The 110,364-nt window shown below is 48.8% G+C and overlaps 24 protein-coding genes across 24 annotated transcripts; 10 read left to right on the top strand and 14 right to left on the bottom strand.

Annotated features, from left to right (window-relative positions):
• Window positions 1–164: 164 nt before the first annotated feature.
• Window positions 165–613, top strand: HOO65_060288 (Altered inheritance of mitochondria protein 1; the record flags this gene model as incomplete). The annotated part of the gene is made up of 2 exons (XM_071004092.1): window positions 165–493; window positions 544–613. The coding sequence occupies 2 exons, from the start codon at window positions 165–167 to the stop codon at window positions 611–613; spliced, it is 399 nt and encodes a 132-aa protein (XP_070857638.1).
• An 850-nt stretch (window positions 614–1,463) lies between these two features.
• On the bottom strand, window positions 1,464–8,510 carry HOO65_060287 (Acetyl-CoA carboxylase; the record flags this gene model as incomplete). The annotated part of the gene is made up of 4 exons (XM_071003578.1): window positions 1,464–1,895; window positions 1,956–7,866; window positions 7,935–8,200; window positions 8,352–8,510. The coding sequence occupies 4 exons, from the start codon at window positions 8,508–8,510 to the stop codon at window positions 1,464–1,466; spliced, it is 6,768 nt and encodes a 2,255-aa protein (XP_070857637.1).
• A 4,648-nt stretch (window positions 8,511–13,158) lies between these two features.
• On the bottom strand, window positions 13,159–15,050 carry HOO65_060286 (nuclear distribution protein nudE; the record flags this gene model as incomplete). Its single annotated transcript, XM_071003791.1, has 2 exons — window positions 13,159–14,730; window positions 14,835–15,050. 2 exons carry the CDS (start codon window positions 15,048–15,050, stop codon window positions 13,159–13,161), a joined length of 1,788 nt encoding a protein of 595 aa, XP_070857636.1.
• A 3,808-nt stretch (window positions 15,051–18,858) lies between these two features.
• On the bottom strand, window positions 18,859–19,836 carry HOO65_060285 (uncharacterized protein; the record flags this gene model as incomplete). Its single annotated transcript, XM_071001089.1, has 1 exon — window positions 18,859–19,836. One exon carries the CDS (start codon window positions 19,834–19,836, stop codon window positions 18,859–18,861), a length of 978 nt encoding a protein of 325 aa, XP_070857635.1.
• Window positions 19,837–27,897: 8,061 nt separating this feature from the next.
• HOO65_060284 (High-affinity nickel transport protein nic1) lies at window positions 27,898–29,217 on the top strand (the record flags this gene model as incomplete). Its single annotated transcript, XM_071003910.1, has 2 exons — window positions 27,898–28,687; window positions 28,748–29,217. The coding sequence occupies 2 exons, from the start codon at window positions 27,898–27,900 to the stop codon at window positions 29,215–29,217; spliced, it is 1,260 nt and encodes a 419-aa protein (XP_070857634.1).
• A 257-nt stretch (window positions 29,218–29,474) lies between these two features.
• Window positions 29,475–32,848, bottom strand: HOO65_060283 (Calpain clp-1; the record flags this gene model as incomplete). Its single annotated transcript, XM_071003649.1, has 3 exons — window positions 29,475–32,071; window positions 32,157–32,433; window positions 32,501–32,848. 3 exons carry the CDS (start codon window positions 32,846–32,848, stop codon window positions 29,475–29,477), a joined length of 3,222 nt encoding a protein of 1,073 aa, XP_070857633.1.
• Window positions 32,849–36,438: 3,590 nt separating this feature from the next.
• HOO65_060282 (uncharacterized protein) lies at window positions 36,439–39,562 on the bottom strand (the record flags this gene model as incomplete). The annotated part of the gene is made up of 6 exons (XM_071003658.1): window positions 36,439–36,655; window positions 36,767–37,924; window positions 37,990–38,277; window positions 38,383–38,623; window positions 38,752–38,991; window positions 39,472–39,562. 6 exons carry the CDS (start codon window positions 39,560–39,562, stop codon window positions 36,439–36,441), a joined length of 2,235 nt encoding a protein of 744 aa, XP_070857632.1.
• A 2,920-nt stretch (window positions 39,563–42,482) lies between these two features.
• Window positions 42,483–44,393, top strand: HOO65_060281 (RNA exonuclease 1 -like protein; the record flags this gene model as incomplete). Its single annotated transcript, XM_071003787.1, has 3 exons — window positions 42,483–43,532; window positions 43,587–43,998; window positions 44,053–44,393. 3 exons carry the CDS (start codon window positions 42,483–42,485, stop codon window positions 44,391–44,393), a joined length of 1,803 nt encoding a protein of 600 aa, XP_070857631.1.
• A 277-nt stretch (window positions 44,394–44,670) lies between these two features.
• HOO65_060280 (putative beta-glucosidase A) lies at window positions 44,671–48,938 on the bottom strand (the record flags this gene model as incomplete). The annotated part of the gene is made up of 3 exons (XM_071003618.1): window positions 44,671–45,628; window positions 46,289–48,640; window positions 48,703–48,938. The coding sequence occupies 3 exons, from the start codon at window positions 48,936–48,938 to the stop codon at window positions 44,671–44,673; spliced, it is 3,546 nt and encodes a 1,181-aa protein (XP_070857630.1).
• Window positions 48,939–52,700: 3,762 nt separating this feature from the next.
• On the bottom strand, window positions 52,701–54,340 carry HOO65_060279 (Delta(14)-sterol reductase; the record flags this gene model as incomplete). Its single annotated transcript, XM_071003840.1, has 3 exons — window positions 52,701–53,791; window positions 53,919–54,178; window positions 54,282–54,340. The coding sequence occupies 3 exons, from the start codon at window positions 54,338–54,340 to the stop codon at window positions 52,701–52,703; spliced, it is 1,410 nt and encodes a 469-aa protein (XP_070857629.1).
• Window positions 54,341–55,008: 668 nt separating this feature from the next.
• Window positions 55,009–56,543, top strand: HOO65_060278 (mannose 6-phosphate receptor domain-containing protein; the record flags this gene model as incomplete). The annotated part of the gene is made up of 3 exons (XM_071003863.1): window positions 55,009–55,406; window positions 55,572–56,004; window positions 56,385–56,543. 3 exons carry the CDS (start codon window positions 55,009–55,011, stop codon window positions 56,541–56,543), a joined length of 990 nt encoding a protein of 329 aa, XP_070857628.1.
• Window positions 56,544–57,174: 631 nt separating this feature from the next.
• On the bottom strand, window positions 57,175–63,096 carry HOO65_060277 (putative protein C56F8.02; the record flags this gene model as incomplete). The annotated part of the gene is made up of 3 exons (XM_071003586.1): window positions 57,175–58,075; window positions 58,141–62,849; window positions 63,037–63,096. 3 exons carry the CDS (start codon window positions 63,094–63,096, stop codon window positions 57,175–57,177), a joined length of 5,670 nt encoding a protein of 1,889 aa, XP_070857627.1.
• Window positions 63,097–67,813: 4,717 nt separating this feature from the next.
• Window positions 67,814–70,279, top strand: HOO65_060276 (uncharacterized protein; the record flags this gene model as incomplete). The annotated part of the gene is made up of 1 exon (XM_071001088.1): window positions 67,814–70,279. The coding sequence occupies one exon, from the start codon at window positions 67,814–67,816 to the stop codon at window positions 70,277–70,279; it is 2,466 nt and encodes an 821-aa protein (XP_070857626.1).
• Window positions 70,280–74,625: 4,346 nt separating this feature from the next.
• On the top strand, window positions 74,626–76,321 carry HOO65_060275 (3' 5'-cyclic-nucleotide phosphodiesterase; the record flags this gene model as incomplete). The annotated part of the gene is made up of 3 exons (XM_071003827.1): window positions 74,626–74,670; window positions 74,735–74,858; window positions 74,922–76,321. The coding sequence occupies 3 exons, from the start codon at window positions 74,626–74,628 to the stop codon at window positions 76,319–76,321; spliced, it is 1,569 nt and encodes a 522-aa protein (XP_070857625.1).
• A 354-nt stretch (window positions 76,322–76,675) lies between these two features.
• On the bottom strand, window positions 76,676–77,591 carry HOO65_060274 (uncharacterized protein; the record flags this gene model as incomplete). Its single annotated transcript, XM_071004010.1, has 2 exons — window positions 76,676–76,807; window positions 76,863–77,591. 2 exons carry the CDS (start codon window positions 77,589–77,591, stop codon window positions 76,676–76,678), a joined length of 861 nt encoding a protein of 286 aa, XP_070857624.1.
• A 630-nt stretch (window positions 77,592–78,221) lies between these two features.
• HOO65_060273 (metallo-beta-lactamase superfamily protein) lies at window positions 78,222–81,230 on the top strand (the record flags this gene model as incomplete). Its single annotated transcript, XM_071001087.1, has 1 exon — window positions 78,222–81,230. One exon carries the CDS (start codon window positions 78,222–78,224, stop codon window positions 81,228–81,230), a length of 3,009 nt encoding a protein of 1,002 aa, XP_070857623.1.
• Window positions 81,231–81,468: 238 nt separating this feature from the next.
• Window positions 81,469–82,569, bottom strand: HOO65_060272 (uncharacterized protein; the record flags this gene model as incomplete). The annotated part of the gene is made up of 1 exon (XM_071001086.1): window positions 81,469–82,569. One exon carries the CDS (start codon window positions 82,567–82,569, stop codon window positions 81,469–81,471), a length of 1,101 nt encoding a protein of 366 aa, XP_070857622.1.
• A 1,261-nt stretch (window positions 82,570–83,830) lies between these two features.
• On the bottom strand, window positions 83,831–87,300 carry HOO65_060271 (Serine/threonine-protein kinase AFC3; the record flags this gene model as incomplete). Its single annotated transcript, XM_071003646.1, has 6 exons — window positions 83,831–84,097; window positions 84,159–84,246; window positions 84,303–84,639; window positions 84,850–85,197; window positions 85,275–85,353; window positions 85,438–87,300. The coding sequence occupies 6 exons, from the start codon at window positions 87,298–87,300 to the stop codon at window positions 83,831–83,833; spliced, it is 2,982 nt and encodes a 993-aa protein (XP_070857621.1).
• Window positions 87,301–90,869: 3,569 nt separating this feature from the next.
• On the bottom strand, window positions 90,870–92,179 carry HOO65_060270 (putative mitochondrial transport protein FSF1; the record flags this gene model as incomplete). The annotated part of the gene is made up of 4 exons (XM_071003914.1): window positions 90,870–91,559; window positions 91,666–91,760; window positions 91,864–91,997; window positions 92,076–92,179. The coding sequence occupies 4 exons, from the start codon at window positions 92,177–92,179 to the stop codon at window positions 90,870–90,872; spliced, it is 1,023 nt and encodes a 340-aa protein (XP_070857620.1).
• Window positions 92,180–95,398: 3,219 nt separating this feature from the next.
• Window positions 95,399–100,258, top strand: HOO65_060269 (gelsolin repeat protein; the record flags this gene model as incomplete). The annotated part of the gene is made up of 3 exons (XM_071003602.1): window positions 95,399–95,537; window positions 95,929–99,803; window positions 99,884–100,258. The coding sequence occupies 3 exons, from the start codon at window positions 95,399–95,401 to the stop codon at window positions 100,256–100,258; spliced, it is 4,389 nt and encodes a 1,462-aa protein (XP_070857619.1).
• A 1,090-nt stretch (window positions 100,259–101,348) lies between these two features.
• Window positions 101,349–103,678, top strand: HOO65_060268 (uncharacterized protein; the record flags this gene model as incomplete). The annotated part of the gene is made up of 5 exons (XM_071003725.1): window positions 101,349–101,378; window positions 101,455–101,769; window positions 101,866–102,934; window positions 102,991–103,440; window positions 103,530–103,678. The coding sequence occupies 5 exons, from the start codon at window positions 101,349–101,351 to the stop codon at window positions 103,676–103,678; spliced, it is 2,013 nt and encodes a 670-aa protein (XP_070857618.1).
• A 547-nt stretch (window positions 103,679–104,225) lies between these two features.
• On the bottom strand, window positions 104,226–106,220 carry HOO65_060267 (Protein LCHN; the record flags this gene model as incomplete). Its single annotated transcript, XM_071003777.1, has 2 exons — window positions 104,226–105,405; window positions 105,856–106,220. The coding sequence occupies 2 exons, from the start codon at window positions 106,218–106,220 to the stop codon at window positions 104,226–104,228; spliced, it is 1,545 nt and encodes a 514-aa protein (XP_070857617.1).
• A 1,092-nt stretch (window positions 106,221–107,312) lies between these two features.
• On the top strand, window positions 107,313–108,259 carry HOO65_060266 (putative 1-acyl-sn-glycerol-3-phosphate acyltransferase; the record flags this gene model as incomplete). Its single annotated transcript, XM_071004005.1, has 2 exons — window positions 107,313–108,018; window positions 108,111–108,259. 2 exons carry the CDS (start codon window positions 107,313–107,315, stop codon window positions 108,257–108,259), a joined length of 855 nt encoding a protein of 284 aa, XP_070857616.1.
• A 652-nt stretch (window positions 108,260–108,911) lies between these two features.
• On the bottom strand, window positions 108,912–110,063 carry HOO65_060265 (ATP synthase subunit delta, mitochondrial; the record flags this gene model as incomplete). Its single annotated transcript, XM_071003955.1, has 4 exons — window positions 108,912–109,123; window positions 109,238–109,391; window positions 109,793–109,822; window positions 109,959–110,063. 4 exons carry the CDS (start codon window positions 110,061–110,063, stop codon window positions 108,912–108,914), a joined length of 501 nt encoding a protein of 166 aa, XP_070857615.1.
• Between the last annotated feature and the right edge of the window lie 301 nt (window positions 110,064–110,364).

Genomic DNA, 110,364 nt, shown 5'->3' with positions numbered 1-110,364 from the left:
AAAATTGTGTTGCCAATCGGCAAGGCTTCTTAGGTGAATCACCCCACCCAGCCTTCATAACCCTCTTCTTACTATTGGGCCATTCGATCTGTTATTCATTGGACTCTCTTTTCAAAGTCTGTCTGTTTGCTTTGCGACTTGCCTTATCATCAGCGCAATTTACTATGCTTTCACGCACCCTCCTACGCTCTAGCTTGCGCGGCTTCACTAGCCCCTGGCTCGGCCTTCCGCAAAAGCCCCTCTCGATGTCATGCCAAACACCCGTCACTATATGCGCTGCGCCGACCCCCTCTAGAGGCACCTTCTCCGCTTTCTCAACTTCGCCGCAGCGTCTCAATATCCCCAAGCCCGCTGAGCTGGACGAGGCCGAGAGCCAGGTCTGGGACATTCTGGCGAGCGAGTTCTCACCAACGGCGCTGCTTGTGCGTGATGTTTCAGGCGGCTGCGGGTCCATGTATGCAATTGAGATTGCTTCGGCCAAGTTTGCAGGCCTGTCAGTATTAAAGCAGCAGAGATTAGTAAATACGGCTCTGGGCCATTTAGTCAAGAGCTGGCATGGCCTGCAGCTCCGGACGCGGGCTGCTTGAATAAAGGCCCTCACATCACGCAGTAGAGAGTGGGCCATTTGTACGACGAGACAAGAACTGAAGAGCTGGGCAAGGTGTGTATGAAGGCAGTAAGGGATATTTTACGATACTGCAAGGCTATAGCCTACCAAAAGCATGCCGTGAAAAGCTGTGCTGTGGTAGTGGATGGCGAGGCCATACTTTTGTGGCTGAACTGCTTGATAATCTGGCGTAGAATAGATAGCCATCTCGAAACCAAGTTTGTATGCTTCCACCCTTGTTTCAACTAATAGAACTAGAACTAGAATAAGATAAGACATACCGTCGTTATCTCATGCTTGATACCAAGCAAGACACATGCTCAAGATTTTACACGTACTTCACTATAGATAGACCTGTTGGTCAAAGAAAAGAAAGATAGAAACTCTTAAACAACATATACGAATGAACACTGTCCACGATAGATGAAATCCATTTCCATGTGCAAATCAAACAAACTATCCTTATTTTTCGTCTTCATCGCCCCCTCCAAATACCTTCTTCACAGAAAATCCAGAAGCTGTCCTAGCTAAACAATAAATGCCAAGTATCCCACGGTACTTATGCCTTGTGAAGCCGGCTAGAGAGGCCAAGATTCCACATATCTTCCCCCTCTTGCTTCCCTAGTATTTTGCTATTGAAAGGCCTGAAGGGTGCGCCGAAATCAAATAGAAAATGCTAAAAACCGAGAAATAAGCAGGTACAACAAAATATCTAAGAAAATACAAGCAAGAAGGAAACAAAGAAACGTCATCCAACATCTATATACTATGTCCCGCCATTCAATGATGACGTAAGGCAGAAAACAAGTAAAAGGAAATCACTTGTTGCAAACAGCTCAACAAAATTTGCCGTCTTTTACTCTTTCAGGAAGCTGAGAGCAGCTTCGCGCTCCTCAATAGGCATTGTGCGAAGAACATCACGCAGACCCTTGAGACCAACACTCTTGTTGGCCTGCACCAAAGCAGCCAGATCCTGAGCTAGGCTTTCATTCTTGAGGTGCTCAACCTTATCAGCCACGCTCTTGCGGTTGGCCTCGTACCACTCAGCCACGGCCCGGTCATCGCCCTTGAAGTCGGCAATGCTAGACCATGAAGCCAGAAGCTCGAGGTTTCGCTCACGGATACTACGAGTCTTCTCATCTGATACAATACCATTGGTAGTATTAGAAAGCGGCGAGGGCATCATGCGACGCAGAATGTGTTCCTCGTTGAGACGGCGGCGAAGGCGCCAGTAGAAGAAGCGACGAGAGTTAATCCACTCAATGGCACCAGTAATAACACCCTTGGCCTTCATGCGTTCAGCGCGGTCGTGAAGATCAGCAAACTGGATGGCGATCTGATTATACACGGGAAGCAGCTGCTTCTCACGAGCCGCCATCTGTGACTTGAGCTCCTGGAGCTTCTCTTTATCAGTCTCGGCACCAGAGTCAACCTGCTTCTTCAGGTCAGCGTAGGTAGGGTCAAGGCGAGACATAGCTTCCAGCTGCTTGTCCTTGCGGAACTTAATGCCAATCATGCCCTCAGGCTCCAAAACACCACCACGGGCGTTCTTGTCGGCATACATCTCCATGTATGTGGGGTTGATAGTAGGATCAACGACGACCCAAGATCCACCGCGGAGCTCACCGAAGGGAGGAATGTAGACAAAGACAGGCTGCTGGTAGTCAACCAGGGCATCAACAATGTACGAGCCATACTTGAGGACCTCGTTGTACATATCGCGCTGGCCACCAGAGAAACCACGCCAGTTGGCAATGATCATCAGAGGAAGCTGTTCACCTTTGTTGAAATCCTTGATGGCCTGGGCAGTCTTGAAGGCGGAGTTGGGGTACCAAACACCGCCAGCCTCGTTGGCGACCTGCTCAATAGAGTCGGGATTGGCGGCATCAGCCGGTGTGATGTTCTCAACAGTGCGAGTCTCCACACCGATGACACCAACGGGAATGCCACCAAGACGAGCACGGCCAATAACAACGGTGCGGGCCCATCCACCGAGAGCTTCGACAAAAGAGTCCTTATCGAACAAACCGGGCTCATAGGCACTGTCGGGAGAATCAGGGTCTTCGTGACGACCAGCAATCATCCAACGGACATCGTAAGGCTGCTTCTGAGGAGGCGTGTATATGACGTCGCGGTCCCAAGGATCAGAGCTAGGGCTGACAGGCACAGGAGCATTACGCTCCTTGGGCACAAATGAAAGCCATTCGATGATCTTGGAAACACCCTCAAACTCGTCATTGGCGGTCATATGTGAAACACCATTGCGGTACATGATCTGAGTACCACCCAGTTGGAGATTGGAAGTATAAACTTCACGGCCCAGAAGATTATTCAGGGCACCAGCACCAGTCAAGATGATGGGCTGGCCCTCAATCTGAACAGCACGCTGACCCAGACGAACCAGATAGGCACCAATACCAACGGAACGGCAAGTAACCAAAGTGATGGTGAAGATGTCGTTGTAAGCACGGCTAGTAGCACCAGCAATCAGACCGGAGCCACGCAGACATTCCACACCAAGACCGTCCTCAGCACCAATAATTGTGATGATCTTGTGGCGCTTCTCGCCATTCTCGGAAATCTCTTCCGTAATGACATCACGCTCAAACCGCTTCTTAGCCTCATCATCTAGGTACAGGTAATTAAAGCCGGCCTCCTGGTTTTCGGGGTCCTTGAAATCAACCTTGAAGTGAGGCATCAGCTCATTAGCAAGACCCAGGCGGGCACCAGAGTTAGCAGACAGGTAAATACGGGGAATTCCCAGCTTGCGAGCAAGCTCAGTGCACTTGTTGAAGAAACCATCTTCCTTGGGACCAAAAGACCCAATTTTGTAAGTGATGTCATTGGCTACGACAATGAAGCGACGACCAGTAGGGTACTCAGGAGTGCGAGCCTTGAAAATCCACCCAACCATACCGCAGGTGTTGGTGCCGGGTTCACGGTTAACTTCGTCCAGGTTGTCATGGTCATCAAGAACAAGTTCGCTGAAAGTCATGCAGTCGCCGGTCTTGGGCTGCTGAGAAGCAATAGCGGGATTCTTCTTGACAGTCTTTGTCCAAGAGTTCTGGATAGACTGGCGGAAAAGCTCAGGGAAATCGTACACGTACTGGGTACCCATCAGATGAGCCTTGTAACGCTTAGGCTGTAGAGGGTTCTTGGTAACGTAGGGAGTAGACACGGGCATCAAGTGCAGGGGGCCCTTGTCCTTAGTGCCACCCAAGCTGTAGAAGACCCATTCTCCCTTCTCCGACTTGCGCTCAGCATAGATGTCAACATCAACAATGTAACCAGAGGTGTTAGTGATGACAAGACGCATGGGCAGCGGGGTACCATCGGGATTTGTGCAGATGATCCGGATCTCAGCCTGAGCAACACGCAGTCTCCAGCCACGGAGACCAAAGCGATCCAGGAAACCTTGCAAAGAGTGCTCAACTTCCTCAGGCTGTAGGTTGAACACAGGGGTGAAGTTGATGAAGACCTGGTTCAGATCAGAGTTGTTGTTGCCAATAATTTCAAGGGCATCGAAGATATCGTTGATAGTACGGTTGGCTTCGCTAATGAGGTATTCAGCAGTGGGGATCTCATCACGAAGGCGTCCAGGACGAATCACAGCACGGGTGAAGTAACGCTTATCAGTCTCGACAGTTTTGCCAATAGCCTCATATACGTGGATGTTTTTGTTCTCAGTGAAGACAGGCTTAATATGGAACTTGGAGAGACGGCCCAGTTCCAGCTGGAAAGCGAGGGCGGGTTCACTGTGACGAATAGAATCATCTTCCAGGTAGTTAGGGCCACGGAAGGTGTAGTAGCCAGGGTACGAGCCGTCACTATGGCCACACATGAAGGTAATACGACGGACGCCATGGGCCAGAAATTCTTTTCTATACTGATCCACAATAGGGACAATGCGAGCCAGCAGATCAGCGTCGCCCTGGCCTTCACTGTCGCGAATAGCAATGTTCACAACAGCGGAAAGCTCACCCGACTTCTCAGTAACAGGAGGACGGCGCTTGTCGGACAGATCCTTGACAAGGTTAACTGAAGAAGACTTGTTAAAAGAAGGAAGAGTATCAAGGGCTTTAGAAATCAGATCCTCAGCATCCTCAATGAAACGGCAGGGGATAATAACACCCTTGCGGCGAGGTTCCTCTTCGCCAGAAGCCAGCTTGTAAGTCATGTCACTAATGGAGTTGACTCTTTTGAAGTCAAACTCGCCGCTAATAGGAGTCGCAGGCGTTGAAGGAATTGCAGAAGGCAGGGGCATGCCAAACTCAGTCTGACCAAGCTTGCGCAAAGAAAATTCCCAAGAAATGAACAGAGGACTCTTGTCAACATCATCCAAGTGATACTGAATATCGTGAAGCTTGTAAGCACGGTACGCGCGACGAATATAGACCTCTAGAGCAGCTTGAGTAACCCAAGAATCGTCGTGGGCAAAGAACATGGCCAGAACGTCGAAAACAGTGTACTTGGAGTCAACAACTTCCTTGATGACATCGAAGTTAGGCTCACGGTGATCCCAGCCAGTCTCACCATAGGTCGACTGAACAACAGCAGAACGCAGGATGTGCTCCATCTGGACCGTGCGCTCCTCAAGGGAAGGAAGCGAACACTGAATCATAGTTTCCCGGGCCTTAAGAGAAACTTTGGCGGTAGCACGGGAGGACTGCAGCTCAGTTAGTTTGCGAAGAGATTCTCGCAGGTACTTGCTGATGTTGCCAGTGGAAGGCTTGTTAGGACGGTACTCGTCCAGAATAGCAAGAATTAGCGAGCTCTTGGAGTTGACCCGACTATGAGACAAAACAATCTGAACAACCTTGGCAATGTCGTCTTTGTTTTCATCACGAAGCTTCAGGACGACACTTTCTTCCTGCTGCTTCTGGCCAATGAACAAACGCTCCACATCCCAGAACTGCTCCAGAATGTCCTTCATAAGATTTAGCTCACGGACCTTGGGGCCCTCAGCATAGGTCTCCAAAATTCCGGTCAGGGGAAGAAGAGTAGTCTTCATTTGGTCAACATCCGAAGGAGAAATTGAGTCATCTAAGAACTTGTTAATAGCACGAGAAAGCTGTTTAGAGGGGAACTCAGACTGGCGACCATGAGAGCGCTCAATGATCTGGGCAAGCTGAGTATCCAGTTTATTAGGAATTCGAGCGTGCAAAGCTGAGAACTGGGCATTCCATTCACTGTAAGGCAGCTCAGGGTCGCGAAGAACAGAGATAAGGTCCTTAAGGGCAGACTGCATGATAATAGAGTTATCGTAACCCATCAAAATACTCTGGCAGATACCATAAAGCAAGGCAAAGCGCTGAGCAGGCTTGCTGCCAGTAATGACAGGGGGGCCGTAGACGGGAAGCTTGCTGACAAAAGGCTGGGCCTGCTTGACACGAGAGGGGTCATCCAACGCAAGAATACCCAAGATATCACCGGCCTCAAGAGTAGCACCAGGCTGCTTGATTAGCTGGACGACACCATCCTCCTGGGCAACAAGGGGCATGTACATCTTCATAACCTCAACCTCAGCAAAGGTCTGGCCTGCCTTAATATGAGATCCATTCTCAACGGTGTACTTGATCAGCTTACCCGGACTGGGTGTTCTAAGCTGTGTAGGGTCATTCTCCTGCTCAAGAAGACAGGTTTTGCTATCCACTGACAGACGGGTAGCACCAACCTCCTCCTTCCAGTAGACGTTGTGAGACTTTCCGTCCAGAAGAATCAGTAGGCCACCATCACTGAGAGCACGAACACCGACAGTGCACTTGGATCCATTGATGAACAAATGGTAAGAGTCTAGTCCCGCGCGAGTAACGGTGAACTTGTAGCGGAAGCCTTCGTAAATAAACTCAACGCCAAAAACAGTCTTGAGGAGGTCCTTGGACTGAACCTGACCCTTCTCTAGACCAGTGCGGTACTCGTTGAAACAGGCCTCGCTAGCAATATGAGCTTTAGTAACGGCACCGCAAACGACAGCCAACATCGGATCGGGACGCTCCGCAGTCAATTTCTTGGAAATCAGCTCGTCAAGCCAACCGGTAGTGATGGTGTTGTCCTCAAAAGCTTCAGTTTCCAGAAGCTTAATCAGGTACTCAACAGTAGTGCGGAAGTCACCACGAATGCTGAGCTCCTTCAGGGCGATAACCATGTGCTTACGCGACGCGGAACGGTTTTCACCATAAGCGAAGATATGGCCGAACTGAGAGTCAGAGAAAGAGTGAATACCACCCTGTGAGCCGACGGAGAAGTAACCCCAGACGTTTGAGCTGGAACGGAAATTTAGCTCGTGCATCACACCATTAGAAGGCTTGAAACCAGCACCAGGATCCTCAGAGGTAATTCTGCAGGCGGTAGTGTGACCCTTGGGACGAGGGCGGCGCTGGGTCTTTTCGCTCTCAGGGTCCTTGAACTCGAAATCGATTTCTGTCGCAGTGCGGGGGTCAACGCCATAGAGCAGACGGATATCGCGAATACGGCAAAGCGGCAGACCCATAGCAATCTGAAGCTGGGCAGCAGGCAGGTTGACACCAGAAACCATCTCAGTGGTAGGGTGCTCGACCTGAAGACGGGGGTTCAACTCAAGGAAGTAGAACTTGTCGTCGGCATGAGAGTATAGGTATTCCACAGTACCCGCAGACACATAGCCAACTAGTCTACCCAAGCGAACAGCAGCCTCCTCCATCGCTCTGAAAGTATCAGGTTTGGCAATTGTGACAGGCGCCTCCTCGATAATCTTTTGGTGGCGACGTTGAACGGAACAATCGCGGCCAAATAGTGAAATGTTGTTTCCGTACTGGTCAGCAAGAAGCTGGACTTCCAGGTGACGGGCATTGCCGGCAAGTTTCATAATAAAAATAGGCGAGCCGGGAATTTCGCTGGCAGCGGCCTTGTAGAGCGCCTCGAAGCCATCCTCAGACTCGACTTTGCGAATACCCTTACCACCACCGCCTTCTGAGGCCTTGATCATGACGGGAAACCCAATTGCCTTGGCGCGTTCAAGACCCTCTTGCCATGAGTTAACACAACCCTTACCATAAACCTGATCAGAAACCGTGACCAACCCTTCTTGATCAATGATAACTTCATCCACGCCAGTACCAGACCACGGAATGCAGGGAACCTTGGCGTGTTGGGCAACAATGGTAGATGAAATCTTGTCACCCAATGATCTCATGGCAGAGCCAGGAGGACCAATGAAGACGATCTTTTTCGGAGAAGCGGCAAGAGATTCGGGCAGTTTCGGGTTTTCGGAGGCGTGACCCCTAAATTGATGTTAGAACTTGAATTCGAAAACCAAAAAAATGACCATCGTCTTGGGATTCAAGCTTACCATCCGGCCCAAACAGCATGGACGTCCATGCGTTCTGCGATATCAACGATAAGCTCGACATTGGCGTAGTTGTGGTTGTTGGTCCCACCTGGGACTTCGACATAATGGTCAGCCATGCGGATGTAGTCAGCATTAGCCTGCAAATCTTCGGGGGTAGCCATGACGGTAAACTGGATGGCCCGCTCGTCGCCGAACGTTTCGTACGCCCATTTTCTCACGGAGCGGATTTCTTTGACGGCGGCGATACCGTTGTTTGCAATGAGAACCTAGATAAAAGAAGAAAGTGTTAAAAGACTTGACTTTTGCTTTTCGTGCCACAAGGGGCCATTTTTGAAAGTTTTTTCCACGGGTTACGATTCCCAGATTGGAGATAAAAATTATGGGATCTCCAAACCAGCTAATCTAGAGAAAACTTACGTTAGTAATGACAGTGTGACCCTCATGCTGGGCAACAAAGTCTTTGACCTTGGAGGCGGGGGCATTTTCCAAGCAGTTTCCACCGATGAAGTGATCGCCGACGGAGCGCTTAGTCTTACTGCGCACAGCAAGTGTTTGGGAATCTTGGATTTCAGTCATTGTGGGCTATGACGTTTTAGAGGAGGAATATGATTAAAAATGGTATTTGGATAAAAGAAACCAGACCTTCATCCGCGTGGAAGGAGAAGGTTGTTGGTAGAAGGACTCGAGAAGCTGCAGAAAGGTGGAAACGCAAGGTCGTGGATCTCGAAGGCGTGGGAGCTTCGATGGGTGCTTCTTGGTACCAGGTTTGGATTGGTTGAGTGCTGCTGGGCAATATTGAAGAGCTTAAAGCTAGACGCAACGAAGCAATCAGTGGGGGATGTCCGTTGGGATTCTTCGATTCGTAAAAAGATCCGAAGCGGAAACTTTTGAGGCTCCTAAAAGCTAGACAATATGAAGTTAGCAAGCCCCAACTTCGCAGGTCGGATGTGACAGAAAATAAAGTCAAGGTAAAAAGTTTGAGAGGAAAAGAAAAAAGGTTTTGTAAAAGGCAGCGGCGGGCTATGGGTGGTGGTGTCGGGAGAGCCAACAACAAAAGCTACAAGGGAGTAAGCTTTTTTCGCTTGGTTGTCCTTGTTTGTGTGGAGCGGCTGTAGAGTGGAGGCTTGTTGATTTTGACGTTGAATCAAGACCAAGATTAGAATTGAAATACATACAAGATGAGCAAGGAGAAGAGATGGAGACTAGATAGAAACAAAATGCTCTCTACAGCAAGAGATCGGGCAGATTAGAGAGACGGAGAGAAGGAGAAATAAGATATAGGGAGGGGTGTGGAAGGAAATTTTTCAATTGCAGAAATAAGAAATTGAAAGTCCGGTTGAAAAGAAGGAAGGAACTCTTTTAGAGGGAAAGCATGAACATGAGCCAGTGGTGGACAAGTTACTTGCTATATGTAAGAACCAAAATCCATGCTAAAATGCCAAATTTGATCAACAAGTCAACAGAAGTTGAATGGGCCACAGCTGTAAGTGGCAGGAACCCTGGCCGGCTGTTTATCTTTCCGTTTGCCCTTGGTGCACATAGCCTTCAAGGCAGGTAGGTGCTTTGTTGGCCAGTAACCACATGCAAAAGCCCTACCCGGTCTACTAATGCTACTGCAAATACCAACAAGCTCCACTGGGGCTTTCAACATGGTGATTCTCAGCCTTCAAGTAGCATTTGATGGGAACGTACTACAGTATTCTATTTTACCTGTCAGCATGAAGGGCAACAAAAGATGTAAGAACTTTGCACCTAATTCGATTCGACCCCCCTCCTTTGTTCAGCATCCCATCACATTTGAAAAATAATGAAGAACAAGGGGACAGTCAAATGACTTTTTAGCCAAGCTTCAGGCACCTTGTCGGAGCAAAGTGAGGGTTCCAGCTTGAAGCAAAACAATGCCATCTCACATAGTGAGGGGCAGGACGACAAAATGGAAAGGAAGTTCTCACAGCCGCAGCTCTTACACCACTTGACGGATCGCTTTGAATAGATACAGGCCTTGTAAGTGTACATAAACATGGCAAGGCGAGAACACCAGTACACACCAATAACGCTGCATCAACCATGACCTAGTCCATAGTGATTCTTACAGTTATTCTTACGGTAGTAGACCCTATAGGGTTGAACGAAGTGTTGGCTGGTCGCTGAAATAACTGCATTCTCCTGTCTGGTGAGGTCTCTTCACATTATTCGCAGCCCCGCAGCCGTGCTGTTCTTTTTGTCAGCATTGACTTGTCCTCAGTTAATTGTGGTCTTAGCCTGTCAGGCCCAATAGCAGTGTAGGGAAAAGTCAGACAGGGGGTTGGGGGAGCCCGTTGTTTTGTTAAGGGTGGGATTGAGGTGGGCTCTTGCTTGCCGTTGGGGAACAATCAGCTCTGGTTTTCTTAAATATCATTTATTTATTGATCCAATTTGTCTCTTAAATGGACGGACTTTGATGAAGCTTTTTTTTTTTCGTCTCCCTCGCAATCTTTACACCCAAAGTCCGACTCAACTTTCTGACGGTCATTCGCCACTCGCCAGTTCAAGGACCCAAAAGTTAGTAGTAGGACAGTGACAACATTTAGGCTCTCTCCTACGAGAGGGGAAGGTCCGAGATGCCAAGGGGATACTATTAAATACAATCAATAAACTTCTGAGCTGAAGCGAGCCTCAATATACAATGACGCCGAGTCAGTGGGAGAGAGAGAGAAAGGAAAATCTCCTTCCCAGCAAGCTATCATCATACATAAATGCGATACAGGTCAAATTAGTTTACACTACGAGCTCATCAGCACTCAAAAACCAATGTATGCACCCATATGCTGTTGCATTGTCTAATCAGACAATCTCAACCTCAACGCTTCTTTCCCATTCCTAGCCCCTCAGACCAGGTTAGCCTTCTTTTTTTTGCTTGGATTTCTCGCCAAACTAACCCCATTGGGCTTAATACTATTCAACAGCCGTTCAACTTTCAACTTAAACAGACCTCCCTAGGCCAAGCAGCTTTTTTCCGCCAGTTTTGTGGTGCAAAAAGGTAGACCTGGTCTAGACCAAGTCTCTAGAAAGCAGCTATAAAAGTGGGGGTTTATTTTTCAACCCAGCCAAAGATCCCGAGCAAGTGGGTCTGTTGCACAGATTTGAAGAATGGATGAGAATAGGCAAGGAAGTGGGGGGGACAACGAGGCAATAGAAAAACGAACGTCAATTCAACTCTGTCGGTCAATGAAACCAAGAACAAGAGAATCAAAGATGCGTTAGCTGTCAGTATCACAGGTTACTAAAGCCTTTGATGGACAAATAGAAAGAATTTCTATCTTGACGTCATTCTAAAGTCCCAAGTGGCGGGCACCTTCGGAAAAAATAAAAGAAAAAAATTAAAAGCGACCAAAAAAAAGTTTGTTATCAAGATAATCACCTAGGATCAAACAGAGGCCCGCAAATCCCCAACATACAACTCCGGGCCTCAAGTTTTGCCGTGCCTTTGTCACTCGGAAACCACAGGCAAATGCGAGAAAACAAAGCAAATCAGGCAAGTGCAAAGCTGTAAGGATCTCAAATCCCCTTTTCTAGTCAGCGCATACACTCCAAACCCCCAAATTCCTTCCCTTTTTGCTACACAAGCAGTCATCGTTGCAAGTTCGTTCTAGAACCTTGAGCCCGTTCAGGCATCAAAGCCTCCTTCTTTTTCCGCTTGGCTGCGAAAGTAGAGCACGACCGCCACAGTATATTCCCTGCCTCCAAAGTATAGAGGGCCAAAGGAATTTCAGGGCTCAACGTTATGCCTAGTGAACCATGCACGCACCCCAACCCCAACTCAACTTCTTTTCTGAGAAATCAATGACAAAATTCCTAATATGTAAGCCTGGCTTTAAAAAAACAGAATCAAATGGAAGAAAGGACTCAGTGATCAAACAATTAGACATTTGTGGAAAGAATGTTAAATCCCTAAAACAGCAACGAAGATAAATCAACCTTTGGGTTAGTTAGGGTTTATACAAGAACACTCAATAAAGGCAAACGGGAGCCATAAAGGCCAGTGTCTGTTTCGTCATGTTATTTCACGCTTCACCGCAAGACAACAGAGCCAGCTTGAGGATGTAAGTTATTCATATAACAAAAGAAAACATAAAGGTGTATATATAAAGCTAGTAGTTGACAGCCACCCAATCAGGAGGAAATAAAGGAGAGAACGAGTGGAAGAGCGGAAAAGAAAGAGGGAAAATAAGAAAAAATAAAGCCATGTGCGACATTCTGAGCTCCAGTTGGCATATTCCTCTTCGCTCTTCTTCAACAACAAGTTTGAGGCAACACCCCCGGTTCTCGAAAGCTAGTAAAGCATGTTTCTGGAAGGCGTACTGTATAATAACAGTTCAGACCTAGGAAAGGCGAATAAGTGAAAGACTGGAAAAGGACCGAACAAGGAGCTAAAGAATATGGAGAAAAAACCATGAGATAGGAGATTGACAAAAGAAACAACGCGTAGAGAGAGTAAAAGAGTAGGTGAAAAAGAACAACGTCAGAAGTAAAGGACAAAGCGAAAACAGAAGAAAAAGAAAGGAGTCAATTCAGAAGCGTTCGTAACCGTTATTGCAATGCGAAAAAGACAAGAAAAAAAAGAGTTGAAAGAACTTGATACAGTATAAAACAAAAGAGGGAAAAGACAACCCTATAGTCAAGCACTTCTTCCCCTCCTAAAAGAGAAGCAGACAACAAGTCTGTTTAGAAATGGACAACTCGTGTCTCTAAGTCGGCAACATCGAGGGAAAAGGAAACGTCATAACTAAATCAATAAGTAAAAACAGAAAGGACGTTACGACGGCAAGGCTTCAACAGTGAGATGAATAGAAGCATAAATCCAGAATAGCTCATCCGTTTGTTTTGCAGAAAGGCCAGTCAGCCGTTCCAACTTGCCCGCCCAGCTAGTGTTTGTGGAGAATGTTCCAAACTCACGAAGCCATCAAGAGATAGAAAACGAAACAAAAAAAAAATCAAGGGGTATAATGCGATCTAAGAGCGCAACACGAAACAGTGCAACATAGAGAAAGCTGGATGGATGGCAAGTTACTGCCGGATAGGTAGGTAGAACACAGGTTACCGTTGTGATGTGGTAGACGACAAATATGATGACACATACGATGAGGGTATCGTTTTGTTTAGAAGCCCGACAATAGTAGTGTATGCATATAGTATGCCAGCATGTAAGAAAGAAAAACCACTAGACAGCTAGAAGACGCTTGTGCTAGTATGTCTCTTCTAGCTCGGCGAGGGTGCCCGAGGGCACAAACCCTGTCGACGGGACGCCACTGCTGGTTCTACGACCGACACTCTGTCTCCTTACGGCAGGCAGGGGGATAGCACTGTGAGCCGGGATCCCTTGGGCAGAGCCAACAGAGGCACTGAAGTCAACCTTGGTAGTATATGCCCCTCGTCTCGAAGGAGTGCGCATTTCGCCTTCGTCGGCAATATCAAAGTCCACAGTACCTCTGCTTCGACTATGGCTATGGCCATAGCCCTGCACACTACCGCTCATAGAGCTTCTAGGTCGAGCATAAGGTGCCCGGGAGCTTGTTGTGCTAGTACGGGAAGCAGGCCTGGCTATTTCCGTCCGGCTAGAGGGACGCCCGATGCCCGACGAAATGCTAGTTCGTGAGCTAGGGCGGGAGATGGATGTGTCGGTATCGGTATTAGGACTGCGGTTGGGGAGGGGGCCAAAGCTCAGCCGGCCAACACCAGAGCTACTAAGCCGAGAAACATGCTTGATACCTGGTCTAGTAGAAGCTTCAGGCATCCGGGGAATCGAGGGAGTCGTAGAGTCGTCAGAGACAACCGAGGATGTCGCCGAAGTTAGTGTCCGCTTACGCGACCGCACTGTTATTGTGGAAGGTATGTGGATCTCACGCGGCGAAGTGCCCCGGGGAGGCGTATTTACGGGGGCAGGAAGCTTCGATCTTGCTGAGTGCACACGCGCTTCCAAACGTTGCATCTGGGCGGTCAGGGAGCGAATGTGTGACAGCGAGTTTGAAGCAGGCGCCTTTCCGCTAGTACGTGTAGACGTGCGAGTGGTAGTGCTAGGTGTTTTAAGATTGACAGAGGACACTTTACGGGTGTTGGTAGTCGCGCTAGCTGGAGTGGCAGAAGTAGGCGGTCTACCGCCATTGACAGATGTAGAAAATATTTTTGAGCGGGGTTTGGGGGTGGTACTGTCGCTAGCAGAGAGACTCGGGAGACGTGATCTTTTGGTTGCCATGGTGGGAGTCCGGAGAGGAAGCTTGGGTCTATGAATCTGTGCACCGGAGGCATCGGACATGGGTGGAGACGGCGGGTCAATCGGAGGAATGGTAGAATCAGGAGTACTAATAAGGGGCGAGCTAGCAGTCGAGCCCGGAGACCCATGAACACTCTTGTCGAACATGGGAGATGACATGACAGATATATCAGGGGAGATAACAGCAAACTGCCTACTTTCGTACTTTTTGACCTTGTCCTGAAGAAGCTCGGCCTCAATCTTAAGATCGTTTAGTTCAGCTTTAAGGCGCTGAGTCTCGATCCGCGATTGCTCGCGCTCTTGCTCGCTGAACTTCATTTCCTCTTCTAGCATAACACTGCGTTCGATGACCTGGTTGTATTTGGATTCCATATCTTCAAGCGAAGATGTGGTATTGCGGGCTTGGCGTTCGTAGTCATCGTTGGCAACTTCGATTTCACGTAGTCGCAATTGTATTTTACGGTTAGTGTCGCGAAGAGAAGTGATCTCTTTTTCGAGGGTTTGCTGGGAAGAAGAGGCTTCGGCTTTAGATTCCTTGTATTTGCGCTGGATGGCGGGGAATAGGAGGCGAGTTAGTAAGGGGTTCAAACACACACACACACATAAGATTGATGGAAAAAAAAAAGTGAGCAGTATGGACTATGACTTACCTTCCACTCCTCGACCTCAAATCCCAGCGTTTCGGCGCGCTCTTTGAGGGTTCGCTCCCGCTTTTCGGCCAGTTCAATATCCTTTTCAAGTTCGGCCTCTAGTTCTCGGCTTGATTCCCGGAACTCTGCAAGCTCTCCCTCCAGTTGTTCGTACTGTAGCTTGTACCATGCAAGCGAGTCTGCGCCGCCAGGGGGCGGTGAAGAAGGCACATCCATGATGCGGATAGATGTGGTAAGAATGGAAGAGGAAAACGGCGATAGTGATTTTGATGGGCTACTAAATTACAGAGAGTCGTGGTGGTGGATGCATACAAGGCAAAATGAAGTGGGTAATGAAGAGCGAAGGAAAACAAGAAGGCGGTATGCGACCGTGCGTCGGCAGAAATAGAAGGGCTTGTGGCTCGTGACAGGCAACAGGTACAGGAGAAGAGCCAGGAAGAGACAAGACGTAATGTCGAGTGTGAGTGAGATGGCAAAAAAGGAAACGCTCACTTCTCGATAATTATTGTCGTGTTAAGTGAGATTCACGTGCTTGACTAAGACGAGATCAAAGTCGGCCGCAAGCAAGTTTTGTTCCCCTCTTTAGGTGTTGGATTTTGTCGTAGGGTAAATAAATTTCAAGGTAAAAAAAAAAGGTAGAAAAGGGAATCAAAACAGAGAGAAAGAAAAGGACGAATAAAAGAGGAGGAAAGAATGAGTAAACAGAGGACAAGTCTTGTCGCTTCGCTATTAATGAAGAGGAAAAGAGAAGAAGAGATACTCTGCAGCACGACGTAGTAGAATCGTGACTTACCTGCGAAGCTTTTGCTATGATCGAAGCAATAACTTCTTTGCCTTTCGAGTCTGTCGTTAGTAGAGAAAAACTATTGACTACGGGAAGGAAGAAGAAGGGAGAGGAGGGAAGAAAAAAATAAAGAAAGAAAGAGGAGAGGAAGTGGAAGGGCAGGGGGAGACAGAGGCCCTATTCTAGCCTGGGCTGGCAAGTGGCAGCAGAGAACAGCAACAACTAAAAAGGGTTCAAGCACCACTAAGAAAGAAGGGGGCACAGGAGAAAATACCGCTCGCGTTGCTGCAGGATCAGGGATCGAGCAAAAGGCAACAAGCCCAAAACAGAGCAACGCAACAAGAACGGGCAATTATAATATAACTTGGACGGAAGTTACTTGGTTGGGAGTTTGTGCTTGAAGTGGCAGCTTTAGCGCACCTGCCTGTTGTGGATTGAGTACAATGCTGGATGCTAAATTCTAGGTTGCTGTCTGTTCATGGATAGGCGTGGGTTGGCCGTTGCTAGCAACCAACTGAAAAAGGAGCAGGAAGGAACGAACCCTCCTATCAATATCAATGCCCCTTCACCTCGGAGACAAGCATAGCAAAGCAAAGCAAAGTAAAGCAAAGCAAAAAAAATCAACTCAGCCGTCAAGGTAAGCAGGAGAAAAAGGCAACGAGGGAATGATGGAAAATGCATCAAAATGGAAAGGGAGGGCGTGCCAATAATCGCCTGTCGATATTAGCACTTTGACACCCTCCGTCAGAGCAAAACAGACAGCACAACAACACAGCGACAGCAGCGACATGGCTCAAACTGGCCCAGCTTGTCAATTGAAGGAGGCTGGGTCACGCACAACCTCTTTTTGCCATGCTACGAAACCCCGCCCACCTAACAAATGGCGTGCAGTGCAGAGGGTGGAACCGAGATTCTTCTCCTCTCCTCGTCCTCGCCCTTGTTCTGGCTGTTCCAGCTTTCTTCTAAGCCCTTCAGGCCTTTCGGAGCAATGCAATGAGATGAATTCCTTCTCTTCCCCCCTTACATCGCCAACCCGGCAAAGCCAACGTTGGGCCAGATGCAAGAAGTACTGACTTGTCTTATTTATATTTGCCCTATGCTTCTACGAATTCTGTGAAATGTTCTTTTAGGCCGCGTTTCTTTTTCCGCTTCTCTAGTCTCCTCTCCCATGTCATGCGATGCGATGCAACACCCGTGACCCAGCCCATCCTTCACATGTTTCTGCACTCTAGCAGCAGACGAGGAGATGGCTGCCAATCCTAGAGAAAGGAGAGAAAAAAGTCTTTGGAGGAAAGGGCGACCCATCCTCTTGTAACCCTAAGGCGTGTACATACTATTTTTTCCACTTTAACTTTAGAATGCTTTCAAACGCGCAGAACCAGTAGACTTTTCAGCAACATTAGAAACTTTGCTACATACATTATTATAGTCGTCGCCATCTGCTTGCTACTGTTGCGCTTAGTCACATAAGCATCATGCAGAATGACTACGATACGTACATACTAATGTGTAAGTGCACTGTATGTAGGTACTTATCTCAACAAGGCCATTGCGTAGCAATGGACCTGTTATGCACCCCTCGATGTGTCCCTGCAGCAGTGTGCAAGTCTGTAAAGTTCCAGGGTCTCTCTCTAACTCTAGCTCAAACTGCACAATCTTTTGCAATTCAGCGTGCATATTCCCCTTTTTTCAAGTTGCTCACTAGCCAGATACCCTAGTCGGCATGCCTCGGATCGCTTGGCTGAAAACCTCACGACGAGCTCAGCGACTTCTACTGTGATATCCGTGTTTCAAATATAGGGATATTTTTATGCCTATGTTGTGAGATTTTCGGATAGTTTATGCCTGTAAAGTCATACTAGTGAGAGCAAAGGGAAACATGTTTGTTATCATGGGCCAATATTGCCTACCGTTATATGGCCCGAGTGTCATACATGTATTTGGGGCAGCTTGACCTTTCTTAGTAGGGGCGATCTTTTCCTCACAGGATCTCAAATCACTGCCAAGTTCAACGTCACTTGTCACAGGTAACCAAAGGGAAGCCAAACTAAGTCAGAGGAAATATAAAGACAAGCAAGGGTATTGAAAGATGCTGTTGATTTTGTCTAGGCCGTCTAGGAAGATATGTTGTCCCCCATGTCCATATTTTGCAAGCAGGGCAAGTCTCCTGTTCCCACATTCCAATACTAGGTCCTCCATCTAGAAAAAAGGGAAATGGGTAAAAGTTTCAACACAGTATCTCGATTCCACGCACTGAAGCGGTGTAGCTACCATCTTTGTCTTCCCCAACGAAAACTCCTTGATTACACGCTTGATCTAGGCTATGCGTATCGCATGCATACATAGCTGGCCTATACTTTGGCGGATTAGACAACACCTGAAACCTCTCGCCCCGTGAGTGGTTTATCCGAGTTGGCCTGCAGTGAAAACTGTCCTGATGCGTAAATGGGTGGCATTTGCTCTGTTGGCGTGTTATCTAGTGGGTATTCGGGAAGTCAATACCCATGTACTTGTAGAAAGCCCCATAAGGCTTGAGGTTTGGAAGTACACTTGTTACTGGTATACGTACTCCTGTGTATATAATCAGACAGAAAGTTAGTCTAAAGGCTTGCAATGTATGCATGATAGCTGCATTCCAAGAGTCAAGATGATTGGCAAGAAGAGTGTACTGACAGACCCTAACATGCCGATGCATATCTAGGGTTGATAGAGGGGCGTCTGAACCATGACGTTATTCACTCTCACGTGACTTCGTTACTCCCTATTAGTGGAAACGACACAGCCACCGCGATATTAGTCTAGAGTTTCGAGAATGTTCATTGGATCAAGGAGAACAACACGTGCTAGATCTTGGTTTACGGGGACCCCGTAATCTTGAAGCAGCAAGCCTTGACGGAATATTCAGTGGTACTTGCTATGCTGGACAGGCACAGATTGAAGCTAAAAGAAATGTAAGACACAAGGTGAATGATCGGGATGTATTTGAGGAGCGAAGAATATGAACAGATGCATGGCTGTTCAAATATTGAATAGTAATAATAAATATACAACGACCAAGCCCACAACATTGGGCGCAAAGAGTGACGTCAAAAGCAAGACAAGCAAAGGGCAACCGGCGGATGAAATATGTGGTACTGACTGGATTCAGGAAAAGGACGGATGCAAGACAATGAGGACTAGTTGAAAAAGGAAGAAAGCGCTAGAATAGGGAAGAACCAAAAACGATCAAACAGTGACCAGTTATACGTCGGACTCTAACACTACCCATGGACTTGGACGTGCGTTGTTAGTATCCGTGGACTTGCTTTCTGCCTGACCCTCGTCGTCTTCTAAATGTGAAACTGAGAGTATATCCCAATCTTCATCTTCGTCTTTATCTCCTTTCTCAGAGTCTGAGGAAACCTCCGGCTTATGAGAGGCACTTGAGACCATAGCCCCAACTCCGGTTGCCGCTGCTAACCAAGTTCCCCATTTGAAAATATCAAAAGGCAGCGTCTTCGAGGTAGCAGAGTAAATAGCAGTAGGCTCCTCGTTTGAAGCAACGGCAAAACTTGATTTGCTAGCCTTGTTATTCTTAGCCACTGCTTGCTTGCCCCGGGCCTTGCCGTTCTTTCTAGGCTTGCTTTGTTTAACTATAAATTCAGGGCCCGTAGGCACCAAGTAGTTGAAGTTAAAGCCAGCTCCCCGCTCCATGGATGTGTCATTCTCTAGGCATAGATCATGCATAGCGGCGGCTGTGGCATGATCATTCTCAGTAGGCAGTGCGGCTGTCGGTTTAGCCATGGTGTGATCGGAATGCACATGTAAACCCTTGATGGCCTCTAGAACACTCTGGTTGCGCAGGCGATCGTAAGGCAGTTCCACAGCCATATTATATGCGAGAGACGTCTCTTCAAGGACCTCAAGCTCCGCGTTTTTGCGAACGATGCGGTTCTTGCGGGTGTTGGGGAGAGGCGCGTTTTTGAATGCGCACTGGGACTTGATGACGTCCTTGGCAAATAAGTTGTGTGCGGAAAGATCGAACGAGTGGTTGTAAATAGCAGTGCCGTCTTTCCGCGTCCGGTTGGGGTTCTGCTCGGCCCGACGAATGTATGATAGAGATATGCGCTTCTTGTAATGTGTATTGCCGGATCGGAAGGCCCTGGTTGACTGAATGAGGGTCTCCGAGCCATCCATAGAGGAAGGGTAAGTGGGTACATCCGCAGTAGCGGGAGCCATGATGATGTCAGGAAAGAAAAGAAAAAGAAAAGCGAACACCAGGGATAAAAAGGCGAGTGAGTTGTGGTAGTTGTTGTTGTTGTTGGGGGCGGTTGACAGAGTATGAATACAAGAAAATTTGAAAAAGTCAAGAAAGAGGAGTTTGCAAGAAAAGAAGAAAGCGAGTTGGGAAGAGAGATGAAGGGCTTCTGTTTATGTATCTGACCAGGCAGATGAGTGCATAAGTTACAGGCAGCGGTAGGCAGCGGCTGACAGAGTCAAAAGAGGCAAGTGCACAAGTCAAGTGAACAAGAATCAGAACAGAAGGAGCCTAAAGCTGTCAAGGCAATAGTGTATTTATATAAAAGACATGAAATAAAATATAGGAGAAAATTCATCTATAAATCTTCTGAGTCTAGCAACAAAGACAGATTGGCTTCAAAATAAAACGAGTCCAAAAGGAGTCAAAGAAGAGTCCAGCTGATTGCCTGGGTTTAAGCCAATTCGAAACATGCTATTATCACTCTCAAAGGGTCGCTTCAAAGGGGTTACACATTAGCGTTAGAAACAACCAAGGCTTGTGGCTGACTGCTAGTAAATTACTGCTAATAAATAATGTCTTTCCCCGCCTTATCTCTCTCGTCCGGGCGCGGGGGACTTTAAGCTACCACATTGCAATCTTTACACATGCTGTCGTTGGGCAAAGCCAGCTCATGTGTGTGTATGTGTGTGTATGTGTGTGTATGTGCGTATGTGCACACATGGATAAATGTACTACTAGTGCTACCAGTGCTACTACTTAGCAGCAGCTAGCACAGCAAAGCATAGCACTTTTTGCCATCCTCTGTTATTTGCTGCTCACCATCAGGCGATCCTGCACAATCCCCCTTTTGCCTCTATCCCAATTTGCGCTTGCCTGATTGTAGTTACGTGCCTCCGTGATACATGCATTTTGCGATATGATTGACAATGACTCTGTCAGTATGATTCATCCGCTGACTGGTCTTTTTGTGCCTGTACTGCAAATCACGTGCTTCTCGTTATCTCTTTCATAAGCCACTAAGCCTGTTACCCCCTGGCCTACCCTGGCCCATTGGACTTATACCACATGTGTGGCTTTGGTTGGCCTTGCTTGCCTGGGCAACATGCCAAGACGCCGTTGTCCCGGCCGACAACAGGAGCAGCATTTCTTTTAGTCCTTTTCAAAGGGAACCCTTATGACTAAATGATAAGCCTGATACGGCCGCATTTTCCTTGTGACCCCTGTACACCATAGCCAGATATACGTATCTTTACCATTTTTCTTCTTATCAGAGCGTCTTTTGTCTGCAGCCTCATCTGATTCATTCACTATTGATCCGAATGATACGCTACAACGAAAACCTATTAGGACAATTCGGCGCTATCTTGCCATTCACGCCCACGTTCGCTTCTTCGTATATAATCTATATGTGGCTTATGATTTGCGCACATATATATTTCCCAATAGTCGAAGGTCCGTATTATACATACGCCAATGAACAAACATGACGCCAAATCTCGTCACTTACTCCAACTCTTGTTAAAGAGCGCACAACATGTGTATGTACATATGTATAAATGACGCTGCTAAGGGTGCTCCATTTTTATCCCGTGAGTACAGAAGGATGCCCGTATGACAATAGGCTTGTTTATTTAGCTTTTATTTGCTGTAGTTAAGTGCTTCAAACTGGATTTTGTGATGCTTTGAAAATGGAAAAGAAAGCTATGACGATGTACAGCTATAACCCTAGGAGAAAATATCTAGTGCTTCAAACCCTGATCGTGTCTATCAGCCCCACTTTACATACATAGTGTGTAACAAGGCGCGGGGGAAGCTCAGGTGCAAATATTGATTATTTCAGACCAAAACCCAAAAAAGACAAATGTGACATGAAGTACCAAGGGCTCTCTCATAGTATTTATTTACTGAATGTCAAAGAAGAGGGGGCATGCCAGGCCGAGACGAGATTGCACTTCACTTTACAGACTATGACTTTATGGGGTGACAGCGTCCAAGATGTCTTACTAATATTCATAACTGGGCTACTCATTGCTTGGTTTTAGTAGATATATTTACGTTGGAGTCATTTGTAGGCAGGAATGGCTTAGATCATTCGCGCCCAATAAACTAATACGGAATTCGGCTTAATCTCGATCTTTGGAAAACCAAAACAGTAGGGCTTGTATTCTTTATCTTGTGGTAGTATGTTGGTATTATGGAGGTGTTTATCGCCTTGCCCCGCTTTTATGGCCCGGGACCGCTTGCTATATCATCGAGCTGGGGACTATATCTAGAAGTGAGGCGAAAAAAAAGGATATGTATGAGGAAAATTGGCAAGTAATATAGAATCGTATGCTTGCGAAACAAGAGACCCAAGGGAATACGGCGAGCTAGACGCGAAGATGGCTGGGCGACAAATGAGCTCGTATGTACTATTTAGCGTCTACCTACCAGTTTTCCAATGAGCTCGTCATAGACTAACTTTCTAGGCGATCTGCTTTGAAATGGACAAATTAACAAAGAAGGAAAAAAAAGATATGAAGTTTAATGGGGCAAAAACATACAACACCGAGGATTCGCATGTGGTCACCCACCATACTACTGGTTCGGCGCTCTGTGGCTTGACTAAGGGGGAGCAGACGGGACCCCGTATTTTCCACAGGCTGTGGTCGTATGTGGGAATTTTGGCGTTTATGGGGCATTATAAAGTACATGCTATGGGCGGGGAGCGTACCCAAGAAGTAGACCACATAGCTCTGAGAAAGTGGATGGAGGTGGCAGATGCGGAGGCATTTGGCGCTCTCGAGGCAACTAAGCGGGCGACAGCTCGTGAAGGAGCTGGAGAAATCTGGCTGAGGAGTTGTGGACCGACTCCGAAATGCAGCCACCAAAAACAGCACATCACAGGAAGCGGTAGACGAGACAAGACGAATCCTAAAAGCCTGGGCAAACAAGACACCTGGAAGGCTCGCCCGAGTGCTATGGGTCCCAGGACACATGGGCATTAGAGGCAATGAGGTAGCTGATGCTCAGGCTAAGTTAGGATGCTAGGGACTGGCAACGGAACACCGCTTCAGCCTCGCAGGAGTACGGAGATGGGGAAGAGACCGGTCACGTCTCGACTACGAAGGGTCGTGGAAAGAACAAAAAGGATACCATCTACTTGGAGCCGGCATCCCCACCGAGCCCCCCTTCCGCACCTCCCGCTACAAAGGGCTTACTAGAATAGAACTGGGCCATATCCTCGCGGCTAGAACTGGCGATGGAGACTTCGACAAATACCACGAGCGATGGGGACACAACTGCCAACTGAAGAGGCCGAATATGAGGGAGAATGGAAGGGGAAGAGAGGGGATGGGAGGTGAAAACTTTTGCAGGATAGGAAGGAGATGTCGAGGAGGGGGTGCCGAGGGACCTCTACTCCCGGCCACTAACAAAAAAGAAATAACCGACAGCCGTGCGTATGGAAAAACAAAGCGCTGTACTCGCCGTGCTAAAATCCAGTGGTATAATAGGTTAATAGGTTAGTTTATAGGTGGCTGCTTCTAAAATGTAGTCAAGTCGGAAAGAACTAATGTGCGTTTGGCCCAACCTGCCCTCTTGGCTGTAGCTTATTGTCTTGTGTTAGCCTCAACACACACTTTAGCAGGTGTGATTCTGCCCCTTTGTTGTCCTCAGTAACTTGGTGACAAAGTTTCTCGTCTACAGTCTTTTCTTCCTTCTGCATGTCCACACGCGCGTCTTTTGTCCTCGGCGCAGGCGGGGCATTGTAGAGGCACTGAGTGGTGCTGGAACCGTTGATGGTACTCCTTGAAATCACCATGTCCTGTTAGTGCCCTATGATTTTGTGAGGCTCTTTTGAGAATCTGAGCCTAATTTCTTTAGGAATTCCAAATGCTTTCTGAAGTCGTGATCCTTGATGTCTGTTCTATCGTAGAATCACTCTCGAAGGTTGTTGTGGGTTGTCTCCCTCAGCCACCTCTTTGCTCTGGCTAAAGACATGTGATAGCCTGTGACTTCCGTTGCCGCTTCTTTTGCCTTTTTATCCGCTATCTCGTTTCCTGGGATTTCCGAGTGACCAGGAATCCAGATGCAGAGAAAATTCAGGCTAAGGAACATTGCCTTCTGGTCTCGAATGTACGCTTTTGTTCTTTGACTTGCTGTTGCATTTTTCGGCTGGGTGCTTGCCAGCACAGACTGGGCACTTTAGGGTGCACTCGCACTCCTTATCCTTGTGCTCGGAGCACCTTGCTGGCCCCTTGTGGGATCCGGTCTTGTGTCTTGTTTCTATACAGACTAGGTTGAGAACTGCTAAACAGGTGCCCTACACCTGTGTCTCGTTCTCGTATTCCCGGAATTCAAGGTTCTTCAGCTCTCCCCCGAATGCGTTCTGAATGCCTTTCCGAACATTTCCCGGGGTGGTCTGTCTGACCTCGCTGCCGTTCTCCGTGATATTGTGTACGTTGCGGGGGACGTTTCTCACGATGAATTTGTCCCATACCATTCCCTTTTCGATGAGGAGGCTTCCAAGAAGTTTCTAATAATTTCCAGCGCGCCCTCATGGTGCCTGGGTTAGGGCGAAGCCCGTTTGTGTCGCTTTGGCGAGCGTCATCACTTCTTTGCCGTTTTGTGTTCGTTTCGGTGTTGGGGGTCTCGGGTTTTGGGGTTCCCTTGTTGTGTGGGCCTTCGGCCTCGCGAGGCTGGCCCGCTTGGTCAGCCATCTCTACGTCCGCTATGGCGAGAGGTGTTCTTGGATGCGGGCTTCGTTTGGGTGCTCTCGTAGTCGTATTGCGAGTATGAGCTCGGTGTTATGTTGAAGTCCCTCGGGTTGCTTGATGGCCGTACATTGTTATTGTTATTATTGTTGTTATATTTATTCTCTTTCTAACCTAACTATGATGGACAACTCTCTCTCTTACAACCCTTGAGGGGGTACCTTTGAAGTCTGGTGCCTCCCCTTCTTCCGGCCTGCTGAAGGATGACGCCTATGACACTGATTACCGTTTTTTATTCTTTTCTTCTTCTTTGACTCCGTCACGGATTTTGACAATGAGTCGTAGAGCCTCCACGCCGCGCCTAGCCAACTTTGAGGCTAACCTCGTCGTCGACTCGCCCCCTTTTCACGACATCTTTCACGATTGCCAACTCCTCATCGCCGCAACACCACTCCAACTCAAGGAGTTCACCTTCACACTCAGGACTGAATTTTGAGAGTTCACACAGCCCACAATTTTCCTTTTGTTTTTGATGTTCTCGCACTCCTCTGTCCTCGGACGGACTGGTAACTGTGGCAGGTCACTAGAAAAGGAGCTACCTTGTGCCTCACTCACACCCCCTCCGCAAGTCGGCGGCCACCAGAAAAGTGGAAGGATACATCATGAGCCTTCGGATTCTCACACAAGCGATTGCGCTTCGCTCATCAAAACTTCAAAGTGAAGCGTTCAGAGGATCAACTCTTTTCGGCAGCCAACCCGGCGTCGTTTGATCCCTGCGATTCCTGTAGGCGCTGAATAAATCCAAGTCCGGTGTGGCCCGTTTTGACCTTGAGAATCTGCCTTTTCTAGCTCCATTTTTTGATAGGTCGAATGCCTTGTCCTCTGCCCAGGTCCCATGGTAGACCCGAATCCACGTAGGAGAAGAACTGAAAGAGAGAAAAAGTATTTCTATTTTTTCCTTCTTTCCATTTCCCCACCGATAAACCCCAGGCAAACCCTAAATCCAGAAGCGGGGTCCCCACAAGCATTCTATCATCTGAAAAATCTGCCGAGTCCTGAGGCCATGAAGATCATGAAGGCAAGACAGCAGATTCCAGTGCAGACTGGGGTCACCCCTCAAGCGACGGAAGAAGCAAACAGACTGTGTGGGCAACCAAGGGCTCGTGGCCTATCCTTGTGGGGTGTGGATGTGACCCAAGGCAGCCATCTTTCTAGTGACTAGTCTGTCCGGGGACAGAGGAGCACAGGAAAGCGAAAATAAAAGAAAAGAGGGTGGACTGCATGAACCACCAAAATTCAGTCCTGAGTTTGAAGGTGAACTCCTTGAGTTGGAGTGGTGTTGCGGCGATGAGCAGCCGGCGATCGCGAAGGATGTCGTGAAAAGGGGGCGAGTCGGCGACGAGGTTAAGCTCAAAGTTGGGTAAGCGCGGCCTCAAGGCTCCACAACGCATTGCCAGAATCCTCGACAAAGTCAAAGAAGAAGAAAAGAATGAAAAACGGTTATCAGTATCATGGGCGTCATCCTCCAGCAGGCCGGAAGAAGGGGAGGCACCAGACCTCAAAGGTACCCCCTCGAAGGTTGTAGGGGGGAGAGTTGATGCTGCATGGTATGCGTTGATGGGGCCTTATATTAGGGGATCAAGGCGAACCAAAGGGTTAGGGTTAGACTTCCTGTAGTCGGGTGGGGACACCTTCAAGGTTTTGTGCCTCCTCTTTTTCCGGCCTGCTGGAGGATGACGCCTTGAAACTGATAAGCGCTTTCATTTTATTCTTCTATTTTGACTCTGTCGACGGTTCTGACAATGACCCATAGAGCCTCGAGGCTGCGCTTTCCCAAGTTTCGAGAACAGCCTCTTTGTTGATCTGCTCCATCCTTCACGGTCGCCAACTCCTCATCGCCGCAACACCACTCCAACCTAAGAAGTCCATCGTGGGGCTCGGGACTGTATTTTGAGAGTTCCCGCAGTCCACGCTTTTTTGCTGGATAGATCGTGAGTTCTCGGATGCTCACATAGTCTGTGCCTTCCTCCCCTGGTCGTTTGTAGTGGGGTTTCTAGGCTGCACTGGGATTCGTTTCTTGGCTTTCATAACCTTGGCGATCTTGGTAGATATGTCCAAGTTCAAGTTGAGGTATGTTAGAAACTGTGTAGGCGAGACTAGATGCTGCTACATTATTGAGCTATGGGGGTTTCCTTTACATACAATGGCGCGATGCTCTCCAAACTAAGGTCTTGTTATAATAATTTAGCAGCTACTCTCCTTATATAGGCTATTCGCGTGCTACGTTGTTGGCGAGCGTCATATCTGGCTTTTCTCCTCAACTCACTTGCTTGATGCTCTCTTTTTTTGCCTGTCTAAGACGAGCAAGTCCGCCTCTTTTGTTGATATCAGCTCGGCGGACTGGCCTACAGACACTGGGGAGCTATGGCCGCTTGAATATCAACCCCAAGGCATAAAAGGAACCCGCTGCATCTCGGATGTATCAACATGCATATGCATATTCTTATCTACTCCTACTGGCTCCTCTCCCATCTAGAATGTACGTGTATGGACGTACAGGCATTACATACACAAATACGTATGTGATAAGCTGGGAATAGTCCCGCCAATTATTATCGTTCTTTTTGCACCCTTACCTCTTCTTTTTGTTTGCTTCGCCGTCGGCAGCCTTGCTATCTCATCTTCTTCAACATGGCCATGGCCAGCCCCCAATTATCCTGCTCGTTTGTGGGGGTGTCACACCTAGCCTCGTGGGGGAGAGGGGGTCGCACCGAGAGCTACCCCTCCATGGCCCTGCTGTCCAGGGTAAACTAGGTCCTAAACGCTGTTGAGCGTAACTTGTCCGCCAGACTTTTCTTATCATATAAGATATGTCCATTAAGGATTCATCCATCCCTCCATCCGACACTAGAAAACCGCACTAGGGTGAGCCCGAGAAGTGAAAAAAAAAGGGCGCGCAGATCCTGAGAAGGTTATCTAGGAGATGCTATTTCTCCTTCGGCCGTTTTAATAACCCCCTCGCTCCCTCGCCCACCTCCCCCAGGCTTTCTCTGAAGAACTGCTCTTCTCGTTGTTAACTCCCTCTTTTCGCCTCGCCATAGCTCATTGACTGACAGGGGCTATTCTTCCAATCTAACAGCCGCTTGATTTTATCGTGGGAGGCCAGATCAAACCGAACCTTTTTCTCCCCCTCCCTCTCTCGCGGATAGAAAGCGCCTTTGGTGGTCCTGTTCTGCATAAACTAGCTCAAGGAAAGCTGAAATAGGAATCTCGACCTGGTAGTTTATCCCTTGTCTCTTCAAGAACTACTCTGCTAAGGACCGGATAGGTCTTGCAGTATCCGCCATGAGCTTTCGGATACAGCGTTCGGATCTCAAAAAGGCCCTGCCGTGGGTTCGCATTTCACACACAGTTAAGGGCATTCCCGTCGCTAGCATCCGCATCATATTGTGTTTGGTGTTGGTCAACTTGATTGTCTGGGCTGCTGTCGCCTATCCTCTACATACCCATCCCAAGCTTATTGGCAACGCTGCCTTGTCCTACACTCTTGGGCTTCGTCATGCTCTGGACGCCGACCATATCTCCGCAATCGACTTGACAACGCGTCGGCTGATTGCGTCAGGACAACGACCTGTAACTGTGGGAACCTTCTTCTCTCTTGGCCACTCGACTATTGTTATCATCACTTGCATTGTTCTTGCCGCTACTTCAGGCGCTCTACGCGATCGCTTTGGAGACTTCACCCGTGTAGGGAACATTATTGGCACGTCTGTCAGTGCTGTCTTCCTACTGATCCTGTGTTTTGGCAACATGTGGGTGCTATACAAGCTCGTCACGAACCTACACAATGTTCTTGAAGCTAGACGACAGGGCCATTCTGGTAACGATGCTGGGTTCATTGATAGTGATGGGGCTGCGAGGGAGCTGCACCTGGACAGCCCTGGCTTTTTGGCTTCCGTGTTTCGCAAGCTGTTTGTGTTGATCGATCGACCCTGGAAGATGTACCCTCTCGGTGTTTTGTTTGGCCTTGGCTTCGATACTAGCTCAGAAGTTGCACTTTTAGGCATTTCTAGTATTCAGGCTATGCGCGGCACCAGTCTTTGGTTGATACTCATTTTTCCTGCCTTGTTTACAAGTTAGTCCTGCCAGTATTTATAAAAGCCACGTAGTACCCATGCTAACTATCTTCATTTAGGCGGCATGTGTATGCTGGACACAACGGATGGCGCTTTGATGATGGCACTCTATACTTCCAAGGCCTTCTCTCGCGATCGCGTAGCTATACTGTATTATAGCATTGTGCTGACCGCAATCACCGTTGTTGTTGCCCTATTCATCGGCGTTGTGCAGGTTCTGAACCTGATCCAGAATACTTCCGAACCCGAAGGACCCTTCTGGGATGGCCTTACCAACCTCAGCGACCACTTCGACATTGTCGGCGGGAGCATTTGCGGTCTATTTTTGGTGGTTGGCGTTGGGAGTATCTTCCTCTATCGGCCCTGGAGACGCCGTGTGGAGAGAGATATGCCTGCCTACGTGCGCAGTGATGCTCCTATCCCGGAGCAGCCTGACGAATCTGAGGAAGGTCTAATTGGCGATGCCGAGCCTCTGCCAGGCAAGAAAGCTGTGGCCACTACTTCGACCAGGGCTGCGGAAGGCGTGTAGCCCCCCCGATGACATGACGAAAACATATCGAAAGTGTAAGGTTAATGTAGCTCATACAAGACAAGGTGTACGGGTTTTCACATGTTATTATGTATAAAAGCGGTTAGGTTAATTGGGATAAGCTCGACTATTATGATGCAAATAAGAAAGAAGAAAAAGGAAACTTAAGGACCAGCGCAAGAACAATGGTGGGAAAAGGATAACAGAAACGCAAAAACATGGTGTATAAATATTAAGTCAAAAACCACCTGAGAAAGCTACGTAGCGGATTGGTCCGAGGTTGGAGTCAACACGCCATCATCAGTGGATGATTCCGACTCGGAACGCTTCGTTGGAGTCGACTTGTGCTTCTCTCGCGATCGCTCGGATTCGGAGCAATTTTCGTCGCGGTCACCCTCATCATCGCCATCTTCGCCCTCGCCTTGTGCTATTAGCTGAGGGGCGGGTAGCTCCTTAGCTGGGGTGTCATTAGCGGGCCTCTCCTCTGGCGACTTAGAAGGGCTTTCGGCCGGCTTGTCCGGAAGACTTTCCTCTGAGTCTTGCGACCCCCGCCGCCGCATGTCAATGGCGTCAATCTCCTTGACGTCAGTATCAATCTTGACAACCTTGACAACCTCTTCCTCCTTGTCTGTCCCGGCAATTCTTTCGCCGCCTGCATTCATCTGGGCGTTGTCTAGGTCGCACTCGCCTCTAGCCCAGCCCCATTCCTCGCCGTTGGGAATAACAACGCCCATGGACAGACGACGGTCCTTGGAGTACACCCTAAAGCCCACAATGCATATAGCGTTCCACGGTTCGGGAGTCTTGGGGTCTTCGGGAACCTCAAAAAAGCTGCGGGGGATCTTGGAGGCGTGGTTAGCGCGAGGGCGTCGTGTATAGTCGGAGGACGAGTAAAGCTCATCCCAATCACTGATAGGCGAGTCAGAGGACTCTTCAACTTTGGCTTCACCCGTCTTAGATTCCTCGCAAGGAGGCTGGGATGCTGGACTTTTAGAGGAGGTCTTGGCACATCGACAGTACTTGCGGGCCTTTTTGCTTTGTTGATCGGTCTCGCTTTCAGTATCGGTATCAGTGGATTTGGAACTAGACTCGCTTTCGCTGGGGATGGAGACTGCAGGATTTGCATTGGCCTTTGGTGAAGCGGCGCCTTTCCGGCGACTGCTCCCCTTGCTGGACTTTGTAGGCTTAGCGTCCTCACTGCCTGGTGCCTCTTTGGCATTCTTGGCTTCGTGCTGGGCTTCTTCGGCGGCCACACCGCTATCCTGGGGGGCTCTAGCTGTCTTAGCCCTACCGGAGCTTTCTTTCTCAGCCTTTTCGACATTGCAAGTTTTGCTGCGTTCGCTGTCTGATTCGCCCAACTTCTCAGCCTGCTTAGACTTGTAGAATCGGCAATGCCTGCAATGTTTGGTCTTGGACGGTCCCGCACTCTTTTTCTTTGAGCGCTTCATTTCGCTGGAGGACGAAGCAGAATCTTCGTCTTCAGGAGCGTCCTTCTTGGCTTTCTCCAGGGCCAGCTTCTTGCGCTGCTCCATTTTGAGCTTATTCTTTTCTTGTTGCTTGCGAGAGATTTCACGTAGCTTGGATCTTCGCTCCCAGCTTTTGCGAAGTTCCTTAGCCCTGCATTCAGAGGCCTTCTTTCCCTTCAACATCTTCTTAGCCCGGGCAGCTTCTGCCATGTAGGCAGCGGCACGCGAATGAGCTAGATCATAGGCTAAGCCAACCTGCTCTAGTTTTCTGTTTGATAAGCGGTTGGAACACTCATAGGATATAACCTTCTCGACGCTCTTAGCATTAGGAATGCGGTCACCCTTGACCATGACCCAAACACTGTATCGGCCCCTTTCTAACTCGGGAATATCAATACTGACGGAGCGGCAAAGGAGATGGGTCGCATGACTCCGGAAAATGTAGTTCTCAGCGGAGGGGTCATCGACTTTGTGCAGGCGGAAATGCAGGCTGAAGCGGTACATTCCCTCGAGGCCACGGAAGTATCTGTAATCCAACTGAGACAGAACCAAAACGACAGGCGAGTTCTTGGTTAGTTCAAAGCGGAAGCGCTCGTGGTAGTGCGCCTTCCATGGGACGTCGACACTGATCCAATGTTGCGAGCAGTACCACCCAGGATCACGGAACAAACGTGTACGATCAATCTGTTGCCACTTGCGGAGAAAATCGTCGTAAGAGATCCAAAAGGAGGAATCCGTGCCAAAGGTGTGTCCGATTTCTTGCTGCATCTCTGCTGTCCACTCCTTGGAGCCGTCTGACCACGGCCCATGCCAGAGGCCGGCGCGTGTGGTACCCCAGGGGTTTCTGAGCTTGACTAGTCGCACACCGGATTTGAGCACACGGGTTTCGGTGACGACATAAGCGTGCCCTTCAACGATACCATTTCTCTCGCCCGTGCCGCCCCCATCAGTGAATCCGGTCGAGCACCCGAAGAGAAAGTCTTTGTTGACCCGCGACAGCTCATTCTCCCAGAAAGAATCCGTATCTAGGATGTCTCCTGTCAAAAGCTCTGTTGTCACACCGCCAGTCATATCTTCAAGGGCCTCGCCGATCCAACCGCCATCTAAAGATTCATAGTCGCCATGAGCCTTAGCATAAGCCTTTTCCAACAACGGAACCCATGTCTCATTGTTGTCGGCATTGGAGGCGAAGAAGAGGGCCTTGGATCCGGTGTGATAGGTCTGGTTGTACTTGTCCTCGACGTCTATGTTGTTATCGATTTGCTCTAAAAGATCGCGTTGCATAGAGGGGGCGTCCCAGACGGGGGAAGTGAGGAAAAGACGATCATCGACGATGCTATAGATCCACTTGCCATCGCGATGGAAAACAAAGCCGTAGATGCCGATCCCTAGACTATGGTGTTAATAGAGCAGGCCCCGCAGTGGTTTGGGAAGATGTAACAGGGGAAAGAGGATGAGAAGTTGCTGACTCACGAGTATCATAGCATACACACAGCCGTTTGACAGCATCTTCTACGCAAGCAAGGCCGGTGAGAGCGCTAATCGCCCAGCAATCACCCAGAGCGCCCTGCTTAGCCTGATCGATGCTGATTTTCTTTAGAAAAGTAGGATTTTGGAAAATTTCAGAGATGCGCTTGACAGCCTTTGGTCCGCGGATAGCGTGGTTACGGCGAGCCTCTGAACTGACTTTGAAAGTATCGGAGCCAAGGGAATTGAGTGTATTCCCGATGCTTCTTTGGAGATCCCAACTCTGATGAAGGTCATGTCAGCACTGAAGAAAAGGACCGGCTTGGACTGAAGAGGCAAAGAAGACTTACTATATCAAAGCCAAGATCGCGGTATCGAGTGTTGATTCTCTTGCACTCCTGGATAATCTTCTCGACTCGGCGAGTGCATTCTTCCTTGGCACGCTCGTAGCTAGCATCTACCGGCTCATTGACACGCTCTTCATTGGCAGCAGGAGGTAAGACCGGGTCAAAGGGAAAGACAGAGGCAACTTTGGCAGGGTTGCGGACAGAAAATCTCTTCCAGAGAGTGTTGATAGCATCTTGAGGAGAGGAAGGCTTGAGAATTGGTTTTTTGTGTTCCTTGGGATCGAAGCCAAAGGGAGGGGAGCGGGGGCGAAAGGGATTGTCGGATTCTTCTGAGTCACTATAGTTGTACATGGTGTTGAGCGTGTGAGAGGAGGAGTGAGTAGGAAGGGGAGAGGGTAGAGAAGAGAGGGGGAGGGCAGAGATCACAGTGGATGATAGAGCGTGCGATTAGCCACTGCAGAGGGCCAAGAAAGACGGAGAGTTTTACGTGATGTGTGTGTGTGTGTGTGTGTGTGTGTGTGTGTGTGCGTGTATGCTGGAAAGAACAAAACGGCAAGTATGCTAGAAGAAACAAAGGACAAGGTAACAAGACAGCACAACTAAGCTATTATAAAGAACAGGAAGAATAGACGGATCTGGGGGGAGACCGCACGGCGGAAGCACAGGTATTTTATATCAACAGAACTGTTTATCAGACGCCAAGGACCAAAGGAAAAAGAGCCACAGAGTTAGAATTAGAGAGTTGGCGTTGGTACTAGTACCAGACTTGGTTGATCTTAGTTACGTCCTAACTAAGGTTCGCCGTTAGTACACATCACTAGAACAAGTACAGACGTCTCAAACAGAGTCAAAGTTCGTGGGATCTGCATTCCTTCCTACCAGTTAAAAACAAGGAGGCCATGGAACAAAGTAAGAAAAACATGCAGTGAGGTTAATGGCTCGCGCTGTGCCGGTGACGCCGTCTGACTACATATAATATACCCCCGTTTATGATTATTTCTGCTTGTGTAGCCTCAAAAGAACACATGCAATGCAGAACCACGAGCCTGCCTCCTTCTGGCAGTACCTTTGGTATTAGTTCAACTTGGTGGTGTTGAATAATCGCACCTGTTTGACTATCCTCTAGGCCGGGCTTTACCCTTGGTTCGATGAGTCTGGGACCGCGGCCTTGGCCTAGACTTAACTCAACCGTCCGTTTAACTTTAGTGATGCCCCTATCCTTCTTATTATAAGTGCGTTTGCCAACACATATAACAAAGCGTCATTCGCTCGAGTCTTGGGTATCCCCATGCCCCTTTCCCTTCCTGAGACCAGAGAAAGGGTCCTATTCTCCGTCTTTCTTTTTTGGTTTGCCCCTTAGAGGGAACCGCAGCCCATACTCTTTAGGGATAAGATTGTTTCTCGCGGAATCGCGTTAGAGGCCTAGCCTGTGGTTTAGCTCAGAGACCGTTGCGCTATAGCGGGATTTAGTGTGCGCTTAGTGGCTATTGAACAAAAACAAGGACTTGGAGCGAAGGACTTGTGCCTTGGCTCTAGCAGATAGTTCGAAGACTCCTGAGGAAGCAGAGAGGAGGGTGCAAAGGGGTGAAGCCACAGTGATGGCACAACACAACTTGTTCGCCAGGGGGAGTGGAGTGCTACTTGAGTTGTTGGCTGGCCATGTCGTATCTAATCAAACTGCTTAAGGTTTGTCAAAGTTATCAAGAGACTTCGGGTCTCTAGATAGGTTGTCTATTTTGTGCGACTGAGTAATTTGAACTTTGTCCTTGCTCACACATGTATGAGGATGGAGTGCTATACCACTGGTCTGAAGATATACCCCCTCTGCATCCTCCAGCCTCAAAATGCCACTGGCCAAATCAAAAGTGCCAAAGGCCTTGAGCAGGATACAACTGATATCTTTTGGTTGGTTTATGTATGGATACGTCATGAGATCGATTAGCCTCTTCCGCAAACTCACCTGGCCTAGGCCAAAGGAGCAATTTCATGCTTTGGTTTGCGTGCAACAAAGGGAGACAAAAGACATAGGCATTCTGATTTCTTCAGAAAGTGATGGTAAAGGGAATGCTTGAAAGCCTATCCCCCCGTTATGTGCCCACTAACCACTAGTCAGTGTTCAGTGTTCGCGCACACGCACTTTTCTCTTGCTGCTGCACGTTACCGAACTCGCCTCGCTTATGCACGTCTGATACCATTGTTACACAGCCTATAGGTAGACTCGTCAACGAGCCCCTTCTTAGCTGTCTAGCCCTATTAGCATCAGGCTAGCTAATGAAGCGGGACAACTGCCAGGAGCAAGTGGAGCATTAATTAGAGCAGCAGGACACTGGCGTGATCCAGTACTGTTTCCTGGGTCACAGACAGTGCCGTCTAGCCGCCAATCCGGACACTAGATTATGTTAGGAGAAGAAAAGGGAGGGGGAAGAGAAGAAAAACAAGGGCCACTGCAGCCTTATAGGACTTGCCCTTTGTCCCTCTATCTTTTTCTTCTATGGGCATTTACGTTCCATCCACGTGTTTTATAGCTGTGACCTACATGTCGAGTCCCCCCTAGCTCTTTCATCCTATTGCTACTGACGCCTTTTCTCTTAAAGTTTCCAGTATAAGAGTTGACTGCTCCGTCAAGCCAGGTTCCACGAGATGGGAAAAACAAGTCTGCTCTATTTGTAGGCTGTATAACTATGCCGAGTGGTATACAGACGATACAAGGCACAAGACGCCCTGCATCTCCCTTAACCACATGCTCAAAGACGTTGTACAGAGTGAAGAATGCTAGTTTGCGTAAAGCCCCATGACAGGTAGAAACTACATGTATATATATATATATATATATATTGGACCATGTTGCAGGTCCTTTGCGTGTGTAATTTTCGCACGTTTGTGATTTTGCTTGGGTTTGCATGTGGGCTGCAGTATGTGTACTCTTATATGTGAGCTCTTATACCTGTGCGTACGATATATACGTATGTACACTCCCATGCTGGCCAGCAATCTCTTTTGACCTCGCCATCCACATAAACTCTTCAAACAACCGCCAGGATTGCCACGCAAATTATTTGTTTCCCGATGATATCCTCTCTTGTCATCTCATTGACCGGGATCGCATGATTTCGTCCTCCGGGGTGATTAGGGGCACAGCCACAGGACATGCTGCCTCCTGTCTGCTCTGCGCACAACAAGAGGGTGTAAAAACGCGAAATATCCAGCTTTTCTCTACAGCCAGATATGCCTCGTCACCTGCCTAACTTGACAAGCCAGGTAGTGTAGGACAGTGCAGCACTTATACGCAAGCAAACCATGGCTGCTATGTACATACACCTAGGCTTAGTGCAAGGCGGTGAGAGTCTCTAGAAGTTTGTGAAACTATGCGCCCGGCCGTGTCAGGCCAAGCCCAACCATCTATGGTTGTCCACCTCCTTGATTACCAACTATCTACAACATTCATTGCATGCTCTATGTATTACAAGGCAGATATGGGTAGGATGGAACGGTGTACAATGTGAGGCAACAGTTTGTTTCTAAGCTAAAACAATCAATCTAAATTCAGGCTGGAAAAAGAAGAAAGAAAAAAGCAAACATCGGTGAAGATCTAGTAGCAAAAGGGAAAAAAGACTATTGGAATAGCAGGCAGCAAATGGGCGATGCGCAATGGCACCAGTTTATAAGAACAAGAAGGCCGAATGTTGCAAAATATGGCATAGTGTTGATATGATAGATACCGTTTTCCGGGGAAAGAAAGGAGACAAGAGATGCAAAAGAAAAATAAGTAAATAAAAAAACAAAACGATAATTCTGGAACAGTCCGAGTGAAGGGTATAGCCGCCGCGTTACTTTGAGTTTTTACATTTTATATAGATAGTTGTCCTCAAGCGGACAAGGAGACAATCTCCCTGAGATGATGTTGCCGCGGAGGGAGTGTCCTATACCTAGCCCTGAATGCTCTAAAAGTAGAACTGCTGTTGCGGAGTCTGGCCCGGCGGTGGCTGGTGCATAAAGTCAAAGGGCATCTGGTCCACGGCTGCATTCCACGATTCAGGGGACTCCCACCAAATCGACTCATAGAGATCCATGGGGGATATGTTGTTGGTGTTGGGGTCGTTTCTTGACATTCCATCCAGAGGGACAGTGCTCTGGACGTTTGGCATTGTGGTAGCAAGGCTATTGGGGGCCGTGGCGACCGTTAGCGGGGTCCATATCAAGACTCAAGGGTGGCAAAAGGGGAAGGGGCACAGCCATAGCTGCATAGGCGGGTGGGTGGGGTGATTTTACCTAGTGAAATCAGGAGCGGCAGTCGGCATAGACAAGCCGTTGTTCTGGATGTCCGCCAAGGTCACTGCAGTATTAGTATCAGCGCCAGCGCTAGTTTGTCTAGTGACACTAAACGATCCATTTGGCGGAGTCTGGCATATCATTATAGAGCCGGCGGGCGTCCTACTGCCGCTGGCGCAGGGTGCAGATTCGGAGTTTCTTTTAGACCCGGTAATGCAGCCGTGATCGTAAATGTTTTTCAGTGCGGTAAGAGCACGCCATAACGGGCCGGATAACTCTATGTCGCGGTCCGTTTTGCGCACAGGGCCTGGTGGAGGGGGGGACTGCTCTTTAGCGGCGGTTGCAGATAGCGCTGCAATCAGATCGCCTTGCAATTGGCGGACTTCGGGGTCTGTCTTGGTTTCACATAATATGCCGAGCAGGAGCGCCGATGACAGTCCATTGTACGTAAAAGCCCAACTTCTTGTGGGAATGACGGAAAGCTGGTGCATAGCCAAGAACATGCGGACAGTTTCCGTTAAGCTGTCCTTACACCGGGATCCAAGCGCAGCTTTTTGCTCACTGTTCATGCTACAATCGCGGCGGAGTGCTGGACGACAAAAAACAGATACTATAAAAGATGTGTGCAGGCGAATGGCGTAGTGCTGGAGACGGTCGAGGGCGGTACGGCACTTGTCCTTGTCGCGAATGTTGGGAGCCATATGGGTGCGAAGAACCTCAATCTCTTGGCAATCCTTGACAATTGTCTGGTAGGTGGCTCTAGCAGCTACATCAGGGTTCAATCGATCACGGATGATTTGGATGAGGTGGTAAAGGCCTTCAAGGTAGTTCCAGTTGGCGTTGGGCTGGCCGGCTAGCACTGGGATGGGACAGCACGGCATATTTGTCATGGGCGGGCGGTCAAAGGATAGTGATGTCAGACTATCGTGCCACACGCAAGTCCACCACAGCTTACGACGGATCATCTCCCGGGGATTTGGCTCTGATAATGAGAATGAAGGTGTCGGCTCGCTTCCATGCATCGTCTGGCGATGGATTCCTAGCGACTGCGCCAGACGACAGGTCAGGCCCAAGAGCCCCCAGGAAGCCTCGGCCTTCATATCATTGAGAAGCACGAAACTAGTCAGAAGGAGCGCCTGGATCGCATCAAACGTAGGGCTAACGGCGAGCAGAATTTAGAGTTAGCAATCTTTTAACAGCGGGAAGAATCAGAAGAAACGTACCGCAAGAGGAAATTACCGATTCGCAAGAAGTGGAACGACGTCTGAATGTATTTTTGCGAGTCCCGCGTGCGAATGTGATACGGTGAATCGTGGTACTGAGAGCCAACGGCCAAGACTGCAAAGAGAATGGCAAGCCAAGAGGCTGATATGGGTTTTGAGCTGCGGGTAGAGTTCTTTGCATTGCGGGCACGCTCTTCTAGATACACCATAAGCTTGTTTTCTAGATCGCCAACGTCGATGACGAAGCCCCAGAACGGCTGGCAAATTTCGCGATACGTCCGAAAGAGTCTAAGTAGTAGAAGGCAACAAGACTTGAGGGTTAGCGGGTGGCCATCAGCTTTTTCGGGGCTTTTGTCTAGGTGGGCTAGAAATAGGGAGAGAGCAATCACATACTTCATGACTTCTCGATCTGACGGCAACTCTGCTAGAATATCCTGGGCAAGGCGGTCTATATGGGCAGCCGACATTAACGGAAAAGGCGCCGACGTATCGAGGCCTAGTATGGGTCTCATTTCGTAGCGTATGCTATTGTCGTCATCATCTTTGGGGGACTGTTGTTGCTCGCGCAGCAGCTCGGGGATGCTATTCTGGCCTAGATAGCGGGCTTCTTGAGACCCTTCATATTCGTCGACACCTATGTCAAGATCGATCCTCTGTCAGCCAACAATCAAAAAGGAGAGCCGCATCTGGACAGCGAAAAGCAAGGGACATATAGATAAAGACAAAAGAGACAGGCAAAGGCAGACATAGCGACAACAGTACCTATTGATCGTGGCCAGCTTCCCTGTCGTTTGTCGGCCTTGGTATGAGGGGTTTCGTCGGGAGAGTGCTCGCGTTTTCGGACAAGCGAACCATCAGAAGAGGCCGTCGACTTTGGGGCGTTAGATCGAGGGTTGGGCTTGTAGCTGCACAGTTTGGGATGGTCGCGTTTGACGCAGTTTTCGCATGGCTGTTTATTATCACACTTGACTTTTCTTTGGCGACACGGCCAGCAGGCAGTTCCTGGAAAGAGGCAGTAAATGTTAGCAGGAGAGTGTGAGGGGCAGAGCAGCAAGAAGCCCTGGCGTAGCAGGTATGGTGTGGGTAGTGTGAGTGGCCAAAAACAATGAAGTCATAGCTGTGGCTAGCAGTCGGATAAATGGGGGGTTTTGAGGACGGGACAGAGGACGCAACTGTCTTGTGGGATCCCCGACTGGCGCAGCGAAGATGGCACTGGAAGAAGAGAGCCCAACATTCGGAAATACACAATAGAGGATAGGGATATAGAGGCAGATCAAAATATCAAGGCATTTTGACGAAACAACCAGCAAAATGTAACACTTGGGAGCCAGCAGGATCGACACCAAGATCAAACCAAGCATAGCCAGCGGCTCCATAGCCCCCCGTACGGTACGAGAGCCGTATTGCACAAGAAGAGACGCGGCCCACGGCCAAGTCCGGACGCTGCAGGGGGGAGGGAGAGGAAGAGAGAGCATCACATACCATAACGAACTTTGCGATGCGAATGAATGATGCGATTGGCTTCTTCGGGGGTCAAGTCCTCTACAGGGACTTCTTGCATGGATTTCTCCATGGCCAACAAAAGATGGAGATACAACGGACAGGCAGAGATGCTATGAAAATGCAGAGAGGGGTCTGAGCCGCAGAATAGAGAGATAAGACGGATAGCCAGCCGGGAATTAAAAGGAAAAGAAAAGCGACAGCTGAGGGAGTGTGGAAGACCTGCTTGTGTTTGTACTAATACGGTGGGTCGGTCATATTTAGAGCATGATTAATTAAGAGGAAGAAAAAAAACTTGGAGCTAAAATAAAAATCAGCCAAATGCTTAGCCATAGCAGAGGACTGTAGTAAGGTTTAGCTGTTGGGCGGTATCGCATAGCTAGCTAGCCACTGTATAAAATCGTGCGACAGGGGTATACGGGCGCCTGAAAGCCGAAAATGGACACCCTGAGCTGGTAGGAACAGTGGGTAAAACAGAGTTGTACGCTATAAAGGCGGTATAGGTATCGCCATATAGGGCACAATATCAACCTCCGGTCATTGATCCGATCAGGGAAACAGGAAAAAAGAAGAAAAATAAAATAAAGTAAAATAAAGCCTCCAACACGCCCACAGTCTCTGGTTGAGCCATCATCAAGTTTTCGTGGGAACACTTACATGTACGGGAAGGAATCACTGGAACTAAGTAAGCGGCAATCCGAGCATCGAGTCACATCATGGGTAAAACCCCCAAGATTAATAGGAAGAGTCAAACGGCCCGCGTCGCACGCACAGTCGAGCAAGAAAGCAGGCTTTTCCACTTCTTCGCTTCCCCTAGCCGGCAACCGGAGGAGCGATGCGAGTCAGGTCTTTCTCTCCTGCTCAACACAGGCTCACCTGGCTCACTAAAAAGAAAGCTCCTCCCACGGGGGCTTCGGCGAAATCATGGAGAGTGGGAATCCCTTTGGGTAATCTGCAGCCCCGTTGATTCTAGACCTTGTAGGACGAACAGCAAGTTTGAGGGAAAGGGGGGGGGGGGTCACGCAAGACAGATGTAGTCAAAGGTCAGAAAATGATTGCACGCTGATAGGCCAGGCTATGTATTGGTTGGCTGGCGCTGACGAGCTGATCTTTTGGTATGGGACAACCTACAGTCAGCTAGCCCGCAATGCAAAGGTCCCACAGCGCAAGGGTTACTGCTTGTCAACCTGAAAATCTCTAATTCGTCGTTGCGTTGGACCGGCCCGCTCTCGCTGTCGTTTCGCAGTCTTCGCAGTGTTCTCGGCTAAAGGGGATAAAGGGTTAAAAGTCCGGGCATTCTTCTGCAAGGAGCTCGGCAATAGATCACGTGCAAGGTCACGTGCAGGATTTCCGCCCCTGGCTATTCCTGTGCTTGGCTTTGGCGGCCCCACTCCCCGCTGCAAAAATGGATCCAGTAGTCAGCCCAAAGGGGGAAAAGCTCTCCTTAGGTCGTCAAGCTCTTCTCACTAAATAAGGCTTTGGCATCTAAGGAAAGATTGCATATTAGCAGACTGGAACAATTGGCAGAGGCCCTTTTTTTGCTATTGATTCTCTGCAATGGCGATGCTCGCTGGCTGGAATTGCGGGGGCGTTTGCGCACCTTCTCCTATTGTTTTCCAGCTTGCACTTTGTCTCCTGCACCAGCGACTGACTGACGGCTGTTTGAGAGTGGGATGGCACTGCGTTGTTGGGTGCTGGGAAAGGGGCTAGCTTTGCTTTTACTGCATTGACTTCTAATGGCGGCTAGTAGACAGAGCTGATTAGAAAATCTAATATCCATAATTCTCTTTGATATTTAAAGATCTCACCTAGATCTTGGCGTTTAAATCTGATGTGTCTCTTTAGAACCTGCTCTGTGTAGCAGTTGCGTCACATTATACATGTAAGTAGACTGTCACTGTCAGTTAAACCCTGCTCAAATGCTCTGGCCAGCAACATCAGCAATGTTGTTACTACGGCTCAGCCTGGCACAGGGACTGCGTATCACTCTTCGTTGCCCTCCACCAAAAAGCCCGAGTCGTCTGGAAGAGCTGGGAGACTCGCGGGACACGAGGTATTTACGAGCTACAGGCCCGCTGCCCTGAAAGTCGATCATTCAACCATGCCTTGCCCGGCTACAAATGCCCAAGCCGGCGCATAGTTGTCTCTCCATAATAACACATGCGTGAGGGCGGTAGGAATTGATGAAGGCAGGGATATGGGGCTTTCACAGGATAACCCATAGCCAGGACTAGCAAAAATCAACGTATTGTGGTGTGTATTTCGTGGAGAGGTCCTCGGCACAGAGTCCGCTGTCTCCTACGCCAAGGTTAGTGATGAACCGCTTATTGCATCGGATTCGATAAGGCCCTAGCGGCTTAGATACCCTAGCTATAGTTGTACATTCATATATGCAACTATATCAACGAAGTCTCGCAAAACTCACAGATTCGATGCTGGTATGCCACTAGCACGCACCGCACGCCGGTCTACCGCCGCGTTACGATTCTGCTCGGCTTTGATCATTGCCCTGCTGGAATATCATCTATCATTGTCCCAGAGTCAAGAAGAGAAATGCTGCTGTGAGAGCCAGAATAGTCTGCCTGCATTGCTTCATTCCCCGCTCTCCAGTTGCCCTTTAGCCCTAAATATTTTATGGCTACTTGTACCTTTGTACCTCTTTACTGTGCCTGTCATCTAAGCTCCTGGCTGGTTGGTGACCCTTTTTTTTTTTCCCTCCTTTTGCAACCCAAATTTCATAGCCTTACTGGCCCTAATCAATCACTTGATAGCAGCACTGGCCTTTCCACTTTGTTTCATCTCTTGGTTAGCAGCATCTTACCCTGGTCAATTCTTCCCCCGTCTTGACTTTTATCAGCCTCAGCTTCGGCTTGGGACTTCTATTTGTGCTGTGATTACGGGATCCTTTATGGGGCCTATCAAGCCTAGTCCCTTGTCCCCTTGCTCTTCTAGCCACATACTCTTTGCCCAAAATTTGCGTCTAGAATCCCACCATGTCGCCGACTGACTACTCAATGGTCTCGGGTGGCCAGGCCTTTGCAGATGATAAATCTGCGGTCTACGTAAACCCTAAATCGGCAGGCCGTGGCAGGAACAGGAAGAGAGGCAAGGACCGAGCCAGATATCCGGTCAATTCATCAGAGAGTAGCTCTATTGGTGGTAACAGCAGTACTAGAAGCTCCCATGACAAAACCCATGTGACTGATAGTGAGATGTCACAACCGAGTCAGAGCTTTCAGCATGGGCCTTCACTACCGCTAGATGCTACACAGGGACAGCTCCATCCGCAGGCGCAGACGTGGTCTCAGCGAATCCACAAAATGGGGACCAAACAAGAGACTGCAAGGCCATATGTTCAACAGATTGGAGCCCATAACGCTAATCCAACTACCTCGCCAACCGTTGATGACTTACGATTAGAGACCCTGTCTTTCGTCTCGAGTCAAGATCAAAGTCTTGATTTTTGTACTGAGCCTCTATCCATGATCTCATCTATTCGCACTATTCCGCAATCCCATGCTCATTCTTTACCTAATTGCAATACCGCCCCATCTCCAGCCTTCCGGGCCAAGACTAGCCATCCTTTGTCTGAACAAGAACCAAAGCCGCCCCAGATGCCTCAACCACACAAGCGTCTCAACTCGGAGAAGATAGCTTCTATCCTCCGCAACAATGAGCCAGTGATGCAGGAAGATGGCACTTTATTGTATCGTTCATGCAGCTCTGGTATTGCGTCTGACTCCAGCTATGTCTCTATGATGGAAAGCTTATGTCATTCGGCTAAAGTCCTTATGGATAAGGGGTATCCTTTTCGTCAGCTGACTACAGAAGAGCTTGAGCGTAAAAACAATCGCTGTGGTCGGTGTCTGAAGTCTACAACGGCTAGGCGTGTTCGCAATCGGAACCGTGGTAGGTTCCAGAGTCAATCAAAAGACACCAAGGAAAACTTCCAGGATGCTGGTCATAAAGAATTGGCAAAAGATAAAGAAGCTAGCGAAGAGAAGCCTAAGTGTCTTTATCACTCTGGTACAATGGCGAACAAAGTAGGTTTCTTATATTAACGTGTATGCATTTGAACTGCTACTAACAATCCCTAGAAATACACATGCTGTGGCGGCAACCAGTTCACTAAGCCTTGCATGACGGCGAAAGAGCATGAGGCTAAGGAGGTGGAGATCAGTGTTCTTCAAAGCAATTGGAAAATGTACGAAACGTCTCACGAGACTCGCGATCCCCGTCTCTGTGTTGTTATCGACTGTGAAATGGGCGTTGGAATAGACGGCGACTCAGAACTGATCCGCATTACGGCAATAGACTACTATTCTTCGGAGGTTCTTCTGGATAGGCTTGTATTTCCGGATAATCCACTGCTACACCCCAACACCCGCTTTTCCGGTGTTTCTTTTGCCGACCTGAACACTGCGCGTCAGAACGGCACTGCCATCCTAGGCCGCGATGCCGCACGAGATGCCCTTCTCAACTTTGTTGACCGGGATACTATTCTTGTGGGTCACTCGGTAAATAACGATTTAGTATCGCTACGCTGGATACACTATCGTATAGTCGACACTTACCTACTTGACTTTTATGAGGATAAGCGACAGCGTGATATTAAATCTAGGGAATTTGCTGCATACGAGTCGATGGCTATTGAGCACATGCTTGATAAAAGCAAGCCGCGGCCCCCAACGCCAACCAAACCCGATGACCCTGGACATCAGCCTAGCCGGTCGCTCAAGACATTGTCCAAGCAGAGGCTGAATCGGATTATTCAGGAGGGGGCACATGACAGTCTAGAAGATACACTGGCATCAAGGGATCTGTTGAACTGGTGGATTCTCAATAAAGTGCAGCCGAGTCTCCAGGAGTCGTCACAGGAAGGGAAAGGCTGGTGTGATTGGTAGTAGGCAGTTGGACGTATGTTGTGGTTCTGGCCACATCGATATTAATGAAATATGAGATTCACTTATGTGACTAAAGATACAGAAAATAAATATTCTTTTTTATTTATACTCCTTGCAAAACCTGTCCATCTCCTTTCCTATTAACCCTCATGTAAAACTCATCAGGGTTACTAAAACAACATCGGACCAGAAGTGCCATGTTTAGGTGTGTAACACCAGTACTGTGGAAAGTAACATAGATCTATTTTGGCAGGAGATGAAATAGCCCATATCGTCGCTACTTGGGTCTGGGTGTCTTGGCTTTAGCACGGAATAAGAGAACCGTTCCTACTATCCAGGACTCAACGCTCTCAAAGTTATCTTCTAGTGCCCTGATGACGGCATCGGGGTTATCGCCCTTATTGTGAAATATGCCTGTTTGGTTGTAAATCCACATCAGCAGGGTTGGAAGGAACCAGCCGTGATCCTCTCTGGAATCGCCCTCAATAGTGTCTTCACTCCCTGTCCCAATCATAAGGCCCTGCGTCGCAGGCCGGCTTGTCACTCGTTGCGTGGACCACACGATTGTGGACCCAAAAAAGGTTCCGTTGGGATTTAAATGGCTCGCCGCGTTGCGTGCTAACGCTTGCACCTTGGTATACGTGTCGCCCGGCATGCAATGCAGCACGAAAAATGCTGAGATCGAGTCAAACCGAGCGTCATTGCATTCTGCTAGCCGGGGCCCTGTAAGCAGCAGCGCTCTTTCTGCTGCGGGCAGAGGCTGCGTAGCGTCGGCTTGAATTGCGGTCACTTGGGCACCCGGAGCAGCAGAGAGAATACGCGCTCGGGCAGTAGCAAGAGCCTGGGAACTCAAATCCCACAAGGCAATACGTGGGGCCGGTGAGCTGCAAGCTGGGGCAATACCGAGACTCAGGCTGGTAGCAGGAAAGTATCCGGTGCCGACGCCTATGTCGAGGTGACTGGCAGAAAAGTGGCTCGCGAAGAATGGCAGCAGGACGCTGCGTGTAGAAACACGCCAGATGTAGCTGCAGGTGATGTTTAGAACCCAGTAGTCATAGCGCGTGAGAAACGAAGTGTCATAGATGCCAAAATATAGATTACCAAGATGGGCGGCGGATGGCGCCGTAGCTGAGGAAATAGCGCTGACACTATCATTGGGCTTGCGGAGACGAAGGTTGGGTAATTCACGGGAAGACATAGTGGCAAGGACGATGAAAAGATGGGCTACTTGCTGTCTGGGTATATTAAAGGCATAAGCTATAGTATGGAGTCAAGATCTTGTAAATCTTCGCCCCGTTCACTTCTTAACTTCCAGCAGATAACCAGACTTGTCTCCTCTCCGCTTCCATAGTGAAACTAATGTTTTAAGGAAAAAAAAGGTTTGCGTGGTGAAATGATTCGGGTACACGGGTGTAGGGTAGTTACCGTGCCGACAAATAAAAAAGGAAGTCGCAAAACACGGAAGTGGAAAACCAAACGGGAAGGTCTTCTCGGCTAGGTGAGCACAGTTTTCTTCTGTGTCACGTTGAAAATAGAAACCGGAAAGCTTGGGCTATTATAGAGACTGCACAATTGGCGGTAGCACCGGAGTTGAAGGAATTCACAGTCATAGTGTCTGGCAACTTCCCTTTTCATTGCCAAGTTTAATACAATGGTAACGGCGACACAAATCTCACAAAGTTACACAATGAACATGAACTTATGTATTATCAATGAAACGTACTGATTAATTACCGAGTCGTTAAAAAAGTGGCGGGTTAAAAAAAGGAGACCAGACTCTAGTCTCCAAGAAAAAAAAAAGCTATACACAAACTCTTGTCTCCGCCTTAAGGTTCGCTACTTATAGTTGTAACTTAGCCTTCAGAGGCAGGTTACGCGAGCTACTGCCTACATACACTGTCTTGGGGTATCTGGTGATGACCCAATCCTGGCTCACCACACACCAGTTGGACAGGTCTCTGCGAGTAATATTTGCCGAGAAGGTAACGCTGCTGCCAGGCTCGATAGTGAGACGGTCGAAGCCACGCAAGACCTTGACTGGGTCTGTGGGCCCTCCGTGGCTCACGTACAGCTGGGGCACTTCGTCACCTGCCATATCTCCAGTGTTGGTAATGGTAGCCGACACCTGGAAGAGCACGTCGTAGAGTCGTGGGTTGCCACCCGGGGCTCCAGAGGCCGAGAGACGGGGTTGGCTGGATCCATCAGCAGCATTGGGAGGCAAGAACTCGTCAGAAGTCTGGCCGTAGTGGTCATCATCTGAAGCACTAGCCGCATCAGAGTTATTGAGGTACGGGTAGATAAAGCGGTAGATTGGGCGGATATTGTCGGGGAACAGATAGTCATCAAGATCAGTGCTGAAGTTGCCTAGAACAGGCGCCTCAATAGACTCGCCAGTGGTAGCGCTGTATGACTCGGCGTCCAGGCTCTTAACCTCCAGATCAGAGTACTCAAACGTGGTGTATGAAAGGCCGTATCCAAACTCGTAGACGGGAGCGCCTGAGTCGTTGGAATTGGGAGCTACCTTGTCAAAATAGCGGTAGTCTACGAAGAGACCTTCAGAGAAAGTATCTTGAGGAGCATCACCGCCGTTGTTTGGTTCATAGATGATCTGAGCGCCGTACGACTCTACAGAACGGCCCCACGTGAAGGGCGAACGGCCAGCAGGATTCACGCGGCCATATAGAACATCGGCAATGGATCGTCCAGATTCCTGGCCAGGAAGACCGGCCCAAAGAATGGCAGAAACGTTGGGGTGGTCATAAAAGTTGTTGAGCAGCACAGGGCCGGTCGAGTGGATAACAACAATGGTGCTAGAGCACACTGAAGATACGTTCTGGATTAGTGCATCGCCATCGTGCCACAGGGTCAAGTTGTTGCGGTCGCCAACGTTCCCGTCCACAGAAATATAGCCCTCCCCGGAATCAGCATTGACGAAGACAATAGCAGTAGCATTATCCTGGGAGACTAGCGCCTTAGTCTGAGTCCAAGCGTAGTTGCTCAAGATACTCTCGTAGCGAGAGCCATCCTCCAGTGCCTGCATTAGAAGCGCGGTGTCAGGAGTCACAAGGTAGCTGAAGTCGGCCGTGCCAGAGCCCCAGCCCATTGCCAGAGTTCCATTATCGCATCCTCGGTCACTACAGCTGTTGGGGCCCCAAAGGTTGGGACCAGCGTCCTCGCCAACAACAGCTACGAACTTGGGCTTGTTTAGAGGAAGGATGCCATCGTTCTTGAGCAGTACAGTGCCCTTGGCAGCAATCTCGCGGATTAGGTCGCCGTGTTCCTTGCCATTGCGGGCATCGACGTGCTGGTTCACAATCTCGTAGTTCTCCTTGGCAGCGTTGTGGACGTAGCCGTACGTGTCTTTGGTCCACGATGAAAAGTTGATATCGGGCATGGAATCGGGGGACATGCCAACCTTGAAAAAGGCAGCCATAATACGCATTGCCATGTCGTCGATTCTCCACTCGGGCAATGTACCATTGACTACGGCCAAGGTCAGGTTGGCTCCCCAGAAACTGCGGCCACTTCCCATGGAAGTATCTCCAGGCATCGTCATATCCAACCCAGCCACTGCAGAGCTGACACCGGTGTGCTGCGCTTGCCAATCGCTCATGATGAACCCTTGGAAGCCGAGCTCGCCTTTAAGCAGGTTGTTGTTGAGCTTGGAGTTTTGGCACGAGTATGAGTTGTTGACCTGCTGGTAAGAGCACATGAATGAGCCAACGCCTGCCCTGACGGCGTCAGCGAAGGGCCACATGTAAAGTTCGTGCATAGTGCGGTCGTCAATGTTGGATGAGAGAGACTCAGTGATGTTATCACCATAACCCATGGACTCGGGGGCCTGACGGAAGTGCTCCTGCTCGTTGCCAATCCAGTGCTTTGCACACGCAATAACACCGCCCTTTTCTTGGATGCCGCGCACGCTTTCCTCCATTCCAACACCAGTCAGATACGGATCAGGAGAGAAGCCTTCCCAGTTGCGCCCGCCTGCCGGTGTTCTACCAAGAGGACCGGCTACGGGACCTAGCATAACGTCAATGCCTTTGGCACGATGCTCTCTGCCGATGGCCTCGCCCCGCTTGAAGATCAGGGAGCGGTCAAACGTGGCAGCAGCAACCTGGCCTGAGGGGAAAACGGAGACGTAATCGGCCATTCGGACACCAACGGGGCTGTCCTGGAGACAGAGGCCCCGCATACCAAGACGGGGGATGGAGCCCACATTTCCGACACAACGCTCAGATTCCCAACTAGGAACAAGTAGTTAGTATTAAAAAAGCAGAGGAATGTGTGCGCACCAAGAATTACTCACCCTACACCAGTGGTCAGGTTGACTTTTTCTAATAGTGTCAACTGAGAAACAAAGTCCTTTGCTTTGGCGTACGCCTCCTCCCAGCCAATGGCCTCGGGGTCCATCCATGGCGAAGGGTAGAACGGGTCTGAATGAGCCAGTGTCGAGCTGTTGTAGCTGCGAGCTACCCTCTCCGAAGGATAGGCGTGGGCCACCGCGGCTAATAGAGCCGAAGCAAAAACGGTGAGCTTATGCATATTGCAAACAATGATGGAATGATAATATATGGCAATAGCAAGTTGCCAACTGGAGGGACAGGAGAGCAGCTCCAAGAATATAGGAGGGCGGAAAGCAAGGTTTTATAACAGAATCAAGGGCTGACTTAAGATCAACAGATCAACAGATCAACACAGGAGTCTCAAGATGGGGGATCTGCCTTGCTCCCTGGAAAGTGAAATTGGAAGGTGCTCAAGGGTGTTTTTGGTGAACGAGGGAAGGAAGCAAAAACGAGGAATGAAAGAAGGCAGTTGCCGTCCCTTTATATATTATTTTCCTCTGTTTCTAATTCTTTCGAGTTTGACTTAACACCGCCGAGTCTCTAGTGAACCCTGTCCTCCTCTCTCGTAGTAGTTGCAAGTTCTGGGCCGTGGCCGCAGCCATGGTAGTTTCATCACTGCGGATAAACGTATCTAGACCGCCCCTAGAAGCAAAGACATTGTGTAATCGGCCTGCAAAACTACTACATATGATCCAAGGGACGGACGTCTTTCCCCAACCTATATTGGGGGCAGTACAGTGCCAAAAGGCATTAAATACTCCCACTTCCAGTCGGACTTCGATCCAGTGTAGTCTAGGTTCAAGCTCTATACAAGCAGCATCTACTCTTACTCCGTGCGTGTAAGTTACAGAAGACAGCAAAAGTTTGTGGTTTTTGGCGTGCAACAAAGCTAATGGTCATTCCCATAGCACACACCCCTACACATTCTTCTCCAAAGACCCCAAGCCTGTGGTCTCTCCTTCTATACCAATAACTAGCTGCCCCTGCACGGGACACAAATAACTCCAGTCACAAGATCATACCTAAACAAGGATTCTCCGGGTCTTCATCGAGACAAGAGGATCATGTCAAGTAGAGGAAGAGGCGCCTTTGTCGGGAGCAGTCGTCATGTAAACAATCCAGAATAGAAAAAAGCCGACAACCACCAGCACACGGATCTAGTTGCAACGGTTCAAAAGGGCCTCGTTGGATCTTTGTGGGGAACGAGAGGCGCTAGAATTGTGGGGGAGGATGTAACAGTAGCAAGGAAGTACAAGGAAGCCAGCTCCGAGTTTGCGGGGAAAAACTCACAACCACAGCAAAGCTCAACAGGATACAGCATGCACAAGCCTGTTAGAAGACTTAGCTGCTGTGTATCTATGCATAATTCCGCCCTTCCAAGCACAGCATTGATACCAACCAAGAAAAGCGCAAGAGTGTATAATGTAGCATCTCATAGTTCGTTCCATTGCCTGCCCCCGTCTGAGCACCAGACATTGGGGCAGAGACAACCCCATCTTTGTTATTTTAAGCTTGGAATGGCATTCACAGCACTCGCCAATGGTTGAGCTGAGCTTGAACCGCCAAAGCCCGCCATACTATCCCACGTGTCTTTGAAGTCTATTGAATATAGAATCGAGTCCCCGGCCATCTCCCAGTGGCAAGGTCAAAACTCCACTCCCTTCATCCCTCCATCCCTTGTCCTCTTTCTGTTCTTGTTCAGCCTATTTACGTTACCTTTGTTGGTGATCGAAATGTTGGAGGCTGCTACCTCATGACGCATGACACTTGCTAGTGGAAAGACATTACATCTTCCTGGTTGTCTAATTTAAACGTAAAAAGGGCCGAAAGAGACGCCGCTGGGACAAGTGACGGTGATGAGAAGCTTCACTCCCACTATCGTAGCCAAAACATGTCCGCGCTTTTACCCGCATGACATCTTACATAGCCCAACTACCACATCTGCCTGCCTTCTCCTTTACCTACTTCTACCCAGACGAGGATAGAGGCCCTTTGGATAACCAAATTGGAATGAATGAAGCCATCGAACATCACGGGACAGAGCGGGGCTCGGAAGGGAAATAGACAAGTCATGGCATTCCCAAGGAATTCGGGATTTGCTGCCGAGGCGAGAAAAAAGGAGAAAAAGGGCGAAAGCACGCTTTAGATGCTGTTTTGGAATGATAAACCTTGTGTAAGAAAGGGTGTTAACGCACATCACGACGCCCCTAGCAGGACTTCTTCTTTTTCGAGCTATTCTCCTTTTTATAAGGCGAGGTGCAGAGCTTGTGCTACGGGTTACTGCTACTGTATGTAATTTAGGGGACAACACCCAAGTGGCGTACAAGAAGAATACACACGCAGACATATATGGCTTGCATGTACAAGCCGAAGTTAACCACAAGTCAATGGAGAGAGGGACGCGGAAACAGGCATAAACGAGGAGAACGGGCTGCTAAAAGGAGGCACTGCATAGAATCGGCACACAAGGCGAATCAAACAATGTATGTAAAACTAGAGAATAGGGTCCAGAATTACCAGAAAAGTCCCAAGTTCCCACGATGCAACAGTGCACGGAGGGCCAATAAACTCAGCCGTTGTCCGTGAGTTATTTGATGTTAACAGAAAAAAAACAACGAGTACTATTTATTTTCACGGCGGTTGACAAGGTCCCCTAGCTAGGCCAAACTTCGGGACATGCAGGCTCGGCAAAACGGAGTAGACTAGAGACGGACGAGAAATGATTTCTCCGAGGCAAAAAATAGTATCGACAAGGAACCCTAGATTGATGAAGGGTACGGAGGCGAACAAAGAGAAAGGCGAACAAAAAAAGAATCGACGCAATCCAGAACCTCCGATGCGGAGGTGTGGATGCATCAGGGCGGTATCTTGGACTGAGAGGGGATCGAACCCCCGACCATTTACATATTTGTAGTGAATACTGCAAAGCAAATATCATACCACTAGACCATCAGCCCGAGATAGTATATCACCTTTTCTTGGCTGATTGCCGTTTATCAGATCTTATAAGGGACTCGGTTTTTTGGGGCGTCGTTTGATGCCCGTACACAGCAAATATATTCAAGCTGAATATCAAAAACTTCTTTAGTAGGACTACGGGCTCGACATTGCACCGCGTGCTCTCAAGACCCCTTCCATATTCCCTCTCTAGAATGGGGATGGCCTATTTTCCCCGCCATCCCATCTCTTCTATCGGCCCGTTTGCTAAAAGTATCATCAGCCTATTATCGGCGTGTCTCTCTTACCTTTTTCCCGCCTGCTTTCTGCCCTCTATCCGGTCATCTCGGTCCCCATATCGTCTCCCCCGCCTTTCCAGTCTTATTTTCTTCTGGTGATCCTTGTCCGTCGAGTCGTGTCTAAAGTCGACTTAGGCTGTTAGTAGTGGCCTTGTTTTCTCTACTGCAGAGTCGCAACCGGTTGATATGGGATATTTTTGATGGATTTTGCCGGCCATCATGCATGCGTACTACGTTAGGGCTAGACTAGCAAGGTCCTGTACACTCATAAGCATAACACTTACATGAATCCCTGCAGGGTGTGTGCCATCCTACAACCGGTTTACAGCCGGAGCCTAAAAGCCGGAGTTATGGGCTCGCCAGCGGTGAACGCCGCATCGGAGCACCCGTATTAGGAATCGTGGCACCATTAGACCCTCTTAGCTTTATAACAGTCAGCTAGGTAGCATCGTGAGTAAGCGCCGTCAGCTCACGTGTTGTCTTATATGATTTATATTGAGATTTATTGAATCTTGAATCAAAGACTATTTCTTATTGCAGATTCACCCAGCACCCCAATCGATATACATGGACCCATCCTTTCCTCCTTTCCTTTTCATTCCCGCCTAATTCCCATCCATCCGAGAAAAGATAGTCAAAAGAGGGAATAAAAGTACTTCAAAGTTGAGTGGGTGTCAACTTGTCTATTGACTCCCTACAGACGTTGTCATAGCTAATCTCACCGCCTAGTAAATGTACGGGATAATCTTGTAGGGCACTTGCTTCTTGTACTTGAGCCAATCATCGCCATACTTCTTGTAGCATTTGTCGTCATCACGGCCTTCGCGGTGAAGCAGCAGAGTCGCAAAGTAGAAGACGTAAAAGTACGTGAATAGGATACCCCAGCCCCGAGCGGCACCTTGCACAACCTCACGGCCGTCCAACATAATCAATGCACCCTCAACACCGCTTCCAGCAGCCATGATGGTGTATCCGGCAACGCCGGTGGGCAGCGAGTACGGCCAGCTCTGGATCCAGTCGCCCAAGTAGTTGATGTGGCGTGCCATGCCCCACCATCCAGTAATTAGCAGCTTGCTGCCAGTCTTGGTGGTGATATACTTGAGGTGGGCAACCTTGGGAGACTTCGGGTCACGGCGGAATTCATTCTTCTCTGAGTTAGACGAACGGAAGATCATAAAGCCAGTTAACAGGACAATGAAGGTGGCTGCCAGCCCGTAGGGGCCCAGGGTCACGGGATAGGTCGCCAAGTAACGAGTCTGTGTAGAATATAAAAAGGGAACCCAAACCAAATCGCCAAAAGACAGCATGTTTCCAAAACCGTCCAGCGTAATGTCAATCATGGTGAGAATAGAAGGCTCATAGTACCAAGCATCAATAACATACAATGTCTGAATACTAGCGAGGAACACCATACTGTCGGAGACATAGCCGTAGTTGCGGTATTGCTTAGCAACCCAGGTAAAATTGCACAAAGCCCACATCAGCAGGCCAGGACGCAACTCACACCATTCTTTTATATCGATCTCTCCAAAAAAGGGAAGGGTAACACGCGGGTTCAGCTCACGGCCAATGAACCAATCGTAGAGAATGTTGCCAGTCTGGCCACCAATGGCAAGCTCGCGCATTTCCTTGTTCCCGGGTTTGACGCTAAAGCTCCCGATGTATGAGTAGGTTGCGAGGGCATAGGCAATGATCAAGTGCGAGGTCATGATTTGTAGGTAGTTGTCGTCGATATAACGCCACACAATAAAGTCAGCGCCCTCAGCAATTGTCCCAGAAAGGCAGCCGGCGAGAATAGCCATGTTGCTAGTGAAGGCTAGAGCAAAAGGTGAAGAATGTTAGATCAAGCGGTTTTAGCAAAGGTAAGGAGAGCATGTAGTCAAGTGTATTCAACTTGCCATTGCAGCGATATCTAAGACGGCCGCCAGAGACAAGCTCAGTACCCAGAGCAATCTCGGCTGGGAGGATAGCATAGAGGAATAGGTTCACAATATAGTAGGCGACTGTGACACTGAGCACGCCCAGATCGAAAAAACCCAGGAGGCCATTCTCAGGCCATCCCATCTCGACCTTGAGGCGCTCTATGTCAAGCGTACTAGGGCTCAAGGCCGACGGTACAGGGCACCCAGAAATATCATTGCAGAAGAACCAGAAAACGTAGAGGAGAATAGGGAGGCCGAAGGAGATGCCAAAGACGCCGAGACTAAACAGAAGTAACGCACGTGAGCGCGGGATTGTTAGCCTTTTGCACTGAAAGATCGGTCACGATAGTCGTGAAGAAGCCGTGGAGGAATGAAAAAGCTTACGGGCCGCCAAACTCGTAGTGACGGGCCGCCAGTGCTGATGCGGGTGTTTTCGCGGGCATGGCCGAGTTGTGGATTCTTTAGATTGTAGTGTTTGGTGTTGATGTTTTTGATTTGGACAAATAGAGAAAAAGGTCTCTAGATAAAAACAGCTCCTGAGTTATGGGCACTCGAGATTCTAGGTAGAAAGCTAAGCCCCAGTCGCTAGAAGGTAGCCCTCGTCTTGGTTAGTATTCGTGTTCGTGATCTGTCAAGCTCACAGGGGTAGACCCACTTGAGCTGTTCAAGCTTTATTTCTTCCAGGAATAGTGTTAGGGTTGTAGATAAGAGGGTTGAAATGTGTCCCCACTTCAGCTTCAGCTACAAAGGCAACCGCGATTTAGCCGATACGCCCGTGTGCTATTTGCTTCATAATAAAGTAACAGTATGCTATATTTAAAGCACACAGGTTGCTTAAATGGCCTGCATTATCACGAGCCAGGTCAGATACTTTGTTTTCTCTATCTTGTCATGATATTTTTTGTCCCTGCTTTTTGCGCGAGATTTGATTAGTCACTTACGCTCTATTGTGATTACAACAAAACCTGCCTCGGCCTCTTATTCTATGCTTCAGCAACTCCATCTGTTCCGGTAATCATTTCGGCGATAGCACCGCAGCCAACCAGAGGCGCAGTACGACAATTATCCTCGATATATCCCAATCCATCTCATCAAAGTCTTGATCGCACTCATGGCGCGCATATCGCTCACTTCTTTGCTCGTCGCTCTACTGGGCAGCGGCTCTCTATCCCTTGCAACCGCCAACATTGCATCGGCCTCCACATCGTCCCTCCCCTCTTCCTCCACAGTTGCTCCCGCGGCCTGCACAGCGACATCCGTCTCAACTCTCGGAGGTTTTTTCGACCTACGACCAGATATTGCCGTTCCAGCGCCTAAGGACGCGCCCAAAGTTAAGGGTGTGCGCAATACAGACTATGAGGCTCGTGGCTGGGACTATGGCTACAACTTCACACTCAATGTGTGCTCATCGGTGGTGGCACCAGTGAAGGATGTTGTGGGCATTGAGAAGTCACAATGGCAGAACGTGAGTGCGTATTATACGCATGAGGATAAGGTGTATTCTTTAGGGTGAGAATTATCTTGTTATTTTCTTTTTTCGTTTCTCTTTTTTGTCTGTCTTCTTTGCCCATATTTCGCTTTCTTGTTGTCTTCTTGTTCTAGTCTATGTCCCCGTCAAATAACGCCCCAGAATCTGTCAGAAAACTAACCAAATCCTTTCTTCCGTTGATATAGGCAAGAATCCATGAACCTGCAAAGCCGCGGCCGTAAACTCGTCCTGCAATACAAAGATGGTTCTCCGTGCGAATCTCCGTCATCTTCGTCATCTTCTTCCTCAACGACCAGGCGCAAGTCCGCCACTATTTCATTTCTTTGTGCCAGCGACCCGCTGGTAACCTCGCTCGTTGTGACCTTTGTTGGCGCCGATCCCGACCAATGTGCTTATTTCTTTGAGGCCCGGTCATCTCATGCCTGTCTTTCCGCAGAGCCACAACGCCCAGGCTCGGGATCCGTCGGCCCTGGGAGTGTCTTCACCCTAATTGCAATCATTGCTTTTATGGTGTATGTTCTTGGCGGTGTTTTCTATAACCGCACGGTTGCCCATGCGCGTGGCTGGCGCCAATTGCCCAACTACTCGCTGTGGGCTAGCGTTTGGGGTGTTATTTGCGTATGTGTGTCTTGTGGCAACCGCCGGCGTCGGTGGTAGCCTCCCGCCCTGCCTGTTGCCCTCATTCTCGTTTTCTTGATGTCTTATTGCTCCCTTTACTCTTTTATTTCGTGGTGTGTCTCTTCCCAATTTTCTTTGTAGCCATGTTGCGGCTCTTAAGTCTAGGCCCATTTACATGTGCCCTGTCATGTCATGTCATGTCTCGCCTTTGATCCCTCATTCTTGTTTTTCGTGTATAGATACCCTGTCCCCGGATTCACTTCCTTTGATATCTTGCGTACTATAATCTTGCCGCCGCATTCTTTACACTCCTACCCTTCAAAAATATATGGAACGGCTCTGACAAAGTAAAACCAAAATCTTTTTCTCCCATTTTACAGGACTTTACTACCATTATCGTGGCCTCATGCGCCCGCTTCCTTCCCGCCTCCAACTCGTACGGGACGGCCCATTATCGCCGTTTGGCCCGCTCCCCAACTCGCAGCCGTGAAGACGAGAACCGCCTCATCGATCAGCTGGACGAAGAATGGGACGATTAAGTCTTTGAAGCAGCAGTATGTATGCTAGGCTTTCCGGACCTAAATTTCTTGCCCTGGCGGCAAATTTTAAGTTGGTTGAGAGCGACTAGCCGTGCCGGTGCTGTTTGGAGGGATTATATGTATGTACGTAACTGTGGATCCCGAAGATTGACTGTAGACTTGTCACAAGTTGAAAAATCGGCTTTACGTTTTCTTTGTCTGCTTTACTTGTGTTGTTGTTTTAGACGGCGTTTAACTTCATGCTTTGCTTTTCTGTATCATTATTTTTGTTTCATCTACACTTCTTTTATTCCTTATCTCTCTTTGTCTTGTGATGTGCTGTCTGTAATCACCGAGGCTAGATGCTATGCTATCTCGGATGAAAAGTGGGACTAAGTTGATGGGAGCCAAAAACAGGCTTGAATGATCCAAGCGACGTCAGTCAGCCTTTAGGGCTCTTGGCATTTTAGTGTTTAAACAAGAGTTCCTTTGAGAGAGTGTCATAATATATGAAGCTTGTAAGCAATACAAAAGATCAGGTATTAAGGAAATATATGCGCAACTAAAGGGTGCCCTATATCTTGTCTTTTACCACTTCTATAGATTATGATTGTGACATTCCCTACTCCTCTCCCTCTTCTCTTTCTAGCATCTACTCTTTTATATCCGACGCGAGTTTCATATTCATAATTGCATCCTTAGTCCATTCATCTTCAGACAACTCGACTGGCGCTCCGCTGTTGAGCCATAGGGGATCCCGACCATCAATACTAGGCAGAGGCCCGCTTAGAGTGGCTGACATGGCCTGGCTGGTCATTGAAGTCAGGGCAGAAATGGGCTCTCCAGGCCCAGAGGAGCCGGTTGTAGACGCCTCCGGCTGATTTTCAAGGCCAAAGTTGAATTCTGGAAGGTTCACCCCTCCCGAATGTGCTGTAGGCATCGAGCCAGAAGCATCGGCTTCAAGCTGTATGGGCTGGGTGGGTATTGAAGCCACAGGCGACTGCTGTAGTTGCTGCTGATTCTGATGTTGATAATAATCTGAATGCTGTGCTTGGGCCGAGTACTGCTGCTGCTGTGTCTGTGCTTGTATCTGCTGCTGTTGGGCCATCATGTGAGGCACCATCGGCATAGGGGGCACTTGAGAGTTCCTCATCGTGTCCAGTCTCGCTGAAGAGCTAACCGTCGACATGCGTCTATTCGCTAGCGACGGTTCTTGGCTGCTCTGGAAGCTGCTCATGGAGGATCTGCCAACAGCGTCGCCCCCATGGCCAAGCGGTCCTCCATCCAAAATGCTGGGATCAGTACTGCGGATGGCAAACTGGGCCAAGGTAGGCATATTGCGCTTAATCCAACCAGCTAGGATCTTACCCCGCTGCTTTTCGCCGAGGCGCGAGCGAGGGAAGGCCCCCTTTTCGACAAAGGCAACAATATCAACGACAATCTGGTGCTCGTTGAGAACAGCGTTGACGATAACAGGTACAATTGAGGCAAGATAGGGGCTGCGCGGGACTTCGGCTAGAACAACCACGAGCCCACCAGCCTGGAAAACCGCACTATTCAAAAAAATGTTAGCATTTGAGTGAAAATAAATCGTCAAGTCAGTTAGCTTTGAGCTTACCATCCACCGGGCACAATACGACGATGGGAACGTTCAATAGACGTTTCAATGTCCATGGGGAAATGACTGAGACCATTGATCTCAAAGGTCTCGCCAATGCTTCCTAGGACAAATAAGACTTGCATCTCTACTAGTGCACCCCCGGGTCCAATTGGCCGACTAACGCTGTGCAAGAAGCCTAGGTCTCCTGTACGGACATAGGCGATATTCGGATCGCCATCTACTGTGCGACCGTTGAAACGGTCAACGTCAAAGCCAGACTTGGAGCCGTAGAATGACTTGACACAGGCCTCACTGTCAACCCAGATCTCGCCATACTCGCCATCATGGCAAAGCGTGCAACTCTCAGGGTTGACAATCGCAATCTGTGTTGACACAGGCACCATTCCGGAATCCTGCACTAACAAGGCTGTCTTGCTATCTGTGCCGGGATCTAATGGGATGACTAGGCCACGACGAAGTGCCCGCGTATCTAGCCATAATTCAATGGGCTCAATGCACATGTAGGACCGGGATGCGATCATGGGATTTAGAACATGGGAGTATACCGTATTGATTGCCGTGCGATCAAGGCTGCTAGCCGCAAAGTGTAAGCGCACCTTTTGGAAGACATCAACGCGAGGCCTGCCGTCTGCTCCAATCATCATGTTCTTCATCTCGTGTAGTGTGAAACCCTTGGCTGTCATAGACGCCATGGCATGGTCTAGCATTTGAGGCGTGGCATAAGTGTCCTTGATCTTGTACCGGGATAGGCTAACAAAAAGCGACAGTGGTTGCTGGGCAAACTCAACGGGCGATAGAAGATATGTAGGGGTGCCAATGTAAATTCCCATGACAACAGAATGCAGGAAACCCAGACCCGTGGTACTTCTCACACAACCAAGAACCGGCCGGGAGCTAGTCATCTGACACGTCTCCTTCTGCACCTTGCACATGCCTAGAATGGTGTCATGGCCTAACTGCACGGCAATTCGTCGTTGGTCGGGTGTCCAGTAAGTCCAAATGACAACTGGCCACTTTGGTTGCACCCAGGCCGGATTCATAGTGAGGCCAAGGTCACGAGAGCCGCTGTTCTGGCGTGGGGGCTTTGTGGTGTTGTACACATTCGGCAGGCTGACTTTGGCTATACCAGCAGACTGCTTGATGTGGCTAGCCACAAGCTTCATCTTTAACAAGTGATCGACATCTTGATTGACTAAAACGGCCTTGACCTTGTAGTCAGAGACCAAGTGCAGCAAAGCCGGGACATCCTCTCGCAAGCGATTTTGATCTAGGGGCGCCATGGGGATGATGATTAGTCCAAGGCTGATGCAGGCATGGACAGCAAAGACAAACTCTTCCGAGTGCGTATACATCAAAATGATATGATCACCCGCCTTGACCTTGACCTTGTTACGGAGATAGATCGCGACGGCAGCCACCTTCAAATCGAACTTCTTCCACGTAATGCCTTTGCCCTCGCGTCCCTTACTATCAATAGTGCAGTAGGCCAACTCTTCGGGCTGTCTGGCCACGCGCCATTGAATAAGATCTGTGATAGACATGAAGTTGTTCAGGGGTGTAGATGTTCGATCGTCCATCACAACTTCTCGGCGATCAATGCCTGAGTACTGCTTGTCTGCCGGCATAAGAATATCTGATCGAGAGCTAGAGGCTAGGGGCGACCAAATACCACCAATGGGGTCAACGCCAATAGGCAGGTTTAGGACAGCATGCTCAATGCCAAATCGCACATGAGCACATGGAAGATTGCCAAGATCAAAGTCACGGCGACATAGCATGTTTCCGATTTCTCGTCGGCCATTGCGGATAACTCTAGGTAGACTGTTTGGAGGGCTAATCATGACGCAGTACAGTCGTAGGTGATGCTCTTGCATCAAAACGTCCATGCACTTTTCCGCTAAACTATCCAGCAGGGGAGGGTCAAGCTGCTTGGGGGCGCCGCCCTGCTGCAGCGGTGCTGTAGATGCAGCGCTAGCCTCAACTACTAAGATGGGTAGATGCTCTTCGTTCACATAGACGTCAAAAGCGGAGCAATCATACACCAACTGGGTCATATTCTTGAGGATGCTGACCACCAGATGTTGTACAAAAAAGTAGCGATGCTCTGCTACTTCTGTGCCGTGCTCCATCCACTCGACCTTTTGACGGATACGGTCTTCATACAGGCCAAGCACAAACACCTTGCCCTCAATGACCGTACCTAGGAGACCGGTCCGAAGGAACTCGGGCTCAATAGATGTTGGAGTTGGATTCCCAGGATCAAACTTGTACGGACGAGCATGGAATATTTGCTCCGTGTGCTTTGGCAAGGCCCAAAACCCCCCAGACAACGATGGTGAGTCTACCCAAATTTCACCAATGGCGTGTGAGGAAGCTAGCAGGCCTGTTTCAGGGTTGACCACAGCCAGCGTAGCATCAGGAATAGGATAGCCAAAAGCGCCTACACGTACTGTGGTAGCATCTCCGGCACCCTCTTTGCGTGCCTCATCGCCAATAGCCACAACGACCACTTCATTGCTTTTGAGGGCCTCGCGGTCTAAAAGTACTTCGCCCAGTTCATTCTTAGCCCGGGACTCCGTCTTGGTCGTATTTCCACCTCCTAAAAGACTGCCAAAGCCGCTCGTAGCTGGTTTCTTCTCTTCCTCCTTTTCCTTCTCGCTCTCACTATCATCAAGATCCTCTTCGGTATTCAAAAGCTTTAGAGGAACGCCCATGCGCTCTTCTCCGCCCACCCAATCACGGACACTAATAACCATGCCGCCATGCTCAGGCAGGCAAAGCATAGGAGCTACTACTTCACGGGCCCTTGGGTTTCGCAGCGGACGCAACCAACGATCAGCCAGAATCTCATGAAATTCGCAGTTCACAGTCAAAGTGTCAATCAGGCAAAGCTTGACGCTCTGGAAGCTTGGCTCCACACCTTTCTTGTAGTTTCGAGTAGACATGGGGTCGGTTTGGTAGTTACTAACAGCCTTGTTGAGGCCTGAATAGTCGGCTACCATAAGAGTTGCCTTGTATTTGGTGATGATGTGGGCATAGAGACCAGGGACATCAATAGCCTTGCTTTCCATCCACACTGTCGTATGGCCTCCATAGACACCATATAGCACACCGAGAATCATACCAATGCCATGGCGCGGATCAAGGTATGATAGCAAAATCTCACTACCCGGATTGTTAGCCATGAGCTTGCCATTTCGGTCTCGGAGATTGGTGCCATTGAACGTGTCTCCAGGCTTGTTGCTAGGTACGGTCGTTGTAATGGCGCTCAGACAGGCCATCTGGTGCATGATTGTGCGATGGCTGAGTACTACGCCACGATGGTCACCAGTTGGCCCACGGGAGAATTCGATGTAGGCAAGATCGGGCACTAGGAGCGCTGGAACGTCGTCCTTCTTTTTGGGATGAAAGCTACCAAAGTCGTTGGTTTTCCACCACTCCACACCCTTGGGCCATGATAGCTTCTGCATGTTGATGTCACGCTGAAACATTTTGAGATTAGTATCGGTAGTCAGAGCCAGGTGAGCCTGTGTGGAGGTAAGGATCATGTTGAGACGCTGGTAGTCCTGCAAATCGTTTATGGGAACAGCTACAACACCGGCAATAGAGCAGCCCAAGAGTGCAATAGCAAAGTCAATGACCTCGGTCTCACGGTAGACCAACGCCACTCGGTCGCCTTTGTACAGCGTGCTTTTGTCTCTAATGACCTGGGCCACTTTTTCTGCCCTGGATGCCAGCTTGTCCCAGGCAATCGTGCCGATTTCCTTGCCCTTGCTGTCTAGCACCCAGTATGCAGGAAGTTTGGCGTTGGTACGGCCGCGGTATCTCAGAACAGCAGCGATATTATCAAACTTTGACATGGGCTCGTTTAGGTCATGGGGGTCGTATATGGCGAACGGGACGTCTCGAGGTTCAAGCGGCATTTGGTAGTCCAGAGCCTCGGGAGGCGGAAGGTCTCTAGCGCTAAGCATGGGGGGTGCAATAGCGGCTGTTGGCGAAAAGGTCTCATTGACCGAGTACCGCTGTGGGCCGCCATAGTCGTCGCCCTGGTCGTGGGATTGCTGACCGGCGAAGTCGGGAAAGTATGTCTGCGAATCCATTGTTCCGGCGTGGCTGTCATAAGACTGCTGTGGTTGGTGGTGAATCCTCTGGTGTGGCGGCAGAGGGCCCTGGCCCATTTGGTCGCCGTAGGCCATTTGCTGGTCCGGGTTGAAGGCATAGTCGGCTGAGACCATTGTCTGGGTTCGTGACGGGTCTATTGTGGGCAAGCCTTGACCCAGGCCTGCACTCAGAAACAGTGAGTCTGGTCTCTTAGAAGTGGTATGGTCCACTGCCATGGGCACGCCAGGCCGCAGGGAAGAGATAGCCTGAAAGGCGGATTCTGAAGGAGCATAAGAGGCCCGCCGCATGCTGTATGAGGAGTCTGGGCGGGCGTTGTTGTGAAAAGTTGGTGAAGGCCGGCTCTCATCGTTTGGGCCGATGATGGATTCGGGCTGTGGGGTCATAGAGAGTCTATGGCCAGCGCTAGCAGGATGCGACGAGTTTTCGGGTGAGTGGATCTTAAGACCGCCCCGGCGGTGGTGCGAGGGCTCGGCAATAAATGGGGGCGAGTTGGGGGCGCTAGAGTCAGCATATTGGAACTGCGCCAAGAGCTGCATCTTGCGCTTCTGATAGCTGCAAAGGGGGAAGGAGAAAACAAGGGTCAGCTGTTGGGTTTCTAGATGTTGGGTGGTAGTGATGATTGAGAAATGGAGGAAGCATCGCCTAGTCGTACCCCTTCTGTGTGATATCGCCCTCCTACATCAGTGCGGCATGTCAGTCAGCTTAGCTTGTTAATTCAGTCGGGGCCTCGCCACGGCTTTGACAGTATGGTTGCAAGGGGTCATGTCATACCTCTAGTTCGCGGTCCAGTTCGGCCAGCTGCTGCAGCAGCTCCGGTGGGTAGTCAGCCATGGTAGCAGCTCCAATAGTGGCGGATAAAGAAGGAAGCAGGAGAAATTCAGAGTAGATTGGAAGTAGGCGGTTAGAAACGCAGGAATATGGGGATAAATGTTGGGTTATGATTGTATGGCAGACGGGCAATCAAGTTGAACGAGAGAAAATAGAGAACGTTTTGCCTTGCTAGTAGCGGCAAGGCCCACAACAGCCGCAGCAGGTCGATTTGTGGCTTGGATTGAGGTGACGAGATTTTCGTCGGCCTTCTGCCAAAACAAGTAATAAAATAATAAAGCGAAAGCGAAATCCTGCAGTTGTGCGTTGAATAGCTTTAACTCAGCCGTATAAATTCGCAATACAGTGAGGGGGAGGGGATTGGGGTGAGGTTTGACAGGGCGGATTTGGCATTGATGTTTTTAGTCTGGCAGAAAAAAAAAAGGCTGAGAGATCCCAACGAGACGAGAGGATTGCGCTGCTATATTTAGAAGACAAAGCCGTGACGTAACTAACGACTTTTGGCCGGAGAAATCGAGGAATTCTCTGAAGCAACTGGCGATAAAGCGAGCGAGTGGGTGAAGATGAAGGGGACCCTGCGATGCATGGCGAGAGGCCTCTTGCATGCGGCCAGATAGTGCAGATGAAGTTGCTGTTGCTCGGCCCTTGGCTATGCTGATATGAGTGCTTATTGCCTTTCCGCTTTTCACCTTAGTTCCACGGCCAGCCAACCAGAGACCCACCAAAAAGAACACTAGGCCTCTCTTCCTCCCTTGTTCCCCCATTTGACGCTCCTATGTCAACCCCCGTTGATTTGACTACCTACAAGGCAGGAAGCTTGTCGTCGTCAAGGAGGGGACCAGCAGCACTGCTCAGGCCAACGTTCACAGTCTTCTCATCGCAGTGTTAATCGAACCCAGTGCTAATGTCATCTCCTGTGGCTTTTTAGGGTCCGACACCAAGGCCAGCACGGCTCGCTATCCAGCGCGTCTTCTAGTCTCCAGGATTGACTACCTGACGTCTTTCTTCTGGGGCGATCGCGTGGAAACGAGTATGGAAGACTGCGGCTTTTGACCCAAGTAATAGACCCAGCAGTTTTATGCCTCTGTACACCATATTGTTTTGTTGCCGGCGGCCGCGAAGGAGACCCCTTCCATACCTTTTGTGGTGCGCCCCTACGTCCCCTTTCGATCTTTCAAAATACGTTCCACCCGATCTTCCCCCCCCCCCCTCTCTAAACCATGCTTGCCTACTTCAGATAGCTTCAGTGATGCAGAAGCTCCCTGCTGCTGCTGGGGCAGTGACCTACCACTCCGCGTGGCTCAAAAGGAGGTTCTCCTATTAGGACCCGAATAGCTCATCGCAGGCTCCAGCCTTATTTCCCCTAGATTAACTCGAGACTGCAGCGGAGATGCTGACAATATGACTTGTTACCTTGGTGTTTCTTTCAGCAACCCTTTAGCTTCGCTTCATAGCCTTGACAGCATCTTGCACGTTTGCCACTGGCCTTATTCTTTTAGCTAGCCATATGCCTTGCACTCGAATAGGGAGCTGTTCTCCCATCGCTTGCAATACTTGCTGAAGTCCCCTTCACCTATTCGACCCGCCGGAACATGAGCTAGTCCCATCCTGCAGAGGCCCTTATATTGGGAAACACATCCGGGGGCTCGGTAGGGAGACTAGTCCCGAGTGGACGGTATCCTTCCTGTTCTTTCCAACATTCCTCATAGTCGAAACGCAATTGATCTCTCCCTTTCCAGGGCAACTGTCTTCAATGATCACCCGCAGTAAGCCTATATTATTGCGGTCGTCTTTCAATCCATCAGATAGATCTATCTGGTATTGATCGCAGGCTAGCATGTTTTCCTATTTGCGCTAGTAGCAGCCTGTGTAGAATTTCGACAACCAGGTTGTATTGTTGCAGTCGTCACTGTATATTCTTGCCATCAGTGTGTCAGCGTATGGCCTCCCTCCTTTTCTCATCCCCCAGGAGGAGCTTAGATGTGGGAATACTTGCTACCAGGGTAGGCTCACCTTCGGCACCGGAATAGTCTTTTTTTTTTTTTTTTTTTTTCGTTTGTATGCTCTATTTAACGTTTACTTTCTGCTATCGCAGCAATATGACGGCGCGTTCTGGACAGGAGCAGCTGACTAGTATTTTTAGTTATCACGACCGCGTTTAAACTAGTCCCCGGCCTTCGGCACGGCACAGGCCAGCAAATAGTCTTGAACTTGAACTTGAATTTACTCAACGTCTACGAGAATCACGAAGATCAAACAACACCGGATTAGTTACGGACAGGGTTAGCCCTCTGGAAGATTCGCTATCGCTCCAAAACTAACTTGTTGTTCGTTTCTGCTCCATAGCGATCGCGGCACAAAAGAACAAAAAGAAAAAGAATAAGAAGAATGAAAAGAACGAATTCGATTTGATTTGAAGATATTTAATGTCTACTGGAGTCACTAAGATCAAACGACGCCGGATTGGTTACCGGACAGAATTAACCCTCTGCAGGGCTGACCACAGGTTTTGGGCGAGAGAAGCTCGTATGCTCCCAAGCAAGCTTGTTACTCGTCTTCCACCTGTAGTCGTCAGAGACAAAAGAAAAAAAAAAAAAAGGAAATCCCCAGATATACCCTAAGCGCAGAAGTAGTGGGGCTAACCCCCAACTTCCCCACAAACATTCGTTCCTCTGAAAAACCTGCCACGCTTCCTGAAGTCGTGAAAATCACGAGAGCAAGACGGCGACGTCCAGTGCAGCCTGGGAAAACCCCCCAAAGAGAGAAAAAACCAAACTGTGTGAGCATCCGAGGGCTCGTGATATATCCTTCCACTTTTCTGGTGGCCGCTGCCTTGCGCGTGTGGATGAGGCGCCAGACAGCCCCCTTTCTAGTGACATGCCACAGTCACCAGTCTATCCGAGGACAGAGGAGCGCAAGAAAGAAAACAAAACAAAAGAAAAAAAAAAGTTGCGGACTGTGTGAACTCTCAAAATTCAGTCCTGAGCGTGAAGGTGAACTCCTTGAGTTGGAGTGGTGTTGCGGCGATGAGGAGTTGGCGATCGCGAAAGTTGTCGTGAAAAAGGGGGCGAGTCGACGACGAGGTTATCCTCAAAGTTGGGTAAGTGCGGCCTCAAGGCTTCACAGCTCATTGTCAAGATCCATGACAGAGTCAAAGAAGAAGAAAAGAATGAAAGACGCTTATCAGTGTCATAGACGTCGTCCTCCAGCAGCCCGGAAGAAGGGGAGGCACCAGACCTCAAAGGTACCCCCCCGAGGGTTGTAAGAGGGAGAGTTGCTAAAAGTGGGGAAGTCGGAGCTTATAATCCCTGCTAACCCTAAATTTTCTCGTCGTTGATCTGTGCATCCTCAATAGTGTAGTGGTGATCATACCTGCTTGTCACGCAGGTGACCTGGGTTCGATTCCCAGTTGGGGAGCTTCATTTTTGCTCCGTCCATCCTTTTTCTCTGTAAATGCACAGGCTCCACTCTACTACACTTCACCGCTTAGAAGCTACAAAGCCCCACCATTCTGCCACTCTAGCATAAAAAAAACTTCAGCTGCGTTTTCTGACGGCCAGTATCCGTCTCTCCTATTAACCTCGCCATCAAGCTGCAAAGTCAACCATAATGTGCACCACTGCGGTTCATTTATTTTATGAGCCGCAATCAGGCCATTTTGCTTGCGCCTTATAGCTAGCTATATGATACTTCTCTTTCACCTTGCCAGCCTTGAGATCTTTTTTTGTTGCCATTACCCAGACTCGTGGGCTTATTAAAACAGATCAAGAGGCTGACATGGTTTTGAGGGAAGACTCATGATGGTAAAAACCACAGCCACATTCAGTTGCTTTGGTGCAGATCTGAGGCATAGCAATTGTCATTGTCCTCTTAGTTGAGCAAACAATCCCTTCTATGCCTCAGGCCCCCTCAAAAGGTATATCAAGAATACTCTCCCCTCCTCCGCTCTCCTTGACTTACCCCCTATCTATATCATGATGAAACAAAACATTAATTCACAGACCTGTTCTGAACTTCTTTGTTGATAATGATGTACTTTGTTCTGATTTATTCCCCCTTTCTCAATACTTTCTTTGTATTCTCTCTTCGAAGAACATTGACTAACAAGTCACCAGGGCACTAAAACGACATCATTTCCAATGGTGCGACGCGTTAGACAACCTTCCAAATATCTATATTTAATTCATGGCTTATTCTCCTTGTCACAATTTTTATCACTCATGTCTTTTTAAGCTGTCAAGTGAAGTCTCTTTGATGTTTCAACTACGTCTTGCGCTGGCTTTTTGGCAGTTTTCTAGCGTTGTTCTCTCTCGGGTCTCAGGTCCCTTTGAAAGAAAAGGGCCCTCCGTCAAAGCCAACCTACTTGACTCGTGATCCAATAGCTATGGGAGTCACCATGGCGGGGTTTTTCTCTAGCCTTTGAATGCTGCCTTTCAGCACTATTGCCCATTTCTTCTTTGTGCTCTTGAAGCATAAAGACGACGATGCCTTCCCGCACCCATTACTATTTTGCTTGTCCTCGTATTCTATCATTATTCACCGTTCAAAATACCCACCCGTCTTTGTTGCCTTGGTATATAACTTGACGCTCTTCAAACTTCCGTTCTCTTGTGATTTGCCTCATTTTTACCTTGGCCTTTCAGCCAGTATTAGACCAAGTTTATTCTCTTGTATCACTTCATCTGTTCATTCAAGTTTATCTACAGCTAATGTTAAGATCATGAGCCCCCCTCCCAACGTCCAGACTACCAAACAAGACTCGCTCTACGACCAGGCACATTTTGACGAGATTGTAGCTGAAATGGACCGTGATTCTAGTTCCAAGTTTACCCATAATGTCATCGCTAATCCTCAACCTGAAGCCGTTGATGTAATTACCACGACTATCTACTCACCTGAAGTTAGCTTTCAAACTCCACAATCAGCGTCCTCTTTCAGCTCACTCTTTGGCAGTCCTCGCAACGCTCGCTCCGCCGATCAAAACCGGCAGTTCTCTGGTCTCGGTATTCACCAGCCCCCTGTCCCTACCCAATATGACGCCTCTAAACAAGCCGATCAAGACGATGGTCTCACACTACTTCTCCCGGTTCCAGAGAAACCACCGTCTCGGACCACCCCACAGCCAAACTCACCACAAGTCACTTCTCCACTCGCTTTGGCATTGCCTTTGCTTGAACCTCCCACCCAGTCAACTGCCTCGAGCATCATCTCTTTACAGAACATCTCGTCCTTATATAACAAAAATTCGCAGGGCAGTCCGCCCCCAACTCAGCCGAAGCAGAGTCAAGACCTGTACACTCAACAGTCACCTCTATATTCCCTCCCCTCTACTACTGAAATGAAACAACAGTGTCAATCTCAAACCTTGTCTGGCGGCCAACAAACAGTCAATTTCTCTTCTATCTACTCTTCCGCCGCTACTGATGCCCGTCAAGAACCTTTCTCGCCTAGTGGTGATGTCTATCCCATAGAGCCTTCCATGTTCACAGCGCCCAATGTGCGATTTTCTGGTACTACTATTGCTCGTGATGAAGCTCGTCAAGCTAAGAATTCCCGTGATATACAAAAGCAACAGCATCGTTCCATGGAACATGCTAATGGCACCCCACGCCATAATCGCCAAAACCCTATACCTAATCAAGTGACTTCAATGCCCATGAATGCCCCTTACAGTGGCATGCACCCTGGACTTCCATATGGAATGGTATATCCTGTCGATCCTCAGCTCGTCATGTCTATAGATGGCCGAAACACTTTTTACGCAGTCCCTAGCATGGGCTACCAATGGGGCAACAGCAGTGCACTACCTCCTACCCAACAGCAACCAATTTTCTACCATGCCGTTGAGCCTTCTCAGATGTACTACCAGCAGCAACCCAAGCGGCCTCGGCTACACCCTCTACAAACAAATGGCTTACCTCAGGGCTCACGTGTCAATGGTCTAATATCCGAGGTCAACGACTCTCAAATCCTTCAAACCCCGTGGATGCGGTCGCAAACACCGACCTCTGCTCTAAAGCCCTACCAGAAGCTTCCCGCAGCACCTCTACCATGGGGTCCCCCCGAAAGACCCACTCTATTCAGATACACAGGCCAGGGCCAGTGGCTTCCTTCTCTTAAATTTTCTGATGAAGAGTTGCGTAGCTATGTTCAGGACTTCGTCAGTGAAAAGAGCTCTACCCGCCGCCAGCTCAAAGCGTGGATTCAATATACGCCGGCAGAGAAAAAGAAATCCAAGCATCTGCAGTGCCGATGGGCAGACTGCCCAGCACCGGGCTATGAAATCACCGAGGGCTTCTTCCGTGTAGCTTTCGACGAGTTCCCAGCCCTGCGTGGTGAAGAATTAGATCCCTTTGCGACAACTGGATGTATGCACTTGCATTGCTTTGAGAAGGTTTTTGATATTGCACAACTTCACTCTCTTGGGATTGCCGTGGCCGACCAGCGCACATTTCCTTTCGAGAGATTAAACCCATTTGTGCTTGACAATGGCAACATTCTTCTTCGCCAGACCTTCCGTGCCTGGGCCCAGGAGACCCTCGCAAGCTTTGACCAGGAAGGCGTTCACCGCGTAATCGAGCACGAGGACAACTTGTGGTTCCAACTGACCCAGACGCTAGTTGATTCCATGCCCAGCCGTCTTCGGAAGCATCTTTCGGAGGGCACAAATGCGCTAGCCAGGCATATGGGCGACCTTGACAGTTTTACACAGTCTCGACGAGCACCCCAAGTAGATCGCGGATACAAGATCCGCGACTCTGTCGTTGAGATCATCAAGGCTAGCAAGGCCGGGGACAATGAAGTCCACGATAAGAGCGACCTGCACTTGGTAGACCTTGAATCGCAGTTGAAAACACCCACGACATCTGCCCCCCTCTCATCGTTTGACGCAAGTGGCAGTAGCTATAAAGACCCATCCGCTGCTGCATACATAACGCCAGTTACTGGATCTGCAATAAAGGGTAAGCGCAAGCGAGCCGCGCCTTACGCTGAGTCTCCCTCTGCCAAAAGACATCGTTCAATTCGTTCATCAAAGCGGGCTGCCCATGATCCAGATGATAGAGACGAGGATCCCGATTATCGGAAAGGCACTGATACTTATTACAACATAGACGGGGGGAATAACAGGGACATGCACAAGACATGGGATTTCCGGCTACGAAACACGGGTTCAAAACAGCGATGAGTTCTATGCCATATTCTAGAAACAAATTCATCTCTGCGTCTTGTTGGTTTGTTCTCCTTGTCTCCCGCCGCCCCACCACAATCCTCTGGTCTTCCGCTTCCCGGCCTTCCGGTCACCTGGGTACTATGTTTTCCTTTCTTCTTGTAGCACTACATTCATGACACTAGCCATGATTAGCCGCTAGAGCTGAACAAGAAGAAACAAAGTACTTGTGCATTTTCTACGACTTTTTTTCGTTTTTTTTTTTTTCGTTTCTTGTCTTTGCCCTTTGTAGCACATTGAGTTTGCGCTGTGTTGCATTGCATCTGGTGTTTCATTGGCCTTGTTTTTCCTCTCCTCCTTTATTTTCTTGTTTTTCTCCTGGTCTGTTTTCTTTTCGTCTTTGTTGGCACAAATCCTTGACTAGACACGGGCTACAAACTCCTAACTTCACCTAGGAACTTTGTTTTGTTTACCAGTATTAGCATTACCCTGCCAACCCAGCGCGGCAATGAGTTAGTCGTACCAAGTTCTTCTTTACAGGCGCTGTGTTGTTTCTACAGTCTTTGCGGTTGTTTAACTTGGGGGGTTTCATTGGCCTTGGTCTTAGTTGGGCTTAGATTCGGAGTTTTTTTTTTCGCCTTTTCTTCTTACTAGTGGTCTACGCTTTACTTCCAGGATTTGGATCTTTTTGGTTCTTGTAGGATGGGTTACCAGTTCGGCTTTTGTTTCTATTCATGTCACGACCTGTTAAAAATAGATTTTCAGTTCCAGCTTGGCATGCGCCTGACGTTAAGATCGAGACGGTGGTTGTGCTTGTGACACAATGTTTCATAGGGTTATGGTATTAGGGTTGGTGCGTAAACATCTTGATGGATTTTTGCTTACTGGGTGACAGCACAGCCATGATTGGCGTGTTCCGTGGTGATGCGATGTGATGATACCTCTGGTTTGTAAAAAGGCGTTTAGGCGCTTCTCCAGCAGATCACCTGAGAAGAGGGATCCTGGTGATGTGGCTATAGTAGGGCTTCTCTCGGAGACAGCGAATAGAAGGCGAAGGAATCTAGAAGCAGCCTGGTCTAGCCCACAAAGCCACATCGAGTCTATGGCAAAAACCTGAGCTGCCTAGCCCTGTATGCGCCATGCACATGCACTGGAGCTCTCCCCACCTTCATAGAAGTCAGCCCTTTTGTTTCTCTGTGTTAAGACGCCACTTGGGTCAAATACCGATCTAACTTGATTAGTTTAATCTAGTCCTTTGTTTTTCCCTTGCTGTTTGATGATGAAGTTTGATGTCTCTCTTCTTGAGCTGACAGGATTCCTTTTACCTGCCGTCCTGTTTGTCGATGCATGTAGTATTATCATGATATCCATCCTTTCTGCTCGTATAGCATTTCTAAATGCTCATCTGTATGTAATAATGCGCAGGCGGTAAAGGTTGCGGCAAGCCCGAATGGGGCCTTTTTTTTTTTTTCTGGCTTGGCTGGGCATGCCTCCTTTCTTCTCTGCCCTATCGCTCTACCCGGAGTCTGCTTGTTCCCGTAGTGAAGGCCAGGCTGATGTCATTGTGGCTTTTCAGGCTTTTTCAGAACCAAAATTCTCTCTGTTGCATGAAAGCCTATCTGTGGGTGTGTGTACCCGCAGGGGCTCTGCATTCTTCCAACGCTATAGACTTGTCTGCTATAGCGCATTGCTAGCATCTTTCCCTTCTTGGTGACCTCTTTTGTTGTCTTTTCTGTGGCCCTTCATGAACCTGGCCTCTGACAGTTCTATGATCGGCGTTCCTCGAGGGAAAAGGAATGTGAAGCTCTTGACCAAGCTCTTGACCTTTTTTCACCTCCCCCTTGAAGCTGAGCTCACACTATTTCGTTTAATCTTCACTGTCCCTGGGGCTGGTCGGCTCTCCTTCCCCTTGCCTTTTTTTTCTTATCATGTTGCCCAACTTGTGCCTTGCAGCAAACCTGCATTTTGCGGTCTCAGTAAGTTGCATTTTGCATGCTAACAGGAAGGCTGCATCGGCAGCTCCGAAAGGCTCAACGATGCTGTCTAACCTTGGGACCTGAAAAATTCCAAGTGTTCTGGTTGAGGGTAACTGGCACTGTTCTATCTGGGTTCCATGTGTAGCCTTAATCTCAATTTGACAGAGCCATTTAATATTTTGGGAGGTGAGGGTGAGGCTGGTGATATTTGTATTGCAACATTCTCATGTAGGCATGCATATGTGTACTACAAATGTGACGTTTCCAATCTAATCTGGAACGGGACACCAGAGAAGTTCAAAGGGACAAAGTTGTCAGCAGCACGCCCCAAACAAGCACAAACAAGCCCTAATCCAAATCTGGACATAAGGGAAAACAATGTTTTCTCATTCGTTGAATGCGTCTCATGATTGTTTTTGTTGCCACCTCTTTTTTTCTTGATATATGTTGTTTTTACGGGATGAACAGATGAACAGAACGACTGTCTGTTTTGTTGATCCTTCTTGCTTTTCATCTCTATTTCAGCCACTCCCCCCTCCACGAATACAGACAAGGCGACCCTGGCCCTGGCCCTGGCCTTGGCCTTGGTTGCACCTTTGAACAAAGCTCCGCGATCTCTCTGGGTTCTTTACATAAGCTCGGGGTTAAAAGTTGGAAGCTGGCAGCCCATTGCCCAATCATGAATTGAGCATCCCGTGAGAAAAACGAGGCGAAAGACAAGAGCTAAAAAAATAGAAGGTAAGGAAAAAACGGTGGCGGCAGCAAAAACATAACAAATCGTGCAGGCAGCTCAAGATCTCCAGGGCTGTTCCTAGCGAGGACTCGGCAGCATGCATTACATGCAAGAATTTTTCGAAATTCTTGCTAGGCTTGTCCTATTTGAAAACAAAAAAGAAGATCATTCTGGGTGAAGGTGGGAGGGAAGGGGAGGGGATCAGAGAACAATGGAAACAATCTGGCGAGATAGAGAGAGGGAGAAAGACAGCATCTCTTCGAGTAACAAAGGGGGGAGCCAATTTGAAGGCGCAGGAACAAAGGGGGAGAGCGCCCATTAACACGCAAGCTTTCATGATCAGCAATTAGTGTGTTTATCAGATTGTCGTCATTTCACCTTGACTCGAGGTCTAGGTAGTTGCTCTTTTCTGCAACTCAAGTGCTACTAGTATCTCGATCTTGCCCGCTTTCCACTTTCTACTTTCCAACTTGGGAAGCTGCAAGTACTTAGTACTTCCCTCTCTTGCCCACCCGGCACTCGATTGTTAAGCGCGAACCGCTCTCTGTTCCCTTCTTCTCTTTTCTCACCTTTCCTCTACTTCTTTCTCAAGCCTTAATCCGACCGACACTTTGACAGAGCACCACCGGGCTGCTCTGTACAACACTAAAGAGATCTTGTTCTTCGTCTTGCCCGTCATTCTTGGGTTTTCTTTCCGCCCCTTGATTTCTGCTTCCTCTTCCTCGGCTTTCTCTTTTCCTGCATTTCTTGCTCTGTTCCGTCCTCCCTTGAAGTGTTGGCTTTTGCTTTCTCTTCGTCTGACCTTGCTTCCTTCTTTTCCTTCGTTTCTCTTGTTTCCTCTCTCGCCATTAGGCTAGCCTAGTCTAGCGAAAGGCCCAGCCAAAAGTTTTTCTTTTTCCACTTACGATTTCTCAGAGAACAGTAGCTTCCTGTTTTGTTGACTTGATCTAAACAAATCAAGTCCCTTCCCTTTTTTCTGCTTCGCACCTTCCCGCATACATTTTGCTCGCTACCTTTTAATTTGCGAATAAATTTTTTATCCTTTTTCAGACCCTTTATTTTATTTCCTATTTATTTAGTTATTTTGCCTCGCCTCTACGCCAATAACAATATCCGCCCGCAACGCTGCATCTCTCCATTTTTATATATATATATATATATATATATCCTGTCATATATATCCCTTTCGTTTAAAGCGCAGTAATTTTCTGATCTGTCTCCTTTTATATCAACCCAGTATTCCCGCTCTTCCCCCCTCGCTAGTCTCGAGTCCTCCCCTTGGAAGCAAAAAAAAAAGCCTGCTACTTTAGACGGCACGAATGCTACGCTTTCATTAGCCCCCATCTGAACATTCGAACGTTCTCTTATCGTAGGCTTCTAGTAGCCAATCAACTCGTCGGGAAAGCAGTCTACTCATCCTCGCCTTAGTGACCATCACCAGCATCAGCAGTCCTTGAACGTTGTTAATACGAGCACTCTCTCGTCCGTTTATATTCTTTTTCTCTTGTTTCCATTCACTCCTCATATTTACTGATCCTGTGGCCTTGCTTGGTCCTTGAAACTCAGCGCTTTTCATTTCAAGATCTATCATTCCTCCCCTCCTTTTTTTTTTTTCCCTTTCTTCCCTTTTTTCCATAAAGAATCTAGGCTTTACCATGCTAGCCCCGAACGAAGCTCCTGCGTTGCAGGTGATTGTTTTGGTAGGCGACCCTAACACTACGTAGTGGTATATCCGTTGTACTAACTTGCTACTGACTGCTCTAGGGATCTGGCGGTGGCCCTCTTGAGAGCAATACTACTGCCTTTCTTGTGCGCTCAGTAGCCTCGGGCTGGTCCAAAGGCTCTATTGTAGCCGTTGATGCCGGTGTGCATCTTAGTGCCATAAGTCGTATCTTGGAAGAAACCCAGCCAAATTCTCTTGGGGCTGATGTAATGCTACCTCATACTTTAGAAAAGGGGCCCTTTGCTGGCTTGGAGCTTCAAAATAAGAGCGCCCTAGCTAACGGCGCCCGCATCACCCATGACCTGATCGACACATATCTCATTACGCACCCCCATTTGGACCATATTAGCGGCTTTGTGGTAAACACAGCTGCTCTGTCTGGGACACGTCCAAAAAAGCTAGCAGGTCTGCCAACGACGATATCAGCCTTTAAAAAGCACATCTTCAACAATGTCATCTGGCCTAACTTGTCAGATGAGAACAATGGAGTCGGTCTTGTGACATATATGCGTCTCGTCGAGGGTGGGAATCCAGCATTGGGTGAGGGCGACGGCAAGGGCTATGTTGAAGTTAATGATGGACTTGCTGTCAAGATGTGGAGTGTCAGCCACGGGCACTGCATGGAACGCCACAGCCACCGGGGCTCAACAAGCAGCCAGGGCGGGTTTGGGAGTGGTGGTAGTGTGGATGCTGGCCGGGGCAGTTTGCTACATTCCACCACGGTGAACGGCACCTCGCACATCAAGAACTCGATATCAAATGGGTCAGGCCACACCAACCATCACAACGGATTAGTACGGCCGTCCGGGTTAATCAACCAAGCGACAGCACTAGCTGCCCAAAGCTGCGAGTGCCGTGAGCGAATTTGCGTATACGACAGCAGCGCTTACTTCATCCGTGATGTAGCGACCGCACGGGAAATCCTTATCTTTGGCGACGTTGAACCCGACAGCCTCTCATTATCTCCGCGCAATCACCAAGTCTGGCTTGAGGCTGGCCCAAAAATTGCTCAGGGCCATCTTGCCGCCATATTTATCGAATGCAGCTATGATAATAGCCAAGCTGACGAGCGGCTGTTTGGCCACCTTAAGCCTGTATACATCATGGAGGAACTGCAAGCACTGGCAGAACAGGTACGGGCTGCACGGTTAGACACTTCGGTGCTACGGGAATCGCGCAAACGCAAACGTGAGCACAACTCGATGTTGACTACGGTAAAACAACGCAAGCCCCCCCCTCCTTCACTCGAAGACCAGGACCCCGTGAGTCCCAAGTCAATGCGGCCCGTATCACATGTGGCTATTGCTACGCCAGAGGGCTCAAGGACATCGCACATTTCCTCGCCTGTATCCGAACTATCCTTACTTGATGATGTCGAGGCATTGCCTGGTAGTTTATCGCCTCTTCCTCCAGCAATTCAAAATCACGACACACAAACCCACATTGATATTAAGAGTGACTTTCCGCTCAGGGGCGTCAAGGTGGTTATTATCCATATGAAGGAGAAGTTTACTGATGAGGACGACGTGGGTGTTACTATCAAGAAGGAGCTCGATGAGCTGGAAGCGGCTTTTAAGCTTGGTTGTGAATTCATCATCTCGTACTCGGGGCAAAGCCTTTACCTATAAAACGATAGCTGGCGTTGATGCTTAAGGGCCCTTATGAGGGGAGGGCTACGGCCGCGCCTATCGAGTTTTTGCATTTTCTCCTTTTGTTCGTCCTGTTGTTTGATTTTTACGGCTTTATAGATGGGAGGATATGGGAGAGAAAACTGGGGTGTTCCGGTTTTGGAGACGGCTGTTTTGCTTTTTTTTCTCCCTTTTGTTTCTATGATTTTGCTTGCATTATTTTCTTGCGTAGATATGACTTGTCTCTCTGATACCAGCTTTTCGACTCCATAATGATAACGAGCATTTCCAGCAAGGAACATTCTATAAAACAAATATCGAGAAAGCCATATGTTCTTGAGTGCTTGGGTTACTTTATTTCTTGACTAGCTTAGCGTAGCCTTCCGCGCCGCCAATGTCCTTTTCAAAGTCGAGGCGAGGTATCTCAATGGCTTCTGTTGTGCGGCCGTAGGTGATACCACCAAGGCGGCTCATGGGGCGTAGAACCTATACAAGTGCGAGTTAGCCTTGGGCTCTTAACCCGGGAAAAAGCAGAACTTACCTCAGGGTCGACAATGCTATGTTCCTCATTGATTGCGTCCTCCCTCGCCCAAAACCGAGTGCCCTCAATAACCACTAGAGCTCCACTCTTGGTCCCAGGCTTTGCCTTGCTATCAAACTCGCGGATGCTATCAACTATGCCTTCGATACTAACCACAGCTTCCTTGACCCTGGGCACTTTGACTGTCACCGTGTCGTTGACAGGTGTAAGACCCGAAATTTCCCACTCGCTGGTTCCTGCTGGCGCATTGACACAGGTTGCGTTGGCCGCCTCAATAAAGCCCTCGGAAATGATATTGATAACGCATTCTTTAGTACTGGCTAGATTTCGTAGCGAGTCCTTGCCATCATCCAGGCCACGCGAGAAGCCAATGCAAAACATGGGCGGATCGTGATTGACCATGTTAAAGTAACTGAAGGGTGCTAGATTACGCTGTCCATCGGCCGATATAGTTGATAGGAAAGCAATAGGTCGGGGTACTACTGAACTGATCAGGAATTTGTAGTTAAGGCCAGCTGGACGTCCCGGTGCATATGGATCAATGGAAATATGGTTCGTAGTGGGGCCGGAGCCGGCTGAGGCATGAGTGTGGTTAGGTCCATTGCCAAACTGCCATTCCGGCGAAGCGGTCTTGGAATAGCGGAACGATGAGCTGGAATCCCAGTCCGGGCGAGTCCGTTCGACCTCTTTGAAGTCAGGGTGGGGGTTGCGCGTGTTCTGAGCAGCCATTTTGGCGGTTTGAGCGCGGGTTGAGAATTGGGGGAGGAATCGACGAAGGGCAAAGCTAGACTTCGGGACAACGTAGGGGCTAAAACAGCGCAGACAGGGTTTCAGAAAGGAATGGTACTGCATTTGATGTGTCAGGAAGGGGGAAAACGCGGGGAAGTTTCACGTCCACAAAATGGCGGGAAAGCCGATCATAGCCTACGCCTGCCCTGTTTATTTAATCCGCCTGCTGTGTATGTGAGTGCGCTAAAATACATACTAATGTACACGAGCACCAACGTACCAGCAGTTAGGTCCTGTCACAAATTTCAATAATAATTGTGCTACTTCAATATAGAGTTTGCTTTCTTACAGCCCATTCTTTTCTCTAGAAGATAGGGTAAAATCACCCCTACTCTCTTTTGCTGATGGAGCTAAGTTATCCGTAGTGCTAAGTACCACATGGCTGTGAGGCTATAGCTGCCCCGCGCTAACAGTATAAACTTATCACCACGTGACGCTTATCGATAACAAGCTAACAATTATTTTTCTAGGCCTCTGCAAGTTTCCATATGCACGCACATCGTACCCCTCTCGTCATTACTCACTGTGCTTGTGCCTCGAAATGCTCGCCTGTTTTTGTTTCTGTGATCAATGACCTTTAAACGAGTCTCCAACGTGATAAAGAGGTCTCTTCATCAATCCAAGGCTCTACAGCTCAGCTCTCGTACTGGCCCAGGCCCTCGCTACAAGGGCGTCACATCACAAGCATCACAGGTCTCCGGCTCAACCAAACCTTCAATCTCTGGAGCCTCAAGCCAGACCACATCCCCTCTTGGTAGCGCGAAAAATTTACACAGATATCCTTGCGCCTTTCCTTTTCGTGCTCCCTTGAGCGTCCGCCCACGAAGCGTCCCTATAGATCACAAAAGCTTCAATCTCGACGCCCACCAAGTTTTTGCCATCCAGCCAAATTTCCGCACCAAGTGCTTTTCAGCCAAGAGTGTTTTTGTCCTCACTAATAAACCACCCGCCTTCCATCCACGCGCTCAACGGATCGAGCTTGCCCGCCAAAAGCACGTTTCCGAAACTCCAACTCCTAAATTTTTACCAAAACAAAACAGGCCTACACGAGAATCCATGACTAGTCATATTGACATCGTCAGCACGCCTACTGCTGATACATCAGGCTCGTGCTTGTATGTTCATTTTGACAAGCGAAGATACGTTTTTGGCCGTCTGGCTGAAGGCACACAACGTGTGTTGGGCCAGCGCAAGTATGCCATGTCCTCACTTGAGCAGCTGTTCGTGACGGGTGAAATGTCATGGAAAACGCTGGGTGGTATGATGGGCATGATCATGACCATCTCTGATGTCATCAATACCAGTCGCGATGCCATGCAGCTGGACAACCAAGATCGTATTTCCAAGGGCCGGGCCCCTCTCAAAATCGACCTTCCTGAGAGACTTCATATGCACGGGGCTGACAATCTTTCATATATAATGGCTACAGCACGGAGCTTTATCTTCCGCACTGGCATTCCATTCAAGACTATTGAACTCTATGAAGACTTGCGTTTAGAAAACCCCACCTTGAGCAAGCCCGACTGGGAGGATGATTGCCTACGGGTGTGGAAATTGCCCATCTACCCCAAGTCTAACAAGCGCCGGCATGACGGTACGCCTGCCTCTCCGGATCCGAGTACAGAAACGCCCGAGGCCAAGGCCCAACGCAACCGTGATAGAGATGCGCTTCTTGCTGTTGTGGAGAACATGTTCAACTCGTCGTGGCGTATGGACAAACTTGAGCCAACCATGCTTCACGATGTTGTGATGCCAGCCAAGATCTTCATCAAAGACCAAGATGGCATAATCAGGCTCTACACTGGGCCGAAGCCGAGTATGGATGGTAATAACTCGGATGTCCCTAACGTTGAGGTCCTCGTACGCTCCCCCTGGCCGGCAACTATGGTAGGCGTGCTTCCTGCACCTCTAGCAACAGGTCAATCGCTTTGTTATATTGCCAAGAACCACCAGCGTCGAGGCAAATTCAACCCAGCGGCTGCCAAGGCCCTTGGAGTCCCTCCAAAACTTAATGGCAAGCTGACTGCTGGCCAATCGATCGAGGTGAAAAACGTAACAGTGACCCCTGAAATGGTCATGGATCCACCTATCCCTGGCCAGGGCTTTGTTGTTGCCGATATACCGGATCGTAGCTACCTTGAGTCCTTCTTTGCCCGGCCCGAATGGGCCAATCTGGAAATCATGTCTGACGTGGGCATTTTCTACTGGATTCTCTCTGAAGAGCTCGTCTCAGACCCTAATGTGCTCCGCTTTATGCGTGAGAACTCCCACATCAAACATATTGTCTGTTCACCCGACACTTCGCCAAACATGATGGCCTTTGAATCTTATGGTACAATCCTCACAGCTCTGCATCGTTTGGATCCCGATCGTTATCCGATACTAAAGTTCGACAATGCAATGCCCGAGGTTAAAGCCTCAGGTGATATTCCGTTTGTAGCTGGTCGTGTTGGTATGCGTATGCAAACAATGCCCAAGCGCGAGGAAAAGCCTGCCAATGTGCTTCCATTCCCTGACCTCATGTCACTAGTGAACAAGCTTGACCCTGAGATTTTGAAGATGGCCGATGAAGCGCGTGAGCTTGTTAACAAGCCCGAGTTTAAGGCCCGCGTTGAGGAGTCTGAAAAGGACATCCCTAACCGTGATACTGAAATCATTACTCTAGGCACTGGGTCTGCTGTGCCTTCCAAATACCGCAATGTGTCTGCTACACTAATCCGCGTTCCGGGCGTTGGGAGCTATCTCCTTGACTGTGGTGAGAACACTCTCGGCCAGATTCGCCGTCTTTACGGCAAGGCTGAGGCACGCAAGATCATCGCCGACCTCAAGTTCCTGTTCATCAGCCATCTACATGCCGACCACCACTTGGGAACCATTACCGTGGTTGAGGAATGGATCGATGCTACTCAACACCTAACTCCGGCACCTAAGCTAACTATTGGCTGCACACGCTTCATGAAGACTTTCCTCGACGAATACTGCAACGCACGCAACCTTGATCTCTCCAACATCATCTTCAGTGGTCTCCATATTGGTGACAATGACTTTAAGGAGGTCTTCCCAGCCGACCACCCCAGCGGCCTTGCAACTGCCCATTACGTCAACGTCAACCACTGCAAGGACGCACACGCCGGCGTCTTCACTTGGCCCTCTGGCCTCAAAATTAGCTACAGTGGAGACTGCCGGCCTAGCCCGCGTTTTGCACGCATGGGCCGTGATAGTACCCTGTTGATCCACGAATGCACATTTGAGAGCGATAAGCAAGGAGATGCCATAAACAAGCGCCACTCCACCATGGCCGAGGCATTAGACATTGCTAGCATGATGCGTGCACGCAGAGTCATGCTCACACATTTCTCGCAGCGGTACGCTAAGCTACCCGCTCAACAACGCGATGAGATTACCGAGCAGGATTTAGAGGGCTTGGATGAACAAGAAAAACAACGGCGTTTGCTTGACAAACAGCGCGTGGTTCTTATGGGCTGCGACCAAATGACTGTAAAACTAGGCGAGTTCCAGCAGGCAGCCGAGTTTTTACCAGCCGTTCTACAGTTCCTCCAGACTGAAGAAAAAGATTGAATACCAAATAGAAGACCAAAAAAAGATAGACACACCACCTACTTATCTCATGAATTAGAGGTGCCTTTATGTAATAGGCGTTTTATAGAATATGGAATTCATGACTCTCAGTTCAAACAGACACACCATACCTTACTAGTGATCTACAGACCCTGCAATAATCACCCGTCCCCTCGCTTTCTGGATGCAACTGCAAAACATGCCATATTTGCCTCTTGAGAAGCGCCCTTCGATTGCCTTATCTCCCACGCCTTCTCTTGCTGCATTGAGACTGGCCAAATCCCGGCACTCCACCAATAAAATAGCTTCTATCGTGGAAGGTTGGTTGGGGCATTTCAACTGCACCATAGCTTCTAACACACAAGTCAGGAAGACCGCAAAATTCTGCATCAGCCATCATCGGTTGCATAGGAGCTGTAGGTCCGCCCAAGTGGCCATATCTCATATTAGCTCTATGATCCATGAGGAACTCATTGTAGCCTGATGACGTTGTGTTGTACAGGGAAACGTGCCGCGTGGGCATAACATGACTCCCATTGAAAGTACCTCCCCATCCTGGGGTTACAGCATTTGCAATGGGCTCCTGTACTGGCCGTGGCAGTCCACGATGAATAGGAGTAATCCGCGATAGGCTGCAAACTCTCCTGCTTGGTCCCGGAAGACTATTCCGTGGCTGAGATAACAAGGGCTTGTTGTGAGCAGTGTCGCCAGAAATGCCTTGTAACGTTGGATGATTCCAGCGTGGTGGAGACAAACCAAACCGGAGACGAAGCCGATCTCTCTCCTCTTGCTGCATAGCCCTTGTAGCTTCTAGAGCAGGTGATTTGTTCTTTGATTCATGCTCAATAAAAGGATCATCATCTTCCATTATCGTAAAAGTGACTTGGGATGAGCCCTGGTCTTGTTGCCGAGGTCCAGTAGCAGGTGAGCTTTCTATATCGCTGGATCTGGTATCACGAGCTTCAATAGCGTCGCTCATAGTAGAGCCTGCGGAGAGCTCATGGATAGGGGTAGGCGTATCCAAGCAAGGTGGCCGTTGGGGTGGTGTCTGGAACAGACAACAACTTGGTTTCTCCGGAGTGTGACCGGACGGACTGAAAATAATGTGTGTCATAGGGTCAATCCGCTTGGTTGCGTTGCTCTGGCTAGTAGTTACGGACTCCTCGGAGCTATATATTGGAAACTCGAGCTCAGTGTGTCTGTCCGTTATACCCTCATATCCGCCGCCTTGGTTTGAGGAAACATCAGAGAATGCTACTTCACTTGAGGCTGTCATAGGCGCCAAGGTGCAATTGTAGAAATGCGCCGGATGGGTGTACATTTGGGGGCTATCTTGCATCGTTTGGGGCTAGGTCTGTCGGAATACGGTGGTTCCGTATAGTTCGAAATTGAGAAATACCTATAACTTGCATACTTGTAAGCTCTCAGAGTTCATTATCTGGGATTGATATTATCTGTTTCCATAATGCTCACGTTGTAGCTAATTGTGTGAAGAGCTCTACCTGCCTGTGGGAGCCAGATCGTGAGCGGTAGGTTATATATCAATGTGTTTGGGAGAAAGAAACTACAGTAGTGTTCTTTGTCTACTTCTACCATCCAAGTATGAGGCAAGCAAGACCTTATTCATCACTCACCATATCCCCCATTGCATTCATCCAAGGAAGGTACATGAAGTAAACAAAGCCTAGAAAGCCCTAAGCCCTAAGCCCTAAGCCAATGTCCTGCCTAATGTCATATATACCAGCTCGTGATGGAAAACGCGGTAGTTACGCGGAATCATATCGGCCATGGCTGCTGTGGCATCATAATACCACCACTCTTCAACTTGAAACTAACAAATGATAAAATGGCACTAAAGTTAGCAAATTTCTTTCATCATTTACATCTTGGCACTAACAAACTTGAATCAAATGATAATATTGAAAGAATCGACGTTAGGCTTGCCCTTACTACACTCTCAGACGCCAGTATGCCAGATAAATCAACAGCAAAATAGAAACAGGAGCAAGACTCATTCTTGTGACCAAAGGATGAGGATGGTTGAGAAATGATCTGCTAGGTATATATATAAACACACTTCACCCATAAGAACAATACACCGTAGGAATGAGAAAAAACAAGCAGAAAAGCTCGCATCAAAATGAACAAAGAAAAAAACCAGAGTACGCCATCCCTCCACCTCATTTACCGTTACCCCTATCCCCCCCCCCCCCCCCAACACTCTGTTTCTTCCTTCATCACGAACGCCGGTATGTATAATCACAGGTCAAGCTATCCATGAGACCTCCAGGTATAGTGGGAAGCTAGGAAAAGATGCTTTAGGTGCCCTCAACGACATGAGGCCCGGCAACGCTCAAGGCAAGCCACCCTTCCCTAATACATACTGGAAATAGTGGCAGTATATAGAGGGGAAAACATGGTTGTAGCCACCAATACATGAGCAGAGTCACTAACCAAAACATACTGACAAGCCTCGCCGTCGGATATTTTAAGGTTGTGTCAGAATCAGTTGCCATTGTCTACTTTGCATACTGCTCGCCACTCCCAGGCATGAGATTGTGCTCTCTTTTATCGTACACTCACTCGCCCACCACCGCCAGTCATGGCCGGATAGGAGCAAGCGTGCGATTGTCCATATGGGAATGAGAGACAGAGGCTGAAGCAGACCTTGAAAGCTGCTCAATACGCATACGTTCAGCGCGAATCTTCAATGCCTCAGTACCATCATCTGGGTTAGGAAGTTCCCTAAACCAGGGGTGCTGCAGTGCAGCTTTCGCAGTAATTCGCTTGGCTGGATCGTAAACAAATATTTGGCGTAGTAGGTTAAGGAAGCTTTTAAGGAAGGCATTATTGGCCGGAATGATGTCCTAATATAATTCCGTTAGCACCACACTACCCATTACTAGCCAAGTAGTATTCACAACTCACCTCCAAAGTTTTCATGGCCTTGACAAATCTCCTGGATGTCCTAGAAGTTTCCGGAGTGGGAAAGTCTAGCCTTAAACGTTTAAAGAATCTATAATCATGTTAGTGGATAGCCACGCAAATCTTTGTCCGTTTGGCTGAACCTACTTCGAGGCGGGATTTCCAGCTGCTGATCTAGAAGCAGCTCGGTTGACGGCTTGGACAAGTGAGCTGTCGATCCGATTCCCGACAACAGCCTCCATCATAGCAAGATGTTCCAGATTGTCATGCGTTTGGAAAAGAGCGTCGCCTGTAAAGAACTCGACCAGAATGCAGCCGATACTCCAGATATCACACGGATAAGACCAGCCCAGGCCAAGAATAATTTCAGGAGCGCGGTAATGCCTCGTCGAAACCACAGAAGAATGATACTCGTCCTGGAAGGTAGCCGATCCGAAGTCAATAAGGCGAATCTCTGTGTCCAGCAAGACCCGTCTTTGGTTGGCTTGGCGAGGTGTGTTACAAGATGCCGAGGGAATTTTCCGATTATATGTGAATGTCTGATAGGTATTGTCACATAAAAGGATATTTTCTGGTTTAAGGTCTGTGTGGATCAAGTTTAGGTCGTGCAAGACTAAAGATACAAACACATGTTAATGATTAGAAAGGCCAAGGTAACGTAACAACAGCACTATGAGGAATATCAGGGACTTACAGGCAACACTTGTAAAGAGTTGACGGGCAAAGCTTTGGATCTGACTGTTTGGAAAAGGCACAAAGCTATTGCTCTTGAGAAAGTCGAATACGCTCTGACCGAGGAGATCCATGACAATGCAAATGTGGTTGCGAAAGTCGAAGCAATCGCGCAAGTGGATGCACCGGTTGCGGTTTTCCTCGTCGTTGGCTTTTAGCGTAGCAAGTACCCGCAGCTCAATCTTGGACGCGTCCCGATACTTTTGTACAGAGCGGATGATTTTAATAGCAACGAGTTTGTTACGACGGCGATCCTTGGCTTGAACGACCTTCCCAAATGTGCCTTGGCCGAGAAGCTTAACAATTTGATCTACGGAGGCGATGTGTTAGATTCCAGAAAATAAAAGCACTGAGAGCAGGTAGTCCTCGTCAACTTTTGTGACTTACATCGCTCAGTCAGTTCGCCCTCAGGCACAACAATGTAGTGGCCATCGTCGTCATCGACCTTGTGGTTACGGTGATAGTGCTGTGGCGTGTGTCAGTGAAACGAAACTAAAGACTGCTAAAAGTATGAAGAAAAAACTCGTGAAATGATCGACAGGTTACTCACGTCATGGACCACACGGATGTGCACATCTGGCGCTTTCCGTGGAGGGTAAGGCGGCGGGACATATGGCACAAGGCTATCAAGATGGATTTCGGCCTCTTTCAAACGCGCCTCATGGGCAATCTGTTGACGGGTTGCTCGCTTGCGCTTCTGACCCGACTGGGCAATCTCCAGATCGTGCACTGAAAGAGATGTTGCAGAACTGTTAAGAAGGGCAGAAGCTCTATCAGAGTGGCTCATTGGAGTGGCATTAAGACGCGGCGTAGTTGTGTGGGAGGCCGAGTACTTTGTGTTGTGGTATAGAGCATCATAGACAGCCTCCTCATCGTCGCGTTTCCGTCTCTTGGTCGCCTGCTGGTCATTCTGGGTCTGTGGGTGATGGGGAAGGGGCATAGACACAGTGTTCGAGGTATTTAAAGTGGCAGGATCGATAGGGCCATTCTCAGGCGAATCATCGTCAATGACAATAATTTCTTTGGGAAGGCCATTTTTATAAAAGTCAGTCCAGTCGGGCTCACGCGATCGTCTCCGCTTACGAGCAGGAGTTAGTTGTGACTGGGACTGGGATTGGGAGGACTGAGAGGTTGTGGCCATTGTTTGAGATTGAAGACAGCTTAGATTAGGAGGAGAAGCAGTAGCTGTGGAAATATGGCCAAGGCGATGGTGGTTAGGTCCAGGCAACGCTGGGACCGAGGGGAGAGAGGATAGAGGAGGCAATGTTACAGATGATTCAGAGGGTTCACCAGCGGCAATAGCGGAGGACGCAGAGGCAGAAGGGGCAGTATAGGTAGAAGAGCCAGAGGCAGAATTTCCCAAGGGCGAATATGGCTTTTGGTGCTGCTGCGCAGGCGACAACGCGGGTATTTGGATTTGGGACTGATGGGAAATATGGTGGTCAGTATAAGCGTTGTAGGCGCTATTATGGCTATGAGCGTGGGTGTGATTTTGGTTGTGATTATAGTTTTTTTGGCTCAGTGCCATATGGGCCGGGGCATGGACTGGCGATTGTAGCAGGGTAGAATGATGATGATTATGGCTAGAGTAATCGTAGTCGTAATTTTCGTACTCGTGCGAACGGATATTATTGATACTATGGCTATGATAGCCGTTTAAGTACGGCTTTGGCAGCGACCGGTAAGGTGGGAGAAGTCTTGACGAGAGAGAAATAGACGAGGCTGCCGAGGACGGGATCGCGCTGTTGTTATTGTTACTGCTGGAAGCGTTGGTGCTCGTGCTGCCGTTGTTGGGGTTCAGGCAGGGAAGGTTAGAAGAAGTAATAGTAGCCGATGCCGTAGTTGTAGGGGTTGCTGGGATAGCCGGGGCAGCGGACAAGATGGCAGCAGCCGAGCCAGACGTGACGATTGAGGTCGACCTAGTGTTTTCAAAAGAGGAGGAAGCAAAGGTGGTGGACGAAGGGGTCGAGGTTGAGGCTGGGAGGATAGGAACGGCAGCAACAGTAGCAGTTGGCAGTGGTGAAGGAACGCTGGACCTGGCGGCAACAGCGCTGAAACCAGCGCTAACAGAGGGGGTGGTAATGGAGGTTATAGCAGTGATGGCACTGGCAGTAGCGCTATCAGAGGCAGCAGAAACAGCGGCAGTGGCAGCAACAGAGAGACCACTTGCAGTAGCGGTGACGGTAGATGCTGAGACAGGCGCTGTGATTACTGACCCACTTGCAGCGGAATTTGCAGCACCAGTACTGGCACTAGGATTCTGAGAGCTTGGCGGATTTTGCTGGTGATGATGATGTTCCTGTTGTTTTTGTTGGTCCTGCTGTTGTTCGTTGTATGTATGGGAATACTGCGGATAGTGGCGTGGCCGATAGTGAGGAAGTGTGGTGGCCGTGGCCGTTGTGGGAGTTGACATTGCTATTTTTTCGAGGTGTTGAGCCCTTTTTTATCGCAATCCCTCTTTGAGCCTTTTTTTTTTCTTTCCGCAGAGTAATGACGAGCGTTCTTCTTGGTGCAGCCTTTTTTGGGGCTGCAAATGCGCTTTTCCGTCCTCGCTTTTTCTCAGCACAGATAAATGGAGAAATGGCAACACAGACAAAATTCAGACGGACAGGGCAAAAAAAAACAATAGACGAGGAAATGGTATCGCAAAAGAATCACTGCAGTTTTTGGTGTACGTCTCCTCTCCTCTTGATTTTGGGCGTGAATCTCAAGAGAAACCGAGGTGTAGCCTTGCTATTTTCCCTTTTTGTCAGGCTATTTTTTATTGATGGAGTCGTGTTTTGTATGGCGTTATTCTATCGAGTTGCTTCGTTCGTCAAGCAAGCTAGTCAATCGGTCGATCGGAAGGTTTTCCCTTCAAGACTTGCCGCTCCAAACTCTTATCACAAAGGCTGGCTGAAGTTGCGTCTATGTGGACTGTCGTGCGGGCTGGATGTCGGTCGCTTCGTCGTGTATTTTCGCGTAGGCTGGACGATTTCGGGATGGAAGATTACATAAACATAGAAAGAGAACAGAGAAAGAGACAAAAGCACACAAAGAAAGAAAAGCCGGAGACTCAAGAGCAATTAGAACGAATTGACGGGTGAAAATGGCTCCAGAAAATCAAAGCAAGAAAACAGGAATCTGGGTGTCAGGGTGTCAGGTTCTGTGGGTGCAGCAGCAACCTTTAGCCTTAGCCTTGTCAGGTTCGTCCAAGCCTCGTGATAGGCAGGCAGAGTGACAAGCAAGGCACAAGGCATATGAGTAACCAGCGAAGAACAAGCCGTTAGAGAGCCAAACTCAATGTGCTTCTTTTTCTCGCGATGGCAGCGAAGATAAAAATAGGGAAATAAAAAAAAAAGAAATAAGTTCGTTCACAAGGAGAAAAATACTGGGAGGAGGCCAGCGCGGAAAAGAAATTGGCTGAGATCAGGAACAAGAATATTCTCTCCGGCTGTAGAAGCGAACAAAGACAACAACCAACGATGGGCATCCAGATCCAAAAGCCAAATAGCGAACAGCGAATCCCAAGTGCATTCTAGCCATTCCAACTCACTAAAAACGACGGTGAACTACAATACGCTAAGTCAGCCAAGCCAAGCCCGTCGAGTTCCTCTCTTCATAATCTTCATAAAAGCGATAATAGCCTCATCAGCCTTTACATGGAGGATGGGAAGGGGCAATCAGCCAGACCAGAAGGAGTCCGTGACTACGGGCGAGTATCATCCCTTTCTTTGTCCTTCGTTTTCATTTTGCTTCTTTTGTTTGGTCTATCATATTTAGGACTTTCTCCTGGATAGCAAATACTCAGGCTCTCTCCCTCTCTGAAGCCGGGGCCTCCGCCCTTGTCATCGAGATTTGATCAAGATAAAGTCAGTGTTATGCCCGCTATGCTGTGCTCAAGAGAACCTATTGTAATGTACAATTTACACATGTATTTATGTTATTTGTGTCGAATGTACACATTGCACATCGTACAGCTGAAACATGATTGCAATTCTGTGCTGTCAGGTATAAAGATTACTAACAAATCCGTCTTTGGTCATGCGATGCGCTACACAGCAAAAACAGGAAGAATAGAACGGTAACGGTCCAGCGTGCATTGCATGTATCTTGTGTGTGTATTCATCTCTACATCATATGCATAAGCCCACTTTCTTGGCTTTTTTTTCTGTTCGCATTTATTCTTCTTGGTCTTGTTCTGCCGGATTGTCTCAACTGGTCTGCCACTGTTTTCCGTCCTGGTTCCCTTGAAAGATAAAATACATACCACTTAGGTAAGTCGGGTGAGTGAGTAGTGGAGTTTACTGGCCTTATCCCGGCTTGATCCAGCCTGCTGGCATCCATGATGATCATGAGGAGCCTTCTGAGAAAAAAGCCATACTACTGTGTAGCATTAGCACTGCAAAGACAAGAAAGTTCTAGAGGCCGCCTCAATAGCCTGGAAAATACCCCTTCACCTCCTAATTCCGTGATGCCATGTGTTTCTCCTTCTGAAATTGACTCGACCAATTGCTCTTAGCCCTATACGTGCTATACGCGTTCTCCCTTCTCTTCTTTTCTTTTCTTCTCTTGTCTCCATCGTGACGTTGCGTTTCTTTTCTGTAGCAACCACCATCCACATAACCCTAATTACTGTGCTAATTTTCCTCCATAGATTGCCCACCTCGGAGCTCTCTTGTTCTATCTGGTTCATAAATGATAGGAGTTTACTTGAAATGCAGATCCAGATCCAGAGACCAGGAGAAAAAAATCAGACTGGGCCCGTGTGTAGTTTTTTTGAGGCCAAACCAAATAAGAATTGTAACTTAGTATTACCATCTCAAACCCTTGGATACGGTAGATTCTCGGTACATCCAATTCCCTCCTCTCATGACCTTTCTTATCAGGGTTTGGGTTGGGTTTCTTTCTCCTCATTACGGACCACCCCCTTTGGTTGGTTGGAACCTTTGGAGATCGCCTCAGCTGCCAGGAACACAGCGTGATCCTCGCTTTATCTGCCCATGCCATCGTGACTTTTCAGCGGTTTGTACATTTCTATTTTACTGTATTTTTGCATTTAGCATCCAATGTGCAGCACAGCGCTGCGACAATATATGCTGGTAGTTTGTAGTGGATGGAAACCCACCACGTAATCGCCTATATCCGTCCTATGCATAACAAACGGACAAAAAGCCAACAAACTACAAGTTACAAATTACAAATTGCCTTCCTTCCTCAATTGTGGTTATCCGTCTTGGTGCTTTGCTGGGCCCTATCCCAGGATAAAGCAAGTCCAGCCTAGTCCAGCTGGCCGTCAGGCTTGGTTGGATTGGAGGGCTTTGCCAACGTGGTGAAGCTTGTGACAAGTCATGAAACCGCCCGGCAATATTACAGGCTGTTGGGTGGCTGGCTGGCTGCTTTTGGGGGTTCTACGGTTTCAGTGTCTGAATCTCCCTTGCTTTGGAGCCTTTGCCTTCACTTTTCTTCTGTTCTTGTTGCAAGCCCTGCCGGAAAGCTAGTGTCTTTTTACCCTTTTCCATCCCTTCGCCTTTGGCCTTGCGTGAAAGACGCGTCTTGCAATGGTTGTTCCCTTGTTTGATTGCCCAATAAACGCACTGACGCTACCTAAGGTGTCTATTGACGACGAATCTAATGAGTTTTCAATGCAAACATGAACAGACAACCTGATTCGGATTTTTGGGGTGCCGAACAGTGGTAACAGACGATTTATTGCTTGGTAATGTGTCGAGCGGTCATTTTCATTAATCTTAGCTATCTTTTTATACACAGTAGATAGTCTTATGAATTATCTAGGCTTTTTCATAGTTACTACATTTGAAGACGAAAACCAAGACCTCCCCCCAGCTAGCGCTGACGTGATAAATGTAATATGATATACATATTTACCCTAACCCTATTGTAAGTTGACGTCAACCACAACGTCATGTTATTGCTAAGACCAATGCCCCTTGGAATTCTACACAATTAACCAGCTCCGCATTCTATGTTGTTATTGGTACTCTAAATGCCGCGATTAAAGACGACTAGCCCGTTGTGACCCCCGCGATCATGAAACTCGGGCTCCAAACTATCAGCGGCAATACTTTGTCTCTGTGGGAAAGCTGCCAAGGCTAGAGGCAGGACCGCAAATGATGTTGCCAGTATTAGACCCAAGTTGATGGGCGTGGTGTATCTGGGGCGCTGTTTCAACCATTCAGTTTGCTGGAGCTTGACTAGCACTAGCGGTGGGATCACCATGATGGGCGATGAATTAAGCACACGGCTCAGCGCAGTCTCCCCAACAGCCAGCGTAGCAGCCTTCTTGCTGCGTCCAAGAGACTGGATGTCCGACTCGGCCTTGCCTTCGGCCTTGAGCTTCTCCTTATCAGCATCATCAAGGACAGGAAAAACGTCAATGCCCCTACGGATTTCCTCGCCGCGCATGAGGAAGACGTTGAGGGCACCGGCTGACGCTACGGCGGCAAACGGCACCAGGCGGCCTAGAACCATACGAGTGCTGGGCGAAATGCCCCTGAGGCGAGGCACTAGCTTGTTCAGACCGACGGCTACGGTACATGAGGCACCAACAGCGAGAAAGTATGACTGCGCAACTTGGCCCCAGGATAATGGAGAGGACTTGTTGGCGTTGGCGTTGTTGATGGCCACGTTTAGAGATTGGTTTCCCCACTGCCAGCCAATGGTCCCGATCGTCTAAGGCCGTTGATGTATAAAGTCAGTGATACATTCTGAACATATGCACCATCTACGACGGATCAAAGTATACGGAAGGCATGTCTGATGATGTTGCAATACTTACACCTAAGCCTGGCTGCAGCATGCCTGCCGTCACGACAAGGTTAGATAGAACAAAGCTCGACATGCGGAAGGGCAAGAAGACCTTTTCTCCAGTATCTGCCATGAAAGTCAGTACAAACATGATGGCGCACTCTATTGCTCCCCACCGATATCTAAGCCATCACTTATCATGGTCTTGCCAGTGTACATTTCAACATACCCGGGTGCAGAGTAGAGTCTACAATCTTCTTAGCCATCCATAACTCTGGGGTCATATGCGAGATTCTGCCCTGTTTATACTCTGCAAGCTGCTGCTTGGCCTTTTCGAGGCCAGTGTTACCTACCAGAAGTGTCCTGCAGATATCGTTAGTCACTGCCATTCTTTTTTCACATAAAGGAATAGGCCTCCAACTTTGCTCTGTAAATACTCACCTGGGGTCAGTAAGGCCTACGGCGTGCTGCACACGGCCCCAGTATGTCTGAAGATCATACTGAGACTCGGGGAGCTCTCGCGGACCAGGGATTGAAGCTGACATGGCGCCTTGCTGTCTCTTTTTTATCTGGTTGACAAAGGGAGAAGGCGATGGATTGATAAAAGTTTGGTGTTGATAGGCTGAAAGCACAAAATGGGACAAGACCCAGTAAAAATTCGAGAGAGTCACAAAAGATTGCAAGGGTCAAACCTTTCCTGATAATCCTCTAACATTTGGCTATGTTGAGGTGCTTGATACAAGCAGATATTACTTGCTGCTTGGAATATACAAAATGCTCAAACTCTTGTGCCATCGTTTAATACATTAACAAGATAGATTTCAAAATAAACCGTCACAGCCGATCTCGGATTCCAATGGGGGGGGGAATCATTAACCCTAAAGGACTGAAAGATGTGGCAAGGGTTTTCTCTTTTCTCAAGTGGCACAAGATTGTTTTCTTCATAGTAGGGTTACATCTAGTTAAATGGGGTTAGAATGTCAAGGCTAAACGGCCCAACATCCATGTGTACTTTGACAAAAGACATCTTACACATATCACAACATGGTCTCATGCACATAAAATTCCTTGTGTGGAACGCATTACATTTATTTAGCCTGTGTTCGAACACCTTGCCCTCTTGTCTTGCACCTCGGCCCCCCTCTCAGTCGCCGTCATTCCTCCAGTCACTATTCAGACATCCCTTGAACTATGTTGTCTATATTGAGAAAAGCCAGACTGAAGGACAAGGAGATGCGCATCCTAATGCTGTAAGTCGCCATTGGAGACTCTGGGCTGGGGCCACCTTGAAAACTTGCTGACTTATGTGGAAAGTGGACTCGACAATGCGGGAAAGACGACGATTGTTAAACGCATCATGGGTGAAGATGTAAATACTGTTAGTCCAACCCTGGGGTTTATTATTAAAACAATTGATTACAACGGGTAAGTTCTACGAAGCAACTAGCAAGGTTTCTTCCTGTGAATGATGGGCTCACACAGCCGTCCTGGACATGTATCAACATGAGTCTTTCTATCACTGATCCATACCACACGCAAAAGAGTGTACAATGCTAACAGGCTATTTGCTAGATATAAACTGAACATATGTAAGTCGCAATGAGTGACTCATTTGCCCTTCCTCATTAGAAATACATACAAGCAAGCTGATGTCTGTTTGAATTTAGGGGATGTCGGAGGTCAGAAAACATTGCGGTCATACTGGCGAAACTATTTTGAAAAGACCGATGCCCTGATATGGGTGGTTGATGCCACGGACAAATTACGGATTGGGGACTGTAAGGAAGAACTTCACATGCTCTTAGAGGAAGAGGTAAGCAGGGACGGTGAATATCAGAGGTGCTTGGATAACTATGTGTTCTCATATGCTAACAGCGTCATAGCGATTGTCGGGAGCCAGTCTTTTGGTGTTTGCAAACAAGACAGACGTCAACGGGTGCATGACGGGGGAAGAGATCATCAACGTAAGTGATTTCATGTCCAGACAATATAATAAACTCGACTTTATTATTGCCCTACTGGGTCTAAAGCTAATATTCAATGGGCCATAGGGACTGGAGCTTGACGCAATTCGGACGCACCAGTGGCACATTCTGCAGTGTAGTGCGATGACGGGGGTGAATTTGAAGGAAGGGCTATCGTGGGTCGTGGAGGATGCCAAGCAAAGGCTGTTTTTGTACTGAGAGAAAAATGCATTGAGTATGCAAGATGGGATCATAAACAAAGGCAGACCCTGCTCTGATTCGGTGGGTGGTAGAAAGGTTGCCTAGCGTCCTCGAGTAGCATTCCGGGCTGTGGAGAGTCCTAGACGCTGATTGGCCGGCGCTTTTTTTAGTTCTTTTTTGCTGGGAGAGGATTTATAGTGGGTTGCACGTTAGGTGGGAAACTTAAAAATGCCAGAACAGAGGACAGAACAACTAAACAACCTTCATAAAAAAAGGGCAAAGAAAAACTGGTGAGCCTGATTGAGTGTGACAGTTGCATGCGTGGAATTACAAGGACATATGATGATGGTGACGATAAAAACACTTCAATGAGAAGGCTGAGGAGGCATGTGTACCGCGTAAGGCGCTGTGCTGTTAAGCCTATATATAAATGTTTCGTTGGCATACTATACGCTGTACTACCAGACGTCTAGAGCAGCAGTCGTGGCAGCTCGGGTCATGTCACGCTTGTTGGCGACAAGCATGAGAGAGTTTGAGTCGGACCAGTTTGTGCTCAAAACGGGCCATTGAAGCAGATATTGTCATCTATTTCAATATAAGGGGTCTGTCGCTTGCGCTATATAGGCATAACGATATACCCGCTGATGCAGCATGTACATACATTGTGCAATTTGCACTTAACGGTTTGCATAGCAATTCGACAAGGCAAGAGCCGCTTCTTGTATTACTGTCAACCCTTTTTCTGATGCCCTGCCTTGTCCTTCCTGACAGTCAGCCTTGTTGCTCTGTTGTTATGTTTGAATTGCAGCTGGAATTTATTATTATTATTATTATTATTCTACTTCTCCTTGATTTCTCCTGTCAAGTTTCTTTTCTTTCTGTGTCTTTCCCGCTTTACATAATTCTTGCTTTTCTTTTCTTTTTCTTTTTCTTTTAGCTATCCTCTTCTCTTCTCTTCTTTCTTTCTATTCTATTCTATACTCTGCTTTTGTAACCCGGCCTTGCTCTCTGCTGCCGGCTCCCGTCTATCTCTATCTCTATCTCTATTCATTTCCGTCTATCTCTATCGCCCACACGCATCTCCCCCCCTTCATCATTCGTTCTACTGCTCTCAGTTTCCCGCGATTTACGTTTAGCTGTCTTTGCTAGGCCAAATTTCTTCTACCGTCATTGCTCTACGCTTACACTTCTTCGCCTTGGTCAGGACTATAATGATCCTCTTTGTCCTCGTCTAGTCATTCCACATACTCCGACGCCCATATACATATAACTTTCATCTCCTTACCTAACGGCCCATCGAATTTTTTTGAATGTTTTTTTTTGGCTCTTATTGGGGTTGCTTTCAAATCAAGTGAAACATCATCTCTTGCCTCTATCAACCAGCCCAGCCCAGCAGCTTGCATGTCACAATAGCTTGTGACAAGGCTTGCTTGCTGCATTTTGTTTGCCACATACATAATCATCCCCTCCTCTATCTGACTCGACCACCCCCTTCACTATTGTCTACAACATCGTATCTGGTGCGGGTCTCTACAAAATTATTGTATTGTCAGTTTCCCATCCTTCCGAGTCTTCGTACACATAGACAGCCATTCAGCCATGTCAGACGACGTCTCACAGTTCCTCCAACAAGTCGAGGAGCTCAAGGGTCGCCGCATAGAAGAGGATGAAGCCCGTTCGCGAGAACTGGAGGAGCGCATTCTACAAGAAAGAAGTGAAAGAGCTGCCCGCCGTGCTGGTAAGTCTACTGTTATGTGAACGTGTTGGTGATTCCGTGTGTGTCAACAGTACAATTGCAGCTGGCTCCCTGAGTCTTGTGTACCCCCACCCCCGTCCAAGCTCCCATATTTCTCATTCTAGTCGCTGAGGCTTGTCTGGTTTCCGGGCCAGCACGGGTCAATACAATTAAGGTGCATTCAGCACTCTACAGTGGGGTGGCTTGTCTTTGTTTTGTTGTCTTTTATTATTTTTTTATTTTTTTTTATTTTTCATTGTCAAGCCTAAGAACTCAAACCTTTTTTCTACTGACAACGTACACCTTGATTTGCGACAAACAACGTCCTATACATGCCTTTCCCCCCCCCCTTTCACGTCTCCTCAAGCTGACTTTTTAAACTCTCACTGTTCAGAACGGGCCAGGTCCATTTCTCCTCAAAAGTCATCGTCTCCTGCCACAAGACCCCCCATACTACAACGCTCCAGCATAGTCGTGACAGACAACCTCCGCCTGGAGTCCCCATCACACCGCAGCACTTCAATTAAGTCTGAAGACTCTAAGATGGATTCGTTTTCAAATTCTTCGACCAAGGAAAACGAATCTGGCGGAAGCAACGGCATCGACTCTAAGATACACGATGAATCCCAAACCATGCGATCTTTTCGCGAGCCATCTACTCCCTCATGGCAACGCCGGCCGTCGCAGTCTCCAGATAAGCACGATCGTCGTGCCAGGCCTCTCTCAGTACTCGCCACCGAGAACGCATATGCCCGTTCTAATACGCCCACCGACACCTCAGTGTCTCCTAGCCGCGACAAGACATTAACCAAAGACCAAATCGCCCAGGCTCTAGGTTCAAAAGACTCTAACTGGTTCCGCCAGACAGCTGATCGTGGCGCTAATTCCGCTGCATATCGTCGAAATCAGGTCGAGGATGACGACCGTTCGGACGTTGGATCTTCTAGAAAAGGACTCCCTGGAATGGTTCCTGAACACCCAGCCCTCCCTACAAGTCCGCGCCATGGCATCCTCGATCTCGCTGCCTCACCCAAGCTTGATCCCCCTTCATACTCTAATAATGCCGAGGGCCTAGATCATGCACGCCCTGATCGCTCACCCACTGGCCGCATGGCGTCTAACAGACCTATCTCACCGACCAAGGGCCTTGGTGGTTTTGTGCAAAGTGCTATGATGAAGAGATCTGACAGCGTTAAGCGTTGGAGTGTCACATCGCCCGCAGGCCTTGCACGCGCCGAGTCCATCGCCGCAAATCGCACGGGGAGCCGCCCGAATAATTTGATCCGAGATATTCCGTCTATGCCGCTTCACAAATCCCATCCTTCATCCCGCCAAAGCTCCCACGAGAGGGAAAAGTCAATGGAAAGCCCGGCTCCTGCTCTGCAGCCTTCGGATCCTATTTTCGACCCCTCGTATGTTTCCAAGATCTCAGTGCCTAACTCCACCGACAGGGAGACCCAAGATGCTTCAAAAAGTACCGATGAAGTTACCCCCCCATCAAGCCCTTCAAAGGCAATGGACACGCGACGTTGGAGCCCGACCAAGGCTAGCTGGCTCGAAACCGCTCTCAACAAGCCTGAATCTCCCAAGAAAACACATACACCTTCCTTGTCGCAGCCTGCCTGGATGGTTGAGCTGAACAAGGCCAAAGCCCACAAAACCGGTGGTGCCAAGCCGGAACCTGAAAACACAAAGGGTCCTGTGGTGAAGCATGAAGTCAAGATTGGTGGTCTTATGCGCAACATCCCCATGGGTTCAACTGTTTCCCCGACACCCGTTTCTGGTGTATTTCCCCCTCCTACTACATCTGTCCCCGGAAGCACCCACACAAAGCCCGTGTCTCCTACTATTACTGCAGCTCCTGAAGAGATCAAGCCTGTGGTCAATAAACCATCAGCACCTCTCATTTCATCAAAGCCTAAGCCAGAACTCCCCCCTTCTGCCTCAAGCAAGGTTGACTTTCGGTCCACACTTAAAACTCGCAAAACATCGCCATCTGTATCTGAAGGTAGTGGAGGCTCAGAAGAGCTGAAGGCCGTCTTTGGGAGTTTGCGTAAAACAACCACCCAGAATTATGTGGCCCCTGACGAGTTGAAGAATACCATTCTCAAGGGGAAAAGCGGCCTTGTATTCACTGGTGGCCCCAAGAAGAGTGAGATCAAAGATGAGTTCAAACAGGACATTCTCAAGAAGCGCGAGTCTTTCAAGCAAGCACAACAAGAAGGACGGGGAATCAGGCCCAACTCTGGCTCAGTATCGCGAACGGAAGCCCCTGAAGGATTGGAGAAATTCAAACAGCTGGGCCGAGGTTCTGTTGTCTCTGGATCTCCATTTTCTCCTTTGTCCAAATCAGTGGCGTCCCCGCAAACCCCGGCCAAGCCAGCATCGTTCTCTATACGGCAGAATATGCAGTCAGTCGAAACCGCTACAAATAAGCTCACCCAGAAGGTCCAAGAAAGTGTCTCGAAGCCAAAAGCCGAGCCCCCCACTAAGGCTTATGGGCGCTCCATAGGCGGCGGTCTAGATGGTGCGTTTAATAACTCTCTAGCAGGCTTGCTAGCCCGTGGACCCCCTCCAATGACATCTAGCGCCAGTAACAAAGCCACCGGCCTAGAAGAGTCTGATATTCACAAGCCTTCCGCTTCTTTGTCTGGAACTACAGAGACCCCTACTGCCCCTGGCCCGCAGCTTACTCATCTAACCAAGGGCAGAGCCCGTGGGCCTCGCAGAAAGGCACCGTCCTCCAAGCCTGTTACTATTCCAGCTAACCCCCCTGTGGAAGAGTCGGTGACTTCGGTAGCCCCTCCTCCCAGTGAAAATCCCGCCACTGAAGAACCTAAACCTAGCTCTGGAGATGCTGCTCATGCCCTTGATTCGCCAAGTACAAAGGAGGCTGACGTCAACCCCCGAAAGTTTACCCGGATCTTACCCACCAAGCCTGAGGTGGAGGCACTGGCATCTTCAGGACAGCCTCGGGGCACTTCCCCCCTTCCCGAAAACGAGCCTCTCCCCATTGGTCGTAAGCCCTGGCAACCTGTTACTACACCAACTTCCACTGTTGATAGGCCCTTGCCTCCAATGGGTTCCCGCCCATTGCCAACGGTAACCAACAAACCCGCACCTTCTAGGCCAGAAGGCAAAGGGTTTTTCTCTTCTAGAGTCAATGCTTCGTACTCGTCACGGCTGGAAAACAAGGATAGATCCGATACCCCGATGAAGCCTGCACAAACACTACCTATTGCTTCCCCGAAGCCAAGCTTTAATGATCCCGAACGAAGTGTTCCTATGACCCCTCAATCTTTTAAAACATTGGGTGCCAAAACCCCATCCAAGGAAGCCACTCTGGACTTCACGGCTCGTAGCGGCCATGCTACCCCACCTCCCAAGACCATTTCTGCTCATGCCACTGGCAATAGCAGTTCTGGCACTCCTAGATCGTTGACGAAGCCTGCCATGGACGCTGCCGCTGCTCTTTCAGAGTTCTTTGGGGACAAGAAACCCCAGCGTGATTACCATGTTGACACGGCAGATATTCTGATGAAGCGTCCCCAGGCGTCCCAGGTCGTCAAAACCCATGCGCTCAAGCTTTTCCAACTATCGGGCGATGGCCGCCAAATCCCCGTGCTTCCCCATAATGAGCGGATTTTGTTTGAACAGGAGATGTACATTTGCATACATAGCTTTGTCTCTGTGACCGGCGGCAGTATTGCGCAGGTATATTTTTGGGCCGGCGATGACGTGCCAGCTGCTGAAGTTGAAGATGCCCAGGTTTTCGCCAACCGCGAGGCCAAAGCCGCTGATGCCAATCTCATTCGTATGGCCCAAGGCCGGGAAACAGCAGAATTCATTGATGCCCTTGGTGGTGTTTTAATTATTCGACGGGGATCTAGCAACAGGTTTGACTCTCTATCGCCCAGCATGCTTTGCGGTCGTAAACATCTAGGCCAGGTCATCTTTGACGAGATTGACTTCTCGTCAGCCAACCTCTGCTCTGGCTTTCCATACTTGATTAGCAAGGGCGGTCGTTGTGTTCTGTGGAAGGGTAAAGGCAGCGATGTCCAGGAATTAAGCTGTGCTCGGCTGATTGGTATGGACTTGACGCTGATGGGCGAACTGGAAGAGGTGGATGATGGCCACGAGCCAGAGTCACTATGGTCGATGTTTAATGGCAGTCCCAAGCCACACTCAGCTGACCACTGGCGACTAAAACCCAACTACGACATGTACAGCTCGCGGCTGTTCAAGTCAGACGCATCGACAAAGCAACAGGTGAGACAGCTCTATTGATTATCGATAACTGGATGGCCTATCCAGGCTCGGCCTAGTCTTTATTCTAACCGTTCATTTAGATCATCGAGTTGAGTCCTTTCAACCAGGCTGATCTGGAACCAACCAACATCTACGTCATCGATGCCTTTTTCGAGATGTATATTATTGTCGGCGCCAAGGCACAGACTCAATATGCGTCATTCCGTAATGCGCTTGACTTCGCGCAAGAGTATGCCATTCTAGCCAGTGGCATGGAAGATCGGCCATTTGTGCCAATTTCCACAGTAGTGCTTGAGGGCATCCCGCGTGATCTGAAAGGTGTATTCCGCAAGTGGTCCGATGATAAAAGCCCGACAGCCATGGCCTCAGCGCCCGAGTCTGGCTCGGGACTCAAGCGTGCACGTAGTTTGCGGATTGTACCGCTGTCGCATGCATTGCAAGCGTTCTTAGAGTGAGGAGTGGAAATAGGAGAGAGCCAATGAAGAGGAAGCATAGATGGATGGAGGAGTAGAAGACATGAGATTAAAGCTGCAGTGTATATATATCGCCTAGAGGTTTCTGAGGACGACGGGTGGTTCGAGGTAGCTCCGACCAGACCCTCTAAGTTGGGCTCTCTCTGATAGCTTCATCGTCTGTGTGTGCGTGCTGTTTGGTTACTTCATTAAAACTCAAAAGACTTTTCTTGACTTTCACATGCATTGCGTGTCATGTTATTGCAGCTAGACCCTGCGTCTATGTTTAACCCTAAATTCAAGGTTAATACGCACAGCAATACAAGCTCCATTTTAAGATGGGTTGCTCAGTGCCCTCTGACTCTAAGTCATATAAGCACCTATATTATTTGTTATGTGGCCTGTAAGTTTCATCTGTCTTGTTGGTACCATGTGGATATCGTATTCAACACGACTGCAGCATATTTAGCCCCTGCAAAGTCACGTGCGGCATCAATTTTGACACCGGCTACCTTCCTAAAGAGTATTAGCGTGGGCGAGCTTTTGCGCTTTTGTTGCCAGAAAGCCAGATATTCTAGATTGTTCATATACGCCAATTTGGCTTTGTTGGCGAGAAGGCCACCTTCAGCCTTTCTTTCTCTGTGGCTGGCTGGCGCTCTGTTTGTTATTTCGATCTTGAAAACAACATCTACAGGTTCCTCGTCTTTTTTTCTTCTTCCTTTCTTTAAACTTCTTCTTCTAAGTCACGGCGAAGACTGGCAATTGTTCTGCTGTGTCCTTACTTCAATCAAAGAACGACGAAGCAAAAGCCTTTCTTTAGTGGACACAACCTCGCAACTTCCTCCCTCTACAGCCCAAGAGGCCAGTTTAGCACTTGTTCCGTTTTTCCTTCTTTAGATTTCCTTTTCATCTTCTATTATCGCCTACACCATTCTCTACTGAACTTGGCGATTTCGCTTCCTTGTCGGCCTCACTGGCTTTGTGTCCTCTTCCCTAGTCACTTGCTATTCTCCCATTGTCACTTAAAAAGCCAACTAGCTACTACTCAAGGCGCCAGTCGCTTTGCAGGACAACTGCATTCCCACCTCTCACCATGAGTTCCGAATACTCCTACGATGAAGATGTAAGTAATTTTCTTGTTCTCGACACTGGTCTGGTTTCTAGTCTTTTCTAACGCTTCATCTTCTCTATTTTTACAGCTTCAATTCTTCCCATTCTTCGCTGGCGCTGCTGCTGCCGTTGTCGCCATTCCCCTAACCATCAACCTCTTCTCTTCTTCTCAAGACATCTCCGCTACCACCCCCCACATTGTGACTGACTTCAAGGCAGAGCATCACGATGTGATACAGGGTCTGCGGGCGTCGCAGAAGCGCAAGAAACGCAAGATCAAGACCGCACTGGTGGCTATCTTGGCCTGGGCTGCCGTGGCTGTTTCTGTCTATCTCATCAGTACACGCAAAGTCCAGGAGGATGTGAAGCTTTACAACCCCTACGATATTCTCGGCCTAGTAGAGGTAAGAAGAATCTTGATTAGATGGCTAACTTCTTTGTCGCTTTTCGTTTCTCCATGGTTCACAGTTCTCGCTTTGCTAACCTTTCTTCCCGTGAAGTCCGCTACAGAAAAGCAAATCAAGAGCAAGTACCGCAAGCTGTCCCTTCGCTTCCACCCCGACAAAATCCGCCCGGACACTGCCAAGAACGAAACAATCGAGTCTTTGAATGCCCACTATGTCGAACTCACCAAGGCGTATCAGGCTCTAACCAACGAGGAGATCCGCAATAACTGGCTCCAGTACGGCCACCCTGACGGAAAGTCTCTGGATTTCTCCTTTGGCATTGCCCTACCAAAGTGGGTTGTTTCTGAAGGCAATGGCAAATATGTCGTCCTCGCATATGCTCTCCTCCTCGGCGTTCTTCTGCCTTACTATGTTGGTCGCTGGTGGTACGGAACTCAACGCATGAGCAAAGAGGGCGTTCTAATGGAAAGTGCCAATAACCTCTTCCGCCAGTACACCGATGACATTGATGAGGGTGGCATCATCACCATTCTCAGCTCCGGCGCAGAGTATAAGGAGATGATTCGCAAGGACAAGGCAGACAACGGCCTCGCCAAAATTGAGGCTCGTATCTCGTCCCTGCTGACAACCAAAAACCGCGAGAAGCTCGAGGAGATGGATGATCTTGTGCGTCGCAAGTCTCTAGCGCTTCTATGGGCTTACATTCACCGTGTTGACCTGGAAGATGCTGCGCTAAACAAGGCCAAGTTCGAAGTCGCCCCGGTAGCGCGCAGCTTGGTACAAGCCTTCACTGGTATGACACTGGCCTACAGTTTTACCAACCCCATTCTTGCCTCCTTCCACACAGCCCAGAACATTGTGCAGGCCATCCCACCTAAAGCATCGGCTCTGCTCCAGCTTCCTTTCTTCTCTAACAAGACTGTCGAGGCTATTGACGGTGACTCCAAGACTCATGTGAGCCTTCGCCAGTTCATGTCTCTTCCCGATTCCCACCGCAAACACCTGGTTGTGACTAAGGGCGGCCTGACGAACGATCAATACAAGACTGCCATAGGCGTTGCCAAGCAATTCCCTGACTTCCAAGTTGAAAAGGCTTTCTTTAAGGTTACTGGCGAGCGCTTCGTCACCCCTTCCTCTCTAGTTAGCCTTGTTGTTAAGGGTCGTGTGATCCCCCCGGTTGCGAGGATATCCCTAAGGTTGATGAGAGTGAGCTTGAAGATCTTGACCCGGCTGAAGATGACCTGGAGGCCCTTACTGGACGCAAGAAGAAGGCCATCAAGGACAGCAATGGCAAGGTGATTTCGGTTAAGGAGGAAAACATCCTGCCTACTTTGACCTACGCTCCTCGGTTTGCGCGTGACTTTACGCCCAGCTGGTATATCTTCCTGACGGACTCAAAGCAGGGTAAGATGGCCGTACCGCCATTCAAATTTTCTTCTTTGGATCAGCCAATTGTAGGAGCCGACGGAAAGCCGACCTTCAATGTGCAGACCATGAAGGCCGTGTTTGCCGCACCCCCTTCGCCTGGTGACTACACATTCGTTATGCACCTCGTGTGCGATAGTTATGTTGGCCTTGATACCAAGATGGAGGTGATATTGCATGTAGAGGACGGAAGCAAGGCAGCGCAAATCGAGGCTGAAGACGAGATTAGCGAACCTGAAGAGGGTAAGTTTCACCTACTTCCTGTGAACCAAAAGCTCACACTTGGATATTACGATTATTTGCTAACACGTAAACTTTTGCTACTATTGCAGATTCTATTGCTGGAGCCATGCACATGCTTAAGACCGGAAAGATGCCGAGTGCCCCTGCCGAATCGGATGACGAGTCGGGCACAGACGATGATGTAGACGATGATACTAGTGATACCAACACTGACACGGAAGATGAGGGCGATTTATAGTTGTCCTTTTAGGTTTTATTGTTGTCAGCTTTTTTCCATCTTTTTTTCTCTTGAATTTAATTCATCCATCATCATCATCCCCTTATGCACTTGACTTTGCCTGTACTCTTTTATTTCCTAGTATACTGTTGCTGTATCGTATGGCACGGCGCTTGTTTTCCCGCAGCCTTCTTTCTTATATAGCTCTCTCGGTTCAATGTTTTGGTTTCTTTCTGGCTCTTCTCTTGTGCACGACTAGCTTTTGTTCATTTCAAATTATTCCTGTTCTCAATTTCCCTCTCTAGCTTTCTTCTGGAGAGACAATGAAGAGAAAGAGAAAAAAAAAAGAGGTTGCTCTGGTTTTCTGGTATTTGCTTAGTTTAATATGTTATTTTGCCTCAGTCATGCTGGTTTTGATGATGGCCATGTAATTGGTGCATGTTGGGCAGAAAACATGTTGATGCTAGTTGCCTTAGTTTCGCCATTGAAAAGACATGCTATTCATTGTAAAGCCGCTGTCCTTGCTCTTCCCCAGGCATCCTTCATATTCTACAGTCCTCAAAGCCCTTTAGCAAACCCGCACACCACAGACTTCCACTCCCTTTGTCTCCACGTACACGCTTCGCTCAAAGTACATGTCCAATGCGGCGTTGACAAACTCTGTATCCGCAACACTCCATATATCCAGGCCCATTGCCTCTAGTACATGGCTTCCTACACGCGTGCCTTCATCCCGATCGTCGTCGTCTAGCGGTAACAATGCCTCTCCATCATTATCTCCCACAATAGACTCACCATCGGCCCTATCACCATCATCGCTATCCTGTGACTCCCTCGACTCAGCATAGTCGGATGCGCCGCTAGATGGTGCAGCAGATGTAGCCACATCTGCAGCCACACTGAGAATCTGTGTCGTCAATCGGTGGAAATATGCGACAATGGCTAGGCTCACACGTGTGTCCGTGTCCTGGCCTGTTTCCAGGGCGGCAGGTTTAGGTGGTGGCAGTCCCTCGAACCCTGCATGCTGCGGGTCATCGTGGTAGCGTGGGATGGTTCCAGGAGTAGGCACAGGAGAGATTAAATCGGCTAACAGCGCGGCGTCGGCAGCTTCCTCGTCGAGTTCGTCGCTGTGATGTTGTTCACCGGCACTAGCCCACCACATGAAGCCGGTATAAGCGAGAGCAGTCCAAGTCATGGGCTCGACGATCTCAGCAATGCTGGCATCAGAGGCCTCTGGCGGGGTGATCGCAGAACCAGGACGAGATATGTCATCGTTCGTAGAGGAGTGCGCAGGGCATGCGGATGAGGAAGAGGGGGCAGCAGCGACAGAGGCGCTGGTGGCTATTTGGGATAGACCTGCTTTCAGGGCCATGTAGCGTCGGAGGTCACGCTGAGTGGCCTTGATGGTCGTACCTGCCGAGGTTTGCAGACTTGGCCATTTCTTGGGGATATCTGGTTGGGAGCATGTTGCCGGGGGTGGAATAGTCACAAGAATATCCCAGAGCGATTGCTTGCAAGCGAGGATGCTGTCAGTGGTACAGGCAATCCAGCCAGATCCCGAATCTTCAGAGGTGTTGACAAGCAAAGGCTCGAGATTTGAAGCCAAAAGAGGGATATCGTGGACTCCCACTGTGAAAAGTGGGCGGAGACTCTGGGTGGGAGAGTTTGTAGGGAGAATATCGAGAACAGAGGAGGGGATATTGCTAAGAATAGAAAAATCGTAAACTTGCAAGCAATCGGCAAATTGGCTGTTAGTAGTTGCTTTTGCATGCATTCATTCATGAGGGCTAGACTATACCAAAGTCGTTCACTTCATGCACTGGCGCATGACACGATATCAAGATGCGCTTGCGTAGCAACGCAGCGCGAAACAGCGGAAATATCAGCGGGCCAAACGAGTCTAGTAATCTAGATAAACTATGCGCAGGATGGTGGCGTTCAAGGCTTGTGGACGTCGCAAATGTAGTAGTTGATGGCGATGATAGTGGTGCTGATGGATTGCTGGCGTCTACTGCAATGGCTTCTGTGGTGTTGGGGTCTGGAGACGAAGTTGCTGCGTGAAATTTCCAGTAGGACTCTAAAAGAGAGATCTTGGTCTTGTCGCCGGCAAGTTGCCTATAGATGAAGGGGGAGTTAGCAAACCGCTTTCACTCGCGCATACAGAATTCAAGGAGCTCTGTGGCCCAACGGGCACTCACTGTGCCAGCCTTTGGATTTCGGCGGTATGCTGCCATGCGCGGCCTAGTCTTCCGTAGCTCAAAGGCACCAAAACGCCCACAGCAATCATGCGCGCATTTCGCATCGCTTCATCATCGACTTGTGCGTTAGCAAATGCGCTCAGGCCAGCATAGCCGCTCTCGTGCACAAAGTACACTAGGTCAGATGCCACCTCGTGCAGGCCTGAGGGAAGCGACTTGAACTCGACCACATCGTCAAGTTGGATGTCTTCCGAGACGGCGCGTTTCCAGAGGATCGTGTAGCCAGCTTTAACGTCGAATTCGATAAGGAAGAGAGCCGAGAGGGGCGGCGGATCGGAAGCTGAGGTCGAGGCTGGGGACGACATTTCAGGTATATTTATACGGTGTTTTGTTTGGGGATCAGATGAAATGAGAAGACAAAGCAGGCGTTGTTGGAAAAAGGAAGAAATGCAACGCTTATAATAATTGTTAGTAGCTTTCGTCCATCAACAAGGGCAAGGCACCTAAGGAAGGGAAGCTATAAACGGAGGAACGGGGGCCTATTGCTATCAATAGAAACACCGTCACAACAAGAGTAACGAGTCAGATGCGACGATCAGCTGCAAATCGAGCCGACAGGACAATGAGACGGCGGGATTATGGGCGTGAAGGGAGAGAATTTCAATCCAAGTCTCGAGCGAAATAACGGCAAGAAAATAGTGTAAACCGTCCGGTCGATGTGTTGTAAGCCTTGGGATAAAAGTTAAGCTTGTTGCTGTAGTTCTGACAGCTGCCCTGGCATGTACCTGACAGCTGTTGGCAGCTGTGTCAGTTAGACCTGCTTCTTACGCTAATTGTCAATCACATGTTAGAGATAAGCTTTCGACAACACCAAGAATACTACAAAAATAAAGCTTTATGGGTTGTGCAACGACTGCTTTTGCTTTCGATGCATGCATGATTCAGATGCCTGATGAATATTTCAGCAGCCAGTCCAGCAGCAGTCCACTATTGCCCCTTGCTATGTCCCACTGTATTCAACTATATGCTACTACACCTCTCATTGTTCCGTTCCAGATCCTCCTCCAAATAGTGCCCCCAACTTCATATGTTCTCTTTCCCAACATTTTACCTACGATTCATTCTTTTCTACTTAAGCCCTGAAACCCCCCCCCCCCCCCCCCCCAAAAAAAAAAAAAAGAATTAAATTAATAAGGGATATTTCCAAAAGGAAAAAAATTAACCCCGCCAGAAACTCTTTTTTTTTCTTTATCCCCCACCAAAAAAAAAGGACAGCCTGAACGGGCCATCCGCAAATACCTGTTGATTTGTCGTACCGCCACAGCCTTGTCTTCCTCTCTCTTCCGTCTTAATTCTTTAATTATAATAGGGCTATCCTTTCCCTTCTCCCTTCTCCCTTCTCTTCCGTTTCCTTTCTCTTTTCTTCTTCTTCCTCTTCTCCTTCTCTTGTTCCTACCATGTGGATAGTCTTGTTCTTCCAGTATTATGTACTGGCCACTCTTGCTCTCTTCATGTTGTCCGTGCTCGGTCTCTCCAAACCTGGCTTTATAGCCCGCTCCATGGCGGTCTATATGAGCGGCATGATTGCCTCAGCCGCTGGCTTTTTTGCCGCCATTGTCATGCGCATGGTCGGCCAGAATCATAGTGCTCAGTGGTTTGGAGGTCGTGTCATGAAGCACATCTGCAGCACATTACTAGGTCTAAGCTTCGAAGTCGTCGACCCCAAGAACCACCTCGGAACTGTGCGACCTGCTGTCTTCGTCGGTAACCACCAAACTGAGCTCGATGTTCTGATGCTTGGCTGCATGTTCCCCACCCATTGTAGCATCACCGCCAAATCCTCACTCAAAAAGGTCCCTATCCTCGGCTGGTTCATGGCCCTTAGCGGTGCCATCTTCATCAACCGTACCAACAGCCAGGGTGCCCGTGGTGCCGTCTCAGCTGCTGGCCAGGAAATGAAGCGGCGCAACCAGAGCGTCTACATGTTCCCTGAGGGCACACGCAGCTACTCCAAGGAGCCCATGCTACTACCCTTCAAAAAGGGCGCTTTCCACCTAGCTGTGGAGACCGGCGTTCCCATTGTGCCCTGCGTCGTGGCCAACTACAGCCATGTGTTGTATGCCAAGGACTGGGTCTTCAATGCCGGTCGCATTCCTGTGAAAGGTAAGAAACACCCCATATCTGTTGTGTTTCCCACATCCATCCAACTGCAATCTCATGCTAACCCCCCCCCCCTCTTTCCTCCTAATCTCTAGTCCTTGACCCCATCCCTACCAAGGGCTTGACCGCCGACGACGTCTCTGCACTTTGCGAAAAGGTCCGCAAACTCATGTACGAAGAGTTGATCGTCCTCACGTCCGAAGCCCAGGGCAAGAAGTTTGAGATGCCCCCCATGGAGTCTTGAAGGGCTTTTGTCTGTTCTTTCCTTGCCTAGCGCTTTAGTACCGCTAGACACGCCTGTTCTCTGTTCTCCCTTTCTCATAATCGTACCGCGAAGACGCACACGCTCATCCCATCTATACCCCCCAACTTTACATATTCCGTCATGACATCCACTCTCTTGGCCTTAACCCTTCAAAGCCTATTTACAAACACCCGTAACAAGGACTTCCATTCTTCCATGCCATCACAACCAACTACAACAATAGAAGTAAAAAAAAAAACTAAAATGGCGCTATCAAGACAAAGCCGCCATCTCTAACGAATATACCATGATTTCTTCAATAGCACTTCATAGGATCTCAAGGGCTGCGTGAATTGGTGATATGTTATTTTGTACAGACAGGAGACGCAGACGTGACATCCACATGCTCCTAGATAAAAAAATCCTAGGATATCGGGCACAATGTGTTTTTGCAGGGCTTCACATGATGGCAAGCGTGAAGAGATGGAAAAGGGGGAGACAACAAAAGAGTAGGGGCGCGACACTCGGACATGACACTCGACAGAGGAGAGCAATGAAGGCAAACAGATAATATAGTTGAGCCGTCAAATCAAGCGCAGGCGAATTCAATTGGCTCTTTGGCTGTATTTTGTTCCATTATCCAGCCAAGTGCTTACTTCAACAGGCTCTGTAGAGTCTCCAGAACCTCAAGTTCAACCTTGGCCTCAGCAACCTCGACCTCACTACCGGAGCCGCTGGCAACCTTGGACACCTCGGCAATCTGAGCCCGGACAGCATCAGCGGAAAAGTCCTCCAGGGGGTAAGCTTCGGGAGCGTTGATAGACAGAGATGAGTTAGGCTGGACAACAGCGAAGCCACCAGACACTACATGCAAAGCGGTTAGCCAAATTCAAAGCAACATAGGGTATACAGGGGTCACCTATGGACGCCTATTTTCGACTAATACCAGTCGGTTAACACTCTGTAGGCAATACATACGGAAGAACTTTTTGTTGGCGCCGCTCTCCTCAACAACCTCAACCAAGCCAGCCTTCAGCTGCTCAATGGAGGGAACGTGGTTGGCGAGAACACCCATATCACCCGACTCAGCGGGAATGTTGACCTGAACAACATCCTCAGACTTGTAAATGGCCTATAGAGCGCGAGGAGCAAGATGCAATCAGTTAGCGCTTAGGCCTTCTTATCTGACATTATTTTAAACTCGCAAGATCGGAGTATTAAGAAGGCAATGGGTGGGCGGCGGTTCGTGAAGTCGTCGAATAATGGGCGGAAACAATTAGCCACATGGCAATTGCGCTTAGCTATAGCCAAAAATGGATATCAATGCTGAGTTGTCGAGGTATATCATAGTAGAGATCGCGCAGGGCGCTCGGCGTCGGACGGTATTTTTCTACAAGGCCAATTTCTAGAATCGCCCAGAATCGCATATTTATCGCCGGCAGCAGGATATCCACCCACCCATTGTTCAACACCAATTGCAGCAAGGAGCAGGATATCAAAATAGAAAAAAGGCCTAGACCTCATTTATCATACCTGGAAGGGGAGCGACAGGCTCAGCTTAATCTGTAAAAGTATTGTTAGCTCATAGCCCCTCCCTATCATTAGTTATAGCGTCCCGGCTGTCCGAAGAATTGCTTCGGCAAAACAAGGAAGACTACCAAATTTTCCCTCCCGAAAATACACTACAAAGAAGACATACCTTGTCAGAGACAGCCTCAGCATATCCTCTGCGCTGAAAAGGCAGACGAGCAGCAGCAACTGGCCGAGCACGAAGCGCCACACGAGCCACACGGAGGGAGTTCATGATGAAGAATTTGTGAGATGGAGGGGATAGAAAGAGAAAGAGAAAGCCAGAGAATGGGGACTCTGAGGTTGGGACAAGGCAAGACGGAGTAGTCGGGCTCGTAAGAAGAGGGACAATTGAAGTTGGTGATGTTCGGAGCGAAATCGACACTGGCCCGGTTATTTCCTGGGTGAATCAGGCTGGACTCGGAATGAAAGCTTTCGTCGGGAGGAGTAGGCCTCGGGTCACGTGCTCGCTCACGTGTTTCAAGCCTGTCCACTTTAACCCTTTGCAACCCTATTCAGTCACGATGATAGACTGC

The sequence above is a fragment of the Ceratocystis lukuohia genome, assembly GCF_044167205.1.
Source record: "Ceratocystis lukuohia strain C4212 chromosome Unknown Supercontig6_pilon, whole genome shotgun sequence".
In the NCBI taxonomy this organism is placed as follows: Eukaryota; Fungi; Ascomycota; class Sordariomycetes; order Microascales; family Ceratocystidaceae; genus Ceratocystis; species Ceratocystis lukuohia.
The sequence above is the reverse complement of the archived record's forward strand: the minus strand, read 5'-3'. Positions and strand labels throughout refer to the sequence as shown.